Consider the following 144,179-nt stretch of genomic DNA (forward strand, 5'->3'; position numbering starts at 1 on the left):
TCATCAGCTAATTCCAATTTCGCAATCTTTCCTTCTTTTAAAGTTATATTTCCTACCACCACTTCATGGGGTAAAAACCATTTTCAACAAATTCAGAACCAAGTCACAATTTTTGTCACCTTCAAAGTACTGAGATTCCTCTAAACACATATCCCATTGAAAAGGAACTCTGAATCTGTAGTATCGTTGCCCGTGTCATTGATATCAGGGATCTATAATAGGCACACAAAAGAATATACAAGGAATAAATGAATTTAAGAATAACTATTTACATGTTATGAATGAAGAAATTTGATGGCAATCCAAGAATAACGAATGAGGGAACATTTGCTCGAATTAATCATGAAAGATATGTTTTATTGAAACAATGATGTCCGACCATGAGCCTATTTCACAAAAGAAATCTCATTACTCCTAGGCTTTAGAGCAATGAGAGTGTTCTGAATATTACTCTGTAAAATTCCTAAAGATACAGGAAGTTCTTCTGCAGTCCAATTGTTTAAAGTACTTTCCGGTTCGTAAGGGCGAATGCCCTCAAGGTTTCTTTGTTCAGTCCCTTCCTCATGTATGACATTGATGTGATGATTTTTATTTCCAAACACCCCCTTCTCCAGGTAAGCTATTCCTCCTGAGACAAAAGTCGGGGATATGTAAGGGAACGTCATTAATTCCCATTCAACTTCTTTTTCACTCAGCCGTGACCCTCTTCTCTCTCTCTCTTTTTCTTTCTCTTTTTAATAACTTTAACTAATTAGGGTTTTTTTATGGATTTAAATGCATGTGATGTGATACAATGCAAATGCATGAATGCAAAAGAAAAGGAGATGTTGATCTTGAATTCAATTCCATTAGAATAACTTTTCTAGAAAACAGATTTCTTTACAAGAAAATAGATTACATATGTGGTCTTGCCCTTCATAGTCCAAGTAAACATTGATCTTTTCTTCATGGTCGAATCCTGTAAATTCTCTAAAAGATGCCTTTACTAGCTCTTTGCTGCTTAATTTGAGCCTCGATCTCTTGCTCGCTTATCTCCATGATACTCATCAAAAAGTACCGGCTCTTGGATAATCTTCGTTGGCAATCAAGTCATGTATTCCTTCGTGGACTTCCGGCTTTCTCTCATCGTGCTCTTAGATAACCTTTGTTGGCTTGAATCTCTGGCAATCACATCATGTATTCCTCCATGGACTATCAGCTTTCTCTCATTGTTTATTTGGACTATATTCAGACGACCGCACTATAATCTACTTTATCAAGAAATTCGTTTCCTTATGACAAACTATTCTATTTAGGAATCAAATTTCAAATCAACACATTCTTTTCTTTGATGTAATGTAATGCAAATGCATGAATGCAAAAAGGTATCGATCTCGATTCAATCTCATTAATAAAACTTTATTTAGAAAAAGAATATCTTTACATATAAGTGGATTACAAATACGCTTTTGCCCTAATGCCCAAAGTTTTAAAACAAACTCTTAGCCACGATCTGATTGTATCTCATATTGGTGCTCAATATGTCAGCCTGTACCGCCAATGTCTGTAAATAATCAGCTACCTCCTAAGTTTGAGCTACGACCTCACTTGTGGGGTAATCCGTGCAGCTAGGGACACCTCCTCTGATACTTGTGAAATTATTCTGATTATCTTGAGAGAGAAAATGGTGAACAAGCAGGCATCACTGTTCCGCAGTATGCTGCCCTAAAATGATATCCTATATCCTCAATGCTTCTTGAGAGTTTTCAGATTTCTGCTCTCGCAGAGCATTGCTTGTATGGGTATCCTTGTAGCATAGCTAATCTCTACTTTAAAGGTCTTTAAATGATATGGTCTTCTTTAATCTCATTGTTTTGTGCCCATTTTGACAGACCATCAGGGCTTGCATTTCCATTGTCTCTGATAAGTGCAACATAGTAAACTCATTCTTGTTGTTTGGTAGCGGTCCTATAGTAAACGAGCTTTTTACCATTATAGGCAAAATTCTTTCCATCCAACTCATTTTTGTAGGCCTCATGCACTCTATCAATCACTTTCCTTCCAATACCCTTACCATCCACATGGCAACCATCTTCATATGAAAGAGAAATGCTATAATGGTAGAAGTGTCCATTAATACTCCCAAACTCACTTTGAATTGCTCATCTATCCTCCTATCAAGCAAATACTGCAAGTCCCCTTAGTTATTGTAGAACAACTATTTGGCTTTATTACTCCATTGATCCCATATTTCCTTTAACTCCTGGAGATTATTTTGCGCCATGCTGATGCGAGTGTAACCCCATAATTCTAATGTGTATCCTTCAGCGTTTCCTTTGACCATTTATGGACGTTAGCGTTGCCCTCCATTCTATCAAGAATCCGTTCTCCATAATAAAACTTTCTAACTTAGAAACTGACCGTGAATCGATACCTTTTAAATGCAAAATGACATGCACAAAAGAAAGAAAACAGTCAGTATCATATGATATTAATAAACATAAAAATAACCTAAGTATAATTCTATCTATATTGAGCTCTTACGGTTTTTCTATATGTGGTTTGTTTCTAAAGTTTGAGGTACCCGAACCAGCAGATTCCTCGATCCTCACCCATTATAGGCTCATTTGAATTGAGTTCAGTTCAAGGGAATACATTTCCCTATGGCTACACGGAGATGAAAATCTCACGAAACCATAGGTACGGATGTATCCCGAAAGTTATCCACTATCCTGCACGGAGGCGAAAACCTCACCAAGGCGTAGCTTCTCACTCCCACTTAAGGGTGTGACCACAACGGTCATGCAAATGCAATGCGTATCAGAATATAGCAACACATGCAATAATACAAACACATGTAATGCAAAGTGGATTAAATTTTAAAATTTTTAATTTCTGACATTAAGACAAGAGATAATCAATTACACGGCTTGACTCTCTTATTAGTCCCCAGCGGAGTCGCCAAGTTGTCGAAACCATTTTCAAATCAAGTTTTGGAAAATGGGAATCAACCTTTAAAAAATGAAAACGGGAGTCGCCACCAATCTTTTTAGGTGTGATTGGATCACCTTTAAAACATTTTGTTTTAAAATCATTAGTTTTGGTCCACGAAATAAAAGAACGGGTTCGGAGTCGATTACGCATTTGAGGAAGGATTAGCACCTCATAACGCCCAAAAATTGGTACCTAATTGATTATCAAATGTCTTTAATGTCGGAAATTTAAAAATTTTAAGATGTAACCCTCTTTAAAATACTTTGATTTTGAAAATTTGGGTTCACTCAGATCAAAACATTGACACTAAGTTAACCTTTTGGAAATCCCTATCTCAAACGACAAATCGCCACATCCAATAAGTTAGGACACAACGTTTTGAAATTCCAAGACAGTTGCTCGTATTTTGAAAATCTTAAAAACTTAGAAGGGTACTTGACTATTCGAACTCAACGAGAAAAGTTGCAACCCAATAAGTTAGGGCGATATTTTCTCAAGCTTTCAAATACTAAGCATTGCCTTTTTATTTTTATAAAACTTTTAAATATTGTTTTAAATGACCTTTTAGAGTGACAATTCTATATTACGAAACATAGATATTCAAATAGTGTATATTACAAAGTATTATAACACTTTATATAAATGCAATCACTATATAGAGGGTAAAATAGAATAATAAAAATAATCATGCTAAGCAAATAGGAATATACCCAAAAGAAAGTATAATAAATGTATTAATTATATACAATATATTATAAATAAAACATTAAATAATATAAAAACATGGTAAATATTAATGTGTAAAATATGTACGAGTAAAAATAGATGACATGCATAGCAAATGGATAAATAGAATCTACATAAAATATAAAATATACAATCCAATAATTTAATGTACACATGAATGGATTAATAAATGAAATGATGCATATAATACAATATATCAATGTACATATATAAAAATATGCATTTGAAAGTAAATTATAAAAGTCTAAGATATTACATAACATATGAAATACATAACATAACAATAATACATTAATTCTAAAGTAAAAACAAAGATTGTATAATAATAAAAAACATAAGTTTTTAAAATATATGTATAATATAAACAATTGATAAATAGAATGAGCATATAAAAAATATGATATTTAATAATAAATTTAAAATATAATATATAATAAAAATATATTTATAAGAATAATAATTATATAAAAAATATAAAATATATTGGTTTAGAAAAATAATGTATAAAATATCAAATATGTAAAAGAATTTATATTTAATGAAATGATTATATAATATATATACATGCATAGAAAATATATATTTGAAAATAAACTATATGTTAAATATTATGATATATAAAATACATAATCAAATGTATAAAAGATAGGAAAAATATACATATTTGAAAAATGAAGAAATTAAAATAAAAATAGGGTTGAAAAACTAAGATAGACGAAGAATAAAATAAGAACAAACCACAGAGAGTAAGAACGCAAGAGGGAGAGAAATTTGAGTGAATGCTTTCAAGAATTCTTATTGCTTCCCCAAAACTCAAGTCCTTTACAATGAAGGGAGAGGCCTCTATTTATAGTTGAGTCTCCCCAAATCCAACGGTACAGATCAATTACATCAACGGTTAAGATTAAAGGATATCTACAAATTAAATCTCCAAGATTACAAAATCATATCTAAGATTGCAGTCATATTTAAGATTGTATCATATCTAAGATTGCAATCATATCTAAGATTGTATCATATCTAAGATTGCATATCACATCTAAGATTGCATATCATTGAAGATTATATTTCCATATGAGTCAAGCTTGTAGATGGACCTTAAATCTTTTCAAGTAATGGGCCATTCCGATCGGGCCAAATTATATTTGTAATTCTGGACTGAACTTGGACTTCGTTTTTTTTTTTAGGTTTATTATTTTAAATACTGAAATGGGCCGGGAAAAAGTGAGTGTCTACATTAATATTACACATATTTATCTAATAATAAAATAAAAACCTATATAATTAATGAATAATAAAGTAGTATATTTTTATAATGAAGTAAAAGTAATGCAAGGTATAATATATGGTAAAATATATAGCATATAATATAATTTGTAAACAAAATATATAATAATATAAACCATATGATAAGTAATATAAAAATATAATAAAATGTATATAATGTAATGTATAATAAAAGGAAAAATACTATAAGGAATAATATATAATAAAATATGATATGGAATAAAATATAAATAAAATATGATGAAATAAAAATACTATCATATAAATAAGGATAATATATACTATTATTTAATAATAATCTTTTAAAAGTAAAATTTACACAATTAATGAATAATAATACATAATTTATAAAAAATAAAATAATATATGTAATAAAATATAGAATAAAATATAGAATAATAAAAATAATATGATGGATAATAAAAATAATATATAACTAATATATTATTTTAAAAATAAAGATATATAAGGTATTTAAAATAAATTAAATATATAAAAAGGATTAAAATTGAATTTAATTGAAGAATCTGGGGTTAATTGCAAAATAATAAAAAATTTGGACCTGATTAAAACACGCACTGAAAGTCGAGGGACTCATTGGGTAATTCAACCCTAATCCCAAAATGACACCGTTTTCAGAATAAGCCTTATAATGACCAGAGGGACTAAATTGAAACAAACATAAAAGGATAAGGTTAATTTAAAATAAAAATAAAATGCAATTATAAAATTAAAAAATACGAAAGGATCGATTGAGCAAATTGCCCATTTACCAAAAACACGTGGATCCTCCTCGGGTCATCGGGTCAACACGCGGATCCTCTGTTGAAACAATGTCGTTTTAGTGCTTATTGAACTAAGCCAAAACGACACCGTTTTTGTAATGCTATATATGTTAAAACTTAAGTCCAAAATTCATTTTGTTATTAGTTTTTAAAAAAAAACTCTAAAAACTCTCTAAAAGGGAGTAGAGGGCAGTCCTCTAGGCTCCGGTCTCCGTCGATCCGAGCCCCGGTCATCGGACTCACGTGCCTACGCACCATCGCTGACCCCGCCCCGTACGGCGGTCAGAAGCCAAAAAGTCTCAATTTTTAGACGCGATTTCAACGGTAAATTCGTTTTTTGATTTATTTTCATGGTATTTGCATGTATTTAGAGAAAAAATGAAAAGGTAAAGGTATATCACCTCTGTTTCTTCAATCGACTGGGATTTTCTTTTATTGTATCTCTGTATATAAAACGTACTTTACATCGTTTAATATCCGGCCTTTATAGGCATTATTACAATACAAATCTTTGGTATGTCTTTATTTGCTTGATTTCTTGCCATATACTATTCGTACTGTCTCTGTTTATTTCCTTTTGCAGGTAATGCCGGGGAATCTGGCGGTGAATACACTGGCGTTAACTCGTGCACTGATTATGGCGCAATATGGGGCCGAAGTCACGTCGTCGATGGAGGATGATGAAAAGTCACTGGAACGGCGCCCAAATGAAAGGTTGTGACCTTTGGTGTTCTTGCGGCACCTAAGTTTTCAGAAACCTTAGGCCTTTCCGTGTTCTGCTAACCATTTGGGCCATCCGGGCCTTGTATATTTTGGGCTAAGGGTGTATCGGGTTACAAAGGGATATAGGGTTTGGGAATTTGGGCTTATCAGGCCTGGAGGCCTGATTTATTGTAAATGGACTGTTTAAAATAAATAAACATTCATTTATTTTTTTGTTTTTTGGTTTTATTTATTCAATTATGGGCCCGGGCAGATTTGGGCTACTACAATCTTAAGAACTGAAATTGAATATTTAAATTTAAAAAGTAATAAAATTAATTCCTAAAATTAAAAATAAGGTGTAACGCCCCAATTTTCGGGAATCCTGTGAATGTTGGCATAGGTTTAATTATGTTAGTGGGCCTCTAGAAAGCCCAAGCTTAAGATAGAACCCGGCAATTTTAGTTAATTTTTGTTCCATAAGAAAAAGGGGGTGAAATGATGAAATAGGACCTATGTGAAAATGTTTGAAAATGCTATAGGCTAAATTGAAGTGGCCAAATAAATAGGAGTGCAAAATAGGAGGATTTGCATGACAAACCTCCCATTTTACATGAAGTGGCCAACCATCATGTTGTTGTAGACAAAATGTATACTTGATATCCATAATTTATGGTACAAATTGATACAAATTGATAATAGGTTAGGTAAATGTTCCATGATAATGGGTTAGGTAAATGTTTCATGATAATAGGTTAGGTAAATGTTCCATGATAATGGGTTAGGTAAATGTTTCATGATAATGGGTTAGGTAAATGTTTCATGATAATGGGTTAGGTAAATGTTTCATGATAATAGGTTAGGTAAATGTTCCATGATAATGGGTTAGGTAAATGTTTCATGATAATGGGTTAGGTAAATGTTTCATGATAATGGGTTAGGTAAATGTTTCATGATAATAGGTTAGGTAAATGTTCCATGATAATGGGTTAGGTAAATGTTTCATGATAATGGGTTAGATAAATGTTTCATGATAAGAATATCATGTCTTTTGTATTAAAGAATTAAATGGATGAAATATGAAGTTTTATTAAAAGAAAAGGGTGAAAAGAACAAATTTTTGTCCATCTTTGTTCATCATAGCTGAAAGTTAGAGAAGAGAAAGGAGAGGAGAAAGCTCTTGAGTATTCGGTCATTAGGAGGAGGAAAATTGAAGGTAAGTTCTTGGTACCTTGCTTCTATTTTGAGGTTCATGAGTTCTTCTTGATTCTACCTTAACTCTTGAAGTATATTTTGATTTTTAGTTGTGTTGTGAGCATTTGGTCATGAATTAAAATGAAGGAAATGGTTGTTGTTTCATGTTCTTTTGATGAAAAATGGAAGATATGTGAAGTTGAGCCAAACAAATGAGCATGCATGTGCCTTAGATGCTAAAGGAAAAATCGGCTAACATGTTGTGCTTTAAAATGATGAAATGGAGATTATACTTAAGTAAAATCATAGATATGTGATGATTGATTGGTGATATACATGTTTAAATAACAAGCATGCAAGGTATGTGTGAAAGAGTGATTTGGTAATAAATCTGCTTGGGACAGCAGCAGTAACGTGACTTTGGAAAATCACCATAAATTGTGGGAGAAGAATTAGAAGCTGAATAAATTATGTAATTAAAGCTTATTGAGTCTAGTTTCTAATGAAATAAACAAGAACATATTTTGAATTCTGTACAATGAGAAATTTGATTCGTAATGAAGAGTGGTCAGATTAGTCAAACAGTGAAACATGGGAAACTTTGAGAAAAATCTGGTATTGATTGGCTAAATCAAAAATTCTGAAAATTTTATGGATAGAAGATATATGAGTCTATTTTCAGGGAAAATTAATGGAACTTGATTTGGAGTTTCGTAGCTCCAGTTATAAATAATTTAGTGACTGTTGTTCAGGAAGACAGCTTGCAGTGAAATTATGATTATGTGGTAAACATTGACAAAAATTTGTTAATGAGTTGCTTATTGATTTCTTATAAGCTTACTATGATATGTAGGTGTGGTTGGCCGAATATTGTAAGGGGTTAATACGTAGTTTGTATTTGAATAGTTAGATTAACGTGTTAATAATCCAATTGTAGGTGGTTCGTGTGTGGATCTCGTCAACATATCGTCGCAAATAGGTGTGTAACTAACATCCTCTTTCTTAGTCTGGATCGGCAAAAGTCGAAAAGCTAAAATGCCGAAAACCGGTATTTTGTAGATTTGCGAGTGTGCGAATGCTCGTGAGGTAAATCGATTAATGTTTTTGGTAAACTGCAAAATTTGGATTGCAAAGTGCATGATTTCTGTGCCCTCGATATTTTTGGGCTTAATGGGCCAAAATTGGAATGATGGGCCAACGGGCCCAATTCGGTAAGAACCCTCGGTAGTGATTCTATTAGTACGTGAAAAGTAGGAATATGCATGAAAAACCCTAAAATAGATAAATTACTGAAATACCTTTAAAAGTAGAAAATTTACAGTTTTACCCCTAGAAGATAAATTACCGAAATACCCCTAGGGTTAAATTGACTTAAATGCATGTTTGACTGTTGTTATTTACTGTATGCCATGTTGTTATTATCTGATACATGGGACTGGGATATTGACGGAGGAAGTACTGAAAGTGGCTTGTCCACGTACTGGAGGCTTTGCCTCAATTTACTGTTAACTGAGCAGCAATGCTGCAACTGTGGAGTGTTGGGCTGGGTGGGTTGAGCTATTCCCACATGGAGTGTATGGCTGGTACGGGTGGAGTGTAGTGGTTGGTGGGTTGAGTAGTCTCCCCAAATGGGCTTGCATATGTTATTGATGTTGCATGTATTTTGAAATGGGCCTATGGGCCATACTGTTATCTGAATAAGGGGCTAAGGCCCAGTTTATTGTAATCTGAAAAGGGCTTTGGCCCAGTACCACTGTTACCCAAATGGGCTTGCATATGTTATTGATGTTGCATGTATTTTGAAATGGGCCTATGGGCCATACTGTTATTTGAATAAGGGGCTAAGGCCCAGTTTATTGTAATCTGAAAAGGGCTTTGGCCTAGTACCACTGTTACCTGAATGGGCTTAGGCCCAATAGGCTTGAGCTGACTTGGGCTTTTAATGGGTTTTCCTTACACACTGAGTTTCCCCAAACTCACCCCTTTTATTTTCATCCATACAGTAATCCCCAACCATAGTGGGCTTGGAGTCGTGAGGGAATTGAGTGGCCACCGCTTCGAAAGTTTGATTTTCTTCAGTAAACCGGACATCCTTTTATTTACGTTTGAAGTTTTGGGTTTTTAAATGTAATAAGGCCGCTTAATTATTTTTGATGGTTTTAGTATGTATTACTAAGATAGGTATTACTTATTTTAAATGTTGAAATTGGATAGCTTTAGGGCGCGTTTTCAAAAACAACAATTGATTTCAAAATAACACGACAACAAGCAAAGCTTCCGCAATGAAAGTATTTTCCAAAAATAATTGCTTTTCGTAAAAATGACTTAATCAAATCGGTTTCCTAGAAATATCCATGACGTTAAGGTGTGGCAATGGCGGTATGCATGTCTAGGATTGGATCCGAAGGGAGCTTGGTACTTAAGCAGTCCGATGGACTCACCACCTCTTTTCCGGTTTCCTACCTGGTGCACAACTTCCATTCACTTTAACCCTTAATGAATTAATCTTTTGAACATCAAGTACGATTTTCTGGACTTAGAATGGAAATTTTTTTTTACGTTTTTGATGTGGCATGCCGGATCTGGCCATAACTTCTGGGCCGGGTTTGGGGTGCTACATAAGGAACTAAGAAAATATATAAAGATTTAGAATATATTTTTTATTTAATAATTTTACACAAACAAATTATATATTAACCAGCTGGAGGAAACATTTTTTATTTCTTTAAAAAGAGTGTTGAATTTATTTCAAGCCTTAGAAAAAACAAGCAAAAACAAAATAAATTGGAAAGAAGGGACCAACTTGTCACTAGATAACAATTCTACGTTGGATTTGACCCATGAGGTTCCGATCCACAATGGGCAAAACGGTGAGAGTTGTCCAATTGTGTCGTCCTTGCTAACCAATCGCCTGCCTAACATAATTACAAATAGGAATACAATGCAACAGGTTTGTGGTGTCTGTGATTTGTAAAAAAACATAGGGATGTGCAATGCATATGAAGCAGAATTCTAGAACATTCTGACTGGTATTGATCAGCCTTAGAAGTTTGGATGTCGAGATATTTTGTTAGAAATAGATTGTTTGGAAGTGCTACACCATATCCAGAATCACATGTTGTTAATGCGGTTTGAGATTTGTTAAGCCGTGATTGGGATACCAACTTAAAACATGTGCATCGAGATTGCAATAGGCTGGCTGATTGTTTAGCAAAGGCTGCAGAAAGAATGGGCATTGGCATTCATTGTTGGTCTCAACCTCTTGATTTTGCTCTAAATGCAATGCATGAAGATCTTAACGATTTATCTACTACTAGACTAATTGTTATGTTATTTCACCAAAGAATGATTCGAATAACGTCTTGACTTAGTAAAATTGAACATGAGTAAAATCTAATAGCAACTTAAAAGTCGAAGCAACTCTAGAGTTTTGATCCCCTTTTGGTTCTTTAACCAACCATTCTCACACCTAATTATAATTTCAATACAGTAAAAGTATGTGATTGAGTTGAAGGGATGGTGGTTAATTGACATAACCTGTAGAAAGTGCAAATTGGTTAAAAGTAAATCAAGTATTAAAATTAAAAATTTATGGAAGAAATTCTAGTATTATATATTGATTTTTCATGAAGCTTAAAGCTATTTGAAGCAAAGATAAAATTAATGTGCATAGGCTTAACAAAATATCTATCATCTTGCATTGTTATTTCATCCTAACCTCTTCCCTTATAACTTCATCTTTTTTTTTTTTCTGTTCGACTTTATCCAAAGTCTCAAGAAATTCCTCCTCATCCTTTTTAACTTCAACGAAACTTTCTAGGGAAGGAAGCTCTATCGTGAATGACTTTGGTTCTAGTCAAACTAAAACATAGTTTATTATTATTATTATTATTTAGGTTTTTCAACTATTTATGCGTCAAACTTTTAGGCCATTTTGGACATCTTCCTAATGTTTTTGGGCTTCAATTTGTGAAATAAATTTAGATAGATCTTTTAAGTCACATCAACATTTCATTAATAATTTAACAAATGAGTAATAAAATTATATAGGGTTAATGTGCAAATTTGTCATTATACTTCACTTTAATTGATATTTGATATTTGATATTGAATTTTATTGTTTCACTTTAATTTAATTGAATTTTTCCACTAAAGTTAGATTTTTTTATTTTTCTATTCAATTTAAATTTAAAATAATTTGAAGGGTAAATTCAATAAAAATAGTTTTATATTTTACTTTAATATTTAATAATAAGTTAATTAATATAATATTAAATTTAAATAAAATGGTTTTTTATAGAATAAATTTATTTTTCTCTTTTATGATATATGGACTCATTAAAAATAGAATTTCTAATTTAATTTATTAATTTTAATATTTATAAGTTAAATTATTGTTAACTATTAAAATAAAATATTTGAAAGAATTTTTCTTAATATATAATGTTTTAAAGTCATCAAATTAATATTGAGTGGTAAAATTAATTAAAAATTTTAATTTGGTGAAAATTTTAGTAAAATTGAAATTTTATAGTAAAATTCATTTACATAATAGTTGATTGATAAATTTACACAAAATTTGAAAATATAACTCTGAATATAAATGAAAACAGAGTATAGTGGCAAAGGTCAATATTCATTTGTAGTAAGATGGCAAATTTACGCTTTAACCCAAAAATTTAATGTTGATAACATTGTTGACGAAATTGAAAATTGTTAAAGTCGGATTACAAAATCAAAAACACACTAATACTTAGATGACCAAGTATAAAGTTTACCCTAAAGAAAAAAGAGTTAATCCATTTTTTGGGGGGCCCAACTTAGCAATGGTTCACATATGGACTGAATTTTTTTTTCAAGTTAATTTATGAATTTAACAATTGTTGTTACATTAGGGCTTGAATATTTTTTAAATACAAGTTAATCCCTAAACTTGACAATTATTTTTATATTGGAGCTTAAACTGTTTTCGAGCTGTAACTTGTTTTTTCAAGGAAATATTAGGAAGTAACTTGAATAAAAAAAAATTCAAGCTCCTAATATGAGAACAATGATCAAATCTAAGAGCTAACATATACTAAATAAAATTTTCTTTCATCATTCCTTTTAGTACCACTCCTGCTTGCTTTTGTATGGTCTAAGATTTTGTACTTTGAAATTCCCTCCTACCTTTAAATATGTTTATTTTCTCAAATTAGTGTGTTTTTATCATTTATAAAATCAACCTTTACATTTAATGTGTATTTTATATGGAGTGGATACCTTCTTTCTATGGCTTTAGTACTTGGAAATTTCCTTGGACTTGGAAATTTGTTTCCTCAAACTAGAGTTTTCAATTCATGTATAAATTGTGGTTAGCTACCTGTGTTTTTGCAAAATGTAGGTTCTAATTCCTTTTCTATGTTGTCTTCTGGTTCTTTCTTCTTTGTGTTGTGTTGCAAATTTCATCAGCTTTCAGTAATCTGAAACTTTACTGCATAATTTATTACCCAAAAACAAAAAAGGTACGGATGAGAGGATGATAGAGGCTGCACAAAGATGAGATATTAATGTCTTGTATGAGTTAATTAAGAATGATCCATATGTTTTACAGCTTATTGATTGTGTGCCTTTTCTTCATACTCCAGTGCATGTCGCAGCCTCTGCAGGGCAAATTGAGTTTCTGATGGAGATGATCAGCTGAAAGCCGTGGTTTGCAAGAAAGCTAAACCAAGATGGCTTTAGCCCCATGCACTTAGCTTAGCAAAATGATAGAACTCAAGCAGTGGTTCGAATCCTCAGGTTTGACAAAATCCTTGTTTGTGTCAGAGGGAGGGCGGGCCTCACTCCTGTGCACCATGTGGTTCAAATTGGAAACTTCATTCTTTTTTTAGTTTTCAGTCCCCCCGCAATGGACATTTTGGAACAAGATGATTGGACATTTGAACCCTCCTCGTTTTGGTTTGACAACACTTTGACCTTTTGGGCAGCACGTGTTAATCATAGTCCACTAAATCATTCTGTCATCACTCCCTTTACCACTCATTTAGCTTGTCTTTTGTTTGGTCTATGATTTCCTACTTCGAAATTTCCCTAGACCTTTCGAGACGTTTTATTTTCTCAAATTAGTGTGTTTTACTCACCTATAAAATCAAAATATTTAATCCACTTGAGTTGCATTTGATTTGGACTGGATGTGTATTTTCTATGGCTTTGGAGTACTTAGAAGTTTCCTTCGACTTTGGATGAAATTTGTTTTTTTAGACAAGAGTGTTCGAATCAAGTATAAATTTTGGTCAGATTCCTGTGTTTTTGCAAAATATAAGTTTTATTTCCTTTCCTACATTCTCTTCTGGTTCTTTTTTCTGTGTTTTGCTGCAAATTTCCTTAGTTTTCAATTTTCAATTATCTGAAAATTTACTGCCTAATTTATTACCCTCCAAAAAAAGCTATGGATGAGACGATGATACAGGCCGCCCAAACAGGAGATATTAACCTCTTGTATGAGTTGATTCTGCGTGATCCATACGTTTTAGAGCGTATTGATGCTGTGCCTTTTTCTCATACTCCATTGCATGTAGCAGCTTCTGCTGGGCATATTGAGTTTATGATGGAGATGATCAAATTAAAGCCAACGTTTGCAAGAAAGCTAAACCAAGGTGGGTTTAGCCTCATGCACTTGGCTCTGCAAAATGACAGAACTCAAGCAGTGCTTCTACTTCTCAGGTTTGATGAAGGCCTTGTTCGTGTCAAAGGGAGGGGGGACCTCACTCCTCTGCATCATGTGGTTCAAACTGGAAATGTTGATCTTTTGATCAAGTTACTTAAGGTTTGTCCGGAGGCTATTGCAGATGTGACTGTTCGAGATGAGACGGTATTCCATCTTGCTGTGAAAAAAAACATGTTTGAAGCTTTCCAAGTCTTGGTGGGGTGGCTTATAAGAAGCCGCCATGAGTCTGCCTAACGTTGGGAGACAGAACTACTGAGTTGGCCAGACATTGATGGCAACACTGTTTGTAGCTATCAGAAACAGACCACGGGTATATGCTAATTTTTGTCATTAAGTCAGTTATTGATAAGTATGTATGTATGATAAAAGGGTTACTTATATGAATATTTTATTAACAGGTGGTAAAAGTATTGCTGGAATGTTAAACTATAGCATAGAAGAACTAAAGGAAACAAAGATGATCAAGAAGAATACATCATTTTTTCATATCTGACTTCTGAATACAACTGCTATTTAATAGAGAATAGGAGCCAACTGCACTAACAGCTAACTGCTAACAGACTTAACAGTCAATAACAGTCTACCTAACTTTTGCTTGTAAAACACAATCATCACTGGACAAAACTCGAAGAGCGTGGCGAAAGGTTGCAAACTATTTGGGCGTGATGGGCTTGGTGAGGACATCCGCAATTTGTTTGTCAGATGGAACAAAATTGACCTGCAGTGTTTCATCAATGACTTTCTCTCGAACAAAATGATGATCAATCTCCACGTGCTTAACTCTGGCATGATGTGTGGGATTTGCAGCCATTGAAACAGCAGAGGTGTTATCGCACTAGATCATTAAGAGGTTGAGAAAGAGGCATGCCGAGCTCATCTAACAGCTGCTTGACCCACAGTAGCTCAGACACAGAATTGGCTAAGCTTCGATATTCAGCTTTTGACGAAGACCTGGATACAACTGGTTGCTTCTTAGAGCACCAAGCAATAGGATTTGCCCCTAAGAACACAACATTGCTAGTGGTGGAACGCCGATCTTCGACTGAGGAAGCCCAGTCAGCATCAGAATAGTAGACTAAGGCAAACGGACCCTTAGAGAGATATAGTCAATGATCTATTGTTCGAAGGAGATACCTCAACACACGTTTGACAGCCTTCCAATGTAACTCACTTGGAGAATTCATATATTGGCTAAGTTTATTAACACAAAAAGACAAGTCAGGGCGTGTGATGCAAACATATTGAAGCATACCAACAGCACTGTGATAACGATGCCCATCAGCAAACGAGGGACTGTCATCAGAAGCAACTAGCTTAGAAGTATAGTTTTGCAAGGATGACCTAACCTAGCATGCCAAACATTTAAAGGAACATTTGAGCTTGTAGTAAAACATTGAGCTGAGGCAGAGGGCAATCCAATGTGAGATGAGCCACGTAAATCTAGCTTGTATAGACCATGATGAACAGATCCTTGAAGAAGCACCTCCTTGGTGTTTAGATCATGCACCTGACACTGTGTAGGAAGAAATTCAAAGATCACCTGATTCTCTTTTGTGAACTTGGATACAGACAACAGATTCTTTGTTATACCAGGTACAAAGAGTAAAGATCTTATGTATAACGGTCTTGTACGAGTGAGCAAAGAAGACTGACCAGTAGATAAAACAGGAAGTGTAGCACCATTTCCAACATACACCTTACCTGGGCCGTTGTAGGAAGTGCTCTTACCCATTGAAGAAGGCGAATAAGTAAGGTGATGTGTAGCCCTAGAATCCGGATACCAAGCATTTTCACTAACAACTTCTGAAGTTGCAATGAGAGCTTGAGAAGGAGACATCGAAGTAGCCACACTAGCAGACTGTGAAGCATTGACTAGAAACGAATTGGGCCAAGTAGGCACTGGAACAGGTAGAAAATACCAGCCTGGTTGAGAGACAGGAGCAGAAGTTGAGGTTGGCACAGAGGATGAATTAGGCCAAGGCACCATGTGAGTCCCCGAACCATACATACAAACATTGGCATGTGGTTGTGGAGGAGGTTTGTAGCCTGCACTTTTGTACGAAGCATTAAATCGATAGTAGCAGCGATCCACTAGATGACCCTGCTTACCACATAACTGACATTGAAATCGCAAACCGGACGAGCGACCACGTCCACGACCTCAAGTGTTGGAGGGAGACCGATAAGCTGGTGAAGAAGTAGTTAAATCAGCAGACTGATGAGTCACTATGTTGGCGGAGCTAGGAACCTCAGTCATGAGAACCTGGTGACGAACTTCAGCATCAAGCAGCATAGTAGTTACACCCTGAGCATTGTACAGAACTGGATTGGCGGTGATGATCGTGATGATCAACTCATATTTGGACGGCAAGCCATTGAGAATGGCAGTGACATGCTCATGATCACTAATGGCCTCTCCACAACTGGCAAGGTTATCACAATACCCTTTTATCTTCATCAAGAAATATTTCATAGACAAATCACCCTTACGCTGAGAATGTAGGGCACGCCTATAAAACATTAACCTAGATGTAGTTTTGCTGCCGTAAAAACTAATAATAGCGTTCCAGATTTGAGCAGAAGTATCCATACCAATAAGATGAGGAAGGACAGCTTGACTGACGGAAGACAGGAGCCATAAAGCAAGCGCACTGTCTTGCTGTTCAAACTTAGCAAACTCAAGATTCTCCTGGAGAACACCATCAGCATCCGGAACAAGCAAAGGAGGAGGAACAGTACGTGTATCCAAGAACTATTGAAGTTTGTATGTCTTGATTGCCAAGAGAACCTACTGACGCCATAACAAGAAATTAGTGTCATCAAGAAGAACACCTATTTTCTTGGTAGTAAAGAACCGGCTATCAACAACTCCATCAACAAGAGTAGAGGACATCGGAACGCGCAGCTGACAGACTGGAAGGAATAGACACAAAGAGAAAAAGAAGAAAAACAAAACTCCAGGAATCAATGGCTAGCCGATACCATGTTAAACTATAGCATAGAAGAACTAAAGGAAACAAAGATGATCAAGAAGAATACACCATTTTTTCATATCTGACTTCTGAATACAATTGCTATTTAATAGAGAACAGGAGCCAACTGCACTAACAGCTAACTGCTAACAGACTTAACAGCCTATAACAGTCTAACTAACTTATTAGTTATACTAACGTGGAACACATGCGGCAAAACCAAATCAATGCCAAAAATTTGGAGGGATTGACAGCACTAGATATCCAATCACAATACCCATGGAATGAAAGGCAAGCAGATAGGATTATAGATATGCTAAGCAAAGCTCGAGGTTTGAGTGGTTCCTCTTCCTCGCTTCCCAATACCTCCATCTCTTCATTCCACATCGAATCTTTAAAAGACAAGATTCCACGGTCTCAAAAATGGGCAACAAGAGCAGGTCGAGGAAAGAAGGGTATGGCACATGAGATGCGCAACACATTTCTAGTAGTGACGGTACTAATTATAACAAGCACTTACGAAGCCTCTTTAAGCCCTCCAAAGAACCTGATGACAGTCCATCCACTAAATACCAAGTCTCTTCAAGTCAAGATGAGCCTCTAAATTCCCACAATTTTTTGCATAAAACCGAAATCAATTCTGCACCCATACGCCGTCCCTCCGTAATGGACGTTTCCAAAGAAGATGATTGGACATTTGAAACCCCTCGTTTTGGTTTTACAACACTTTGACATTCTGGGCAGCAGTGTTTTTAACAGCACTTCTCCTACCACCTCATTCATTCTCTTCCTTGATTCTTCTAACACTTGCCTTATTTGGGAGATCTTACATGAATTTATTTGATGTTTCCTCATGGTCATGGGAACATTCATTCGAGTTTTCCAATAAAAACACACACTTATTATATGATGTAGCCTCCGTTTGTAATATTAGTTTCTCAATATTGTTGGTTTTCCTGGTAGAATACCAGACCATGTTTTATGTTTGCAGGAGAGTAAACATTCCCAAACCAAAATTCTTCTTCCTCGTATTGATCGTCGACATTGGCTACATGGTTTTTATGTATGGCCCAGTTTAGTGGGTCCGTCTAATCTAGACCCCGAAACCGTAACGAAGTTTTCGGGTTTGTATTGGTGATGGTCATCGACAAATAAAATCAAGTTCATTCCATTGGTAAGGAAGTTCATCTTAAGTTTAGATTAAGTAGTTTATGTTATTTTTTTTTAAAGATGGTGTGTTAATATTATTTTATAATTCTAATTAGTATAACATATATTATTAATGGTTAAATTTTTTAATACGTATTGTGTTATTTAAGTTTTGAGAAAAATTAATAAAGTAATTAAGGGAGGATTGAGCTGGGAATGAATTCTTTTAAATTTATACAGACTAAATTTGGATGGGATAAAATGGAAAGTACATATTTTGGGTCAAGTTGGGCCTAGGCAAAGAGGGTATCCACAAATACTTTGTTAAATGGGTGTCACAAAAATTTTAATCATCATTTTAAAGAGGAGGATGTCAATTGAACTCATGTTCTCTTATATTTGCAACAATATTGAATATTCAATTGACCAAAATATTATTTTTTAATTTTAGAGTTGGTATTTATGTAGAGAGAGTATTAATCAGTTGAATATGATAAATTTAACTTTCTTTAAATTAAACTTTATTATTAATTTTTAAAAGAATTAAATTAATCACCTATTACAAGGTTAAAAGAATTGCTCCTTCCATGGATTTTAGTTTTTAATCATTTAGTACTAATTGGATTATGGCATTGATAGTCAAAAGTTTAAAGAAAATGGCGCCCCGTGGTATGAACGAGGAAGCCACCTTGATATCATGAAAAGAAATCATTATTATTTCATTGAAAAGGCTAATAGATAAAGAATGATTACTGAAGTTCATTGACCCAACTAGACAATTAGATAAAGCTCTTAGGCATGTCATATGTGAAGAAAATTTGAAGAATAAATTAAAGAAAAGAAGAAGAAGAAAGAACCTTCATCATTATAAAGGTAAAGTGAAAAAGCAAAGGGAATTATTATATTTCATGAAATTATATTTAATAATATTTTTATAATGAAGGTTTAAAAATTAGAAGGGTGTGATTGATTCAAAAATTAAAGACTGGTATGGTCCGTCAATGGTGGTCGACAAGGAAGCAATATAAAGTTAGAAAAGGCAGGTAATTTAATTATATATTTTTGCTTCTTCCATGAATTTTAGTTTTAATCATTTAGGACTAATTCGATTATGCCTTTGATACTCAAAAGTTTAAAAAAAAAAATGGTGCCCCGTGGTGCGACCGAGGAAGCCACCTTGATATCATGAAAAGAAAAGAAATCATTATTTATTTTATTGAAAAGGCTAATAGTTAAACAAAAATCAAAATTATGATGAAATTTTATAAATGTACTCTATTTAATTTTAATTAAAAATATATTTTTTAATAATTTTAATAAAGATTAAATCTTAAAATTACACAAAATTCAATTCAATGTGCAATGTTTAATGACTAGAAATATGATATAAATATTAATAAATTAGTATCTGTTATGTCATATCTAATGATGTTATATTTCAGAAATATGAGTTCAAACTTTTGTATTTAATTGTTGTCCTCAAAATTAAAATGAATACAAATTTATTTAATTGAGTAAATTTAAATTTAAAATTTGAAAAATTGTCAATTTTGGCATTTTTATTTACTTTGTAAAAGAACTTTTTTACACTCGAGTTTGAAAAGATACAATCAACGAATTTGGAAAAGAAAATATTTGCATATATGGGATATTTTTATGGTGTATGTCATGACAGTTATTATATAACAAGAAATTGGGAATGTAAAAAGTGTGAAGAGACATGGAATCACACCATAAAAGGAGTTGCAAAAGGGAACTATACCCAACAGCCAAGAATTGTGATGTTCATAGACATTAAGTTTGAAGAAATTTCGTATATACATTTGAATCACAATTAAAATTTTATATATATAATGATACCAAATCAAAATTTGTGTAGTAATTTGTATATCCAATCAATGTTCATGTACAATTTTAATATTTGTCCCTTTAAATAATTTTGAAATGCATATTTAATAATTTAATTTTTTTAATTCTAAAATATACTTTAAGAGAATATTAGTTAAATATACTTGTCAAAAGACTTCTATTTAAAAGTAAAACTTTCTGCAAATTAGTTTGGGTTTTGATTTTGTGTATCAGTTTTTCGTGGCTTGCTTTGTGTATTTTGCAGAAACTTTTCGAGGTTTTCTTGTGTTAAATAAAGGGTTGGAAAGGAATAAATGAGAATTCCTATTATTATTTTCGTGATCCTCGCCCTTTATGATTTTCCGATTAAAATAAATAGACGGGGTTGGGAAAGGAATAAATATTTTTTAATACAATATATAAAAATAATATATAATATAATATATAAATAATATAAAACATTACAAACTTAAAAAATTGAGTTGGGTTTGGTTGGGCTTAAGCCTTGAATGTTCATGCTCATTTTTCAGACCTAATATTTTTATCCAAACCCTCTCAAATTTTGGGTGAGCCTTTAGGTTTGGATGAATAGCTGAACCCATAAATAAGTTTAGTTAGAATCTTAATCCCATCAAAGTAGCAATAAAATCAACATTGAGAGTATCTTAACAAAGTCCAAGATTTTCAAGATAAGTTTTTAGACATTCGATTCCATCTCCTTAAAATAGGGGATTCGATCCAATAATCAAGATAATTTCTTCTTATGGATTGATTTTCAATATGGAACAACACACCTCTAGACCTGTCCATAGGTTGAGTCACCCAGCCGAAAAGTGAGAGCGTTTGGGTAAAAATATAAGCCTGAAAAATGAGTTTGGGCAAAAAAAATAAGACCTGCTTAGAAAATGAGCCGAACCTCGGGTAGGGCTTTTTTTACCAAGCCTGACTTAGCTCGAATATGAAAAAAAAATATTTTTTTTATTTTTATTTTTTTCTTGCTATTTTCTTATTGATTTTTTTCACTGTTTTGCTACCATTTCATAATTATATTACTACATTTTGTTGTTATTATTTGGATATTGTATAACTCATATTTTATTGTTAATTTTGTTACTATTTTTCACATTTGCTTTTTAAGTTACATTTATCTTAGTGTTATTTAAGTATACATATTTTTTCAATTTGTTGGTAAACATTTATTTTAATGTTTTAATATTTTTGATGTATTATGTTTTTAAAAATAGTATAAAAATACGAGTGGGCGAATTGGGTCAAAATTTTAGTATTTTTATCCGGATTAGGCTTGGGCAAAATTTTAGGCCCATTTTTCAAATCGGGTTGGGCCCGAGCCTAATAAGTGAGCATAAATTTTTGTTGGACACAACCCGACCCATAAACACTGTAACACCCCTAACCCTTATCCATCGCCGAAACAGGGTTACAAAGTGTTACCAGTAAATGCAGAACATTTACAGATTAATCGAATCATTTATTATTCACTTTCTGAGATCATATATATATATAACGACCTTTATTTGGGCCCTCGAAGCCCAACATAAACATTAAAATCAAGTCGGAACTCAACTGATTTTTCATAAAATTTTTCGCTTAATTTTTAAAAATTTTACTTGAAAGCAGTACCCACACGCCTGTGTAGTTGGGCCGTGTGGATTCCACACGCTCGTGTGGCTTGGGACACGCCCATGTCCCTTGTCCGTTGAGCTCTCTGTTTATGACGTCATCATCAATTTAGGGGCACACGGCCAAATCGCACGCCCGTGTTCTAAAGTCGTGTTCCATACACGGTCGTGTCTCTGCCTGTGTGGTCAATACCTAGGCTATTTTGCAAGCTTTGGTCAACCTTAATCTCTTACACACTTATACAAAATCAAAAGCATATAACATGGTATTCATTTAATGATTAAACATTCTCAATTAAACTACAAACATAGCATTTGTATGTCATCATACGTATGTCTCTCATACTCATTTTACCTTATCTATTATAGAACCACTTATACATTTATACCATGATTATCATCTTACCAAATATCCTCAGCTTAATCATTAAGCATTCATATTTAAAGCTAGATCATATCTTTATAAAATACCACGATTTAGATGCGCAAAATAACATGTTTGCCTGAAACATTTCAATTCAACTTCATACCCAACAAGCATCACATTGAAACTAGTCATATATATATATATATATATATATATATATATATACATGTCATGATACATATCATTCTCTTTCTGTTTTCTTATAAACACATATCATTTATTTCGTTATATCAATATTTCATATACCATAGTTTTCATGTATTCCACATATATTTATTTTCCTCCTCCTCTCCATTCCACATCCTTAATGTATATAACATTCTTGTAAGTACTATTTCACAATTTACTTATAAATGCTCACATCAAGCTGTCCACACGAGTCATAGTCACTCACTTATTTATAATTCGAGCTACAGAGCTCCAAATTAAGATCCGTAAATTTTTCCTGAAACTAGACTCACATATCTTTCCACCATAAAATTTTCAGTTTTTTGGTTTAGCCAATTAGTACAGTTTATTCATTAAAATTTCCCTTGTTTCACTGCATTTCTGACCTCTCTTCACTAAAAATTAATTATCTCACAGTACAGAACTTGAATAATGTTTTCATTGATTTATCTTAAAAATAGACTCATTAAGGATTCTAAAATATAAGTTTGAGCCTCTAATTATTTTTCTCCAAATTTTTGTGATTTTCCAAAGTCAAAATTGGGGAACCCAAATTCATTCTGACCTTGTCTCACAAAATTCATTATATCTCATAATTTACAATTCAATTGCTTATATAGTTTCTTCTATAAGAAACTAGACTCAATAAGCTTTAATTCAATATTTTTTTCATCCTCTAATTCAATTTCTACAATTTATGGTGATTTTTCAAAGTTAACCTACTGCTGCTGTCCAAAACTGTTTTAGTTCAAGATGTTTATTACCATTTTTCTTGTAAATTTCACTGGTCATACAATTCAGTCCTTGCTCAATTAGCCCATCAATTAAGCTAATTTTTCTAAATTAACGTTTTATTCCATCATTCTAAACTATTACACAACCTTTGAAAATCAGAATTTCAACACTAAACCTTAATTCACAACTTTTTCACACTTAGGCTCTAAAATCAATTTCTATTGAAATTACTTGATAAAATCATCAAACAACAAAATCAAAGCTTCAAATCCATTTTAGTTCATCATAAACAGCCAACACTTATTAATGGTAGCTTTCAATTTTGTCCATAAAATCAAAAACTAATGAATTAAACACTTGGACCTAATTGTAAAAGTCACAAAACATAAAAATCTCAAAGAAAATGGCAAGAATTGAACTCACATATGTCAAAGTATGAAAAAACAGAAACTTCCAGACCTCCCATGGCATTTTTGCTGAAGAAGAATGATGATATCTCTAGCTTTTTCAATTTTATCTTATTTTATATGCTTAATTTGCAAAATTTCCAATTTTGCCCTTTGTTCACACTTGATTTTTATTTTTCCTGCATTTTCCTGCATACACATGCCGTCCAGCCCAATTAATTGCCTATTTAATCCTCCTTTAATTATTACTAGAGTTATTTAATCACATTTCATAATTTTGCACTTAATTCAATTTAGTTCTTTTTACCCAATTGACTACCAAAACCTTAAAATTTCTTGACGAAACTTTAATACTGACTTACTAACACTCCATAAATATTTCTAAAAATATTTATGGCTTGGTTTATGAATTTTAGGTCTCGCTATTTCGCTTTTAACCCAATTTACCTGATTAAATCTTTTAAAATCACAAAATTCACTAATTCAAAAATTATTTTAAATTCGCACTTGGCCCATAATTATTATTTATTAAAATTTCTAAACTTACTCGTTGGATTTTGTGATCTCGAATCACTGTTTCCGACACCACTGAAAAATTTGGTTGTTACAAACACCTCTACATACCTCCAAAACAACAACAAAGATCATGAGCTAAATGTTTAATTTTAAAATTTACCAATCGAAGTTATGTAACCTAAACGTTATTGGATACATTTGTAACTTCCATTCTCATTATTGCTTCAACAATTTTCTCTTGAGTTTAACATTTTTGTACATAACACTAACAAAGGGGAATCCCAAATTATGCAGTTTCATCAATGATTATTTCTCCTTGTTTTGATTTAAAACTAGGTCATTTCTAATGTTTTCCATATATGTCTTATCAATAACTATTAAATATAACTCCTATTTTCGGTCAAATTTGAAAAACAATCTTTCAATTAAACCCTGTTTACTTGTTTCAATCAAACACTGATTAGTTTAGATTATTTTATTATTATTTGACCTATGAATTTAGCCTATAAATAGACTCTTTTACAACCTTAGAAAAATATGCCCATTAGAGATTAGAACTCATAACACATTTAGAGAATTTTGTGTTTACGTTTTGTGGGTTCCTTATTTTTGGGTTTTCGGGGTTTAGTTTTTATCTCCATCTTTTGTACTCTTCATTCTTTTGCCATTATAGTAAAATTATCTTTACTTGTGGTTTTTTATCCTCTTTGGAGGGGTTTTTTCACGTTAAATTTGTGTGTTCAATTTCTCAATTTATTCCGCTATTTTCTTGTTCGTTGCTTAATCGGGTTGAAATCCTAACAAGTAGTATTAGAGCTAGTTCAATTTTCATAGATCAGCCCATTCAGAGATGGCAGCAACAAAATTTGAAATTGAGAAGTTCGATGGTGAGACAAATTTTAATCTATGGTAAGTTCGGATTATGGTAATTCTAGTTCAATCAGGTTTGGAAAAGGTTGTTACTGGGAAAAAGCCTGAGAATCTAAATAAAACAGAATGGGAAGAGCTTGATGAAAAGGCTTTGTCTGCAATCCAGTTGTGCCTTGCGAATATGATATTGCAAGAGGTATTGATGGAGAAAACCTTATCTGCCTTGTGGAAAAGGTTAGAAACTCCTTATGCGACTAAGTCTCTAGCTAACCGTTTAGTGTTGAAACAACGTCTATTTACGTTTCACATGAACGAATATGAGCTTCTTAGAGATCACATCAGTCAATTCATTACTCTTTTAAGTGATTTAAAGAATGTTGAGGTTTATATTGATGATGAAGATCAAGCTATGCTATTATTGTGCTGTTTACCTCCTTCATACAAGTCTTTCAGGGAGACCCTGATTTATGGCAGAGACAAACTCTCATTTGAATATGTGAAGGGTTATTTGTCGAGTAGAGACAAACTCGACAATGAGCTTTATTTGGATAGCAAGACAGATAGGCAAGCTTCCGTTTTGGTAGCATCAAAGAAACGAGACAAAAGGTGTCGCTATTGTAAAAAGTTAGGTTACGTCAAAGCAGATTGTTATAAACTACGAAATAAAAGAGCTACTGAGAGTAACAAGGAAGATGTAACTGGTGCTAATTTGGCCGATAAAAATGGTGATGATTTCTTGTTAGTGTCAACAAGCAATAACACCAAGCTCACGTCCGAGTGGATCCTAGATTCAGGATGTTCTTTCCACATGTGTCCCAATAGAGAATGGTTATCCACATACAGTTCAGTTAAAGGTGGAGTTGTGCGCATGGGAAACGATTCATCTAGTAAGGTAATTGGTATTGGTACTGTTAAAATTAGGATACACGATAGGATAATTATGACACTCTCAAATGTCAGGTATGTACCTGATTTACGAAAAAATCTCATCTCATTGAGTATTTTAGACTTGAAAGGATGCAGAATCAATATCAAATCGAGCGACATTAAAGTATATCGTGGAGCTCTCATTTTGTTAAAAGGTAAAAGAACCGGCAGTCTTTATATTCTAGAAGGTTCTATAGTGACCGGTGAAATCGGACGTCCCTCGTCCGTTACGGAGTTGAAGTCAACTCATTTGGAGCGGAGGCAACTTGGTCATAGAAGGGAAAAAGGTATGACCGTTTCATTAAAGAGAGGTTCTTTTTTAGATGCAAGTTTTGAAAAGTTAAGGCACTGTGTTCGTAAAAATCAGACCCGGGTTAGTTTTGATTTGATAGTGTACAAGTCGAAGCCTAGAAGTCTTCCAGTTTCTAAGCACAAATTCGACTCAGTTAATTCCCTGCATAGTTCAGGATAGGCTCGTGGCAGGCTTTGGCAAAGATGGCGTTGTGGGAATATGAGTCAAGGTGGAGATTTGTTAAATATGGCTCCTATTTTTGGTCAAATTTGAAAAATAATCTTTCAATTAAACCCTGTTTACTTGTTTCAATCAAACACTAATTAGTTTAGATTATTTTATTATTATTTAACCATGAATTTAGCCTATAAATAGACTCTTTTACAACCTTAGAAAAATATGCCCATTAGAGATTAGAACTCATAACACTTTAGAGAATTTTGTGTTTACGTTTTGTGGGTTTTTTATTTTCAGGTTTTCGGGGTTTAGTTTTTATCTCCATCTTTTGTACTCTTCATTCTTTTGCCATTATAGGAAAATTATCTTTACTCGTGGTTTTTTATCCTCTTTGGAGGGGTTTTTCCACGTTAAATTTGTGTGTTCAATTTCTCAATTTATTCCGCTATTTTCTTGTCCGTTTCTTAATCGGGTTGAAATCCTAACAATATCATCTTTCTTTTCTATTGTTCTTTACATGAATGAGGTTCTAACATAAAAAATACACATTCCAATAAAGTGTTTCGAGTCAGATCTCGGGTTGCATCAAAACGACGCCATTTGAGCGTCTGAGGCCAATCCCCAAACGACGCCATTTTGGAAGCCTATATAAGTAAAAAAAAATTCAAAAAAAATTCATTTCAGATCCCAGTTAAAAAAAACTTGAAATCCCTTTTATTTTCTCTAAAATAGTCTTCAAGCTAGCCTTCAAGTTCGGCGAACCCCCCCCACGATGACCACCAATCGCTAGTGATAGGCTTCGTCGTTCCTGGTGGTTGGAAAACATAAACAACTCTTTTTTGAGTGTTTCGCCACCTAGAATCCAGATCTGGGGTCTGTGCTCACCGGAAAGCCACCGAAGGTTGTAAAATTTGTGGAGGACCCTTTGATTTTTGGGTTTTCAAAACCCTTTCATCAGAAAGTGTATCGCCCTTCATCGGAGGTGATGACCTCGGCCACTCATGGTGGTGGAACGCAAGCCGTCAGGTATGTTTTCAACCTTTTCTTTTTATTTTATGTTTTTTATATATATAAAAATTATAGATTCAAAAAAAAAATTAAAGAAAAATCACCGTCAAAATTTTGTATTCTGTTTGTTTTTTTTTTCGATTCCTTCATGTCTATCCAAAAATACATTGTGGTAATGGCTTTTATAGCCGAATTACACTGTTGTTTTTCACTATTTTTCTATTGTTTGTTTCCTATTTCTGCCATTTCCATTATTTTTGCCTTCTGTCTTCCTTGGTTTTCTCTTTGCAAGTACCATGGTGGTCACGATGACAATGGGAAACTCACCCTTGCCATTTTGGTGCAATGGCGGTGGGGGCACCTCAAACCTCAGGCGATGAGCACGCCGACACGACACGAGAAGTGGCGCCAAGGGGCCTAGGGTTTGTTTTGTTTTACTAAAAAAACATTTAGGATATTGGGCCACTGGACCATTACGATTTTTTTTATTTGGCCTTTGTTTTTTAGGGGGGGGGCTAGTTTGTAAATGGACTGTTGTTATTATTTTTTGGTTTTGTCTTATTATTAGTCCTGGACAAAATTGAGCTATTACACATAGTATTTAGGGACACTATTATGGCCATGTGTCTGTGTCCTCTTTTCATGAGTGCTGTCAAAGCCAAGCCCTTGAGCTCCTAGAAGCAGCCACACTTCCATTCACATAGGTAGATCCCATCAAGAGTGTTTACATAATTATAACACTGTGGCATATTTATGTTATGGGTCCATTAAGAGTACATTACTCATCATTCCCTTATCATTATGGGTACGTAGCACTTTAATCTTAGGATGGAGTTATTTATAGTGCTAACAGTCACATACTAATGATGTACTTTATCTCATTGAACTCAAGACTTGACGTTATACCAAGTGTTGAGTCGAGTTTCTATCATGGGTGACTCTAATTAATGGGTTTGACTCTAATTAATAGTGATCACTCCATCAGAGATTAATTGTTGGACATAACTATGTCTTAATCCAATGTGTCTAGACTTTCCATTGTATACTTGACTATATGCCTTTGCTAGAGTAGCCTCACTATCACAATGGATAGAAAATAGGTGAAATTGGCTTATACAATAAAGGTACATCATAAAGAAAATTAAGGCTAATTAATATAAATATAAATTTGAAATTATAAGGATGAGCAAATATTTTGTACAAAAATAATACCTCTTTAAAATAAGTAATAAATTTTCTTTCTTTTACTACAAATAAGTCACGTGAATCACTAAAATTGCTAATTGTAATTATTTTATTGCAAACTCATAAACTAAAACATGTGGAATAATACTCCTATAAAATGTATTATTAATGTCATTAATTTAAGGGTTTTTTTTTTCCATTAAGTTTTTGGCTATGCTAGTAAGGTTCAAACATGGGAATTTGAATGTTCAAGATCGAAATTCACTCTTTGTAAACCATGTATGAGCTTTATTAGAGGAACAATTGGTCGGGCTATGTTATGAGTTGAATTTAAGCATTATGTTAACACATTTTATGTTTGTCCAAGTTCAGGCTAACCCTAAATATAAGCTTAAAACTTTTTCCAAGTTTATACATATTTGTAAATAGCTAACCGAAGCCCATTTTAGGCCATCCATATTATTATTTTTAAATCTGTTTGAAGTATTTATATTATTTTTAGTTTAATATTTAATAATTTTATATAGTTTTTCATTTATTAAAATTTTATATGCATCCAACTAACAATTTTAATGTTTACATTTAATATGATATATTACTATAGATTGATTTTTAATGTGTTATAAATTATATATTATATGAAAATAACATAATATAATATATTAAAATTATAAGAAATGAATTGCACTAGTCGGGGTTAGAAGGTCGCCTTAAATATTTAAGCTCAACCCTTACACATTTTAAATATGTTTATTTTTTGATTTTTTTGTTCAAGCTTATTTTGATACTTTTTTACCATTCAAAATTTTGAGTGAGTCTTTTAACTTGAACATGTAATTCAATCTTTGAACAAGTCTATATTTTATATAAACTTATTTTTACTTAAATATGGTTACGTATGAATTACGTCTAGAATTATTCAAACCTGGATTATATTTCATCTGTAGTTTATGATTTGAATATATTGTCTATTCTTTTTAATTATCGGTGAGTACGATAGTATTTGCACCATTTTTAATTTTTTAATTTTATAATAATGTATCTATACAAGAATTTATAAAAGCTAAACTATTATTTTTAAGGGTAAACTATAAAAATTGTCACTTTTGTTTGCCTGATGTTACATTTTAGTCACTTATGTTTGAAATGTTACGTTTTAGTCACTTATGTTATTATTTTGTTACGAAGTGATCATTCTTCCGTTAAGTTCTGTTATCTCCCTAATGATAATCCTACGTGGCAGTCCAACTAGATATTACTGAATCTACTAATACATACTTCATCCGGATGAAGTACGTATTAGCAGATTCACTAATATGATTATATATATATATATATATATTTACGCATGTATCACATTACAAAAATAAAATTTTAAATACTTATACCTAATAAAACATGTATCTCATTACAATAATAGTTATTTTCAAATAACATATTGTTTTATAATTTTATTTCTTATTTAATATTATAATTTAATTTTAATAATGCATACTTTATCCGGATGAAGTATGTATTAGCAGATTCAGTAATATCTAATTGGACTACCACGTAGGATTACCGTTATGGAGATAACAGAACTTAACGGAAGAGTGATCACTTCGTAACAAAATAATAACATAAGTGACTAAAACATAACATTTTAAACATAAGTGACTAAAATGTAACATGAGGCAAACAAAAGTAACTTTTTTTATAATTTACCTATTTTTAATAAATATAAAATTGAAGGTAATTTTCTTTCACTTAAAATAATAAGCAATTATATATATTTTAAAATATTTATCCTTAACACATTGTAAATATATAAATTTATAAATTAATAATTAACCACACAATCACATCTCATAAAAAGAAACCCTTAAAATTAATATAAACAATAAAACTTTTAACTTATAACATCACTTAATTAATTTCGTACGAAGTGTTCATAAGCCTGTCAGAAAGGGAAATTTGAAACACTTGCCACCATTCCCCTATCAGCAAATATTTCCCACAACCAACAACTAGAAATCAGAGCTCACCAAAATGTCTATTCTTTTCAATCTGAACTGACTCTACAATCACTTATTGCTCATGGTCATCAGCCTATAAACCCAGGAGCATTATTAACTTCTAAATCCAAAACACTAATATCAGCATCCAACCCTACAATGATAGTCGTATTGACTCATTTAAACAAGTTCCCTTTGTCAATCTATATTCCGTATTTGGTAATCTCCAATATGAATTCAGAATTTAGGATAGCTGGAACAAGAATAACAGCAAAGATGCAAAAGGAAACGACTTGTAGGAGGAGGAAGAGCCTTCTTTTCGGTACAAACCTGTATACCATATAATAGGTTGTCCTGTAAAGTGTCACGAGAGCTACTACCGTTGCCAAGCAGTAATTAGTGATGCTGAGACTAGAATAGGAAACGGATCCAAGAGTCGAAAGATAGAAAATATACTGAAGTGCGAGTGTCCGTATGGAAACAGCAACTAAAAGCATGTAACAGGTCCCAAACAAGGAAAGTGTTATGAGAATAAACAAGCAGATTGAACGGCTGGGTAGGAGATAGGCTGTTAAAACAGTTGCTGCCCAAAAGGTTAAAGTGTTGTATAACCAAAACATTGTGGACACGTCTAGTAAATTTTTTAAATTTTCTTCTTCAGCGGGTGGAGGACTTTGTACGGGTCCAGTGCTGGTTGAACCTAAAGATGCGTCATACTTGAGTTGGAAATTCAGGGAATTTGAAATGGTATCAGGCTGCTTTGGAGGGTTCAAAGTGGCTGTGTATGTGGCTGTTATAATTAGCACTGTGACTACTAAAAATGTGTTGCGCATCTCATATGGGATTCCCTTCTTTCCACGACTTGCTATTGTTGCAAGTTTTTCAAGAACTGGCACCTTTCCTTTTAAAGATTCGATTGGGAATGAAGAGATGGAGGTTTTCGGAAGCGAGGAAGAGGAACCACTCAAACCTCCTGCTTTGCTTATCATGTCTTTAATGAACTCCTTATAGTCCACTTTCCCTTCATCCAATGGGTATTGTGATGGGATATCAAGTGCAGTCAATCCCTCCGCATTTTTGGCATTGATATGGTCACGACACAAGCGTTCCAGCAGTACTTTTACCACCTGTTAATTAGAATATTCATACATGTAACCTTTGAGTATATATATACATAAATAAATTCACTAGCAAAATTATCATACCTGAGGTCTGTTTCTGATAGCAGCAACATGTAAAACAGTGTTGCCATCAATGTCTGCCCAACTCAGTATTTCTTTCTCCCAACGTTTGGCAGCTTTATGGCGGCTCCTTATAAGCCACCCCACCAAGACTTGGAAAGCTTCAAACATGTCATTTTTTATGGCAAGATGGAAAACCGTCTCATCTCGAACAGTCACATCTTCTATAGCCTCGGGGCAAACCTCAAGGAACTTGATCAAAAAATCAACATTTCCATTTTGAACCACATGATGCAAAGGAGTGAAGCCCTCCCTCCCTTTGACACGAACAAGGCCTTCATCAAACCTGAGGAGTCGAAGCACGGCTTGAGTTTTTTGATTTTGCAGAGCCAAGTGCATGGGGCTAAACCCAGCTTGGTTTAGCTTTCTTGCAAACGATGGCTTTAAGTTGATCATCTCCATCATAAAATCAATATGCCCTGCAGAGGCTGCTACATGCAAAGGAGTATGGAAAAAAGGTACATCATCGATACGCTGTAAAACATATGGATCATTCAGAATTAACTCATACAAGATGTTTATGTCTCCTGTTTGTGCAGCACCTATCATCCTCTCATCCATGGCAAGGTGCGGAAATTTGCACAATATAGAAATGGAGTGAAGAAAAAAGGCTTTAGCAGACGATATGATTATGTTAAGGATATAATGAAGTGTTTGACATTTTATAGCACTTAATTATTTTGGATTTATATTTGATGTCAGCGTATACATGTGAATGTCACCTATTAGAAAGAAATAGTAATTATATTTAGTAATTAAATTCATATTTAATATAAATTTTAATCTAATTTTTTAATTCAATTTAATTTTAGTTAAAACGTTTAAAAATATTTATTTAATCTAATTTCTTTAATATATTAACTAAATTGGATTAGAGAATATATTGAATATAGATAAATACTGAATCATATTAATTTTATTTCTCTAAAAATTAATAAGGTGTTATTATTTTATTGATCTTAAAAATTTTAAATTTTAGAATCATCTTAATATAAGTTATTCATTTAATAATAATATTTGGTACTTCCACGAGCAAATTCAATGATTGACAAATATCTTATAAAAGTTCAGTAAAATATTAAAAAATATGTTATTTAGTGACTTAATTAGTTTTTAAGAACATTTGATAATTCATAAAGATAACATTTGATAATTCATAAAGATAACAAATAATATATTTTTTTCAATAAAAAGGTGTGAAAATGACAAGTAGATAAGAACTCCTTATCACTTATACCATATTTGGATTAAAAAGAAGAAAAACGAGGAAAAATTAAGTAAAATGAGGGAAAGAAAAGTCGGTTTCTTTGTTTAAGTTAAGTTTGTTAATTTTTTATCATATCATTAGATTTTATATTTAGATTATTATCTCTTATTCTTTTTTTAACTTGTAACAATCTTATTTTTATTTTCTGTTTTTAGGTTACTAGAAATATGTAATTTAAATTTGTTTGATATATATATATATATATATATATTACTTTCATCAAATAAGCTTATTAAAAAAAGAATATACCAATATATTATTGGTTAACATTTTAATTATTAAAAATTGGCCACAATAATGAAGGAAAGAGAAGAACACTAAGGAATATCCAATGATGGGCAGGCAATGTCGATGAGCATACCCCACACATACTATTTACTTTCAATGGTGATGGCTTATGAAACTTTCCAAGTCTTGGTGGGGTGGCTTATGAGAAGCTGCCATGAGCCTGCCCAATGGAAGAAAGAACTGCTGAGTTGGCCAGACATCGATGGCAACCCTGTTTTACAAATTGGAGGGACCGGGTATGGGTTCAGTATTGATGGCGGCTCAGTATTGATGGCGGCTATATGCAAAAATATGCGGAAAGTGAGAGCTGGCTGATCTCGACTTAAAGACACTTGCAAATATATAAAATTAAAAATGACTTTTTAATTTGTAAGTCATTGCATATTTCTTTAAATAATGATTGCAAAAATATATATAATCAGGGGCGAAGCCAGAAAATTTTTTTAGGGGGCCGGATGAAATTTTAATTTTCTATAGTTTATATCTTTATAATTTGTAAAGGATTAAATTAAATTTTTATAATTTTAGGGGGGCCAAAGTGTAATTTTACCTTTACTAATTTAAAATTTTTAAAAAATTTAAAGGGCTAAAAATACAATTTTACATTTTAGGGAGGGCCAGGGCCGGGGCCCATGCCAGCCCCGCCCTAGCTACGCCCCTGTATATAATTAAAAATGACTTAAAGAGGTTGATCAATTGTCGTGATTGTAATTGTCTTGATATAGAATTAAAACTATTTTCATCAAAAATAGCATATTTGGATTTAATAATAGTATTAATTGAAATTGATTCATTTGGTTCAATTACCATAAACCTATATGTCTTGCTATTATGTGTGTATCCTATAAATATGCATTCAATTCCTCTTTCACCTAACTTTTTACGTTTAGGTGTTGAAATTTTGACAATAGCTCTGCAACCCTAAACCTTCAAATAATTAAGAATTGGTTTCCTTTTCTTCCATTGTTCATAGGGGGTTATTGTAGTTTCTTTATTAGGAACTCTATTCAATATATGACAAGCTGTTAGAACAGCTTCTCCCCAAAAACCTTGTTCAAGACCTGAATATGATAACATTGAATTTACCATTTCAGTCAAGACTCTATTTTTCCTTTCAGCTACACCATTTTGTTGTGGTGTGTAAGGGGCTGAAACTTGATGGGCAATTCCAGTGGATTCACATTGAAGTTCAACTTCAGATTTATAAATTTTAAATTTATCAAGCGCTTAATCTTTTAAATGCAATAAATATATATAATAATATCCAGAACAATTATCAATAAAAGTTAGAAAATATTTCTTTCTCCCTAATGTAGGAGTATTATGCATATCACATAAATCACCATGTATCAAATCAAGCAATTTTGTTTTCCTTTTATCCTTAGGGAAATGGTTTCTTATAATTTTAGTCAACATACATGTATTGCATATTTCAATATTATTATTAAAAATAGGAATTAAATCTAACTTATACATGTCATTCAATTTTCTATAATTCAAATGACCTAATTTATAATGCCATAAATAAAAATATTTAACCATATAAGTAGAAATAGTATTTTATTTTTATTAATAATATTGAGTTTGAACATACTCTCATACATATACCCTTTCCCTACAAAATTCCTCCCTTAGACAAAATAAATTTATTTTCCTCAAAAACAAGTTTGAAACCAAACTTATTCAATAGACTTCCAGACACTAAATTCTTCCTAATTTCTGGTACATAATATACATCATTTAAGGTTAAAACCTTTCCAGAAATGAATTGTAGTTTAACAAACCCTTTGCCTTTGATTGCTACGGTGGAAGAATTTTCATGTACAAGACATTGTCATTTTCATATTGTGTGAACTTTGTGAACATGCTTTTGTCTTTGCACACTTGTTTTTAAGGTTACATTTGCCCCCACCTATCTTTAGTGTGCAAATGAGTTCCAAGCAAATTAACTTCGATGATACAATAAAGCCAATGACTATTTGCGTTTTGCACTAACGAGAATAGTCCACTACGCACTGAGCAATGTATAACAAGAAACTCAATTTCTACAAAGGATTCTGCAGTGATACTTTATAGAATAATCTAATAATTTTAGAAAATGAAGGAAGGAAAGAAAAAATATTAGAATTTGTTGGTGTGTTTTCCAAATAAAATTTCATTCCTATATATAGGAATTTTCATGTCTCTTCACAGAGACATCTTTCAATAGGTGCCTTTTTGAATAATAATGTCTTTAAAATAAATACATAATTATTCATTTAATATTATAACTATTTTAATATTATTATTTAAATAGCAATAATTCTTTTCAAAAATCAAATAATATAAATTTTGATTAATTACACCCATTCATTTATAGTTATTGGAACACTATAAATATTTGAAAATGTTCCAACAATCACCCCCATTTTCAAAATATTTTAAATTTTGATATTCTTGGAAATCAATTTTCATAAATGAATGTATCTTACGATTAAACATTTACCTAGTGAAAACATGTTAATACCCAAGCAATGCAAGCGGTAATATTGTAAGGATTTTCAACATTATCATAAATTTTAGGGAGGAATGAAGTGAATTCAGAGACGAAATTAGATGTCCATTGAGTTTTGTTCAAATCTAGAGATTTCATCGCCATATAGGGTCGTTTTGATAGCTAAGATAGAAAGCTTCAGATCATTGGTCTTCAAAAGGTTCGGTGGCCATGGGTATATGTTGATTTTGAGTTTATTGGTATCACACTAAAAAAAAATGGGTATTACCAATGCTAAAAGTTGTTACTAAAAATTGTATTATTGTTGCTAAAATTTTATTGTAATGATAAAAGTTGGGCTGTTATGTATATTTTCGTTGTCTAAAATATACGTAACGGTTTTACAAATTTAAAAAGTTATTTTTAAAATTCGTGGCCATCATCTATCTTTTAATGGGCTTAAAGAATGCGGAGGATTAATTACTGGACTCACTTTAATAGATACTTTAGGAAGTAAAAAAAAATGATATTACTCTGGAATGACATATTTTTATGTATTAATTACATATTTATTTTGAGTATGATCCTACTAATTTGAGCTATTTATGGTTTTTTTATCTTGCAGGGACCAAATTGAAGGCAAAAGAAAATTTAGGGGCAAAAAACGTGAATTTGAAGATAATACTGGCCAACATGCAAAATAAGAAAGAAGTGGTGCCGAAAATGTAAAGTGCGGAAGACTTGGGGGCAACAGTTCAAAGAAGAGATTTATAAACACAAGACTCTATTTAAATTTTAATTATATTAGGATTATTGTTAAGATTATTATTTAGATTTAATTTTAGCTTTTCTCTTTATTTATCTTTTAGAATTTAAATAGGAATAAACTAGGTTTTCTGAGTACTATAAATAGGGGATCGAGTGACACAAATTGCACTCATCTTTTCTGTAAAAGCTCCCTCTCCCAGAAAGCTTTGGCTTTTGTTCCTTTCATTTATTCAATAAAGTTTCATTTTTGTTAAGTTTATTTCTTTTTCCTCAAAAAGCATGAGCCACTAAATTCATCTAGCCAAAGGTTGTCGATACTCCCCAAAAAAGGTTCATGAGGCTTAGAATTTGCACTTAGCCTTCTCAACAAGTATTCATCGTTTCTTCGCATTACGAGACTGACGCTTCTGTCCATGTCCTTCCAAAAGTGATCTTTTCGTCTTGTGCAAATGCGACCGCTTTGTATGTTTTGGGAAGGTTGCACAGTCAGTTCATTAGCCTACTACATCAATGGTTGTCGAGCTAAAGAGACAAAATGTGTAACAACCCGTTTTTAGTCAAATCAGAATAGTGGTTTCGGGACCACAAATCTGAGGTCAGAAAATTTATATTATTATTATTTTAATTTATATAGTGATTATATGATTATGTGAAAATTTTGTAAAGAAATTTTATTGTTTGAGTGCTCAATTTGATAAAAAAGACTAAATCGCATAAAGTGTAAAACTTGTGTTCTATTAGCTAAAGGTGTCTAATAGCTATAGAACCTTAAAGTAAAGGTCCTTTTGTGGTAAGCATACCATTAGAATAGTAAGTGGACAATGATGGATATGGGTAGGTAATTTTCATGATTTATAACAAAGGTTAAAAAGGTAAAATTGTAATTAAGTTAAAATAACATAAGCAAAATATATCCATCTTCCTCATTTCTTCATCTTCAACTGAAATCACTGAGGAAGCCATAGCTAGGGTTCGACCAAGCTACTTTCTATGCATGTAAGTGATTTTTTGTCCCGTTTTTAATGATTTCTATGTTTTTGAGATCGTTGCTGCTAGGTCTAGCTAGCCCAGGGACTATTTTGCAAAATTTTTAAAGGTTTAAGGTTTTTCCATTGATGAATACATGTGTATTTTGATGTTTGATAATAGATTATGAATGTTTGATGATAGTTATACAAGTTTTGTTAAGTGATTTTTAGTAAAAATGCAAACTAGAGATTAAATTGTGAAATATGGAAACTTTGTGGTTAAATATGAAATAAATAAAAAATATGGGTTGCTAGGGACTCAATTGAAATTCTACTAGCATGGGTATAGTTTGAATTTCATGAATTTGTGATTTTATGAGAAGAAGGGCTAAATTGTAAAGATGTGAAACATTAGGGGCAAAAATATAATTTTTCCATAATATCATTTTTGGACTAAAGTGAATAGAGTGATGATTAAATAATTTAATTTTGATTACATATAGATCAAGAAAAGTGAAATACAGATTTAGATCGGGGAAAGAACAAAGTTTCAGATTAATCGATCGAATTCATCGTTTTTGCATCCGAGGCAAGTTCGTATGTACTAATTATTATTATATTTGTGTTTTAAATGCTTTGATATTGCATAAATTGTGAAAATGACCTTACGAACATATTCGATGACAATTCGACAAATGTGAAATCCCGGTTGAACCTTAGGAATAGATTAGGATACGAATGACATGTCATTAGAGGTTACCGAGATATGAAGTGAATGTCTCCTAGTCCTGTACGTCCTACCGGTGGCTGAGTATACCGGCATGTGTTGCGGTTATTTGACAGCTTGTGTGAGCAGCACTGTGTAGCTACGTCTTGATTGACAACTTGTGTGAGCAGACCCAGTGATGGCTCAAGAGTGAGCATATATGTGATATGAGATGGAGATAGCTTCGGCTATGTATGTGGCACTTAGGTGCGAGGTTTTCGAGTATCTGATAGTATTTCGAATGGTTCAATGGGTATATTAGAAAAACGGATGAATACGAGATTGATATGAGATGGTACAAGTATGTTCATGGACTATACGAGCATGAAACTGAAGAGACTTGTGAGTTTCTTATTTTAATCTTGTGTATGATCAAGTGAAAGGTTGTGAATCAATATGAATTATATGATGAATTGATTAATGTTTGAATTTTGTATTTATGATTAATTGAATATTACATACAATCTTACTAAGCTTTAAAGCTTACTCTGTTTATTTTTTTCTGTGTTTTATAGAGAGAAATTAAAGCTAACTCAGATTCAGGATCGTCGGAGACTTCACCACACTATCAAGCTATCACTTCAGTACTTTTGAGTTTATGTATATGGTTATATGGCATGTATAGGAATTTAGTCATTTGGGTACATGTTGGTTGTCGAGACCTTTTTCAAATCGAATTTTGGAAAATGGGAATCGATTTTAAAAAAACAAAAAAATGGGAGTCGCCACCAATCTTTTTAGGTGTGATTGGATCACCTTTAAAACATTTTGTTTTAAAATCATTAGTTTTGGTCCACGAAATAAAAGAACGGGTTCGGGAGTCGGTTACGTACAAGGAAGGATTAGCACCCTCGTAACGCCCAAAAATTGGTACCTAATTGATTATCAAATGTCTTTAATGTCGAAAATTTAAAAAATTTTAAGATGTAATCCTCTTTAAAATACTTTGATTTTGAAAATTTGGGTTCACTCGTATCAAAACATTGATACTAAGTTAACCTTTTGGAAATCCCTATCTCGAAACGACAAATCGCCACATCCAATAAGTTAGGACCCAACGCTTTGAAATTCCAAGACAGTTGCTCGTATTTTGAAAACCTTTAAAAACTGAGAAGGGTACTTGACTATTCGAACTTAACGAGAAAAGTCGCAACCCAATAAGTTAGGGCACTACTTTTTCGAAATTTCCAAACACCAAGCATTGCCTTTATATTTTTTTTGAAAATTTTGGAGCCTTGTCTTTTTAAAGATGATGTGTGGGGAATTGTATTGCATTATAAATCATACATAGTAACATATCATTGTAGTAGGTAAATAATACATGCATTTTAACGAAATAATAGCAATAATATGAAGATCGCATTAGATGCATAAAAATCATATATACATGGCAAATATTAACAATATGCATACAAAGATATATATATATATATATATATATATATATATTAGCATGTATTAAAATGAATAAACGAAACATACCATCATACAAAGTAATAATTAAATAATGCGGATATACGAAAGAGTAATAATTAAATAACGATGATGTACAACTAAGAGTAATACAATATCAATGTACATGTTCATGCAATGTAATATCAAATAATAAATATAAAATAACATATAACACATGATATATACAATATATATAAATAATCATGAAATGAGTTATAGTTAACAAAACATATAACACAAATAAAGACATAATATCTAATAATAATGTTAAAATAATATTTGCTATACAATATATAAAATATAATAACAAAATATTTATAATATATATAAAATATATTGGGTTTTAAAAATATATAAAATAAAAGAATATAAAGAATATAAAATATCATTTTAAAATACATAATAATTTAATACATGTATAATATGAGTAAAAAAATAATTTAATTTACAAATTTTAAAACTTTAAATGATACAATAAATAATATAAACATAAATAATGTAATAGATAACCTATAATATACATATCATAAAAAAAGGAATATAGAAAAATGAAAACATATAAATGTTATATAATAAAATATATTTTAAATTTATAGGAAATAAGAAGTATAATAAATACAACATAAAATAATGAAAGTAATATGTAAAACAATATATATAAATAACTAGTAAATATAAAATATATGTGAAAATATAGTAATAATATAAAAATGATGTAAAATAATAATAATTTGACAAAAATATATATATAATAAACAATAATAATATATATAATAAAAATAATACTTTTAATAAAATAATTTTATAATATATAATATAAAATAAGGTTAAAACAAAACAAATAACAATATATATATATATAATAAATAAGAATAAGTATAAGACTAATTTTAAAGTCTAGCAATATTATGGGGCAAATTTAAAAGGAATAAAACTGAATTAAGGCCCTATTTAAAACGCACACAAAATTAGAGGGACTCACTAGGCCAATTGCCCTATTCCCAAAACGGTGATGTTTTCCAAAATATAATTTAACAGCCATCGGGACTAAATTAAAACTAAAATAAAATAATGGGCCAAATTATAAATAAAATAAAGTTAAATTGTAAATACAAGAAGGAATAGAAGGACTGATTGGGCAATTAACCCAATTCTAAAAAATGCGCGGATCCTCCCCGGGTAATCGGGTCAACACGCGGATCCTGGAGTCTAAAACGCTGTCGTATTATCAAGGCTATATAAGCCAACTTCTCAGCTTTAAAATCATTTGAAACTGGATTTTTTTAAAAAAAAAACTTAAGGTTTCTCTCTGAAAGAGAGAGAGAGGAAGGGAACTCCGGCTCTGGGCTCCGTCGACCACACTTCGGTCACGGGCCCACGCGCCACCTTAAGGACCACCATACATGGTGGCTAGGGTTTGAAAAACCCTTCCTTTCGCTCGTCGTTCGTCAGGTAACCTCCTTCCTTTTATTTTTTTAAGTTATTTTGTATACATATATATATAAACATTCATATGCTTTGATATTGAAAATAGAGAAATGAAAGACAAAAATATAAAAACAAGAGTCATCTTTGTTCTGTGGTTAAAAATATTCTTTTATTGGATATATGTGTGTATATTCTTGCTTCCAAAAAAAAAACCCCTTTACAATGAAGGTATTCGGGCTTTTTATAGCAACTGTTCATAGCGTTTTTACATTTTCATTTCATTTCCTTGCCATATCTGTTCTGTTTCTGTTGTTTTCTTTCTATCTTTACAGGTATTTGCGAGAAATTCGGCGGTGATGAAGGCTTCGATGATGGCGGTGACGATCTCGGCCTTGACTACATTAATGGCCTCGATTCGGAGAGCTGGACAGACGCTCCCCGAAGCTTCTAGAATCCCTTACGGCGCGAGGGAAAGAAAGTTAGAAGAAAAACCCTAGGATTTTGATGTGTGTTTGGGGCTCGTTGGGCCTGTTAAGCATTTGGGCCATGACTGTATTGGTGTATTGGGTCAAGGGTAGGCTTAGAAATGGGTTTGTAATGTAATGAGTTGAGTCTTCCGGGTAGTATTGGGCCTCGGGTGTAATGGGTCTTGATAAGTTTAGGCTATTTAGACTTGGACTTTGTAAAAGGACTTTTTAATTAAATAAACATTTGTTATTTTTAATCTTGGTTTTCAAGCCGGTCAAATTTGGGCTCTTACATTGGTAATGAATTTAGCCATTTGGGTTGGTTTGTAAATGTTAAATGTTTTTATGTTGCTTATAGTGATGATAGTTGGCTTATTTTGGTATATTTAATAATATGTATATATGTGCATATGGCTTAGTTATGTGTTTTATGATGGTCATGTAATTCTTGTTGGGAATTGGCTATTATGGATACCATGTGATTGAAAGATTGAAGTTGATATGTTTGTGAGATTAGGCTAAATGATTCCATATTGGAAGTGTTCTTATTAATGAATTGATAAAGTAGTTTTGGTATGTAATTGAATGGTTTATTGAAATCCTAGTGTGACTTGTGATTGATGGTATAGAAATAGTATGAATTAAACTTGGTTGATGTTGGTTTAGATGACTATTTATGCCATATTATGTGCTATTTAGTATGCTTGAATTGATGTAGGTTTGGGGTAAGCAAAATAGCTTGAAAACTAGCCTATTTTCGTCCACATGGGCAGAGACACAGGCGTGTGACACGGCTATGTGTGACACACAGCCAGGTGACATTGTCGTATGTCCCATGTAGTATTTAATAGAATCAAGTTAGTGAGTTACACGGCTTAGACACACGGGCCTGTGGTTGGCTGTGTACCCAAGTTAGGGAGTTACATGGGGTCAGACACAAGCTAGGACACGGCCATGTGCTCCTAATTCGAATATCCACACGGCCTGTGACACAGGCGTGTCTTTAGCCTTGTGAGACACACGACCTAGTCACACGGGCGTGTGTTCCCTATTTTGAGAAAATTTTCAAAGTTTCCCAAAAGTTTCCTGAGATATCAGTTTAGTCCCGAACCACTTCTAGTGCATGATTTAAGTCTCGCAAGCTTGTATTAGGGACATTATGATTGTTTATGAATGAATTTGATATGAGATTGAAAAATGTATGTAATTTGTAAGATTAATTGAGTAATAAGTCCGGTAATGCTCCGCAACCTTATTCCGACGACGGATACGGGTGAGGGGTGTTAATTTGTTGGTATCAGAGCTACGGTTTAGTCGATTCTCGGACTGGTGTGAGTCTAGCTATTCATGCCATATATAAGACATGATAGTGTAATATCTCCTGACAGTTTTAAATTGTGCTTTTATATAGTAATAAATCCCAATCGAGCTGTAGCAGATGATGTTAAAAGTAATGCGCCAACCTCCATTCATAGAGTAGCACAATCTGATTTAAGACCCGTGCTTGAAGGTCGTGGAGGAGAGGCCAAAGAAGCCTTCTTCCAAATGATGAATGAGTGGTTTACAGAATTTGTTCAGACAATTCCGGTTGCTCAACAACCTCTATCCCCACCTGATCCCCAACTAGTTCCCGTAGCTCCTCAAGGTGTGGAACTTTTAATATTGAATAAGCCGCCAGCTGATAAGATCCAAAATACGGGGTTGAAGAGTTCAGAGCCACTGTTGACGACAATCTTCAGAGAGCCAAGTTCTGGCTTGAAAACACTATTAAAGTATTTGATCAACTATCCTACACACCAGATGAATGTTTAAAATGTGTCGTATCACTTCTGAGAGACGCAATGTATCAATGGTGGAATACTTTGGTATTTGTAGTACCAAGAGAAAGAATTACCTAGGAATTCTTTTAAGCAAAGTTCAGAAAGAAATACATCAGTCAACGGTTTAATGATCAAAAGCGAAAAGAGTTTCTGGAGCTGAAACAGGGTCGTATGTCTGTGGCTGAGTACGAGCGAGAGTTTGTGAGACATAGTCAGTATGCTCGGGAATCCACTAAGGCAATCATGTGTAAAAGATTCGAAGATAGGTTAAACGAAGACATCAGACTGTTAGTCGGGATTTAAGAGTTGAAAGAATTTGTGGTACTAGTTGACAGAGCTTGCAAAGCCGAAGAACTTAGTAAAGAAAAGAGAAAAGCTGATTTCAAGGCTAGAGATTCAAGAAAAAGATCGATAAATAAACCACTTTACTCCTCTTCAAAGAAATTACGGGATTCATATAACCGTCCAAATGCTTCAGTGGGATATTCCAATAGAGATCGTGGGAAGCAACACTTGAGTTATAAAGCTCAAGCTACATTAATAGAGGGCATTGGTAGTGCCAGGTCCAAAAGCCCTGAATGTTAACGATGCGGAAGACGACATCCTGGTGAATGTAGAATGAATGACCGGGCTTGTTTTAAATGTGGTTCGTTAGATCACTTTATTAGAGATTGTCCGAGTTAGTTGAGAAAGATAAATTTCAGAATGCAATACTGAGTAACACATATGCTAGAGGAATACCACCTAGAAATGCGAGAAATGTGAGTGGTAGTAGAGGAATGAAAAAGGACTCCGTTGTGAGATCCGAAGCTAGAGCACCAGTGTAACGGCCCGATTTAGACCCTAGTCAGATTTGTGGTTTTGAGACCACAAATCTGAGGTTGGAAAATTATTTTAATATTATTTTTGGTGTTTTCAGTATGTTAATTGCTATGTGTGAAAGTTTTGTGAAATAATTTTAGCGATTGAATGTGTAATTACGAAAAAAGACTAAATCGCGTAAGGTGCAAGACTCGAGGTCTATAAGCTTAAAGCACTAAATGACTATAGAATGGAAAAGTGTGAGCACTTGCATGGTAATTAAACCATTCATATTAGTAGTAGACATTTATGTGCATGGGTAGGTGATTATAAAAGTTAATGTTAAAAGGGAAAAATAGTAAATGAATAAATAATTGTATTAGAATAAAGAAAACAAAGTGGTCATCTTCCTTAGTGCATTCATGCACTAAAAATTCAAGAACAAGAAATCATTAAAATGGCTTGAAGAATTCGGCACCTTCCCTAGTTTGCATGTAAGCATTTTCACCTCGTTTTTTAATGATTTTTACGTTTTTGAGATTGTTGTAGTGTAAGCTATCTATTGAGGGGAGTAAATTGAGAAATTGTTGGAAGTTTAGGGAGTTGCCATTGATGATATTGTATGAGTTTTTGAAGTTCATGATGGATTATGAATGCTTGTTGTTAGTTAAACAACTTTTGTTAATGAATTTTTAGTGAAAATGTGAAATAGGGGTTTAATTGTGAAATGTGAAATTTGTGTAGTAAATTTGAGAAATAATGAGAAATATGGACTGATATAAATGCTATGGAAATTCGGCTAACATGAGTTGTGATTAAATTTCATGAAAATTGTGTTTTTACGAGTTAAGGGCTAAATTGTAAAAATGTAAAACATTAGGGGCAACTGTGTAAATTTGCCAAATTATGAATCATTAACTAAATTGAATGGATTTATTGCTAAATGGGTTAAATTTGATAACATTTAGATCAAGAAAACCCAAGATCAGCCTTAGATCGTGGGAAGAATAAAGTCTCGAAATAATCGACTCGAATTGTTATTTTTGCATCCGAGGTAAGTTCGTATGCAATGAACTTATTTAATATTGTATTTAAATGTATTGATATTGCATAAATTGTATGTTTGAGAATATTGAATTGTTCAATAGAGGTTCAAAAATGATTCGTTAAGGAATCGTTAAAGACTCAATGATGAGCGATAATGATTGCGACTATGGTTTGGTATTGGAAAGTCCTAGTTGAACCTTAGGAATAGTATAGAATGCTAGTGACATGTCATTAGGGTATTGATATCAGCACTTCGGGTGCGAGTTGCCTTGAGTTGGTTTCGGGCCATGGTATAGGCATTTCGGAGTTACCTTGATTTGGCTTCGGGCCATGGTATAGGTACTCCGAGAGAAGTTACCTTGAGTTGGCTTCAGGCTATGGTATAGGTACCTATAGTACGAGATTCTTGAGTATCCGACTTCTATTCTACATGGTCCAATGAGGAAATGAAAGATGTGGTTGATTTTGAGATCGACACAGGATGGTACAGGTATGTACGTAAATTATATAAGCCTTGAATTGACAAAGGTAGAGAATGATTTGTTTACTCTTGTGAATGAGTAAATGAAAGGTTTGTCTAATGAGGTGAATTAATGGTTGATGTTATTGCAAATTGTTGAATAATGCATACTTATTGAATTGCTATATTTCATGCGAACTTAACTTACTAAGCTTTATAGCTTATGTTGTTAATTTCCCGTTTTTTATAGTAACTTCAAAGCTAGCTCAGATCCGGGGATCGTTGGAAGCATTGTCACACTATCCACCGTTCTTTTGGTATTTTGAAAACTATATTTTGGGTCATATGGCATGTATAGGAACTTGAGTCTTTTCGTATATATTGTTGACAAATGTGGCCATGTGATTTGGCTTGTATAGTTAATGTGAATATTGTATATTGCCATGTGAGTTAGCTTATTTTGGCAACTATGATGATAGGTAAATATAGGTAAGTAATACTTTTTGTTGATGTGATTCATGGTTGAATTGTTATTTGGTAGGTTTGTGAACTTAGGCATAGAATAGGCATGAATGAAGTTGTTGAATTGTCTATTTATGCTATGAATTGTGCCATGTTAATGGCTAAGGAAAGTGTACATGTTGGTATGAATTTGAGGGTGACAAATGGCTTGGAATATAGCCTTAAGGTTGTCCACATGGGCTAAGACATGGCAATGTGTCTTGGCCGTGTGGGGAATAAGGCATAAGGACATGGGCGTGTACCCTGGTTGTGTGAAAACTGCACCTTAATTTTGGAATTTAATTTGCCACACGGGCTAAGGACACGGGCGTGTGCCTTTACCGTGTGACCTTAGTTTGGTTGCTGACGTCAGAAACAGAATACAATCTTGTTTTGGCATGGCCGAGCATACGGTCTGAACACGGGCGTATGCAAGGCACACGAGCTGGACACACAGGCGTGTGGTGCAAGTCAGTAGGTATGCCCTGTGTCTACACGGCTTGAGACACGGGCGTGTCTCTTGGCCGTGTGAGGGACATGGCCTAGGAACATAGGTGTGTGACCCTTGCAGTAGCTAAAATTTTCTAAGTTTTCGAGATATCTTCTGAGTTATCGGTTTAGTCCCGAACCTCTTCTAAGCATGTTTTAAGGGCTCGTAGAGCCTTATAAGGGACAAAATGATTGAATGTTTAAAAGTTTAAAATTGTATGCAAGTTTGATAAATGGAAATGTGTTTGAATGTTATAGTATAAGTCCGGTAATGCCTCATGCCCTATTTCGGTGTTGAATATGGGTAAGGGGTGTTACAACCAGCTAGAGCTTTCGCTATTTGTACTCGCGAAGATTCGTCAGCACCAGTTGTTATCACCAGTACATTTTCTCTTTACGACACTAATGTAATTGTCTTGATTGATCCTGGATCGACTCATTCATATATTTGTATGAATTTAGTGTCTAGTAAGAGTTTGCCTGTTGAGTCTACTGAATTTGTGATAAAAGTATTGAATCCCTTAGGTAAGTATGTTCTAGTTGATAAAATTTGCAAGAACTGTCATTTAATGACTCGGGTTTACTGTTTTTTGGTTGATTTGATGTTTTTACCGTTTGATGAGTTTGATGTAATTCTGGGTATGGATTGGTTGACGTTGCATGATGCTGTTGTGAATTATAGACTAAAAACTACTGAATTGAAATGTCAGAATAGTGAAATCCTTCGAATTGAATCAAATGAGTCAAGTGGATTGCCTATTATGGTCTCGTCTATGTCAGCTCAGAGATGTGTGAGAAAAGGTTGTGAAGCATATCTTACTTATGTACTAGATACAAAAGTGTCTGAATCAAAGATTGAATCAGTACCCGTAGTTTATGAGTATCCGGATGTGTTTCCAAAAAAGTTACCGGGGTTGCCACCGATCAGAGAGGTTGAGTTTAATATTAGATTAGTACTGAGAACTTTATCGATATCGATAGCACTGTACAGAATGGCTCCGACAGAATTGAAAGAATTAAAAGCTCAGTTGTAAGAGTTAACGGATAAAGGTTCTGCACGACCAAGTTTTTCACCTTGGGGTGTGCCAGTTCTATTCGTAATGAAGAAAGATGGGTCGATGAGAATGTGTATCGATTATCGACAATTTAATAAAGTGACAATCAAGAACAAGTATCCTTTGCCAAGAATCAATGATTTGTTCGATCAGTTAAAATGGGCAACAGTATTCTCGAAGATTGATTTGAGATTTGACTATTATTAGTTGTGAGTAAAATATTTGGATGCACTGAAAATTGCGTTTAGAACAAGGTACAAACATTATGAATTTCTTGTTATGCCTTTTGGATTATCTGCTGCTCCTGTAGTTTTTATGGATTTGATGAATCGAATCTTTAGATTGTATTTAGACAGATTTATTGTTGTATTCATTGATGACATTCTGATCTATTCACGAGATGAGTTTGAGCATGTTAAGCATTTGAGGATTGTGTTACAAACTTTGAGAGATAAGCAATTGCTTGCTAAATTCAGTAAATGCGAGTTTTGGCTCCGAGAAGTGGGATTTTTGGGACATATTGTTTCAGGGGATAGTATCCAAGTTGGTCCGAGCAAAATTTCAGCAGTTTTTGACTGAAAACCACCAAAAAATGTATCTGAAGTCAGAAGTTTTCTAGGATTAGCTGGCTACTATCGGCGTTTTGTCAAAAGATTCTCAATGATTGCTATACCGATGAATAGATTACTACAGAAAGATGTAAAGTTCGAGTGGTCCAAAAAATGTCAGTAGAGTTTTGAACAGTTGAAAGCAGTGTTAACTAAGACACCAGTTAAAGCTGCATGAAAAGAATTATCCGACACACAACTTAGAGTTAGCTGCTATTGTTTTTGCACTGAAAATTTGGCGACACCATTTATACGGTGAAAAGTGTCACATCTTTACCAATCACAAAAGCTTGAAGTATATAATGACTCAGAAATATTTGAATTTAAGACAACGAAGATGGATAGAGTTGTTGAATGACTATGAGTTGGTGATTGATTATCATCCGGGAAAAGCGAATGTAGTTGCAGATACTCTAAGTAGAAAATCTTTATTTTCTTTGTAAGTAATGAACACACAGTTAACCTTGCTTGATGATAGTTCGATTTTAGCCAAATTAAAAGCTAAACTAGTTTTTCTTCAACAAATTTGTGAAGCTCAGAAATGTGACAGTGAATTGCAAGCTAAAAGAGTTTATTGTGAGTCGACTACTGATACAGAGTTTTAGATTGAATTAGATGATTGTTTGATGTTCCGAGATAGAATGTGTGTACCAAAGAATCCCGAGATTATTCAGGAAATCCTACACAAAGCACATAATGGCTGTTTATCTGGTCATCCGGGGAGTACTAAAATGTAAAATGATTTGAAACAGTTGTACTGGTGGTCAGGTATGAAATGAGACATTTCAGAGTTTGTATTGAGATGCTTGGTTTGTCAACAAATCAAAGCCAAACATCAAGTGCCTTCAAGATTGTTACAGCCTATGATGATACCTAAGTGGAAATGGGACATAAATACGATGGTTTTTTGTATCGGGATTACCCCTATCACTGAAAAAAAAAGATGTTATTTGGGTTATTGTTGACAGGTTGACGAAATCGACACATTTCATTTTGGTATGTACAGACTATTTGCTTGATATATTGGCTAAATTGTACATCTCTGATATCGTTAGATTACACGGAGTACCAGTTCTATTATTTTGGATAGAGATCCAAGGTTTATATCATGATTTTAGATGAAATTACAAGAAGCTTTAGGTATGCGATTGAACTTTAGTACCGCATTTCATCTTCAAATGAATGGTCAATCTAAAAGAGTGATACAGATGCTTAAAGACATGTTGCGTTGTAGTGTTTTAGAATTTGTAGGTAGTTGGGAGAAATATTTACCGTTGATATAACAACAGTTTTCAATCAAGTATAAATATGGCACCATATGAAGTTTTATGTGGTCACAAATGTTGAACTCCGTTATACTTGACTAAACTTAGTGAGAATAAGATTCATGGGGCCCCCGCCAGCCCCCTAGATTCACCTTTGTGTCATATGAGATACGTAACAGATTTCTAATAGTAACAGTGCTAATTATAACAACCACTTACGAGGCCTATTTAAACCCTTCAAAGATGCCTGATGCCAGTCCATGTCTATCCCTGAAATACCAAGCCTCTTTAAGTCAAGATTAGCCTCTCAATTTCCACACTTTTTTGCATAAAACCGGCATGAATACTACACCCATGCCCAGCCCTTCCACAATGGAAGTTTTCGTAAATGATTATTTGATATTTCAATCCACCTCGTTTTGGTTGTACAACACGTACACCTTTTGGGTAGCAGTGTTTTTAACAGCATTTCTCCTACCACCTCATCCATTCTCTTGGTTGATTCTCCTAACACTTTACCTCTTTAGGAGATCTTACTTGAGTATATTTTATGTTTCCTCTTGGTCATTCAAAAAATTATACGAGATTACCTATGGAAGCGCACTCCTAGGATATAGGATAGCCACCTATGGTAGTATTTTCTTCGCATTTGTGATAAATTTTATTCTACCATGCCAGGTAATCCTTTATTTAGGTAGGTCAAGGTTTGCAGATACTTTGTGTAAGCCTAATCGTCTCCTGAAAGTAGTGATTAGAGTGGAGAAAGATCTATTTTGTGATATATATGTTATAATGATAAAAGAAGTGTAAATTTGTTTGTGAAGTAGTGGTTCAATGAGGAACATAACCGGCTCTGCTTTTATTGTAATTTTCATTTTCAATGATAAATATATGGGAATGTGTTACTTATGTAGCAATGAGAAAATATGCACCCGAGAAACCTTGAGTTCGAATAAAACGAGGGGTAAATAAACGTCGAAAACGAACAATATTGGTATTAGGCTCACGATGCTGATGCTAATGTGATACGAAGTAATAGTACCTTATTAGCTGTTAAATATATAATTTAGCAGTGAACTTTGTTAAGATGGGGCTAATATATAGGTTATGTTTTTTTCTTCATATATTAACAAGGTTATTGAAAGATCATATCTCTATAGACCTGTCAAGTTAACTAGATACAAGTGTTAAAATTAGAAGTTGGAATAATATAAGGGTATAGAAATGAAGATAAAAGAGCAGTGATATCGAGAAGCACAGCTAAGCACATTGAGACATTGTAATTTGCAAGTAAAACACCAAGACTTGCTTTTAAATTAATATAACTATTGTCTTTTTTAGTCTAAATCATGATAAAAGCAGTGTTGCGAGATGACCAAACCATGCAATGGCGAACACATATGGCAAACAGCACATGGCAGACAGTCCAAACGGTGAGCACACCTGGCGAACTATCCAAAAGTGAATCACTTGGTGGATAGTCCTTTGGCAAACTGTCTTGCGAAAACATGAGTTGAGGATTGAAAATATGCGAATTGCATCTGCTAAATATACTTGAGGATCATAAAGTTATGAAGCAATTGGTGGCAAACTGACTCATACGAGTGGTTCACTGTACATATGATTAACTATTCTTTTGTGTCGATGTTTAAATGCTAATCTTGTCATATTAACCTTGCATACAAATTATGTTTTTCTAGTTTTTAAGAGATTAAACGTTTTTAGTAGAGTACGAGGAAAAAACACTGTTATAAATAGTAATCTTTTTTGTTTAATATGTTGAAACATATTAGTAAATCAATTCATATTACTATCATAGTCGTTTCTTCTCCATTTTTTTTTTCTTTCTTAGTTCATATATCCAACAGTTGGTATCAAAAGCCAATTATTTCTTAAAAGGCTATTTTTTTTAGTTCCTTGTTGAGATAACTTGTTGTTTTTCATCACATTCACCTCCTGTCTTCACTAGTGAAAACTACCACATTTGGGTAGTCAAGATGAAAACCTACAACAAGCTTTTGACTTGTGGGAGATTGTAAATGCTAATACTGAGCCACCACCATTGAGGGCAAATGATTTACCACAATTTTATGTGGCAAATATTCTACTTTTCTGACGCACTTAATGAGCTTTTTCTCGAGCAAAATAGCGTATATAGTGTAGTTTTTCACTATTTTTGATTAAATAAGCGAAAATATGTCATTTTTGTGACTCAATTTGGCATAGATAGTGCCATTAGGAGACCTCAAGTGTGTTTAAGTGATGTAAGGATGTGTTGGAGGTCGAAAATGTGATAGAATGACACCAAAGGCAAGGGTATCATGATATCCAACCCTCAGAATCGCGATACCTCCAATAGTGTAGAAGACCAAAGATCCCATACTGTGGTATCGTGATATTCTCTTTGGGTATCATGATCTCCACCCTCCAAGAAAGACCTCATGTTTCAAAATTGTCTGAGATATCATGATATCCTCTTCAGGGTATTGTGATATCACCTTTGTTAGGGGGACAAACTTAAACAAAAAGGGTAGTCTTTGTCTACTCAGCTTACCAATCACAAAAGGCCCATGTAGGGGCATTTTTTTGTAACGAAAAGTCATCATAATGGATTTTTTGCCCAAATAATATAAAAAAATTAATTATGAAAATAGTATAGCAAACATAAATTACGAAAATAGACATTTGTTACAGTGTTCTGATGGTGCCACTTGACATATTGATAGCACTAGACTAAAAAGTGATGATTTAAAAACTCCAAGGACCTTATATGTAAATTTTCTATTTTAATTAGGCGTTGAAAAAAAAAGCTTGAAAGGTGCCGCCTGATAGTATGGCGGCACCAAATTTTAAAAGGGTACATTGCACCCTAAACCTCCCTTATTTATTATTAATTTTTATCTTCCTTTAACACCAAAAATAGATTAAGCTGTTATCAATTAATCTAAAATGTTTTTCTACCAAAAAGTAATTTTGTAAGTAACCCGATTCCAACTCAAAAAAATACTTATTTGAAACAAAAGATGCCACGGTATCAAAAATGGGCAACAAAAGCAGATCGAGGAAAGAAGGGTATCCCAAATGAGATGCGTAACACATTTCTAGTAGTGACCGTGCTAATTATAACAACCATTTACGAAGCCTCTTTAAACCCTCCAAAGATGCCCGATGACAGTCCATGTCCATCCCTGAAATACCAAGTCTCTTTAAGTCAAGATCAGCCTCTCAATTTCCACACAGTTTTTGTATAAAACCGACATCAATACTGCACCCATACCCAGTCCCTCCGCAGCGTTCGTTTCCAAAAAATATGATTGGACATTTAAATACTCCTCGTTTTGGTTTTGGAACACGTTCACCTTTGGGGTAGCAGTTTTTTTAACAGCACTTCTCCTACCATCTCATTCATTCTCTTCGTTGATTCTCCTAATACTTACCTTCTTTGGGTGTTCTTACAGGGATTTATTTGATCTTTCCTCGTATGAGTTTTCCAGAAAAAAGGCACACTTATTATATGATGTAGCTTCCTTTTTTAAGGATTTATTCTCACTGTTGCTAGCTTTCCTTGGAGCACATCTGACAACGTTTTATTTTTCCAGGTGGCAAAACATTACCAAGCCAAAATTCATCTTTCTCCTAGTAATCTTTGATATTGGCTTCCTCCTTTTTACATTGTGTCCAGTTTAGTGGGTCCGTCTAATCTAAATGCCGAAATCGTAATGAAGTTGTGGGGTTTGTATCCGTCTAAGCCAAAACTATACTTCAATTTGATTGATATTTGATTGATGTTTGACATTGAATTTTCTTGTTTTAATTTAATTTGATTGAATTTTTCCAATAAAGTTAGATTTTTTATTGATTCTTTATTCAATTTAAATTTCAAATAACTTGAAGGCTAAATTCAATAAAAAATAGTTCTATATTTCACTTTAACATTTAACGATAATAAGTTAATTAATATAAATTTAAATTTAAATAAAATGGTTATTTTATAAAATAAATTTATTTTTTCTCTTTATGAGATATGGATTCATTAAAAATAGAAATTCTAATTTAATTTATTAATTTTTAATATTTATATCATTAAAATAAAATATTTAAAAGAATTTTTCTTATTATATTATGTTTTTAAATCATCAAATTAATAATGAGTGGTAAAATTAATTAAAAAATCAAATTTGGTGAAAATTTTAATAAAATTGAAAATTTATAGTAATATTCAATCACATAATAGTTGATTGACAAATTTACACAATTTGTCAAAATATAACTGTGAGTATCAATGAAAACAGAGTATAGTGGTAAAATTCAATATTCATTTGTAGTAAGATGACAATTTTGCACTTTAACCCGAAAATTTAATTTTGAAAACATTGTTGATGAAATTGAAAATTTTTAAAGTCGGATTACAAAATCAAAAACACACTAATATTAATACTTATATGACCACGTATAAAGTTTACCCTAAAGAAAAAAGAGTTAATCATTTTTTGGGGCCCTAACCCGGCAATGGTTCACATATGGTCTACATATGGTCTGAATTTTTTTTTCCAAGTTAATCTATGAATTTGGTAATTGTTGTCATATTAGGGCTTGAACTTTTTGTTAGTACAAATTAGTCTCTAAACTTGATAACTGTTTCCACATTTGGGCCTAAACTGTTTTTGAGGTGTAACTTATTTTTCAAGGAAATATTTGGAGCTAACTTGAATAAAATTATCAAATCTAAGAGCTAACAAACACTAAATAAAATTTTCTTTCTCATAACTCCTTTTAGTACCACTCCGGCATGCTTTTTGTATGGTCGAAGATTTTGTACTTTGAAATTCCCTCCGACCTTTAAAGATGTTTATTTTCTCAAATTAGTGCGTTTATATCATTTTTAAAATTAACCTATACATTTAATGTGTATTTTATATGGAGTGGATACCTTCTTTCTATGGCTTTGGTACTTGGAAATTTCCTTGGACATTGGAAGAAATTTGTTTTCTTAAACTAGAGTTTTCAATTCATGTATAAATTGTGGTTAGCTACCTGTGTTTTTGCAAAATGTAGGTTCTAATTGCTTTTCTATGTTGTCTTCTGGTTCTTTCTTCTTTGTGTTGTGTTGCAAATTTCATCAGCTTTCAGTAATCTGAAACTTTACTGCATGATTTATTACCCCCCACAAAAAAGGTATGGATGAGAGGATGATAGAGGCTGCACAAACAGGAGATATTAATGTCTTGTATGAGTTAATTAAGAATGATCCATATGTTTTACAGCGTATTGATTGTGTGCCTTTTCTTCATACTCCAGTGCATGTTACAGCCTCTGCAGGGCAAATTGAGTTTCTGATGGAGATGATCAACTGAAAGCCGTGGTTTGCAAGAAAGCTAAACCAAGATGGGTTTAGCCCCATGCACTTGGCTTTGCAAAATGATAGAACTCAAGCAGTGGTTCGACTCCTCAGGTTTGACAAAGGCCTTGTTTGTGTCAGAGGGAGGGAGGGCCTCACTCCTGTGCACCATGTGGTTCAAACTGGAAACCTCATTCTTTTTTTGGTAGTTTCCAGTCCCCCCGCAATGGACGTTTTGGAGCAAGATGATTGGACATTTGAACCCTCCTCGTTTTGGTTTACAACACTTTGACCTTTTGGGCAGCACGTGTTAATCATAGTCCACTAAATTATTCTGTCATCGCTCCCTTCACCACTCATTTAGCTTGTTTTTTGTTTGGTCTAAGATTTCCTACTTCGAAATTTCCCTAGACCTTTCAGGACGTTTTATTTTCTCAAATTAGTGTGTTTTACTCACCTATAAAATCAAAATATTTAATCCACTTGAGTTGCATTTGATTTTGAAATATTAAAATAAAAAAAGATTAAATTATTAAAAATAAAATATATGAACAAAAAATTAAATTTTTAAAGAGTAAAGGAATTTATGATATGTTTTAACCTATCGTTAATCATATGGTCTGCTAAATCATTCTTTCATCACTCCTTCCACCACTCATTTAGCTTGTTTTCTGTTTGATCTAAGATTTCCTACTTGGAAATTTCCTTTGACCTTTCAAGATTTTTATTTTCTGCGTTTTACTCGCCTATCAAATCAAAACTTTTATTCAACTTGAGTTGCATTTGATTTGGACTGGGTGTCTATTTTCTATTGCTTTGGGGTACTTGGCAGTTTCCTTCGACCTTGGAAGATAATTGTTTTTTGAGACAAGAGTGTTCGAGTCATGTATAAATTTTGGTCAGATTCCTGTGTTTTTGCAAAATATAAGTTATATTTCCTTTCCTACATTCTCTTCTGGTTCTTTTTTCTGTGTTTTGTTGCAAATTTCCTTTGTTTTCAATTTTCAATTATCTGAAAATTTACTGCTCAAATTATTACCCCCAAAAGAAAAGCTATGAATGAGAGGATGATAGAGGCTGCCCAAACAGGAGATGTTAACCTCTTGTATGAGTTGATTCTGAATGATCCATATGTTTTAGAGCGTATTGATGATGTGCCATTTTTTCATACTCCATTGCATGTAGCTGCCTCTGCTAGGCATATTGAGTTTATGATGGAGATGATCAAATTAAAGCCAACGTTTGCAAGAAAGCTAAACCAAGCTGGGTTTAGCCCCATGCACTTGGCTCTGCAAAATCACAGAACTCATGCAGTGCTTCGGCTCCTCAGGTTTGATGAAAGTCTTGTCCGTGTCAAAGGTAGGGAGGACCTCACTCCTCTGCATCATGTGGTTCAAACTGAAAACTTGAATCTTTTGAAAAAATTTCTTGAGGTTTGTCCTGAGGCTATTGAAGATATGACTGTTCGAGATGAGACAATTTTCCATCTTGCTGTAAAAAACGATACGTTTGAAGCTTTCCAAGTCTTGGTGGGGTGGCTTATAAGCAGCTGCCATGAGTCTGCCCAATGGGAGAAAGAACTACTTGGGCAGACATTGATGGCAACCGTGCTTTACACATTGCAACTATTAGAAACAGACCTCGAGTATATGTTATTTTTTGTCATTAAGTCAGTTATTGATGTGCATATATGCATGATAAAAGGATTACTTATAGGAATATTCTAATTAACAGGTGGTAAAAGTAGTGCTAGAACACATGCCGCGAGACGAAATCAATGACAAAAATTTGGAGGGATTGACAGCACTAGATATCCAATCACAATACCCATAGAATGAAAGGAAAACGGATATGATTATAGATATGCTAAGCAAAGCAAGAGGTTTGAGTGGTTCCTCTTCTTCGCTTCCCAATACCTCCATCTCTTCATTCCCCACCGAACCTTTAAAGGAAAAGATGTCACGGTCTCAAAAATGGGCAACAAGAGCAGGTCCAGAAAAGAAGGGTATGGCACATGAGATGCGTAACACAGTTCTAGTAGTGACAATGCTAATTGTAACAACCACTTACGATGCCTCATTAAACCCTCCAAAGAAGCCTGATGACAGTCCATCTATGAAATCCCAAGTCTCTTTAAGTCAAGACCAGCGTCTCAATTCCCACACATTTTCGCATAAAACCGACATCAATTCTGCATCCATACCCAATCCCTCGGCAATGGACGTTTCGAAAGAAGATGCTTGTACATTTGAATCCTCCTCGTTTTGGTTTTACAACACTTTGACATTTTGGGCAGCAGTGTTTTTAATAGCACTTCTCCTACCACCTCATTCATTCTCTTGATTCTCCTAACACTTGCCTTCTTTGGGAGATATTACTGTTGCTAGTTTTCCTTGTAGAATATCAGACAATTTTTTATGTTTGCAGGAGGGTAAACATTACCAAACCAAAATTCTTCTTCCTCGTATTGATTGTTGATGTAACACCTCAAACCCGGCCTAGATATTATAACTCAGTCTAAAAAGGTTATGAAGGAAAGTTATAAATATGACATTTTTTATTTTGAAATCGTCGTACATCTTTGTTGCTAAAAGAATCCACTTATTTAAAAACATGTTGTTATACTTATAAGTTAAAACTGTCAATTGTTTACATTTCCAAATAAAATAAATAATTTGTAGTGAAAGTTTTTAAGTCGTTATATTTTGAAAACCTAAGTTGTTTTCTCTAAAATGATTGATTGCATAAAATAATTGTTTTCATAAATTGTTTTATCAAATGTCATGCAAGATACCCCAAATTAAAATTTAAAACCAAAATAAAACTCAAATGTCCAGAGAGTCCCAAAATTATAAAACTCTCAAGACAAAAAATTTTAAATAAGCAGATTTATGTAATTAATGTTTTACGAAATCATGGGCACATCTGAGCTTTCGTCACATCGACTCGCCTAAGTCTGAGGGTTACTTGAAAATAACAGACAAACAGAGAGTGAGTTTTGATAACTCAGTGTGTAGCTCATAATAAAATCATGTTCTGATTTAATCACATGGCAAAACAAATACAGATATACATCTTATTCAGATTTAGAACCATATCAGAATAGTACAGAGTGTAGACATGTATAATCCTACCCCCATCCCAACACACCAAGTGGGGTATAAAACACTCACCCAACCCTACACACCACATAGTGTCCGTACGATACTTTCAGAGTAATAGCAGGTGTACTGTCAGTATAGTAGCGATAAATTGCCTCACACAGAACACTTCCTCCACATTATACATATCTCACCCCAAAGCCACATGCAAACAGAATACCAGATATAACATAATTAACAGTTACTAGAATTAATATACTATACATGCTCGCATAACAGATATTAAACATGCTTATACATAGCAGATCAGCAGATTTAGGTGTTATTTATATCAATTTCCATACAAATAGATTAACAGATTTCATGCTTTAAGGCTTATATAACACATACTGCCCCCACGGAAGATCCACAGTTAATTGGGACGACATTGACAACACTAGAAGAAAATTCTGAAATTTGGGTTCACACGCCTGTGTAGCTCACACTGGCCCAAAATGGCCGAGGCCGTGTGCCTGTCACACGGCCATGTAGCGTCAACAGACTCTAATTTCGACTTTCGCCATTTGGTATTTTTCAGATTTCTCGTTACACCTAATTCAATTTCATCACAACTACACCCACGGAGAAAACAATACCTAAAAATCGACGATAAAACGCCCAATCAATCTCAATTCCTCAATTTATTGAGTAACCACGCAACCATAAACAAATCCAAGTACAAGATTGCACTCATAATCGATCGAAAACTTATCCACGTCTACGGTAGCCCCTAAACTCTAATTCATAACAGGAGGATCTTGGATTTCTTGAAAACCACCTAGCAACAATGATGCACGGAGTCAACTTACACTTTGAATAGAGTATTAAAATATTAACAAAGATTACTACCAAATCCACATAAAATCTTTACTTACAAAATTTACTAACAACTACCCCAAAAATCGAATTGCAAAAGAGACGAAGATCCCCCAACACCACGCAAGAGCACAATAGGAAATGGACTGAGACAAGAATAACCACCAATTGATGGAGATAGCAAGAAAAAAGAACAACCAAGAGAAAAACAAAACGAAAAGACGATGAAGAAGAAAGAACTGACGTGAGGAAAAAACACAAATGGGAAAGTGGAAAAGAGGGATTTTGGGAAAAATAATAATAATAAAATAAAAAGAAAAAAAAAAGATAAAACGAGCCCCCAAATAACAGATTTGCTTACACAATTTTCCTCTCTAATCGGACTACCTCTTGACAGGCCACAAACAATATCCTTAACAAAAAAATAATACCCTCTCACACGCATCAAGTCTCAAACTCAAGACCTCAAATGCACTCCCATATCACTTAGCCAATGTAGCAACAGTTAATCATGAAAGAAATTAATGAACTAAACTTAAGACTTTTGGGATGTTACAGTTGACATTGTCCACATGGTTTGTATGTATGGTCCATTTTAGTGGGTCCTTCTGATCTAAACTCCGAAACTGTAACAAAATTTTCGAGTTTGTATTGGTGATGCTCGTTGAGTAATTTTTATTGTGTCCTCCAGATAGTGTAATTTTCCTATTTATATGATATAGGATTGTTCATTGATAAGACAGTCTAAGTAGGTTCCATGCATGCAGACATATACTCTACTTTAGACTGGTCACATGTTTATATGGCTTTGAGCCCATGCAACTTCGCAGCACGGGAGTTTGGTTTGTCACAATGGTGAACTCTCCCTGCGAGCTATGATCTTGGATCGGACCTTCGAACCTGTGAACTCCTTAAGATCTAACCTAAGCCCAAATTTAAGACGGTTTGGGCCAATGATAATAATATGCTAACAACGCTACATATAATTAAAATTGAACAATGATAACTATTTTGGATAATATATTACAAATAGTAGAAGTAAAAGATAATTTACATGTTATTTAATATACTAAGTTGAAATTACATAAAATTGACCAAAAGAGGAACTGAATTGTAAAAATACTACAAAGGACTTAGAATACAATTTACTAAAAATCGTGAAGAATCAGAATGGTAGGAACAAAAAAAAAAAAAAGTCCCCCACTTTATGCAGATTTATTTATTTGCTTTTCTCTTTCACCTAAAGACCTTTGATCCTATTAATTTCTTTCATTTTCGCTTGTTCAGTTGTCTCCTTTATCTTCTCTTTCAACTTTTCTGTTTCCTTTCATTTTCTATTACTTCCTTTTATCCGCAAATTTTACTTTTTTTCTTTTTTCTTTTTTTTTTATCTTTCTTAAATCTCTAGAAACAATCGAAAAGTATTTGCTTCCTTACTATGCAGGGGTGTAGTCAAGGGAATTAGTAGAGATCCGGTCACTTAATATAGAAAATTTTTCATTTAGATTTTTTTAAAATAAAAATTTTTCATTTAGATTTTTTTAAAATTTATAAAATTTTAAATCGATAAAAATAAAATTATATTTTGATCTCAAAATGATAAAATTTAATTTAATTTTTAAAATTACAAATATATAAACTATTAAAATAATAAAATTATATTTTAATTATCCTAAAATATATTACTCTAAAAAAATTTAGCTTCACGAGGTTAATCCAAAAACCTTCTCTCTTTTCATGCAATGATGTTTTTCTTTATTTTTATTATCGATGGAGATTCATTTTTCTTTTCAACTTAAGAAATTTTAAATCCAAAGAAATACCATATCATTAAAGGCTCATCTTCGAGTTTTGAGGTTTCAACTTTCAATAATCTCTCTATTTTATAAATGTTTATTCAAGTACTAATGGCATACATGCGAATACAATAAAGAAATTCAAGGAAAAGGAAAATGAAAAGGAAAAGGAAGAACTCGAACCTTAAAAGAAGATATTTATTGTCACATAGTACAGTTAAAAATTGTAGAAAAGAATTAGAATTTTTCATGTGAGATTAGACACCGACCTCTAGGCATGTGAGATTTTTCAGTATTTATAATTTATTAAAATTTTTTAATATTAATTTTATTATAAATTTTTATAATATTTGTTCTTTTTATACAATACCTAAAATTATACATAATTTCTCTCAATTTTTAAGTATGAAGATAATATATTTTAACACATTCGAACTTACGTTATTTTGCATTGGCAACAATTTCAATGTCAATCAAACTTAGACTCAATTGGCATAATTTGCTAGAATCTTAAATGAGATGGTAGAATATAAAAATAGTAAAGAGAATTTATCAATAATCACGAAATAACAAAAAACAAATGTTACATAATCTTTTATTTAATTTTTATTCAATATATAAATGAATATATATGATACTACATGTGAAATAATTAGTTGAAATTATTTATGATTTATTTTAATTAGATTAATTTATTTTTATATTAATATTTATTTAATTAAATAAATTATACTTTTACAATCTAAAATTAAAGACAAAAAGATTCCACTAACTCATTTTAAAATTTTCAATCCAACGGTAAAGTTTGCCAAGTTTGGGATTCTAAGAAACTTACAAAGAGGAACAATAAACAACTAATACTTACACTCCATTAATAGTATTTTTTTAAAAAATAATTTTTACCATTCCTTCAACTTGCTTTTTGTTTGGTCCAAGGTTTTATAGCTGGAAATTCCCTTGGACCTTTAAAGATGTTTATTTTCTCAAATTAGTGTGTTTATGTCATGTATAAATAAACCTTTTTATTTAATGTGGATTTCATGTGGACAGCATACCTATTTTCTGTGGCTTTAGTACTTGGAAATTTCCTTCCACCTTCGGATAAATTAGTTTCCTCAAACTAGAGTGTTCAAATCATGTATAAATGGTGGTCACGTGTCTGTGTTTTCGCAGAATATAGGTTCTATTTCCTTTTCTATATTGTCCTCTTGTTCTTTCTTCCTTATGTTTTGTTGCAAATTGCTTCAGCTTTAAGTACTCTGAAAATTTACTGCCTAATTTATTACCCCCCAAAAAAGGCTATGGATGAGAGGATGATAGAGGCTGCCCAAACAGGAGATATTAACCTCTTGTATGTGTTGATTCTGAATGATCCATACGTTTTAGAGCGTATTGATGCTGTGCCTTTTTCTCATACTCCATTGCATGTAGCAGCCTCTGCTGGGCATACTGAGTTTATGATGGAGATGGTCAAATTAAAGCCAACGTTTGCAAGAAAGCTAAACCAAGGTGGGTTTAGCCCCATGCACTTGGCTCTGCAAAATCACAGAACTCAAGCAGTGCTTCGACTCCTCAGGTTTGATGAAGGCCTTGTTCGTGTCAAAGGGAGGGAGGACTTCACTCCTCTGCACCATGTGCTTCAAACTGGAAATGTCGATCTTTTGATCAAGTTACTTGCGGTTTGTCCTGAGGCTATTGAAGATGTGACTGTTCGAGATGAGACGGTATTCCATCTTGCTGTGAAAAACGACATGTTTGAAGCTTTCCAAGTCTTGGTAGGTTGGCTTATAAGAAGCCGCCATGAGTCTGCCCAACGTTGGGAGAATGAACTACTGGGTTGGGCAGACATTGACGGCAACACTGTGCTACACATTGCAGCTATCAGAAACAAACCTCGGGTAGATGCTAATTTTCCTAATCAAGTTTGTTATTGACATGTATGTAAGTATGATTAAAGGGTTATTTATTTATGAATATTCTAATAAGCAGGTGGTAGAATTATTGCTGGAACACATGCGACGAAACCAAATCAATGCAAAAAATTTGGAGGGATTGACAGCTCTAGATATCCAATCACAATACCCATGGAACGAAAGGCAAGCGCATAGGATTGTTGATATGCTAAGAAAAGCGCAGGAGCTTTGAGTTTTTGCTCTTGGTCTTTTCGGAATTCCTCCATCTCTTCAGTCCCCATCGAGTCTTTAAAAGAAAAGGTGCCATGGTATAAAAAATGGGCAACAATAGCAGCTCGAGGAAAGAAGGATATTCCACATGAGATGCGCAACGCATTTCTAGTAGTGATAGTGCTAATTATAACCACAACTTACGAAGCCTCTTTAAACCCTCCAAAGAAGCCTGATCTATCCGTGAAATGCCAAGTCTCTTTAAGTCAAGATCAGCCTCCCAATTCCCACGCATTTTTGCATAAAACCGATATCAATACTGCACCCATACCCAGTCCCAACGCATTGGTCGTTTTCAATTACGATCATTGGACAAATGAATCCTCCTCGTTTTGGTTTTACAACACTTTGACCTTTTGGGCAGCAATGTTTTTAACAATATCTCTCCTACCACGTCATTCATTCTCTAGGTTGATTCTCCTAACACTTACCTTGTTTGGGAGATCTTACATGAATTTATCTAAAGTTTCACAAATGGAATCATATGAGTCTTCCAATACAAGAGCACTCTTATTATATGATGTAGCCTCCGGTTGTAATTTTTTCTTCGAAAAGTTGCTGGTTTTCCTTGTATTATACGAGGCAATCTGTTATGTTTCCAGGTTTGTAAACCTTACCGAACCAAACTTCTTCCTACTAATCGTTTCCTCTGGCTTCTTGTTTTCTATATGGGTCTTCCTCCCCGCCTAATGTAAATGCCGACAGCGTAATGAAGTTTTGGGGTTTGTATTAGAGATGGTGATGGAGTAGTTATTGGGTTAATTAGTTCCCTTCAGCTCTTGTACCGGACTCTTATTCGTTTTTCGTTATCAAGGGTGAAGGTCTGCACATACGTTTTTTTTTTTTAAGCCTAATCGTCTCTTGAGGAAGAGCTATTTTTTAATGATAAAAGAAGTGTGAATTTGTTTGTGAAGTAGTGGTTGAATATGGATCTTAACCAGAATCTTAAATAAAGGGGAATGCATTTCTTATGTGCCAAAATAATCATAATACATATCATAGACTCCAACACCCTTAAATGTGATGGATTAAAACAGCATTCTAAAATATTTACTTTTAACAGTAAGTATTTACTACACAAGCATTGTAAAATTTTAACTTTACAAATGATTTTTTACATAATTTATTTATTTAAAATCAATTCTACTTGTAGGATTAAAATTTTCATCGGTAGTATTCCAAATAATTATCCTTAATTTAAAACCAATAAGTATTGGATGAAATGATAAAACACAATTCATTTATGAGGAAAGACACAAGCTCAAACATTGAAAATAACATTGTTAATTAGAGCGGCAGCCACGAAGTCCGAACATGAATCATAAAACGGACATAATAAATATGAAAAAGTATTTAGAAAAATAACAAAATATAAAATACTACATTATAGTACTATTATATATTATTATGGGTTTAATTTTTATGTGTTATAAATAATATAATATATGAAAATAACAAAATATATAATATTATAAATTTAAAAAAAGAGTTAGATCAGACTGAGCTTGGAGCTTAAATATTTAAACCCATTTTCTAGATTTAATTTCTTTACCCAAATCCTTCAAATTAAAAACAATTTAACCATTTCCTATTTCCCGGAAGGGAAGGGACCCTTTCCCAATACACATTCAGAATTGCTCACACTTTTTAGTGGATAATTTTTAATGAAGTTTACTTATATTACAACATCTAGACTTAATTATAAACAACTTATTTATATTTATATAATTAAATAAATTGTCCTTTACAATTTAAAAATTAAAGACAAAGATTCCAAATAACCTTTCCTGTCGGAGCAGCTGTGAGGAAGGCACCAATTGGCAATAGAAGAAGAAAAACTGGAAGGGTTTAACCACCGAAAGCGATTCATTCAAAAATCAAAGACTGGTATGGTCCGTCAACAAGGAAACAATATAAAGACAAAAGAATTGCTTTTTCCATTGACTTTAGTTCTTGTTTTATACTAATAGAATCATGCCTTTTGTCGAAACCTTTTTAAAAATCAACTTTTTATTTTAAAATAAAGATAGAATCGCCACCAATCTTTTTATTAGGGGTGATTAGATTACCTCAGAATTTAATCATTTTAATAAAGTATTAATTTTACTAAAACAATAATTTTCGGTCTATAAAATCAAAGAAGTGGGTTCGGGAGTCGGTTATGTATGAGGAAGGATTAGCACCCTCATAATGCCCAAAATTGATAGCTAGTTGATTACTTGGTGCCTTAGCATCAAAAATTGAGAATTTGAAGATGATTTAAAATGTGATCCCTTTCACACGATGTTATTTGACGGTGTTGAAAACGTCACTATCTAAATTGAATTTTTAATAAGGAGGTTTTCTCATTTTGGATCGATCAAGATGAAAAGTCATGTCCCGTAAGTTGGGCACAAAATCTCAAATTCTCAAAAATAAGAACGCGCACTATTTAATTATTGCCTAAATCTTATACGTTTTTAATTTTAAAAGGATGTTCGACTATTTTGGTTCAAGGAAAAAATCATACATCATAAATTAGGGCACAATTTCTCGAATCCCCTAATTAAATAATATCATCTTGGTTCTAATTATTTCTTACGCGTCGTATAAAAAACGAATATAATATTTAATGCGAAGTGCAATTAATTTATGATAGTATAATCTGAAAATGAATAAATATGTTTAAGCATGATATATAATATGGTGATGACAAAATAAAATAAAATAGCTATGTGGATAAAAAACAAAATAATGGTGTTAGAATAATAAATAAAAAATACAAAAATAAAATAATCACGCTAATAAATAATAATGCCAACTATAATAGTAATAAAAAATAATTCATAATAATAATAGCAATAGTCATGACATGATTACAACCATAATACCAATATAAATAATAAGGATAAAAATAAAATGCATAGTTAAAAAGAGGGGAAAGGTAAAAACATAAATTTCAAATGCTGAAAATAAAAAAACTAAAGGGGTGGAATTAAATAAATAACGGAATAAATTGAAATTTAGACAAAATTAAAAAAAAAAGCAAAATAAAGGATTAAATTAGAAAAATGTGAAAATGAATAGGGACTAAAATAGAAATTATCCCGACCATATTACACGTGTCATTCCCTCAGTGGGTCAACAATAAGTCAAGAGACTAAATTGTATAAGAACAAAATAAAAGGGGTAAAAATAAAAATAAAATAAAAAAGAGATAGGACAAAATTAAAAAGGGACAAAGAAGCGGAAGGACCAAAATGGAAATTAGTCCCTCCATGTGAAAATACGAGGATCCTAGGGGGTTGGGCCGGATTATTTAGGTCGACTTTGAAACGATGCCGTTTTGGGCATTTGAAGCCAAGCCCAAAACAACGTAGTTTTTAAGGGTTTATATAACTAAGAAAATCTTTTTAAAAAAAAATCATTTGTAACTCCTTAAAACAAAAAACAAAAAAACTCTCTCCTCTCTCAACCTCTTTCCTCAATAAGGCCATGGGGACGACGGGTCTTCGCCATGGCCACCGGTCATCAGTAATGAAAACCGCTGCCTCCTGTGGTTAGAGCTAAAAAAAAAAAAACCTTTTTAAAATCCTTTAAAAGTACTGTAAAATATAGATCTAGGGTTAGAAAACCCAAAAAAAAGTAAAAAAAAATTGAGAAAAAAGGAAGAAACCTTTCGGTTTCTCCCCTCTTTGACGAGGCCCTCGACGGAATCCTAGGGAATTCCAAGGCTTCTCGAGTTGGAGAGGGTTTTTACGACGGCGCGAACGATGAAACAGGTAAAAAAGTATTTGTTTGTCTCCCTTTTTTTATTATGTTTGCTTCAAAAATAAAAAGAATTGCCTTTTTTTAACTTTTTTTTTTGTTTTTGTATTCAATTTCTTCTATTTTTCAAAAATTACAAGAGTTTGACTTTTATAGTCGTTTTAACTACAATATTACATTTTTTTTTGTTTCTTCTTTATTTTCAATCCTTATTCTGTTTCTCTGTCTCTATCTCTGTTCTTGTTTTTTTTTTCTTTTTTGTAGGTACCCGTGGCAATGGTGGCAAAGGGGCATGCCTACTGACGCGGCAAGAGTGGCGGTGGCACTAAAGACTTAGGGTTTTCTTTTTTTGCTTTGGTTTTAGGATAGTGGACTATTGGGTTTTGGGTTTTGGGTTTTAGGTTATTGGGTATTAGGGTTTAGTTTAGCAGATTGGGTTTGGGTAGTTTAGGTAATTTGGGCTTTTGTATTTGGGCCAATCTGTTTTTGTAAGTGGACTTTGATACTAATGGAATTTTTATTTATTTATTTTTGTTTGGGCCAAATGAATTTGGGCCACTACAGCTGCCCCTCTTTGCTCATTGCCGTGTAACAAGAATAGAGCAAATATATTAAAAAAAGACTAATTCTATTTGGTCTTGCTAAATCTCGATTTCTGTAGTGCTTCTCTTTTTTAATTTACTCACTCTTTCAATTCCTTGGTTACTTGACTTTACTGCATCAGTTTTGCTACAACATTAGGAAGGCATGATTTAGTATCACAGCTTCATATTGCTCCATTGTAACTTCAAGGAGATAAGATTTGTTGTTGTAGTCTCATTCCTACCCATTGCAACTTCAGGGGGATTGGAATAATTGATTTATCCCTTTCATTGCAACTTTAAGGACATAAAATTCGTTATGGTAAATTCAACCCGACTCATTGCAACTTTAGGGGTATAGGATTTGTAGCTTTGTCTTACTCCACTACAAATTCAGGAAGATAAGACTCACTATGATAGATTCAATCTGACCCACTGCAACTTTAGGGGTACAGGATTTGTATATTCATCTTGCTCCACTACAACTTTAGGGAGATAAGACTCGCTATGGTAGATTCAATTCGACCCATTGCAATTTCAAGGATATAGGATTTGTAGCTTCATCTTGCTCCAGTGCAACTTTAGGGAGATAAGAATAGCTATGGTAGATTCAATCCAGCCTACTGCAACTTCAGGGGTATAGGATTTGTAAGTTCATCTTACTCTATTGCAACTTCAGGAAGATAAGACTCATTATGGTAGATTCAATTTGACCCACTATAACTTCAGAGGTATAAGATTTATGGTTTCATTGATCTGTTACACCGCTCGTTGGGAACAGAACCTGTAGAATCCATTTTATGGGTCTATATTTTATGCTAAGCAATTAGGATGTTATGATCAGAATTAATCAAATGCTCCTAACTAGATGTATATGAATGATATTTGTATGAATATAAAATGCCATTTTCAAGAATGGTCCCTTTTTTAATGCTTAGGCTGACATTGTTCATCGTTCGTTAGGGTTCTATCACTAATGTGTTACCATGCCCTCTTGTTTAGGCCTGGTATCTTTGATAGGAAACTTGAAAAGGTAATCACAATCTAGACTATTCATTCTAAGATCTTTACAACATTCAAATTTGGTTAGTTCTAACTAGTGGTCCTATTTCAAGTCCTTGTACTATTTAGAAATCTTTCAGAGCAATTTGTTAGTCCATTAATTGTTATTTCAATGCAAAAAATGCTTGAAAAAAGGTCATAAAACTGGACAAGACTAAAATTTATCGGGGTAAAACTCTTAATGAAAAGATTAATCAAAGTAGCTAACGTTGCCAAAACACAAAGTGAGTAAGATGAAATTAGGTGCCCCAGATATCGTAGTATAAGCTTCTCCGAGCAAACTTGTTGAAGACCATTCTGAACTAGATATGTGTTTAGGAGATCTAGAGTACTTTATTGATGCCCCAAGATGTAAAGTTTTTCCTTTTTGTTACCTTTGAGGGGAAATGACTATTACACCTTATTATTCAATCAAAATTTGAGTCGCCCTTTTCGGGTTTTTAACTCAAAAATATTGTGGTCTCAAGACACCTTTTACGGGTTTTCATCTTAGCCTCTCCTTTTTTTTTTTTTAAGTGAAGCATTTTTTGACTGATTCTGAATTCATGGGATTGAGTAGGTTTTTGCCATCCATCTCGGTTAGAATCAATACTACTTCAAAAAAGGCTTTCTTTACCACATAATGTCCTTCCTAATTTGGCATCCATTTTTCTCTAAAGTCCTTTTGTATGGGAAAGATCTTTTTCAGCATCAGGTCTCTATCATGGAATCCTCTGCGGTAAATATTTTTGTCATGAGCTTGCATCATTCATTTTTGGTACACCTGACCATGACGGATAGCTTTTAGCCTCTTCTCTTCGATTAAGTTCAACTAATCATATTGAGATTGGATTCATTCTGCTTCATCCAATTTCAACTTGGATAAAATTCGGAGAGAAGGAATCTCGACTTCAATGGGCAAGACTGCCTCTATTCCATAAACCAATGAGAAATGTGTTTCCCTAGTAGAGGTTCTAATAGACGTTAGATAAGCATAGAGGGCAAATTGAAACTTCTCGTGCCAATCTTTATAAGTCTATGTCATTTTCCCTATGATCTTCTTAATTTTCTTATTGGTTGCTTCCACTGCACCACTTATTTTTGAGTGATATGGTGACGAGCTGTGATGTTTGATCTTGAATTGACTATACACCTCCACTATCGTGCTGTCATTCAAATTTAATGCATTGTCAGATATGATCATTTCTGGTATTCTATATTGACATACGATCTCTTTCTTCAAGAATTTTCTAACTGTCGACTTTGTGACATTGGCATAAGAAGTGGCTTCTACCCATTTGGTGAAGTAATCGATGACCACAAAGATGAACCAATGCTTATTGAAAGCCTTTGGCGAGATCGGCCTGATGACATCCATGCCCTACATAGAGAAAGGCCATGGAGAAGTCATCACTTAGAGAGGTGAATGAGGCACATGAATTTTGTCCCAATAAATTTGGCATTTGTGACACCTCTTGGCATAATTGATACAATCCCCTTCCATGGTGGACCAATAATATTCTAATCTCATGATTTTCCTAGCTATTATGAAACCATTAGCATGTGTTCTGCAAACACCCTCATGTACTTCTTCTAGGATTTTCTTAGCCTCAACAAAATTTACACATCTCAGTAACACCTGATCCTTTCCTCTTTTGTATAGAACCTCTCCATCTAGGACATTTTCATTGGTCAAACTTCTTAAAGTCCTTTTATCATTCTCGATTGCCTGCTTGGGGTATTCATAGTTCCTTACATATTGTAATATGTCATAGCACCAAGGGTGATCATCCCTTTCTTCTTTCTTAAAGTAGTAACAATGGGTCGAAGCCTCATAAATACTTATCTGGATAGGTTTCACATCCTCTTGTTTGTTCACTTTGATAATGAAAGCTAAGGTAGCCAAGGCATCAGTCATCTGCTTTTCATGTTACAAGAGGTAGCTGAAGGTGATGTCATCAAACTACTTAATTAACTCAAGAATTAGCTACCGATAATCAATCAACTTGGGATCTTTTCTCCTATTCACATTTGAGTTGATAGATTACTAGTGTAGAATCCTTATATACTTCCAATACCTTGTTCTTGCATTTTATAGCTGTACGGGTACCTATGATGTACGCCTCATATTCCACCATGTTATATGTGTAATCAAAATCAAGTTTACTAGTGAAAGGATAATGATATCTATCTGGGGATACCAGGACTACCCTAATTCCATTACCTATGGCATTTGAGGCACTGTCAAAATATAGTTTCTAGGGATATTCTCTTGAAGAACCTTTTTCAATGGTTGCAACATACATCAAATCTTCATTTGGGAAATCAAAATTTAAAGGTTCGTAATATTCTGGAGCTCTGCTAGCTAGGAAATCTACTATTGCACTCTATTTTATTGCCTTTTGGTTTACATAGATTGTATCAAATTCAGAGAGTAAGATTTTCCATCGATCCATTCTTCCATTCAACGTGGTCGATTCCATTATGTACTTTAGAAGGTCAATTTTCGAGATGAGCCAAGTTATATGGTACAACATATATTATCTCAGCCTCTAGGTAGTCCAGATTAAGATGTATTATAGCTTCTCGATTGGTAATATCTTATCTTGCATTTAGTAATCTTATTGCTAAGGTAATAGATTTCTCTTTCTTTCCTCCTCGACTCATCATGCTGGCCCAGTACGCATCTCATAAAATTTCCAAATACTGACAAGTATAGTATCAACGGTTTATTTGGGCTAGGTGGCATCAGCATTGGGGCATTGGACAAGTAATGTTTAACCTTGTCAAAGGTCTTTTGGCATTCTTCATCCCATACACCTAGGTCATATTTCTTAAGGAGACGGAATATGGGGTCAAATTTCTCGGTTAGTTGTGAAATGAACTAGGCAATGTAATCTAATTTCCTTAAGAAACCCTGGACCTCCTTTTGGATATACGGCAGTGGTAACTTCTATATAGCCTTGACTTTTTCTAGATCAATCTCAATCCATTTCTCGCTAACTACAAATCCCAACAATTTACCAGACGTGGCCTCGAAAGTACATTTTGCTAGAAAGTACATTTTGCTAGATTCAACTTTAGCTAGAATTTTTTCAACCTCAAAAATAGTTTCTTCAAGACTTTCACATGCTCCTTCTTTGTTTGAGATATTATGATCATATCATTAACATAAACCTCAATTTCTTTATGCATCATATCATGAAAAAAAGTTACCATCACTCTTTGATATATTGGTCCCGCATTTTTAAATTTGAATGTCATCACTGTATAACAAAATGTTCCCTATATTGTTACAAATGTGGTCTTCTCTATTTCTTTAGGATGCAGCTTTATCTTGTTGTATATGGAGAAACCATACATGAAGGAAAATAGTGAATGACATACCGTGTTGTCCACTAGGGTACCGATGTGAGGCAACAGGAAATTGTCCTTCGGGTTGGCCTTGTTTAAATCCCTATAGTTCATACACATTTGCACTTTCTTATCTTTTTTAGGGACGAGGACTATATTGGCTACCCACTCTGAATATTTGACCACTTGTAAGAAACTAGCATCAAATTATATCTTGACCACTTCCTTTATTTTCAACAGTACGTCGGGCCTTATCCTTCGAAGTTTCTGCTGAGCCAGCTTACATTCTTCCTTTATGGGAAGCCAGTGTACCATGATATCAATACTTAGACCAGGCATGTCTTGATATGACCACGCGAAAACATCTTTAAATTCTTAGAGCAAATCAACGAGGTCTCGCTTTGTCTCTACAATGATGTAAGTTCTTATTTTCACCTTTTTTTATTTCTTGTTTGTCCCTTAAGCTCACAATTTTCACTGACTCTTTGTGATGTAGGATCTATTTCTCATCTTCCTCTACTATCTTAACAAATCAGGAGAAAAGTTACAATCTCAATCGTCTTCAAAGTTCTGAGGTTCCTTTAGACACATATCCTGCTCAAAAGGAGATTTTAAGTTAGCATCAAAGTTGTTTGTATCATTGATATCTGGAGACCTATTATAGGAATAAAAGAAAACCAAAGAAAAAATAAATTTAAGAATAATTATCTATGTGGTATGAGTATGAATGAAATGAAAAAAAAGAATATTTGTTAGGTGGGACACAAAGAAGCATTGTTTTCATTGAAATAAAAAATAGTTGACATATGCTTTTTTCACAAAAGGAATCTTATTGCTCCCAAGCTTAGAACAATAGGTGTGTTTTGAATATTACTCTAAAATGGCCCTAAAAACTATATGGATCTCTTTCGCAGTCCAATTGTTCAGAACACTTTCGGGGATGTAAGGACAAATTCTTGATAGGTTCTCTTCTTTAATTTCCTTTTCAAAGGCACAAATATCTTCTTCTTTCGAACCCTTGATATCTTTAAAGAATTCTAATTCTTTCTTATCCATCAGACTTTACACTAAAGCCCTGAACCTGGTGCATACTTGGATCTTATGACCTTTCGTAGCGTGAAACTCATAGTAGCTCCTCACGCTTTTGGGTACTGCCTCTGAATCTTGAATGATCAAGCCACCATCTATCATTTTTTTGCCAAACCCATTTTAGAGGGGATTTCACTTTCATGACATCGATTTTGGTCCTCTTGACCCCACTCTCAGTTATCGCATTTACCCCTTGGTCAGGATCACTGGGTAGCGGATTTCCAGCCACATTAGGCCCCGAAGGATCATCGAACCTTACAATTCTATCTTGATAAACCTTTTGACCAACTTCTTAAAGGGAATACAATTCTCGATTGAGTGTCCCGTTATCCCTGCGTGGTATTCGTATTGACCATTCACATCATACCACTTTGGGAATGGAGTTTGCATTGGCTTTAAGTAAAACGGCGATACTACATGCGCGTTGAACAAATTCTGATATAATTCTCCATATGTCATCGAAATAGGCGTGAATTGGAGGCTTTCTATGGTTGGCCTTAAATTGGATTCTTGCCTCGAAGAGCCCTGATGGTTGGCCATCATGATCCTAAGTTGCGCAATAATGACTGGTTTTAAATAGCTCTTATTATATACGCCCGCAGTGTTTACTTTGTTTTCTTTCTTTCTTGTGGCAAACCTTTTAGCACTTTCCCCGGCGTATATTTTTCCACTCTTTATTGCATTCTCAATCATTTCTCCATACATAACTATATCTAAGAAGCTTTTGGTAGTACTACCCAACCTATGGTTGATGAATGGGGCATTCAAGGTGTTGATAAAAAGCGTTGTCATTTCTTTTTCCAAAAGAGGTGGATGAACTTGTGTTGCCACCTCCCTCTATTTTTGAGCATATTGCCTAAAGCTTTCATTTTGCTTCTTCTCCATGTTTTGCAGCGTAATTCTATCGGGTGTCATATCGGTCCCATAGCTATATTGTTTCATGAAAGCCTATGCCAAGTCTTTCCATGAATTGATCTTTGCACGGCTTAGCTGATTGTACCGTTTGGCAGCCAACCAAATCAAACTATCCTGGAAACAATGGATTAACAATTGGTTGTTATTGGTTGTCTATCAAGTTCAATTGAAAAGATGTTTTGTCTTGAGCATTATAGCAGATGACTCCTAAAAGATAGAGAAATAAATGTGACTAACAGTACATCAGATATGACCCAAGTAAAATAGATATCTTGAATCCATTTATGAATTTATTCACTTATGACGTTCATAATGTAATATATCTTAATCCTAAATTAGTGGGACATGAATGGAAACGTTGCTTTACACAATATAGCTTTTAGAAACAAACAATTTTCTCTTAAATTTAAGATTTTTTGTACAAAACACCAACAAATGAGAATCAAACATTGTGAGGTTTTGTCAACGAGGATTTCTCCTTTGTGTTGATTTAAAACTAAGCCATTTCTAGGTTTTTCATATTCAACTTTTCAATGTAGGTTGTACCTTAAACAATGCACATTCCAATAAATAATAAAGAAATTGTGTAATTTTAATAATTAAAATAAAATATTCTTTTTACAAAGAAGTTGATAAATTATTGTGTAATGTAATAAACTTTGAAAATTTGGTCAAGCTAGCATGATTTAATACTTATATTTAATCATATCCTATTTTCTGAAAGGGAAGAGACCCCTTTTCCAATACACATTCAGAATGGTTCACATTTGTGGATATTCTTTAATGAAGTTTAGTTATATTACAATATCTAAACCATAGACATAGTTATAATCAACTTATTTATATTTATTTAATCAAATCAATTATCCTTTTACAATTTAAAAACTAAAGACAAAAACATTCCACTAACTCATTCTAAAATTTTCAATCCAAAGGTAAAGCTTGCCAAGTTTGGGATTCTCGGAAACTTCAGAAAGAGGAAGAATAAACAACTAATACTTAGCCACAGGCATAAGCAACACATTCCCACACTTATTTTATCATGACAATCAACAATGCAATGCCACTTATGCTCCTAACTGAACCACACTGCTTTCCCACAATACAAACAAACCAATCGTCTTCCCTCACTTATTTTATCATTACAATCAACAATGCAACGCCACTTATGCTTATAACTGAACCACACTGCTTTCCCACAATACAAACAAACCAGTCGTCACCAAACAAGAGATGAACGAAAACAAACAAAATCGATTAATCAACTGAATTTCGTAAATTTAGTCTACTTCTTTTTGAACTAAATTTAATTATTAATCTTTTATAAGAAGTCAAATTAATCACTAAATGTAGAGAGGGTAAAAAACACTCTACCTCGTCAATGCGGCCTCAAAATATTTCCATCTCTTATGATTAATCTATACAATTTCACTAGCTTTTCCTGTAGGAGCAGCTGTGAGGAAGGGACCAACAGACAATAGCATGAGAAAAATTTGAAGGGTTTAACCACCGAAAGCGATTCATTCAAAATTTAAAGACTGGCATACGTCAATTGAGGTCAACAAGGAAACAATATAAAATCAAAAAGGTTAAAGAATTGCTTCTTCCATAGTCAAAAGTTTGAAGAAAATGGCTCCCCGTGATATCAAGAAAATAAAAGAAAAGAAACCATTATTTATTTTATTGAAAAGGCTAATAGTTAAACTAAAAAACAAAATTATGATGGAAAATTATAAATTTATAAATTTTATCAATGAATAGGATACTTACAATACTTCTTCAAAATTTATATTTATAGGTATAAAAAATATAAATGAAATAAAATTCTAGTTCTAATGAATATTTAAGTCTTAAAGTACATTAAATTTATCTTAATTTTAATAGAGATCCACTTAATAATAAAACATTCATAATAATTATATAATAATATCATTATTGTTTTTAATTCATGTATCTTTAGTAGCATTTCAACTTTATTGATTTAAGAAGTTCATTCACTCAACTAGTGTTGAAATATTTTTAAATATTTACAGCGTTTCAATAATTATAAATGAAAGAGTGTTATTGATCATGTTGAAAAGTCAACAAAGGTAGGAAGCAACTTGTTAAAAAGGTGAAGCAAGTTGCACCGAATGTTGAAAAGTTGAATGGGATAATTGCAATTTTGGTCCCTAATTTTTTAGGCCATTTGCAAGTTAGTCCCTGAACTTCAACTATAAATAGGCCTTTTCATTTTCATTTCAACCATCCCAACCAATCTTTCTCTCTTAGTTTTCTCTCTTCTCCCATTTGAGAATTCTTAAGGAATTCTATTTGTTTGTAATATTTTGGAGATAGTAAAGTTATCATCGGTATTAGTGCCCGGGGCGTAGGTATAATTTACGAACCTCGTTAAAACTCTTGTGTTCTTTCTTGTCCTATTTTTCTTTCAATATTTGAGGGTATAATAGTAGTATTTAATTGTGCTATTAAATTACTATAAAAGGGATATTCGACTAAGGAAAGACTTGGTATTTAAGAGATCCTTGTGATCCACCTCTCTTCCCAGGAATTGAACTTTGTGTGATTTTTAGTACAATAATTTACACGCTTCCGACCCTATTGAAACAACAAGTGGTATCAAGAGCCAAGGTTAATCGTAGTATGCTCTGTGGTTGCGCTTTAAACGATCTTCCACATCGAAAAAGATTTCCTTAGGTATATTGAAAGATTATGGAGAAAACGGTCGGTGTAGGAGCTTCAACATCGTCCATGTGGACAAGACCGACAATTGCAAATGCAAGATTGGCCGTGGAGATCTTTGATGGCACGGGCCATTTTGGTATGTGGCAAAGTGAGGTTCTAGATGCCCTTTTCAGCAGGTCTAGACATTGCCATTGATGAAGAGAAACCAGATGATGTACGGAGAAAGATTGGAAGGCGATCAATCGGTTGGCATGTGGCACAATTCGATCATGCCTTTCTCGAGAGCGGAGGTATGCTTTTTCAAAGGAGACTTCTGCAAATAAGTTGTGGGTGGCACTTGAAGAAAAATTTTTGAAGAAAAACAGTCAAAATAAGCTCCACTTGAAGAAAAGACTGTTTCGCTTCACTTACGTCCCAAGTACCACAATGAATGATCACATCACCAAATTTAATCAGTTAGTCACTGATTTGTTGAATATGGATGAGACATTCAAAGATGAAGATTTGGCTTTGATCTTTGTTGGGGTCACTTCGAGGAGTTTGAGTTCTAGAAACTACTCTACTTCATGGCGAGAGTGATATATCTCGGCGAAGTGCATGCGGCCTTATCGATTATGAGCAGAGAAAGAAGGACAAACAGAAAAACTCAATCGAGATCTGAAGCTTTAGTAGTCCGAGGTCGTTCATACACTCGGAAGAAAACTCAAAAGGGAGATCAAAGTCAAAGTCCGGACTCGGAAAGATGAATGTGCCTTTTGTCATGAGAAAGGCCATGGAAGAAAAATTGTCCAAAGTGAAAAATAAGGGAAAAGTCTGCTGTAGATGCTTGTGTTGCAAAGCATGATACCGTGACTCGAATTATCACTGGTTGCATCATCATCGTCGTTCCATTCAGATGAGTGGATATTGGATTCGGGTTGTACCTATCATATGTCCCCTAACCGGGAGTGGTTCTCTGATTTAGTAGAACTAAATGGAGGAGTTGTTTATATGGGCAATGACAATGCACAGTAAAGCTGTTGGGATAGGTTCAATCCAATTAAAGAATCAAGATGGATCAACCGAGTTCTAGCGATGTTGATGCGTGCCCGGTTTGAAGAAAATCTCATCTCATTGGGAGCCTTGGAATCCAATGGTTCAGTTATTACTATGAGAGATGGGGTTTTGAAAGTGACATCTGGCGCACTTGTGATATTGAAGGGCATCGGGAAAAATAACTTGTATTACTACCAAGGTAGTACAGTTATTGGAGCGATCATTGCGACTTCCATAACAAAGAATTGGACTCAATGCGGTTGTGGCATATGAAGTTGGGACATGCCGTGAAAAATCCTTGCAAATTCGCAAAGCAAGGATTGTTGAAAGGTGCAAAGGCTTGCAAATTAAAATTTTGCGAGCATTGTGTTCGGAAAGCAAAAGAGAGTGAAATTGAAGCCTGCTATCCATAATACAAAAGGTATTTTGGAATATGTTCACTTTCAGATGTGTGGGGCCTTCCAAAACACTTTCGTTGGGAGGAAAACACTACTTTGTTACTTTTGTTGATGACTTTTCCAGAAGAGTTTGGGTGTATACCATGAAAACTAAAGATGAAGTGCTTGGAGTTTTTCTTAAATGGAAAACTATGATCGAAAACCAGACTGGCAAGAAAATCAAGCGGCTTAGGACGGACAATGGAGGGGAATATAGAAGTGATCCGTTCTTCGATGTGTGCCAAGAGTATGGTATTGTTCGACACTTCACAATCAAGGATACACCACAATGAGAATGGAGTGGCGAGGCGTATGAATCGAACATTGCTTGGAGAAAGTTCGATGTATGTTGTCCAATCTTTGGGTTGGGCAAGCAATTTTGGTGAGGTCGTGACATATGCTGGCCATCTTGTTAATCGTTTGCCATCATCGCATTAGAAAGAAAAACTCCTATGGAGGTATGGTCCGGAAAACCGCTCTGATTATGATTCCTTACATGTGTTTGGATCCACCGCATATTACCATGTGAAGGAGTCAAAGTTAGATCCGAGGGCAAAGAAAGCTCTCTTTATGGGAATCACTTCGGAGTGAAGGGATTTCGTCTTTGGTGCTTAAGCACAAAGAAAATGATCTGTAGTAGAGATGTTACCTTTGATGAATCGCCACATTGAAAAAGGTAGCGAGATGAAGATATTCAGACAAGCGATACTCCACGGCGGTGGAGTGTACTCCAAAACAGTGGAGTTTGAGCGGATGGGGATTTGCCCAGTTAATAAGTCTAATTCTCCAGCCACAATGGAGGAATTAGAGGTTGAAGAGGTTCGACCCAAGAACCATTAAGTACACGAGAACCGATTCAGCGATTGCAAGGCCAAGGAGAGAAATTCGTAAACACCGCTCGATTCTTGATATGGTGGCCTCGCCCTTCCGTTGTTGATGATGATATTCCTATCACTTATCAAGAAGCAATGCAAAGCTTAGAAAGTGATAAATGGAAAAGCGCCATGGATGAAGAAATGCAATCTCTCCTGAAGAACAATACTTGGGAGTTGGCGCAATTACCGAAAGGTAAAAGGGCAATCGGATGTAAGTGGGTATTCGCAAAGAAAGATGGATCTCCTAGTAAGAAAGATGTTCGCTACAAGGCAAGGTTGGTAGCTAAAGGCTACGCTCAGAAGGAGGGAATTGACTACAATGATGTATTTTCCCCTGTTGTGAAGCATTCCTCCATTAGAATTTTGTTGGCCTTGGTAGCACAGTTGAATTTGGAGCTAGCTCAACTTGATGTTAAGACGGCTTTCTTGCATGGTGAGTTAGAAGAGGAGATCTATATGACTCAGCCCGAAGGATACAAAGATGCTGGTGGTAGAAATTGGGTTTGTAAGCTGAACAAATCGCTATATGGATTGAAGCAATCCCCGAGGCAGTGGTACAAGCGATTTGATAGCTTTATGAAAAGGCAGAAGTACACAAGAAGCAAATATGACAATTGTGTGTATTTGCAAAAGCTACATAACGGATCTTTCATTTATCTACTCTTGTATGTTGATGATATGTTAATCGCTCAAGAGCCAAAAGAGATAGATAAGTGAAGGCTCGGTTGAATCAAGAGTTCGAGATGAAAGATCTAGGTGAGGCCAAGAAGATTCTCGGCATGGAGATAAGTAGAGATAGACAGAGAGGTAAGCTTTGTTTGAATCAGAAGCAATATCTGAAAAAGGTATTACAATGTTTTGGTGTAAATGAAAACACTAAACATGTAAGTACCCCACTTGCTTCTCATTTGAAACTTAGTGCTCAATTATCTCCGAAAATTGAAGAAGAAAGAGAATATATGGCAAAAGTCCCATATGCTAATGCGTTGGGAGTTTGATGTATGCGATGGTGTGTCTGCGACCGACATTTCACAAGTTGTTGGAGTTGTGAGCGGTATATGCATGATCCTCGAAAGGGACATTGGCAAGTCAGAAATGGATTCTGCGGTATCTTGAAAAACCGTAGATGTTGGTTTAGTTTTTGAGCAGGATGAAACACTTGGTCGGTTTGTAGTCGGATATGTTGATTCCGACTTTCTGGTGATTTAGATAAACGTCGTTCAACTACGGGTATCTGTTTACTCTTGCGAAAGCCCCAGTGAGTTGAAGTCTACCTTACGATCTCTGATGGTCGTGTCTACTACTGAAGCGGAATATATGGCGATTCTGAAGTCATTAAGGAGGCTATTTGGCTTAATGGATTGTTGAAAGACTTGGGAGTTGTTCAAAGTCACATTAGTCTATATTGTGACAATCGAGCGCTATTCATTTAGCGAAAAATCAAGTCTATCATTCAAGAACCAAGCATATCGACGTAAGATATCACTTTGTGCGGAAGTCTTTGAAAAGGAAAAATTCTACTTGAAGATTCCGGCGCAGATAATCCTGCAGATATGATGACCAAAGTGGTAACAACAATCAAGTTTAATCATTGTTTGAACTTGATTAACATCCTGAGAATTTGAGCACCTTCAGGTGTATGGCGCTCGAGAGCGCATTTGGAGGCACTACAAAAGATAACTTTATCGAATTTGGGGAGTTGAAGGAAGTGTGTGAAGATGCGATTATCCTAATCAAATCTTCAAGGTGGAGATTGTTGAAAAGTCAACAAAGGTAGGAAGCAACTTGTTAAAAAGGTGAAGCAAGTTGCACCGAATGTTGAAAAGTTGAATGGGATAATTGCAATTTTGGTCCCTAATTTTTTAGGCCATTTGCAAGTTAGTCCCTGAACTTCAACTATAAATAGGCCTTTTCATTTTTCATTTCAACCATCCCAACCAATCTTTCTCTCTTAGTTTTCTCTCTTCTCCCATTTGAGAATTCTTAAGGAATTCTATTTGTTTGTAATATTTTGGAGATAGTAAAGTTATCATCGGTATTAGTGCCCGGGGCGTAGGTATAATTTACGAACCTCGTTAAAACTCTTGTGTTCTTTCTTGTCCTATTTTTCTTTCAATATTTGAGGGTATAATAGTAGTATTTAATTGTGCTATTAAATTACTATAAAAGGGATATTCGACTAAGGAAAGACTTGGTATTTAAGAGATCCTTGTGATCCACCTCTCTTCCATAGGAATTGAACTTTGTGTGATTTTTTAGTACAATAATTTACACGCTTCCGACCCTATTGAAACAACAGATCAAAAGTTATATCATTTGATTTTTTACAAAATATTATAATTATTCAAGCCGCATTAATTGAATAGTTACGTTTATTTAAAAGATATTAGTTAAATAATTATATTTATTTTAAAGATGTAAGAAAAACAACTATTGAAAGTTATGTCTCTTCACAAAGCCATAAGAAATTTCTATAAATAGGAGTAGAATTTTATTTGGAAAATTTTCTAAAAATTCTCAAAAGTTGTCTCAATCCTTCCTCCATCTTCTACTATTAATTCTTTATATAAATTAAAATTTTTTGTTATATTTTATTCAAGACTTAGTGGATTATTTTTGTCAGTGTAAAACGTAAATAGTAACTGTATTTTTTTATATTCTTAGGGCTAGTTTGGCAATACTTTTGAAAAGTGCTTTTGAAAAGTGCTGTGAAAAAGTACTTTTGAAAAGTTTGGTTTAAAATTTGAGTGTTTAGCATTGCTGTTAAAAAGTGCTTTTGAGAAATAAAATGTCCATTTTAGACATGTTATTATAAAGTAACAAATATGTATTTAAATAATATTTAAATTAGTTAATATTATTATATTTTAGTAAGAATATAAAAAATTATTATAACTTCTTGTTAATATTTTAATATATAAAATATAAATTTTAAATATTTTAAGCAATAAATATTAATTATTTATAAAATTTAATTAGAATATATAAACTATATTTTAAATATTTAAATATAACTATTAAATATTTGTAATTAGTATTTTAAAATTATTTTTTATTTTTAATTAATGATTTTAACCCATTTGTAATTAAGTACCAAGAAAAAAAGAAAAAGTACTATGATATTGGAGGGTGAAAAGTAATTAAGCATTAAAAGTGCTTTTGGGAGAGGAAAAGCTAAAATTTTAGCTTCTCCTTTTGAAGTGCTTTTGAAAAGACTTCTAAAAAGCTAAAATTTCAAATTAAAGAATTGTTCTGCATGCTTTTCTTCCAGAAGTATTTTTGGAGCCAAAAGTGCTTTTGAAAAGCAATGCAGAACTAGCCCTTAATGTATAAAGTAGAGGACTAAATTCCAAACGTTTAAAGTGTTTAGAGATTTAGAGCATATTTTAACTTTTTAATCTTTATTATATAATTTTTTGCAAACAAATAATATACCTTAGATGGAAACACTATCATTTTTAAAGACTTTTGAATTGATATAAATTTAAGCCTTGAAAAAAAGGGAAAAAACAAAAAAAAAAATTTTGAAAGAACAGATCAAGTTGTGAGTAGATAACAATTCTACGTTGGATTGGACCGATGGGTTCCGGTCCACAACGGGCAAGACGGTGAGAGTGGTTCAATTGTGTTTTTAACAGCAAATCTCCTACCACGTCATTTATTCTCTTCGTTGATTCTTATAGCACTTTACGTCTTTGGGGTTTGTATTAGGGATGGTGATGGAGTAGTTATTGGGTTAATTAGTTCCCTTCATCTCTTGTACCGCTCTCTTATTCCTTTTTTAGTATTTAGGGACTTTTGTTTATTATATAATTATTGTTTTCTTTTTAAAAAAAATACAAAAACTGGATAAAACTCGACACAACAAATATAATTAATACGTCTCAAATTCAGGTCAACTCTAAAATAATAAACACTTTAATTATCAAGTCATCATATGAATTCATGTATCTTTAATAGAATTTCTACTTTATTAATTAGAAGTTCATTAACCCAACTAGAAAATTAGATAAAGTTCTTAGGCATGCCATATGTCAAGAAAATTTGAAAAAGAAATTATAAAAAAAAAAAAAAAGAAGAAGAGAACCTTCGTCATTATAAAGGTGAAGTGAAAAAGCAAAGGAATGATTACTTGGATTATTATTTATATATAGCCACTATTTAAATTAAGGATTTAATCAAATTGAGTCGAAAAATATTCGAGTTAATTGAATTATTGAGTATTATTTTATCTTCTTAATTTAAGTTGAATTTATTTTATTTTATTTTTAAATCAAATTGAGTAAAATAAATTCAATTTTAATTGAATGAATTTATTCAAGTTAAATTTTAAAAAATTAAACATGTTAAATTAAAATTTTATTACAATATAATTAATTTCACGTTAAAACATGTAAATTTGAAATCATATATATTTGAAAACTTTTTCAGCAAAATAAAAAAAACATAATTTAGTGTGATAAACTTGAATCATTAATTAACTTATTTAAGTCCCAAAATTATTATTTTAGAAAATTTTAAAATTTTTAACTTTTTATATATTTTTTTCAATTTTATAAATATTTTAATTTTTTTGTAAGTTTTGTTGGGAGAGAGACAACCGTATTCATTTTCAAAATCTACAAATGCCAAAATGATATCTTACATTAATATGATATTTGAGTCATTTGAGTTTTTGAAAAGTAAAATTTAACTCGATTCTAACTTGAAATTCAAATTACTTATTTGAGTTGAGTTAAAAAATCACATAACTCAATTTAAATAATTAGAAATTTGATTTTTTTTTCATTTTTTCAAATTGAATTCAATTTTACTGCACCTCACTCTTACTTCATAAATAGGATTTTTTAAATAATTTTTACTGTTCCTTCAACTTGCTTTTTGTTTAGTCCAAGGTTTTCTAGTTGGAAATACCCTTGGACCTTTAAAGGTGTTTATTTTCTCAAATTAGTGCGTTTATGTCATGTATAAAATAAACCTATTTTCTGTGGCTTTAGTTCTTGGAAATTTTTTTGGACCTTGGAAGAAATTTGTTTCCTCAAACTAGAGTGTTCAAATCATGTATAAATTGTGGTTAGATGCCTGTGTTCTTGCAGAATATAAGTTCTATTTCCTTTTCTATATTGTCGTATAGTTCTTTCTTCTTAATGTTCTGTTGCAAATTTCTTCAGCTTTCAGTAATCTGAAAATTTACTGCCTAATTTATTACCCCCCCAAAAAAGGCTATGGATGAGAGGATGGTAGAGGCTGCCCAAACAGGAGATATTAACCTCTTGTATGAGTTGATTCTGAATGATCCATATGTTTTAGATCGTATTGATCCTGTGCCTTTTTCTCATACTCCATTGCATGTAGCAGCTTCTGCTGGGCATATTGAGTTTATGATGGAGATGATTAAATTAAAGCCAACGTTTGCAAGAAAGCTAAACCAAGCTGGGTTTAGCGCCATGCACTTGGCTCTGCAGAATGACAGAACTCAAGCAGTGCTTCGACTCCTCAGGTTTGATGAAGGCCTTGTTCGTGTCTGTTAGAATTAAGTGACCCAAATTCTTATTTAAATAAAATACGATGGAAAATAAAATAAAAGTAAAATCCATATAGAACTAGACTTCTTTTATTTTATTTTAGAATAAGGTTTTAAACCTTATTAAACTCCATCTATTTTATATTGATTAGGATAAGGTGTTTCAATCCTACTAGAATATGGCTTTGCAAGCCTATAAATAGACATAGTCTATTCCTCTTGTATTTGAGTAAAATTTTTCGACATAGTGAATTTTCTTCTCCTCTCGCCTGTGGTTTTTTTCCGAAAGGGTTTCCACGTAAAATTTATGTGTTCTTTATTTTTATTTATTTTATTCTATTTTATTTTTCACAAATTGGTATCGAGCTTAGGGTTATTCATCTCGATTACGGTAATGGCGTCTTTGAAGTATGAAATTCATTGTTGGATCGCAACACCGATTTGCGTTGTGGCAAATTAAGATGCAAGCGCTTCTTGCAGATGGATCTAGAGGATGCCCGCTAGGATAGATAAGATGCCTTCGACATTAACAGATGAAGAGAAGAAGCGTAAGGATCGAAAGGCATTAACACAATTACATCTGCATTTGTCCAACGAAATTTTGCGGGATGTGATGAAAGAGAAAACTGCCATTGCATTATGGAAGAGGCTAGAACAAATATGTATGTCGAAAACTCTAACAAGCAAGTTGCATATGAAGCGGCGTCTTTATGCTCATCGTTTGGAGGAAGGTGCGTCAGTACGAACACTTAACAGTGTTTAAAGAAATTCTCTCAAACTTGGAGGCCATGGAGGTTCGAGATGATAAGGAAGATCTAGGGTTGATTCTACTTTGTTCGTTGCCCGTCTTATTCAACCTTTAGAGACACGATTTTATATAGCCATGAGTCTCTCACAGTTGATGAGGTTTATGATTCTTTAACCTCGTATGATAAGATGAAGCATCTTGTGGTTAAACCCAACTCTCGGGGAGAGGGTCTTATTGTTCGTGGGAGACAAGACCGAATGTTGATGATGATCGTGGTAGAACACGAGAACGGAATCCTCGTGGTAAATCTAAGGGTAGATCGAAATCTTCAAGCAGAGGTAAAACTTGCAACTTCGCAAGAAGAAAGGGCACATTAAATCTGAAAGTGCTATAAGCTACAAAATAAGATTAAAAGGAGGCTGCGAATCAAAAGGAAAACAGACGAAAATTCGGTGAAGGCGATGTTGTAGAAGACTACAGCGATGGTGAACTTCTAGTTGCTTCATCAATGATTCTAAAGTAAGCGAGGAGTGGATACTTGATTCAGCTGTACCTTCCACATGAGTCCCAATCGGGATTGGTTTACAACTTATGAAACAAGATCTCAAGGTGTTGTTTTGATGGGAAATAATGCTTCATGTAAAATCGCAGTGTTGGAACAATTAAAGTTAAGATGTTTGATGGAGTTGTCGAACACTTAGTGACGTGCGGCATGTTCCGAATTGAAAAGAAATTTAATTTCGTTGAGTACTCTTGATTCAAAAGGGTGCAGATACACGGTGAAAGTGGGGTTTTAAAGATTTCAAAGGGTCCTTGTTGTGATGAAAGGGCAAAGAAAGATTGCCAAGTTATATGTTTCTGAGGTTCTCTTTATTCGGGGATGCATTGTCGCTTCCTCTTCCTTGTCAGATGATGATATTACTAAACTTTGGCATATGCGCCTAGGGCATATGAGTGAGAATGGCATGGCGAATTAAGCAAAGAGGACTTCTTAATGGGCAAGGAATTTGCAAACCGAATTTCTGTGAGCACCTTGTGTTTTGGGAAGCAAAAGAGAGTTCGATTCACTAGAGGAATCCATAACACGAAGGAAACGTTGGAGTATATCCATTCGATCGTGGGGGCCGTCCAGTGCCTTCGAGAGGTGGAGCTAATTATATACTAACCTTTATTGATGATTTTTCCAGAAAAGTTTGGGCGTTCTTCCTGAAGCGGAAAAGCGATGTGTTTTCCACATTTAAGTCTTGGAAAATTATGATTGAAAAACAGACGGGAAAACAGATAAAATACCTCCGTACAGACAATGGCTTAGAGTTCTGTTCTGATGAGTTTAATAGATTGTGCAAGTCAGAAGGGATCATGAGACACTTGACAGTTCGTCATACTCCACAGCAAAACGGCGTTGCAGAACGAATGAACAGAACGATCATGGAGAAGGTTCGATGTATGTTGTCAAATGCCAACTTACCGAAGTCATTTTGGCGAAGCGACCTCTCTCGCATGTTTTTGATCAACCGATCTCCATCCGTTGCCATTGAGAAAAGACTCCACAAGAGGTATGGTCGGTAATCCCGCTAATTATTACGATTTAAAGATTTTTGGGTGTCCTGCGTATGCTCATGTTGATAATGGAAAATTGGAACCGAGATCCATTAAATGCGTTTTCTTGGTTATAAAGTCTGGTGTAAAGGCTATAAGTTATGGTGTCCGAAAATAGAAAAGTTGTGATTAGCGAGAGATGTTGTTTTTGATGAAACGCTATGCTACCTAACTTATCTCTTAAAGACTCTTCCAATAAAGAAAACCAAAAGCGGTGGAGCATCGATTAATACGAAATCAACTCCTCAAGCCAAGACAAAATTGAGAATAGAGTTGCTTCTTCACCGCAATACTCTATCGCCAAAAACAGGACAAGAAGAGAAATTAAACCTCCAAAGAAGTATGCCGAGGTTGATCTAGTTGCTTATGCTTTAAATGTGGCTGAAGATATAGATGCGAATCAAGAGCCATTTAATTATTCGAGGCGATTAGCTGTGAAGACTCGAGAAAAGTGGATGTTTGCTATGCAAGAGGAGATGGAATCACTCCACAAAAAGCAGAACATGGGATCTTGTAAAACTTCCTAAAGGTAAAAAGGTCATTCGTTGTAAATGGGTGTTTAAAAAGAAAGAAGGGACTCAGGAGTTGAAGAACCCGGATATAAAGCAAGGCTTGTTGCAAAGGGTTACATCAAATTCGAGTGGACTTCACATGTGTTCTCTCCAGTTGTTAAGCATAGTTCGATTCGAGCTTTGCTTGGTATTGTTGCCATGCATGATTTGGAGCTTGAGCGGTTAGATGTAAAACGCATTTTTGCATGGAGAACTTGAAGAAGATATTTACATGCAACAACCGGAGGGTTTTATAGTCTCGAAAAAAGAGGACTATGTTTGCTTGTTGAAAAAGTCCCTTTACGGTTTGAAACAGTCACCAAGACAAGGGTACAAGAGGTTTGATTCCTTTATGACTTCTCATGATTTCAAAAGAAGTAGTTTTGACAGTTGTGTCTACTTTAAGAAAAAGCAGTGATGGTTCTTTTGTGTATCTACTTCTTTATGTTGATGACATGTTGATAGCAACAAAAGATAAAGAGAGATAAGAAAGGTTAAAGCCCAACTAAGTGAAGAATTTGAGATGAAAGATTTAGGACCAACAAAGAAGATACTTGGTATGGAGATTCTCGAGATAGAAAAGCAAGTAAATTGTACCTAAGTCGGAAGGGTACATTGAGAAAGTTCTTTGCGGGTTCAATATGCGAGTGCTAAGCTTGTTAGTACTCCTTTAGCAGCCCATTTCAGACTTTCATCGGCCTTATCTCCTCAATCAGATAATGAGATTGAGTACATGTCACATGTTCCATACTCTAGTGCAGTAGGATCTCTCATGTATGCTATGGTTTGTTCACGTCCAGATTTATCATATGCGATCGGTCGATTAGCGATACATGGCGAATCCTGGTAAAGAACACTGGAAAGCAGTTCAGTGGATTTTAAGATACTTACGAGGCACTACTAATGTTTGCTTACAGTTTGGAAGAACTAAAGATGGAGTTATAGGGTATGTTGATGCTGATTTTGCTGGAGACCTTGATAGAAGAAGATCTCTCACAGGTTACGTCTTTACAATCGGAGGTTGTGCAATTAGTTGGAAAGCCACTTTGCAAACTACAGTCGCTTTGTCTACCACTGAAGCTGAGTACATAGCGATTATTGAGGCTTGTAAAGAAGCTATTTGGTTGAAGGGACTATTTAGTGAACTCAATGAAGACCTTCAAATCAGCACAGTATTTTGTGACAATCAGAGTGCCATCTTTCTTACAAAAGATCAAATGTTTCATGAGAGAACAAAACACATTGATATTCGGTATCATTTTGTTCGTGATATTATTGCTCGTGGTGATATTGTTGTGAGCAAAATTAGCACTCATGAAAATCCTGCAGATATGATGACTAAGTCACTTCCTATAACCAAGTTTAAGCATTGCTTAGACTTGGTTGGTGTTCATTGTTGAAGTTAAACCCTTAAGGGGTTTTTGGAAGAGGTGAAGAACTTGTTTATTGAAAGTTCGCGATGAAGAACTTGTTCATTGAGAATTTGTGTCAAGGTGGAGATTGTTAGAATTAAGTGACCCAAATTCTTATTTAAATAAAATACGATGGAAAATAAAATAAAAGTAAAATCCATATAGAACTAGACTTCTTTTATTTTATTTTAGAATAAGGTTTTAAACCTTATTAAACTCCATCTATTTTATATTGATTAGGATAAGGTGTTTCAATCCTACTAGAATATGGCTTTGCAAGCCTATAAATAGACATAGTCTATTCCTCTTGTATTTGAGTAAAAATTTTTCGACATAGTGAATTTTCTTCTCCTCTGCCCGTGGTTTTTTTCCCGAAAGGGTTTCCACGTAAAATTTATGTGTTCTTTATTTTTATTTATTTTATTCTATTTTATTTTTCACAGTGTCAAAGGGAGGGAGGACCTCACTCCTCTGCACCATGTGGTTCAAACAGGAAATGTTGATCTTTTGGTCAAGTTACTTAAGGTTTGTCCTGAGGCTATTGCAGATGTGACTGTTCGAGATGAGACGGTATTCCATCTTGCTGTGAAAAACGACATGTTTGAAGCTTTCCAAGTCTTGGTGGGTGGCTTATAAGAAGCCGCCATGAGTCTGCCCAACGTTGGGAGGAAGAACTACTGAGTTGGGCAGACATTGATGGCAACACTGTGCTACACATTGCAGCTATCAGAAACAGACCTCCGGTATATGCTAATTTTCCTAATCAAGTCAATTACAGATATGTATGTATATGATAAAAGGGTAATTTACATGAATTAGTTTCTAATTAACAGGTGGTGGAAGTATTGCTGGGACACTTGCCTCGAGCCTAAATCAATGCCAAAAATTCGGAGGGATTGACAGCACTAGATATCCAATCACAATACCCATGGAATGAAAGGCAAGCGGATAGGATTGTAGATATGCTCAGCAAAGCAGGAGGTTTGGGTGCTTCCTCTTCCTCGCTTCCCAATACCTCCATCTCTTTATCCCACATCGAATTATTGAAACAAAAGATGCCATGATATAAAAAATGGGCAACAAAAGCATATCGAGGAAAGCAGGGTATTCCATGTGAGATGCGTAACACATTTCTAGTAGTGACAGTGCTAATCATAACCACCACTTACGAAGCCTCTTTAAACCCACCAAAGATTCCCGATGACAGTCCATGTCCATCCCTGAAATACCAAGTCTCTTTAAGTCAAGCTCAGCCTCTCAATTTCCACACAGTTTTGCATAAAACCGACATCAATACTGCACCCATACCCAGTCCCTCCGCAACGTACGTTTCCAAAGAATATGATTGGACATTAGAATACTCCTCGTTTTGGTTTTGGAACACGTTCACCTTTGGGGTAGCAGTTTTTTTAACAGCACTTCTCCTACCAACTCATTCATTCTCTTTGTTGATTCTCCTAAATCTTACCTTCTTTGGGTGTTCTTACAGGGATTTATTTGATCTTTCCTCATATGAGTTAATTTCCATAAAAAAGGAACACTTCTTATATGATTTAGCCTCCATTTTTAAGGATTTATTCTCACCGTTGCTAGGTTTGCTTGGAGTTGGATCACATCTGACAACGTTTTATCTTTCCAGGTGGCAATACATTAACAACCCAAAATTCTTCTTTACCGTAGTAATCTTTTACTTTGGCTTCAGCCTTTTTACATTGTGTCCAGTTTAGTGAATCCGTGTAATCATTTCTTCAGAAAGAGCTATTTTGTAATGATAAAAAGAATTGTGAATTTGTTTTTGAAATAGTGGTTGAATAAGGTTCATAACCAGCTGTGCTTTTTGTCTATTTTGTTCATTTCTAATCTTAATTAAACGGCAATGTATTTCTTCTCTGCCAAAATAATCATAATTTTTTTGTTTATTTGTTGAAAATAAGTTTTTAAATTTTAAAATTTCACACCAAAAACTTTAATAGAAAAATGTTAATGATCTTAAGCATTGAAATTGAATTTTAAATTTGAAAAGTAATAAAATTAATTACTAAAATTAAAAATAAGGAACTAAATTCTAAATATAGAAAATATATAAAGATTTAGAACATAATTTTTATTTTATAATTTTACACAAACAAATTATTAACCTGTGTGGAGGAAACATTTTATTTCTTTTAAAAGAGTTTGAATTTATTTCAAGCCTTAAAAAAAACAAGCAAAAACAAAATAAATTGGAAAGAAGAGACCAACTTGTCACTAGATAACAATTCTACGTTGGATTGGACCCATGAGGTTCCAGTCCACAATCGGCAAAACGGTGAGAGTTGTCCAATTGTGTCGTCCTTTCTAATCTAGCGCCTGCCTAACATAATTACAAAATAGGAATTCAATGCAACTGGGTTGTGGTGTCTGAAATTTGCAAAAATATAGGGAATTGCAATGCGTATGAGGCAGAATTCTAGAGCATTCTAGATAGTCTTGACCAAACTTAGAAGTTTGGATGTCGAGATATTTTATTAGAAATAGATTGTTTGGAAGTGCTACACCGTATTAAGGGGAACCTGACGAGGTATCAGTTAGAATCACATGTTGTTAATGTGATTCGAGATTTGCTCTACAGGAAAACAGACTTTTAGCGGCGTTTTTTTTACCTTTAGCGGCGTTTTTAAGCGCCGCTAATACTTTTAGCGTCGCTTTCCCAAGCGCCGCAAAAAACGTCGCTATATGCAACGCCGCAAAAACTAGTGGCGTTTTTGAAAAAAACGCCGCTAAAGACCAGGACTTTTAGCGGCGTTTTTTCGCAAACGCCGCTAAAGACCATGACCTTTAGCGGCGCTTTTTTCACAAACGCCGCTAAAGACCATGACCTTTAGCGTCGCTTTTTTCGCAAACGCCGCTAAAAACCATGACCTTTAGCGGCGCTTTTTTAGCAAACGCCGCTAAATATCATGACCTTTAGCGGCGCTTTTCTCAAAACGCCGCTAAAAATAATGATATTAAAAAATTATTTTATTTTAATTAAATAATATTTATTTCTATGTTAAATATTATATTATGTTTAATTTTGAAATTTGAACTTTAAACTATATACATTTAAGGATAAATAAAAATATTAATTAAATTAAATTTTCCATTAAAATTTAAACTTCAAAATTAAATATAAAATTAATGAACTTAAATTTAATACATAAACATTGATTCAATATGTAATTTAATACATAATTCATCCCGGTGAGAAAATAATGCCAAATCATCACCACATCTCATTAATCAAAGGAAAAGATCGAAAAAGAAGAAGAAACAATATACAACAGAGGGTGGTTCAAGCTTTAGATGACGCCAAAGTATTGCAATGCTCGATATATAACTTAGTGAAACTAACAACAAAAAACACAAAATAGACAAACAATCACGCAGCAAAACTAGAGCAAATACAAGAATTTAAAAAAAAAAAAAAATGATAAATGGCAGCAAAGCTAAAAACAAGTAGCAAAGTCAAACTACGCAGGCGATAAGAAGAAAATAACTAAAATTTTAAAATTTAAAATAGTACAGGGCCTAAAATTAACTAATTCAAAAGTATTGGTCAAATTAAAATATAAGAACTAAATGCATAACTTTCATAAAGTATAGGAACTAATAATAGAATTAACCCGATATCTTTCATTGATTTGAAGTTTCTATCGACCTTTACCAATTCTCTGAAGCACATACAAGATGGAGATGTCTAGATTTAATTTGAGTCTTTTACTCGCTTGGCTTTAAGATGGGAAAGCAAAGGAGTTGGAACATGGGCATCCATTTATTTTAATGGGATTTGAACCAATGGATGTAATTCATGCATACTTTGTAGTCTCAATTCTAATCCAAATTACTTGATTTGGAAAGACTCTACCATGGGGATATAAACTATCGTTGATAGCATACTCAATTAAGGCCCCTATGGTTTGCCGATGCAACTAGGGACAACAAGCAAAGTTTGCATTTCAATCACTCTTCAATGCTTAAATTAATAGTTTTTGTTTAAGAAAATGAATAAAGATAGAAGAAATTTATATTACAGAGACCCAAAGTAGCAAAAGATTACGAAAATAAAAAAGGGTAAAAGAGAAGCTTAACATACCGAAATAGAAGAAGAAAAGCTGTGAAAAATCGGTTTTAGTGCTTATTGACTACTGTTGAGTTTGAGACAGGAAAGATTTTAGAAGACCAAACTTTATACAAAAAGAAACTATAAAATTATATAAAAAGCTAATAAAATTTTAGCTAAAATAAAAACTTCAAGATTTTAATATTTTAGATTTAAGTATATAGTTTCTTTTTCTAAATTTATTCAGGTTGTGTTTTTTAATTTTTAAATTTAAAGGTAACATAAAAATATGAAAATAAAAATATCAATTACAAATTATATTTAATTTACATCACCGGGAAGATCATATGAAGTTATAAATTGAAAAGATTTAACCAAAAATATATACATGTCACATATAAAGACTGTAGTTCTACGAGTTGCACAACGGCATTATCTAGTTATGCCAAGAAAGAGCTTTCCTTGTTTCACCTTTTGTATATTTCTTCTAGTTACAGGAAACCAAATACCCCAGTAAGAGAGGTGGAAGCGTGAAAGGACAGCATTTTCTAAACCGATTTGAGGACAACTAAAATAACTAAACCAAATGTTTAGTCTCATTAATTATATTATAGTAGCAAAATAATCAATGTGTGACCGAAATATGATAGATGATATGATATTTTTTTATTTTATAGTTTTATTTATTTATTTATTTATTTTATTATTTGAAAATAATGAATTTCTTTTAATTTGGAGTTTAAAAAATATTTTTTCTTATTTAATATTAATCCATTAAGCATAGCTCAATAGTATTTTTTTAACATGAATTCCTCTAATATTAGCAATATTTTTGTAGCATAACAAAAAAAATAGCCTTTGACAAAATGACCCAGTATAATGGCTAGCGACTAGAAGGGACAACTATCCTAGATAAGAAATCGTGATGATTGGGAAGAGTACCTTAAAGATTTGCATCAAGAAGGTCTTAATGGACTTGCTCTTGTCGATCACAGTCTCACTACCAACTTCAAGACGGCCGATTTGTTTGGGGTCAATCTTATATTTTGCTAGGAGTGAAGTAACAATTTGTTAAACTGCAGATCAAACATAACCACATTAGTAAAATCGAAGAAAGTGTTCATTTCAACCATCCATACAATGCAAATCTTAGTCATTATTATACATCTTGTAAAACAAGATTACGTGATGCTAATAACATATAAGAAGAGTAGATATAAAATGTAGAATTTGTAACCTCATAGAGATAACATCTTCCACTTCGCACAAAAAGGCCATGCAATCTTGTTGTCCAAGTCCAATGGTGTATTTCCCTTACTAGCACCATCATGAGCCTCCAATGCTTCTGTTTTGTAGGAAAAAGAAATGAATATCATAAAATTAATCTCATATTACATTAATCTATGAATAAATAACATATCAAATAAAAAGCCATCATTCTACTATAAACTAAAACAAGTATTCATAACCATATGATCATGCAAAACTAGAATTTTTTTTCTAGGAAAATTGTAATTAACACCCATTGATCCAATGAAGGAATCAAACATAACACTTTAACAATGAGTTAGACTTCACCAAATTATAAAGTTCAAATGAGATGAACTTTTCAGATATACAATTAAAAATTCAAACAAGAAAAAACCCCAAGAAAATTAAATTTGGAGGCAATCAGTTTATTCACCATAAATAACCAAAAAATTCCACCTTTGACCCATTTTCTCCCTTGAATCAGCTACCCAACCAAAACCCGAACTCAAAAACTCAAGAAATTAACAGGAAAAAAAAAAGGAAGAGATGAAATCACCTGTTGAACACAGGTAGGAGGGAAGTAGATTTCCATAGCAAGAATTCTCACATTCTTATCCATTGTGAAATGGATATTAACAAAAATATCCTCAACTGTTGCAAAGCCCTAATTTCTATTAGCAAACTATGTTTATATGCAAATGCAAATGTCATAATTTAAAACCAAATTCCATTCACGTAAGTAATAATTTAAAACCCCGATTTTGCTTCACTTTAAGATTACAAATTGCAAGTGAATTTGAAGTATGAAATCAAATGATTCAACAAAATAGCCTTAAAGGATAATGCCAAGTCACAGTGAAGTTTTTGAGCTATGAAAAGCAAGGGAGTGAAAAGGGTACTTCGGTTTCAACTTTGACAATGACAAGACGGAGCATTTGAGAATTGCGAGTAGCGGAAGTTGGAGTGTCATCGTCTTCAAAGTCTTTGACTGACTTAACAATCGGTAGCTTTCTGTGTATGTCCAATGGGCGTGGCCTAAACGATAGCCTACTCCTTTTTTGTTCTTCCTTTTTCTTTCACCTCACAGCGCACTCTCAATCGATTCAGTTATTCCACATCGAAACCAACAAACTAATTAAAAAGATAACAAAGCGAAAATCCACTTAACAATTCAAATTCAAAAGAAGAAAAGGAGGAAATTTAGCACTTGCATTTTCATGCACTGGTTCATACTGAAAGCAAACGGAACTGTAGGCAGAGCAATCATTGGTAACAACGGAATTGAGCAACAGGAGATTGAAAAATGGAGAGGCTTACATTGACAAGGGAGAGGTGAAACGGGAGATTCCTAGGGTTTCATTGCTGCTGCTGCTGGGGCAGGGATTCTGACATCTCTTAGATTGCTGCCCCCAGAATGTCTTCTTTTCGCCCATTTAGTCTTCCCCCGGTTCTAGGAGCAGCGATTGACTATCTTGATGCGGAGGGATCGCTTCTTCATGAACCAAAAGTTATATCCTAAACCAACAAATCCTCTTTCTCACAGCATTTTTGGAGCAGGCTCAATGCTTTCTTGAAAGCCTAGAATTAAAAGATAACCTAACAGATCGAGAGTAGGGACTAACGAGCGGGTAATAAAAATTTGGGGATTTTAATTCTTCAGGGAATGAATCTAATTCTTCAGGGAATGTTAAGAGACAACGAACCAACATCAGTACTGTTCTTCAACACAGGTCTCTTTAACTTATTACAAAAGGGCCTTGGTCGACTACTTCATTTTTGTGTGTGTGTGTGTTTTAGTTTATGTGTTTCTACAAGTAGAACAAAATAGATGATGATGAAGATGATAATCCATGGTCTGTCGTTTGTGTGCTTAAAAGAATGGGTTCAATTAAAGAAGAAATAAATCCAGAAACTAGTTGGCTCTTGGTTTGGTGTGGTGATGCTAAGTGATGAGAAAGGGAAGGGGAGAGAGCTGACGTTTGAAATAAACCCTAATGTGACTGCCATTTTGCGGTCATCCTTTAACAATAGATAGTATAAGGTCAAATTCTGGGTTTTGTCCTTCTGCTATGTTGAAATTGAATTTAGTTCTTGCTCTTTAAATTTAGCATAATTTACTCCTCTAATTTTACAACTTTATGATCGTTAATCTAATATTTACCTATTTTTCAAAATAAAATAAATTTTCCAACAAAAGAAATAGTCTATGTTAACATAATAAGGGTTATTATTATTATTATTATTATTATTATTATCGAAATGTTAGTATAATGAGTTGGAATTGTTGGTTTTAAGGAAAAGAAATATATATTAACATTTTTTTTGTTACTTGCGGATGAAAAATATGATTACTTGAAATTTAATCTAAATTCTTATGTCCACGATATATAATTCTTGTCACTTAACTAAAAAGTTGTTGGTAATTTATACTACTATTTTACCTATAACTATTTAGATTAACCAATAATATGATAAAAGTGGAGAATAAAATTATGTAAAATTAAAATATAGAGATTAAAATTAAATTTTAAATATAATAGTGGAAATAAAATTACAATTTGACCATAGTATTAATTTTTTCTTTACAAATAAACAAAAAGTTTAATAACTGTTAGAGATTGTGTCTGAATTTCACTAAAACGCCATTATAAGATTAATTTTAAATTTTTTTATTTTTAACATATTTTTTATTTTTTTCTTTTGGAATTTTTTTAATTTTGAATATTGAACTTTTAATTGAAATATGGACTAAAATATTAAATATTAAATTTTTAAGTTTTTATTTTTTATTTTTATTTTTAAATTTTAAATTTTAAATTTTGAGTTTATTTTTATTTCGGTTTAATGTGTAATTGTAGACGTGAAATTCTAATTGTGGTTTAAATGTATAGTTGAAACTTTAATTTTGATTTAATCATACACATTTAAAAAAATACATCAATATATTTTTATATTGAATAAATATAAATATTTATGTATCCATGCAATATATAAATATAAAATGATGTTATATCAATAATTGTGTAAAAGAAAATGAAAAACGTGGAGACAATATATATTTTAAAAAGAAAATGAGTTACAATTAAAAACGTGGAGACACAAATGAGTGCAGAGAATTTTCGTTCAGATAAATAAATATATATTTTGATTAATCAAGATAGATAAATATTAAAATAGTATAAACAAAAATTATTAATAAAATTTAAAGGTAAACTTATCATTTAAAACATTTTCCACAAATTATCCCTTCAATCCATTAAACAATATAACACCTTATTAATATATAAAAATATTTTTTATCAAAATCAAGATATCTATTATCGATAACAATAGTTAATTATAGGGTTTAAGATTTAATTATTGAATATGATTCACTTGAGATTAACATACTATATACCCATGGCCATTAAACCTTAAACCATAAAACCCTAAACCATAGACCTTAAACCTTAAATATTAAACCGTAAACCAAAAATAAATTTAATCAATATTAAGTATTGCTTCCATAATTTATTATGAACATAAGCTTTACATTAATATATATATGTATATACACATCAACATCCATGTGACATTTTTTGGGGTTTAGGGTTTTAGAAGTTATGGTTTAGTGTTTAAGGGTTTAGTATTTTAGGAGTTATAGATTAGTGTTCATGATTTTTTTGGGGTTTAGGGTTTTAGGGGTTATATGACTTTTAGCGGCGTTTTATCAAAAGCGCCGCTAATGCCCCGACTTTTAGTGGCGTTTTACCAAAAGCGCCGCTATTGCCCCTACTTTTAGCGGCGTTTTACCAAAAGCGCCGCTAATGCCCCGACTTTTAGCGGCGTTTTACCAAAAGCGCCGCTAATGCCCCGACTTTTAGCGGCGTTTTACCAAAAGCGCCGCTATTGCTCTATGTTTTACAATTTTTGCGGCGTTTTATCATAAAACGCCGCTAAAAACGCCGTTAAAACCCTATTTTCCTGTAGTGTTGCTGAGCTATGATCGGGATACCAACTTAAAACATATGCATCGAGATTGCAATAGGCTGGCTAATTGTTTAGCAGAGGCTGCTGAAAGAATGGATATTGGCATTCATTGTTGGTCTCAACTCCTTGATTTTGTTCTAAATGCACTGCATGAAGATCTTAACGATTTATCTACTATTAGACTAATTGCTATGTTATTTCACCACAGAATGATTCGAATAATGTCTTAACTTAGTAAAATCGAATAACAACTTAAAAGTCGAGGCAACTCTAGAGTTTTGATCCCCTTTTAGTTCTTTAACCAATCATTCTTACACTTAATTATAATTCAAATACAGTAAAAGTACATGATTGAGATGAAGGGATGGTGGTTGTTTGACATAACCTGTAGAAAATGCAAAATGGTTGAAAATAACTCAAGTACTAAAACTAAAACTCAATTTTTTGTGAGGCTTAAAGCTATTTGGAGCAAAGATAAAATCAATGTGTATAGGCTTAACAATATAGCTATCATCTTACATTGTTATTTCATCCTAACCACTTCCCTCATAAGTACTCCATCTTTTATTTTCTATTCGACTTCATCAAAACTCTCAATAATTCTCCATCCTTTTCAACTTCAACGAAACCTTCTAGGGAAGGAAGCTCTATCATAAATGACTTCGGTTCTAGTCAAAGTAAAACATAGTTTTTTTTTAGGTTTTTTTTTACTATTTATGCATCAAAATTTTAGGTTATTTTGGACATCTTCCTAATGTTTTTGGGCTTCAATGATCTGCGAAATAAATTTAGATAGATCTTTTTAAGTCACGTCAACATTTCATTAATGATTTAATAAATGAGTAATAAAAAGATTTAGGGTTAATGTGCAAATTTGTCACTATACTTCACTTTGATATTGAATTTTATTGTTTTAATTTAATTTGATTGAATTTTTCCACTAAAGTTAGATTTTTTTATTGAATTTTCTATTCAATTTGAATTTAAAATAACTTGAAGGCTAAATTCAATAAAAAAATAGTTCTATATTTCACTTTAACATTTAACGATAATAAGTTAATTAATATAAAGTTAAATTTAAATAAAATGGTTATTTTATAAAATAAATTTATTTTTTTCTCTTTTATGAGATATGAACTCATTAAAATAGAAATTCTAATTTAAATTATTAATTTTAATATTTATAATAGTAAAATAAAATATTTAAAAGATTTTTCTTATTATATTATGTTTTAAAACCATCAAATTAATAATGAGTGGTAAAATTAATTAAAAAATCAATTTTGGTGAAAAATTTTAATAAAATTGAAAATTTAGAATAATATTCAATCACATAATAGTTGATTGATAAATTTCTTTGGACCTTGGAAGAAATTTGTTTCCTCAAACTAGAGTGTTCAAATCATGTATAAATTGTGGTCAGATGCCTGTGTTCTTGCAGAATATAAGTTCTATTTCCTTTTCTATATTGTCGTCTAGTTCTTTCTTCTTAATGTTCTGTTGCAAATTTCTTCAGCTTTCACTAATCTAAAAATTTACTGCCTAATTTATTACCCCCCAAAAAAAGCTATGGATGAGAGGATGGTAGAGGCTGCCCAAACAGGAGATATTAACCTCTTGTATGAGTTGATTCTGAATGATCCATATGTTTTAGATCGTATTGATCCTGTGCCTTTTTCTCATACTCCATTGCATGTAGCAGCTTCTGCTGGGCATATTGAGTTTATGATGGAGATGATTAAATTAAAGCCAACGTTTGCAAGAAAGCTAAACCATGGTGGGTTTAGCCCCATGCACTTGGCTCTGCAAAGTGACAGAACTCAAGCAGTGCTTCGACTCCTCAGGTTTGATGAAGGCCTTTTTCGTGTCAAAGGGAGGGAGGACCTCACTCCTCTGCACCATGTGGTTCAAATTGGAAATGTTGATCTTTTGCTAAGTTACTTAAGGTTTGTCCTAAGGCTATTGCAAATGTGACTGTTCGAGATGAGATGGTATTCCATCTTGATATGAAAAACGACATGTTTGAAGCTTTCCAAGTCTTGGTGGGGTGGCTTATAAGAAGCCGCCATGAGTCTGCCCAACGTTGGGAGGAAGAACTATCGAGTTGGGCAGATTTTGATGGCAACACTGTGCTACACATTGCAGCTATCAGAAACAGACCTCGGGTATATGCTAATTTTCCTAATCAAGTCAATTATTGATATGTATGTTTATGATAAAAGGGTAATTTACATAAATTAGTTTCTAGTTAACAGATGGTGGAAGTATTGCTGGGACACTTGCGTCGAGACCAAATCAATGCCAAAAATTTGGAGGGATTGACAGCACTAGATTTCCAATCACAATACCCATGGAATGAAAGGCAAGCGGATAGGATTATAGATATACTAAGCAAAGCAGGAGGTTTGAATGGTTTGTCTTCCTCGCTTCCCAAGACCTACATCTCTTCATCCCACATTGAATTATTAAAGGAAAAGATGTTATGGTATGAAAAATGGGCAGCAAAAGTAACTTCCAATTCTTCAAACTTTTTTTACCAAATTTTTTTTTTATTAGAGGGGAAATTAGAGTCACTTGATGAGGTTGTGGATTTTTTGTGTTTTCAAGGTTTCTTAGGATTTTTACATTCCATGTTCTATCTTTTCATTTATATTCTTTATTTTCTTCTTTATTGTTCTAATCGCAGATTTATTATTCTATTTTAATTATCTTAGTTATTTATTTTAATTGTTTTATCTAACCTAAATTTGATTGTGTTTCATGTTATGTGAAAAATTCAAATTTCTTTCTGAACGTTTAGAGCCTTAAGTCAAATCTACGACTTTGACAAATTTTACGATCCGCTTCCACATTCATCCATCTCATTCTTTATCAAAATTGGATCAACTTTAAGGAACGAATGTAACTATCCCATATATTGGAGAGATAATGAATACCGTGTTGTAAGGTTTTAGTACAGGTTCATATTTGACGAATTTTGGTAGGAATGATAACCGACCTAAAACTAAATGAGGTTTAGTTGAACATGAATTTAATCATACTTGATTGAGTTTAAAAGTGAATTTAAATGTAATGATGATAGGTGAAAAGGAGAAAGATATTAAAGAACAATTTAACCAAAAATAAGAAAAATAAATGAAATGACAGAACGTGTGAAAGAAATGAAAATAAAAATTGCTTTTTAATTCAATTCAAGTCTCTTTTCCAAGCCATTATTACAAGGTATTTGTAACGCCCCAAATTTGATAAATTTGTTTCTATGAGTTTTTAACACACAACTGTGTATTTGATAAATTTTTTTTATGAGTTAACTGTAGGGTCGGTAAGGGTTACTCGATCCCTAATTTTGTCTGATTATGTGATATATGTGCTCTAGCATGTTACTCTTAGTGTGTAGACCAATTTGTATGTATGATCTGTTAATTGCATACTTGCATGCTATGTATTGTATGTTGCATTGCATCGCATCGGGCAGCACAGCTGCAATTATTTGATTATGTATTGCATTTTGGTATAGCGTGGTGTGTAGGGATGGGTGAGTCGATTTTATCCCCACATGGTGTGTAGGGTTGTATGGAGTTGGTGTGTAGAGGCTGGTAGGTAGAACTCTTTTATTCTATTCTGATTTGCATGATATATCTGAGATGGGCTAAGGCCCACTCTGGTTATGTAAAGGGTTCAGGCTCGAATTATCTGATATTTGGATATATGACTGATTTCTGCTGTTGTGTATATTTTCTGTGGGGATTACATACTGAGTTTGTGAAAACTCACCCTTTTTCTGTTTAATCTGTATAGGTAATCCCCAGACTTGAAGGGTCGGTGCAGCGAATGGCTCAGTTGTGGCTACACGGTTTTCCACTTAGACTATTTTCTATTTACTTATGAATTAATTTATATTTGGGGAAAATTTGATGTAATTAAGGCCTTTATGGATTTTGCTTAATTTGGGATTTTGAAATGTTTTACGTTTTTTTTACTACTAGTAGTAGGAAAACTCAGGTTTTTAAAAGTACTGAATGTTTTACAAAACTACCACGCATACAAAAATGGCTTTTAAAAGCTTCTGCGAAAAAGAAATGTTTTAAATTAGATCAATTAGAACGCATTATCTCAGACTAAGTACAAGTTAATAATTGGAACGATTTTAAGGTCAATGCGATTCTAAAAACACTCTCATATGACGTCACCAGATTAGACCAAAATGTTCATGCCGGGTTTGGGGTGTTATATTTAGTGGTATCAGAGCCAGGGTACAAAACTCGGCTGTGGATTTGGGTTTTAAGTTTGGTTTTAAAGAAATAATTTTAAATGGTTTGAAATATTTCTGACTGAGTATGTGGCACACTGAGTCTTTGGCGTCGATCCTGTAAGTTTTTGAAACTCTGTTCAGAATTGTCTAAAAGTACGATTAGACTGAAACTACTTTAGGTAGTGTAAACTAAAAACTGTAGTGAGACTATTACTCGCGATAACTGACTATGAACATTCTAATACTGTACTACATAAAACTTCTGTTAATAAAATATCAAAACTGTTAACTAATGCATAAAACTATTAAAATAGATTAATTTCACAATCTACGATAAACGTATGTGGTACTCGTGGATGGGGTACTAGGGGCCGTGGCAGAGGGCGTAAAGGGGCTCAAGCGGGGTCCTCATCATCTGGAAATCTGCCTAACTTGGATACTAGTGAGACACCGGAATCACCTGTGGCAGAGACTAAGTCTCGAGATCGTGCAGTTGTAGACAACGCATTGTCCCAGGCCATGCTATAGATTTTAGAGAGGGTCACTGGGCCCAACACTAGATCTGGGGGCCGAGGGTCAGTTACAGAACGACCCTGGTTCAATAGGGCTGAGTTGCTCAAGGGCATTACTAGAGTCGCCCCTAACGTGGCCAAGTATTGAATGGAGGCAACGGAAAGAATTATGGACAATCTGGATTTTACTGCTGAGCAGAAGCTTAAGGGGGATGTATCTCTACTTCGTGATGAAGTGTACCAGTAGTGGTTGACGGTTAAAGAGGGCATTCAGCCCGACCGATTGACATTGGATCTTTTTAAGACGATTTTCCAGAGTAAGTATATAGGGGCCAATTTCGTTGACGAGAGGAGATGGGAGTTCTTTAATCTCACCTAAAGATTCCGTACAGTGGCTGAGTATAAGGCCTAATTCCTGAGGCTAAGCCGTTATGCGCGAGGCGTGGTGGCGTCTAAATATAAGATATGTGTCCGTTTTAAGGACGACCTTAGGGATAACTTGAGGGTGCTAATAGCTCCGCAGAAAGAGCGTGAGTTTGTTGTTTTGGTCGAGAAGGCCAAGATTCCAGAGGATGTTAAGTACGCAGAGTGCCAAAACAAAGATCTTGAGAGGGGTAAGAACAAGAGGGATTCGGAGCCCTCGAGTTCTGGGATGAGGCCTAAGAAAAAGGCCAAACTTGATGGGCCGGTGAGAGTTGGGCCTCTTGTTGCACCTACTGGGGTGGTGCTGTGTGGGCATTGTGGTAGACGCCATGTGACAGCCCAAAATTGACCCTAGTCGGAAGGTGGTCTCGGGACCACAAAATCGAGGCATAAAAATAATTAAAAATTTATTTTGATGCCTATAATATGTGTGTGCTCATGTATGACATTTTATGATGATTGATTTAGTGTTATAAGGGTGAATTCCACAAGAAAGGACTTAGTAATGAACTTTGAAAGTATGATAGGAAATGTGTGATGACTAATTAAAGCATGCATGCAAAATAATGGACTTGCATGTCAAATTCCCCTTTATAGGTGGTGGCGGCCATGACAAGGAGGATGGGCTAAACATGTCATGAAACATGTTTTGTTGGTGCATTAGGGTGAAATAATAAACAAAGGTGTATGGGTGATAAAAAATGAAAAAAAATGTGTGTGAGTGTGGTAATCCCCCCATTGCCGTGAGTTGTAGAGAAGGAAAGAAAAAATTTTGTTCATCCTTTCTTTGAGCCAAAACTAAGGAAGAAGGAGGATTTTTGCTTCATGCTTGGTTTGGAAGAGATCTAGAAGGAGATTTGGCTAAGTTTGCATCAAGATTAAGGTATGTATGAGGTTGTGTTAGGAGTTTCATGCATGTTTTGGTTGCTAACTTGATGTGCATGTTAGCCATGGCTCAAATCTTTGTTAAGCCATGGAAATGGTATTTGGCCAAAGTTGTTATGGTGATAAAGCCATTGCATGCTAAGTGTGAAGCTTGATGATGATGCATGCAATGATGGATTGTCTACTCTTGAGTAAGATTTTGAGCTTTCTTTTGTTTTATCATGATTGAAGTTGAAAAGGAGCATGATTGTCATATTCGCCATGATGCATTCATGAGCATGGTTCATGCTTCTTGCATGTTAGTTAAAATTTGTATTTTGGATGGCTATGGACACCTTGAAATTCGCCATGCTCATATATGTATATATATGTTTGCACATGATGTTTTGGTTATGAAGGAAGTGATGAATAAGTTTGTTTAAAGAAGAAGATGTTGAAGAATAATTGTGAAATTGTAAGCACATTCGCCTAGCACACATATGAGTGCTTGATGCTATATTGTAAGTTTTGAGCTACAATATGCAAAGCATTAACTAGTAAAATGCATGCTGTTTTTGTGTGGTATTAAGTGCATAATTGGCCTCAACATGGACAAGTATATTCGGCCTTGGGTAGCCTATTGAAGGCCTTAGCTTTTCCTTGATGCTCGAATAAATTGTATTGAATTGCTTGATGTAGTATAAAATGTGCATGACCATTGTGTATTCAAGCTAAAGGGTGGCCATATGACCATTTAAATTCCTTGTCATATTCGGCCATAAGCTAGCACAATGAGGTTTTGATAAATTGAATTTGTTTGAATTAGCTCAAGAGCTAAGAGGGCCACAATTGGACAAGGGAAAGGAAAAAGTAATCGAATAGCCGTAAAAGCCGTTCGACAACATCCGAGGTAAGTCCTCAAGAAGTGACCCTACTTGAATTATGTGAAATAAAGTATGGATGTGTATTGATTATTGATTATGTATGTATGAGCATTTGAATTCTACCCGGGCTAAGTCCCGAAGGCGAATATGCTTGTGATTATATTTACGTTTGAGCCTTAGTAACGAAAATGAAATATGTATGTCCAATGATTATTGATGTATGTGTACATGAGAAATTGAATGATATCCGGGCTAAGCCCCGAAGACAATTATGCTGGAAATTATATCCGGTTAAGACCGAAGGCCATTGTGCTAGTGGCTACATCCGGGCTAAGACCAAGGCATTCGTGCGAGTCATTCTATCCGGCTAAGACCAAGGCATTTGTGCAAATCGTGATATCTGGGTTAAGTCCGTAGGCCTTGGTGCGGGTTACCATAACCGGGCTATGTCCCAAGGCGATTGATCGAGTAGCGACATCCGGTTAAACTCGAAGGTATGTGATTTGAAAATTATAAGCTTGCTGGAAAATTTCAGCTAATGCACTTGTGAAATTTCCCAATGACAAGGTAAGTGCGGTGTGTGCTTTGCGCTAGGAGTAAGAGCGTGTGAATATCCGCTCCTATGATGGAACGAGTTATCGGCCTTAATGAAGCCGTTATTTGTGTATGAACATAAGAGTTGGGATGGTGAAGTAAGTATGATTATGTGAATGTGCATTAATGAAATGATGCATTTAACTATGTGAATGTATTGCTGTAATTAGAGTTGATTATATTCCTTGGGACTTACTAAGCATAAAATGCTTACCCGTTGCTTTGGCTCTCGGTTTTCTAGATTTCGCCGATAGCAATCGGATTCGGGATCGTTGAAGTCGAAGTCATCCACACTATCAAGCCCCCATTTTGGTATAAATTCTTGGTTGAACTTGAAATGGCATGTATAGGACTACCCTTGTTGGTTTAAATATGTTATGATGTATATGTGTACGGCCATGCGAAAATGGCTCGTAATAGTGAAGTATCAACTTAAACTATTTGCGGTTTGTATATATATATATGGTGTCATGATGTGACTATGAATTGGAAATGGGAATGTTGGTCACATGATCAGCCATTGGCATGGTTAAAATGATCATATGTGGACCTATGTAAGGCAAGACTAGTTGGTTCATGGAGACTACAAAATAGGTAAGACCTACCTTAAAACAGATGCTGCCAGCTGCAGTAACGTGAATGTGAAAAATCACCAAAATTTTTAGGAATGGTATTAAATAGTGAATCAGCTATGTAAATGAACATTGATGAGTCTATTTTCATATGGAAGAAAGGAAATGGTCATAGGAGTTACATGTTAAGAGATATTAAAGCTATTGTGAGACAGGGCCAGAACAGTTTCTGGGTTCCTGTCGCAACTTTAAAATTTACTATAAATTATCCAGAAAGAATTAGGAGACATACCTTATATGTACAGATTCCATTTTGAGTCTAGTTTCATTAGAAACAAACGGAACCAGCATTAAAGCCCTGTACAGAGAGATATTCAAGTTATACCGCGCGAAGGTCAGAGCAGTCGATCCCTGTAACATGGGTAACTTTAACTAATAAACTGTACCAATTGGCCCGACCAAAAATCCTAGAAATAAATCCATGGATGGATATATGAGTCTAAATTCAGGGAAAATTTACGAAACCAGTTTCCGAGTTTTGAAACTCGAGATATGATTTTTAAGGCGACAGTGACGCAGTTTTCCAGCCTGACTGGAAATGTCAAATTGGTGGGCAAAACATGTGAACTTGGCTTGTTAACCCCTCGGGTCCGACCCCGGCGATGGTCTTGGGTTTGGGGTGTTACACGCCATCTGTGCGAATGTTGGAGGACTACTAAGGGGTGCTTGGGATGTGGGTCAACTGAGTACCATGTTCGAGATTGTCCATTGAGAACTGATCAGGTGCAAGCTTCAGGTTCTGGTACTATACAGCCGCCGAGAGTAGTTCAGTAGTTATCTAAGGGCTGAGGTCAGGCCAGAGGTAGATAGAGGTGTTGGATCGTCTGAGGTGGGGTAGCCTACTTTGGTTTATGTTGCTCCTCGCCGTGAGGACTGAGATACTCCGGACGTCATTAGGAGTACGTTTTTAATATTTGATGTACCTTATTGTGCACTGATAGACATAGGCTCTACACACTCATACGTAGCTAGTACTGTGTCTGAAACCTTAAGTATTCCAGTTGAGAGTACTTCTAGCGAGGTAACTGTTGTAAGTCCATTGGGACAGTTCATCCAAGTAAGTAAATTATTTAGAGATGTTCTGTTAGAGGTCCAAGGGACAGTCTGGCTGATCTAATAGTGCTTCCATTTGGGGAGTTCGATTTGATTTTAGGAATGGACTGGCTGGTTAAATACTAGGTGAGTCTAGATTGTGCGATGAAAAGGGTTGTCTTGAGGATTGAGAAGGACAGTGAGGTAGTGGTGATTGGGGAACGACGTGACTATCTGAAAAATGTGATTTCTGCCTTGGCAGTAGAAAAGTTAGTGAGAAAAGGGTGTGAGGCATTCTTGGCCTAAGTCAGTATTTCTGATTCTGTGGACTCTTCAGTTAGGGATATCAGAACTGTAAAGGATTTTTCAAACGTGCTTCCTAAGGAACTACTAGGGTTGCCTCTGAGCTATGACGTAGAGTTTGAGATTGAGTTGATTTTTGGCACAACTCCGGTGTCTATTACCCTTTACAGAATGACGCCAAAAAAGCTGATGAAACTTAAGGCTCAGATTCAGAAGCTGTTAGACCATGGGTTCATTCGTCCTAGTGTGTCTCCATAGGGAGCACCTGTTTTATTTGTAAAGAAGAAAGATGGGACAATACAGATGTGTATCGACTATCGACAATTGAACAAGCTAACAATTAAGAATAAGTACCCATTTTCGAGGATTGATTATTTATTTAACTAGTTTAGAGGGGCTTCTGTATTTTTTAAGATCGATCTACGATCGGGTTACTATCAGTTGAGAGTCAAGAAGGCCAATGTACATAAAACATCATTTAGGACTCGATATGGACATTACAAGTTCCTAATTATGCCCTTTAGTTTGACTAATACACCAGCGGCATTTATGGACTTGATGAACCATGTGTTTCAGCCTGACATTTTGGTGTATTCTAAGTCTAAATACGAGTACGATAAGAATCTCAGAGTGGTTCTATAGATTTTTCGTGAGAAATAGTTGTATGCAAAGTTCAGCAAGTGTGAGTTTTGGCTTTGAGAAGTGACATTTTTGGGACATGTGGTTTCAATCGAGGGGATTCATGTTGATCCTCGTAAGATTGAAGCTGTGTTGAGTTGGAAACAGCAGAAGAATGTGTCTTAAATCCGCAGCTTTCTAGGGTTGGCAGGATATTATTGACGATTCGTAGAGGGGTTCTCATTGATTGCAGCTCCGTTGACTAAGCTTCTGCGTAAGGGAGTTCCTTTCGTTTGGACTAATGCACAGTAAGAGAGTTTTGATAAACTTAAGACTGTTCTGACTCAAGCTTCTATTTTGATACAGCTTGAGCCTGGTAGGGACTTCGTAGTTTACAATGATGCGTCGTATGTGGGTCTACGTTGTGTTTTGATACAGGACGAAAAAGTGGTTGCTTATACATCTTGGTAGCTCAAGACTCATGAGGCCAATTATTTGACGCACGATATGGAGTTGGCAGCTGTTGTCTTTGTTTTGAAAATTTGGAGGCATTACCTGTACGGTGAGAAGTGTACTATCTACGCTGATCATAAAAGTCTCAAATATCTCCTCACTCAGAAAGAGTTAAATCTTAGGTAGCATAGATGGGTTGAACTGCTTAAGGATTACGACTACACTATCGAGTACCATCTTGGTAAAGCCAGTGTAGTGGCTGATGTGTTAAGCCATAAGGCTATAACTGATCTAAGAGTTATGTTCGCTCGACTTAGTCTTTTTGCTGATGGAGTCTGCTAACTAAACTTCAAATAAACCCGTCATGGATTGATCAAATCAGAGATAAATAGTTGGGGAACAAGTCTTTGAAGTTGCGTTTCTGTCAGGTTGAGAGTGGTGTTACTACGGATTTTGGGATTAATAAGGATGGGGTATTCTGTTACCGTGATTGGATTTGTTTACTGAATGATGAGAGCTTGAGGCAGTCGATTCTGAAGGAGGCGCATAGTAGCCTCTATGCTATGCATCTCGGTGAAAATAAAACGTATCGAGATCTGTGAGATGTATACTGGTGGCCAGCGTTGAAGCGTGAGGTTACTGACTTCGTTGCCCACTGTTTGACTTGCCAGCAGGTTAAGGCTGAGCATCAGTTACCTTCGAGTTTGCTACAGCCGGTTAAGATATCGTTATGGAAATGGGAGTGATTAAAGATGGATTTCGTTAGTGGGTGCCTCTTGCACCCACTAAGAAGGATTCTGTCTGGGTCATCGTGGATCGATTGACCAAATCTGTACACTTTATTCCGGTCAGGACAGACTTTTCTCTGCAAAATTTGGCCAAGACTATATTTCTAAAATAGTAAGATTGCAAGAGGTACTTGTCTCGATCATCTCTGATAGTGATTCTCGTTCACATCCCAGTTCTAGAAGTAACTTCATAAGGCTCTGGGTTCAAGATTAGACTTTAGTACTACTTTCCATCCTCAGACAGATGGTCAGTCGGAGAGGGTGATTTAGATACAGGAGGACATGTTGATGGGCTATATTATTGACTTCTGAGGCAGTTAGGAGGAGTACTTTCCATTAGCAGAGTTCGCTTACAATAACAGCTACTAGTCTAGTATACAGATGGCACCTTAACAAGCACTGTATGGTCGTAAGTGTCGCACTCCCTTATGCTAGACTAAATTGGGTAAGCGACGTGTTCTAGGTCTCGAATTGTTTCTAAAATAGAATATAAGGTTAGATTAATCAAGGATCACCTGAAGGCAGCTTCTAACAGGCAGGAGTCCTTTGTGGATTTAAAGAGAAAGGATATAGAGTTTTCTGTGGGGGACTTAGTTTTTCTCAAGGTCTCACCATGGAAAAAGGTTTTAAGGTTCGGTTACAAGGGCAAGCTGAACCCTCGGTTTATTGGACCTTACCGCATTCTAAAATGTGTTAGACCAGTGGCTTATCAGTTGGAACTACCTCCAGAGTTAGACTGCATTCACGATGTGTTCTACGTCTCGATGTTGAGACGTTACCACTCTGATCCCACCACATAGTTCTTGTTGAGGAAATTGAGGTTAGGCCAGACCTAACATTTGAGGAGAAGTAGGTTGAGATTCTAGACTGTGACATTAAAGTACTACGAAGGAAATCTATCTTCTTTGTAAAGGTGCTGTGGCAGAATCATAGCACTGAAGGGGCAATATGTGAGCTTGAAAATGTGATACGTCAGTAGTATCCTCACCTATTCTAATCAGGTAAATTTCGAGGCCGAAATTTTCTTTTAGGGGGGGTAGAGTTGTAATGCCTCAAATTTGATAAATTTATTTCTATGAGTTTCTGACATACAACTGTGTATCTGATTCAGTGGTTAAGTGTTCTGGGTGTGTGTGAGAGGTCCAAAGGTCAAGCCTTATATTTGGCAAATTTTGGCTTTTTCCTGAATTAAGCCTTAACTCCTAGTTAGTAGGCTTATATTAAATTATTTGTAATTTCATAACAAAATGGGTCTGCTGGTCTGGTGGTTAATGTGAGTGATGGAGTGTGGGAGGATTGGAGTTTGAATCCCTGCAGGAGCAAGGGAGTTAATATTTTGCTTGGTTCTACAAAGAAATTTTAGTGGTTTTCAAATACTGAAGAAGTTGAGACTAGGTAGTAGTGGGTAGTTGGGGGGAAATCTGATAGAGTTCTACTTTTGTTTTTCTTTCTTCTCCCAAAATTCCTCTTTTTTTTGGCTTTCTCTGCTGTTTTCTCTTCCCCAATTTGCTACCAATTTTTTCTTTGAAATTTCTCTTCCTTTTTACTTTTATTCCGTATCTTTTTTGTATATCGCGGGTGTGGTAAGTAATATTTTTGGTTGGCATCGTTTTTAGATAAATATTGTCACTTTCGTGAGTCTAATTTCTGGGTTTTGGCAGCATCGTATCGTGGAGAGTAAGGCTTTCGCTGTATTGTTGCGTAACAAACTGATTCGAAGTGTTGGGGTAAGTTTTAATCACTCTTTGGATGAGAAATTTGGTTTTGAGTTCGATTTGGTTCGATTGTTAAATGATTTATTAAGTGGAAATTGGTCGAATATAGGTTTTAGAAGGCTCGAGGATCATTTAAGTTGTAATCAAAACTAGGTATGTACCCGAATCACTGAAAACGAGTTCCAATAAAAAGCTAAAAATGCCAAATGTCGGTGCCATACGGGCATGTGGTAGCCCGTGTGGCAGGCTGTGTGACTGAACATGGGCGTATGAATAACGAGCCAGGTCGTGCGCACAAGACACGAGCATATTACACGACCATGTGATGGCCGGTAAGGACATGTATGAGACACGGGCTCAACCAATTGGGCCATGTGGGCCATACGGGCGTGTGGGTCCACACAGGTACACCATACGGGCTGTTATAGCCCAATTTTACCCCATTTACATTAAACCCAATAAAACCCAAAACAAAACAACCTATCAGCCAAATACATAACACTAACCCAATACCCAATTAAACCCAACATACCCTAAACCCAATATTAACCTAAGCCCAAACTAACCCCAAACAGCCCAAATAAAAAACAAATCAAAAAAAAAAAAAAAACCCTAGCCTCCCCACTTGCCTTCTGCCCTCAACCACCCCTTGACCTTCGGCCACCTACCCTTCTGCCAAAAGCCTACTCCGCCGCTCCACCGGTCAAGTTTCCACCGCCTCTCCAACATCTTGCACCTGCAAGGAATTAAAAGGAAAGGACAGCAAACATAAAATAATAAAAAGAAAAAGCATTTGTAAAAGGCTATAAAAGCCATCAAAGGACAGTGTATTAAGGATGGATTTTGGTATGAATAAAAATAGTAGATTCGACCAATTTAATACCAAGCTATAGACTTCAGATCAACCAAAATAGAAGAAAATCAAAAACAAGAATAAACATATAGAAACAACCAAAACAACAAAAGGTGATTGGCATCATTTTCTTCTTTTTTTTTCTTCTTTTGAAATTTCTTTTTTTTTTTTTACTTTCTTTTTCATTTTTTTATTTTTTTCTCTTTTTTTGTACATACATATATATATTACTAAAAAATAAAACAAAAGAAAAAAAAGGAAAAAAAATTTAACGGTGGCCGGCACAGGTGCCGGCGACTATCCGACGACCAGACGGTGGCCGAACTTCCCACCAGAAATCCCCCTCCCTTTCCCTTCTCTCTTCCTTCTCTCCTTTTTTTTTCCTTCTCTCCTTTTTTTTTTCTTTCCTCACCAAATTGATTTTTTTTTGCAAATTTTGGACTTTTATAGCCCCCCAAAACGACGTCGTTTTGGGGTTGGCCTTTAAACCCCAAAACGACGTCGTTTTGATACGACCCAGTCCGACCCGACCTGACCCGCCTCAGGATCCGCTTGTTTTTGGAAAATGAGAAATTTGCGCGTGTGATCCTTCCGTTTTTTCAAGCTTTTGCAATCAAGTTTTTTATTTTAAAATTTGCCCCGTGAAGTTGTCGCGCTTTTCAATTTAGTCCCCACTGATGTGCTGTGTTCTGATGGGAAGGAATATTTGCTATTTTGGTCCTCCTAGGTTATGCGCGTGTGGCATTTTGATCCTTTTTCTTTATTTCTTTTTAAAATTTCCCCAAAACTTTGTTTTTGTTTAAAATTTAGTCCTTTTTTAGATTTTAGTTTATTTTCGTATTATCTTTGCTATTTTATTTTATTTTAAATATTATTTAATTATCATTATTATTAATATTAGTGCATATTTTTATTTACATACGATATGTATTTATATCTATACATAGTATTATTTTTTATTACTTTATTTTAATATTATTATATTATATTTACTTTTTGAATTTCTATATTATTATTATTATTATTATATAATAGTGTACATTTTATGTATATATATTTATGTACAGTATTATTTTATTACTTTATTTTGATATCTTTATTATGTTTGCTTTTGTTATATTTCAATATTATTGTTATTATTATTATTAGTTATTTATTTATTTATTAGTATTAGTTTTAGTTTCAATTAATATTTTAACATGCATTTATTATGAGTATATTCTTTTTAATAGATATTATGTATATATTTGTATATACCATTTTTTATTTTGTATTATGTATATATTTTAATGTTATTAGTTATACATATTTCTTATACTATTCCATGTATGTATTTCTTTTTTATATCATCTTGTGTACGTATTCTTAAATACTATATTATATATATATATAATATAAATTTTAATACCGTGCTACATATATATTATAATTATATCTATTTTTATCCCTATTATATTTATTGTCAATGCTAGTACATACATTTTATTATATGAGTATATATATATACTTTTATGCATAGTACTATTTTCATATATTATTATATTTATTATTAGATTATTTATTTTCACTAGTATTATTTTTTTATCGTTATTATACATATATGTGTATAGATATTTTTAAGTACTTATTATAAACAGATTAATTTCTTGCTATATTATTATGTATATTATTTTTACTCATTTCTTCAATTTTTATTTATTATTTTAAATACTTTTATATTATGTATATTATTTTTTTAATATTATATTTTTTATATATTATGTACATATTTATATCCTATTATTCATATATCTTATTATATTATGTGTATATATATATATATATTTACATTATGTACATATTTTTAACACTATTCTATGTATACACTTTTAATATTATTATGTATTTATTTTAATACATATGTACATATTTATGTAGTGTTATTAATATATTTTTTTATGTTATTAGTATTTCTAATATATATGGTATATGTTCATTTTATATATTATGTATATGTATCTTTTAATATTATATCTTTATACATGTCATGTATATATTTCTAATGCTATATTATAATTTTTACATATTATCTTATGAATATATAATATTTTTAACTACATTATACACGTATTTTAACGCTATATTATATATATATATATATATTTTAATATAGGTATATATTTTTATTCTTATTATTACTTATATATCTTAATACATACATATATTTATATATCATTATCATTGGTTTATTATTATTATTATTATCATTATTATTATTATTATTCTTGCTTTCAATACATATTGTATATACTTTTGATCTAGTATTATATGTTTTATATATATGTCCGTTACTATTTCATGTTTACATTATTACTATTATTATCATGTTTAGTATCATATCCATTATTTTTGTTTTATACTATTATTATCGCATATACATTGTTAATGTTTTATATATTATTTGCTTCATATATTCTTAAATTTTTATTATTATTTGTCTGTTCGAATTTAGCCTATTTGTTCATATCTTATTTCAACATCAATATAGTTTCCTTTTATTTTCTTTATCTAGAAATACTTTCATTCTTGTTTTTAACTAATTTCAATAAATAAGGCAACGCGCCGATTTAACATTAAGCCGTTGATTTCATCGCTATGTTGGGTGAATATCATCGGCTCATGTTAAAAACGGAACGTCCTTCTCAAAAGAAAACGAAACTTGAAATTTCTCATGTTTTGATCGGATCACGATTAAATGTTACTTTGAACTTGCAATTTTGAAAGTTAAGACAACACTTGTTTAATGAGATACCAATTTTGGGCGTCACGAGGGTGCTAATACCTTCCTCGTGCGTAACCGACTCCCGAACCCTATTTTTCTCTGGATTTTCGTGTAGACCCAAATTTGGCCTTCATTTTTGTTCAAGAATAAGTTTTCTTTTCTAAAAAGATGATTTATTAGGTGTCCGATCACACCTAGAAAAAAGGATCGATGGCGAATCCCTTTTCTTTTTAAAACCATAAGTCGATTTTCAAATTTCCAATAAGTCACCTCAATTAGCGACCGAAACCAAAATTTTTATGTCGCTACACGGGCATGTGAAATTTTGGGCCAGGTAGTGTGATCCACACGACCAAGGCCAATTTGGGCCCATAGGCAAGTCACATGGGTATGTGAGCCCATTTTTTTGAAATACTCTGAAAGGTTGCTCGGGTCACCCAAGTCAACTAAAGCCTACTGTAGGGTCGGTAAGGGTTACTCAACCCCTAATTTTGTGATCTGACTATGTGATATATGTGCTCTAGCATGTTACTCTTAGCGTGTAGACCAATTTGTAGGTATGCTATGTTAATTGCATACTTGCATGTCATGTATTTTATGCTGCATTGCATCGGGGTTGGGTTAATGTATATGGAGGAAGTATTCTGAAAGGCTCCTAAACCTGATATCTGGTAGCACAGCTGCAATTATCTGATTATGTGTTGCATTTTGGTACAGCATGGTATGTAGGGATTGGTGGGTCGATTTTATCCCCACGTGGTGTGTAGGGTTGGACGGAGTTGGTATGTAGAGGTTGGTGGGTAGGACTTTTTTATTCTGCTCTGATTTGCATGATATATCTGAGATGGGCTAAGGCCCAGTTCGTATCTGATTCTGTATCTGAGAGGACTAATGTTCACTCTGGTTCTGTAAAGGGTTCAGGCCCGAATTATTTGATATTTGGATATATGACTGATTTCTGCTATTGTGTATATTTTTTGTGCGGATTATATATAGAGTTTGCGAAAACTTGCCCTTTTTCTGTTTAATCTGTGTAGGTAATCCCTAGACTTGATGGGTCAGTGCAGCGGAGGGCTCAGCGGTGGCCACACGGTTTTCCACTTGGACTATTTTCTGTTTACTTATGAGTTAATTTATATTTGGGGAAAATTTGATGTAATTAAGGCCTTTACGGACTTTGCTTAATTTGGAATTTTGAAATATTTTACGTTTTTTTACTGCTAGTAGTAGGAAAACTCGGGTTTTCAAAAGTACCGAATGTTTTACAAAACTACCACGCATAGGAAAATGGCTTTTAAAAGCTTTTGCGAAAAAGCAATGTTTTAAATCAGATCAATTAGAACGCGTTATCTCAGACTAAGTACAAGTTAATAATTAGAATGATTTTAAGATCAATGTGGTTTCAAAAACACTCTCATGTGATATCGTCAGATTTGGCCATAACGTCCAGGCTGGGTTTGGGGTGTTATAGTATTTATACACATTCTAATAAATAATAAGAAAATTGTGCAATTTTAACAATTAAAATAAAATAATAATTATTTTTACAAAGAAGTGATAAATTCTTGTGTAATAAACCTTTAAAAGAATATATAAATAGCAATTCCGAATTTGCTCTTAGCTGATTTGGTGAAGCCAGTATGATGTAATACTTATATTTAATCATTTCCTATTCCCTGGAAGGGAAGGGACCCCTTTTTCCATACACATTCACAATTGCTCATACTTCTTAGTGGATATTCTTTAATGAAGTTTACTTATATCTAAATCCTACACATCATTTTATTTAAGTAAATAAATTATCCTTTTACAATTTAAAAATTAAAGACAAAAAGTCCCACTAACTCATTTTAAAATTTGAAGTATGCCATGTTTCGGATTCTAGGAAACTTCACAAAGAGGAACAATAAACAACTAATACTTTGCCACTTATGCTCCTCATTGAACCACAATACAAACAAACAAACAAATCGTCACCATACAAGAGATGATAAAAAAGAAACAAGACCAATTAATCAGCTGAATTATTATTTGGATTTTCAAATTTTTCTTTGTAAACTGTAATTAGGCTTGGGTTGGGCCATTCGGCCCTGCCCGAAGGTCTACTTAAAATGTAAGAGAGTTTGAATAAAAATATAGTCTCGAAAAATGAGTTTAGACAAAAAAATAAGGCTCGTTTTCCTCGGATAAGGCATTTTTAGTCGGGCCCGGTCTAACCTGGCCCAAATTCACTAAAGGACAAAAAAATCTACTTTTTTTAATGTTATTTTCTTGTTATTTTCTCTCTATTTTGTTATAAATTTACTATTATGTTGATACTATTTTGTTGTTATTGTTTGAATATTGTATAAAACTTATTTTATTATTAATTTTTTTCATTTTAAAAATGTTTGTTAATTTTTATTATTTTAGAGGCATTTGCTTGTTAAGTTGGATTTATCTTAGTGTTATTTAAGTTTATATATTTTTAAAATTTATTTTTAATTTGTTGGGAAATATTTATTTTAATATTTTTGTATTTTTATGTATTATATATATTTAAAAATTATATAAAAATAATATAAAAATTAATCTGAGTGGACCAGATTGGACTCAAGTTTTAGCATTTTTATACGAGTCGAGCTTGAGTAAAATTTTAAGCCCATTTTTTAAGCCGGCAAAGGCCAGACTTAGTAAATAAGCCTAAGATTTTAGTCATCCGCCCGACGAACACCTCTAACTGTAATCTATAATCATGTGTGGGCAATTGAATGAATCCGAAAGTTGGATTCGAATATGGCATAACCCATGGGTGTAATCAATTAAGACAAACTGTGTGTATGGTTCCACTGTTTAACAGAATAAATTTTTCCCTTTTATAAATAAGAAACCAATATTTGCAGAATCATAGTGGTTGCCATGCCATGTCGTTAATTTAATTGTAATTATTTTTTATTATTAATTTAGTCCATATTTTAGTCAAGGACGGCAACTTGATATACCTTTCTTAACTCATCATCCATTTTATTTCATCCTAGAAGTTGATGTTTTAGGGAGATGATGTTGATTTATCGGTTAATTTATTTGATACTTTATAATTTCCTATAATTTATTTGATAAGTACTATTAAATAATAATCATTAAATTTTAAAAATTATTATGAATTTTTTAAATTATTTCAATTTATTTTTTGTAATTTTGTTGAAAGAGATCAATTTGCTCATTTTTTAAAATTGATAAAGACTAAAAGGGCATTTACACCAATCTGATATTTGAATAATTCGAGTTATTCGAATTGTAAAATTCAACTCGACTTTAACTCGAAACTCGAATTATTTATTTAAATTAACTTAAAAAAAATAAATAACTCAATTCGATTAAATAAAAATTCAAAATTTTTTTATTTTTTTCAAATTCAACAACACCAATTAATCAGACTGGATACCTATTTATTTTCTCAAATTAGTGCGTTTATGTCACGTATAAAGTGAACCTTTTTATTTAATGTGTATTTGATGTGGACTGGATACCTATTTTCTGTTGTTTTAGTACTTGGAAATTTCCTTGAACCTTGGAAGAAATTTGGTTCCTCAAACTAGAGTGTTCAAATCATGTATAAATGGTGGTCAGATGCCTGTGTTTTTTCAGAATTTAGGTTCTATTTCGTTTTATATATTGTCTTCTGGTTCTTTCTTCTTTATGTTTTGTTGCAAATTTCATCAGCTTTCAGTAATCTGAAAATTTACTGCCTAATTTATTACCCCCCAAAAAAAGCTATGGATGAGACGATGATACAGGCTGCGCAAACAGGAGATATTAACCTTTTGTATGAGTTGATTCTGAATGATCCATACGTTTTAGAGCGTATTGATGCTGTGCCTTTTTCTCATACTCCATTGCATGTAGCAGCTTCTGCTGGGCATATTGAGTTTATGATGGAGATGATCAAATTAAAGCCAACGTTTGCAAGAAAGCTAAACCAAGGTGGGTTTAGCCCCATGCACTTGGCTCTGCAAAATGACAGAACTCAAGCTGTGCTTCGACTCCTCAGGTTTGATGAAGGCCTTGTTCGTGTCAAAGGGAGGGAGGACCTCACTCCTCTGCATCATGTGGTTCAAACTGGAAATGTTGATCTTTTGATCAAGTTACTTAAGGTTTGTCCTGAGGCTATTGCAGATGTGACTGTTCGAGATGAGACGGTATTCCATCTTGCTGTGAAAAACGACATGTTTGAAGCTTTCCAAGTCTTGGTGGGGTGGCTTATAAGAAGCCCACATAAGTCTGCCCAACGTTGGCAGAAAGAACTACTGAGTTGGGCAGACATTGATGGCAACACTGTGCTACACATTGCTGCTATCAAAAACAGACCTCGGGTATATGCTAATTTTTCTAATCAAGTCAATTATTGATATGTATGTATATGATATAAGGGTAATTTACATGAATTAATTTCTAATTAACAGGTGGTGGAAGTATTGCTGGGACACTTGCGTCGAGACCAAATCAATGCTAAAAATTTGGAGGGATTGACAGCACTAGATATCCAATCACAATACCCATGGCATGAAAGGCAAGCGGATAGGATTATAGATATGCTAAGCAAAGCAGGAGGTTTGAGCGCGTCCTCTTCCTCGCTTCCCAATGCCTCTATCTCTTCATCCCACATCGAATTATTAAAGGAAAAGATGTTATGGTATGAAAAATGTGCAACAAGAGCAGGTCGAGAAAAGAACGGTATGCCATATGAGATACGTAACACATTTCTTGTAGTGACAGTGCTAATTATAACAACCACTTACGAAGCCTCTTTAAACCCTCCAAAGATGTCAGATGACAGTCATGTCCATCCCTGAAATACCGTCATGATCTGCCTCTCAATTCCCACACAATCTTGCATAAAACCGACATCAATACTGCACCCACACCCAGCCCCTCCGCAATGGACGTTTCCGAAAAAGATCATTGGAGATTTGTATACTCCATGTTTGAGAGATCCAATATGTTAACAGGATATCTCCTACCACAGCATCCATTCTCTTCGTTGATTACCGTAACACTTATGTCCTTTCTCTGTTCTTGGTTTTATCTATGTCTTCTTTCCTCACCGTCATTGAAATATCCGTATCTCTCCAATAAAAAAGCACAGTTATTATATGAGGTAGCCTCCTCTTGTTACGCTCTCATGTTATGGTTCGCAGTTTGTGTAAAAAATTTTTCGAGACTTAAAAAATTAAATTGTATATAATGATAACAAAATGTAATTTTACTATTATTAATTTAAAATTATATAAATTATAAAGAGAATTTCATTTTAGAGGGCCAAGGCTTGAATTACACCTGAAAACGTTTTATGATTCAACCAAACCAAAATTATATTATTTCATCTTTTCTTCTGGCATCGTCCTCGGTATGTTGGTTACAATTTATATTATTGGATCCGTCTAACGTAAATGCCGAAAGCGTAATGAAGTTTTGGGGTTTGTATTAGGGATGGTGATGGAGTAGTTATTGGCTTAATTAGTTCCCTTCATCTCTTGTGAAGGTCTGCACAAACTTTTGTTTAAGCCTAATCAAAGTAGTGATTAGAGTGGAGGAAGAGCTTTTTTGTAACGATTTTGTCACAAATCTTATTTATTTTTTTAAAAAATTTTTAAATACAATTTAAAGACACATGATGAAATCTCCATTCCACTTGTAGAGTTGAAAGTTTTCTTAGTGTTTTAAATAATTATACTTAGTTTAAAATTAGTAAGTGTTGAGTGCAATGATAAAACACATTATATTTTCTAGAAAAGACACAAGTTCAAACCTTAAAGACAACATTACTAGAGGAACAATCACAAACTCCAAACATGAACTGTAAAACAGACTTAAAATACAAAAAAATTAATTTAAAATATTTTAATATTTTAATATAATTCAAAGCGAAGGCCAAATTATTCTTTCAAAATATTTTAACTTTAAAATATATTTAGTTATTTGAATTCATTGCACTAATCATCCTCAAACTATGAACCTTATTCAAAATTAAAATTAAAATCAAATCATTCTAATTACATCCTTAAGCTACTGATATTATATCTATTTGGCCCTTTTATTACTATAATCGTTAGTTTAATTACTAAATGATACCTTAGATTTTATACAACATAATCTAAAATGAAAATTTTAAGAAAAAATAATATTGATAAAATCAACATCCTAGATAAATTACAATCTCGACTTGCTAACATACTAGATAAATTATAATTAAAGGTGTACAAGGGTTAGAGGGGCAAAGTTTAGGTCGGGCCTAAGTATGATATTAGCACACTTTAAGTTTGCCCAAGCCTAACTCGGCCTGAAATATGGGTCTAAGAGTTTGGCAAAACTCGTCCATATTTATAAATAGTTAACTGAAGTTTATTTTTAGGACTACCCATACTAATTTTTAAAATTTTGAAAAATTGTATGTTTATATTATTTTTTATATATTTTTATTTATTAATATTTTCTATATAGTCATCTTAAAATTTTTAATGTTTACATTATAGTACTATTATATATTACTATAGATTTAATTTTTATTTGTTCTAAATAACATAATATATAAAAATAGCAAAATATAAAACATTACAAACTTTGAAAAAGTGATCGGGCTGGTCTAGGCTCGAGCCTTGAATGCTCATGCCCATTTTTCAGGCCAATATTTTTACCTTAACCCTCCTAAATTTCAGGTGAGGACTTGAGCGGTAACCTGACCCATAAACAAGTCAAATTACAAACTTAATCCCTATGAAAGTAGTAATAAAATTAGCATTGAGAGTTTCTTAACAAAGTCTAAAATCTCTGAGATTAGTTTTTAAAACATTTAATCAAATCTCCTTAAGATAGGAGACTCGATTACTTAATTTGATTCGATCAAATATTCAAGATTTATTTCTTCTTATGGATAGATTTTCAACATGGGACATGTCCAAAACAACAGCAAAGGTAATGAGCTAAAGTGTGCAAAGCTTGGGATTCTAGGAAACTTCACAAAGAGGAACAATAAACAACACACACTTTGGCACAGGCATAAGCAACATATTCTATAACATCCCATACTTGGCACAGGCATAAGCAACATATTCTGTAACACCCCATACCTGATACATTGTCAGGTCCAAATTATAATGTGTCACGTTAGTTGCCAAGGCGACTACAAATAATTCGCAATTAAATTATACAATTATTGTTATTATGACTAAAATCAAACGATTATTACATTTCTTAAACATACTTAAATATGAGTTTCGTTTATATTTACCACTAATAACATACAACTGATCAACCATATAATATATTAGAACTAGATTATAAAGATCAAAGTCTTTTGTAATATTATTTAATATCGTTGAACCTAACCTACTAGGTAGGTGCCAATTATAACTAAAGGTAGAACAACCAAACATTGCTAAGAAAAATACTCTGTGGTATTTCCTTAACTTAAGCATGTAATATTAATATTTGTTTAATACCCTTATCAAACACATATGGATTTGTTCTAGGTTTGGCAACAATTCAATACAATTTCCACGTGAAGCCACTTAAATCACTTATTTAATACAACATTAAGCTCGCCATTAATAGCGCTCAATTTATATTTCTAAAATAACATTTTATTCGACAATTAAAGACTCAATTCACGCATTAACGTCAATCTCTTCTATATCACGACACCACAACACAATAAATTATGCGGCTTGAAAATATTAAATTTTCATTATTAAAGCAGTTCAATTTAGGAAATTTAACCCACTTCAGTTTATGTTTTAAGACAAAATTTTTTTATTACATTCCATTCTAAATAATAGCAGCAGAACAACATAATTATAGTCATTAACTTCTTTTAATTTCAGTTTAGGACATCATAATTTTCAACATTTAAATTTAGCATAAGATATATTGTTATTCGGACAACATTAGCTAACTCCCAACTTCAGTATATTAATACCATTTTAATTAAAGATTAATTTATTATTTTTAATTTAATCTTTGGACAACCACATCTCAACTCATAACGATATACCAGATTCGGACAGCATAAAAATTAACATTTAAAACCATTAAGACAACTGCCATTCTACAACATTTGAACAACATAAAATATACATTCAAAACCATTAAGGCACCTTCGGACGGCAGCCAAGCATGTAATCTGATTAACAATTAAACGCATTAATTTGGTTGTTTGGTTGTTTCCTAGCTTACGACTAGAGGTGTGCATGGGCCGGGCTACCCGGCTAGGCCCAAAGGTCCGCCTAAAAAATAGGAGGGTTCGGGTAAAAATATAAGCTTGAAATATGGGTTTGGGTAAAAAAATGATGCCCGTTTAGAAAATGGGTCAAGCCTCGAGTAAAACTTTTTTGGCCCGGCCCGAATTATATACTAAATATATATATTTATTTATTTTTAATCATATTTACATTTTATTTTTAATTTTAATATAACTACTTTTTTTATATTTTTAATTTGTTTATTGTCTTAAGAATTGTTTTAGTTTCATTTTTTTATCCGTTTCTTGTTTTAATATTTGTTTTTATATTTTTAAATGTATTTGATTTATTATATTTTAAAATTTTTATTTAATAAAATAAACTAAAATAATTTAATATGGGCGGGCTCGGACTTAATAATTTTATTTTGATCTGGACTTAGATAAATTTTTAGGCCCATATTTTAAGCTCCTACTATGAGAACAATTATCAAATCTACGAGCTAACATATACTAAATAAAATTTTCTTCATCATTCCTTTTAGTACCACTCCGGCTTGCTTTTTGTATGGTCCAAGATTTTGTGCTTTGAAACTCCCTCCGACCTTTAAAGATGTTTATTTTCTCAAATTAGTGCGTTTATATCATTTAAAAAATCAACCTTTACATTTAATGTGTATTTTATATGGAGTGGATACCTTCTTTCTATGCCTTTGGTACTTGGAAATTTCCTTGGACATTGGAAGAAATTTGTTTCCTCAAACTAGAGTTTTTAATTCATGTATAAATTGTGGTTAGCTACCTGTGTTTTTGCAAAATGTAGGTTCTAATTCCTTTTCTATGTTGTCTTCTGGTTCTTTCTTCTTTGTGTTGTGTTGCAAATTTCATCAGCTTTCAGTAATCTGAAACTTTACTGCATAATTTATTACCTCCCACAAAAAAGGTACGGATGAGAGGATGATAGAGGCTGCACAAACAGGAGATATTAATGTCTTGTATGAGTTAATTAAGAATGATCCATATGTTTTACAGCGTATTGATTGTGTGCCTTTTCTTCATACTCCAGTGCATGTTACAGCCTCTGCAGGGCAAATTGAGTTTCTGATGGAGATGATCAACTGAAAGCCGTGGTTTGCAAGAAAGCTAAACCAAGATGGGTTTAGCCCCATGCACTTGGCTTTGCAAAATGATAGAACTCAAGCAGTGGTTCGACTCCTCAGGTTTGACAAAGGCCTTGTTTGTGTCAGAGGGAGGGAGGGCCTCACTCCTGTGCGCCATGTGGTTCAAACTGGAAACCTTATTCTTTTTTGGTAGTTTCCAGTCCCTCCGCAATGGACGTTTTGGAGCAAGATGATTGGACATTTGAACCCTCCTCGTTTTGGTTTACAACACTTGACCTTTTGGGCAGCACGTGTTAATCATAGTCCACTAAATTATTCTGTCATCACTCCCTTCACCACTCATTTAGCTTGTTCTTTGTTTGGTCTAAGATTTCCTACTTCGAAATTTCCCTAGACCTTTCAGGACATTTTATTTTCTCAAATTAGTGTGTTTTACTCACCTATAAAATCAAATTATTTAATCCACTTGAGCTGCATTTGATTTGGACTGGATGTGTATTTTCTATGGCTTTAGAGTACTTAGAAGCTTCCTTCGACTTTGGATGAAATTTGTTTTTTGAGAGAAGAGTGTTCGAATCATGTATAAATTTTGGTCAGATTCCTGTGTTTTTGCAAAATATAAGTTATATTTCCTTTCCTACATTCTCTTCTGGTTCTTTTTTCTGTGTTTTGTGGCAAATTTCCTTAGTTTTCAATTTTCAATAATCTGAAAATTTACTGCTCAATTTATTACCCCCAAAAGAAAAGCTATGGATGAGAGGATGATAGAGGCTGCCCAAACAGGAGATATTAACCTCTTGTATGAGTTGATTCTGAATGATCCCTATGTTTTAGAGCGTATTGATGATGTGCCTTTTTTTCATACTCCATTGCATGTAGCTGCCTCTGCTGGGCATATTGAGTTTATGCTGGAGATGATCAAATTAAAGCCAACGTTTGCAAGAAAGCTAAACCAAGCTGGGTTTAGCCCCATGCACTTGGCTCTGCAAAATCACAGAACTCATGCAGTGCTTCGACTCCTCAGGTTTGATGAAGGCCTTGTCCGTGTCAAAGGTAGGGAGGACCTCACTCCTCTGCATCATGTGGTTCAAAATGAAAACTTGAATCTTTTGAAGAAGTTTCTTGAGGTTTGTCCTCAGGCTATTCAAGATATGACAGTTCGAGATGAGACGGTTTTCCATCTTGCTGTGAAAAACGACATGTTCGAAGCTTTCCAAGTCTTGGTGGGGTGGCTTATGAGAAGTTGGTATGAGTCTCCCCGATGGGAGAAAGAACTACTGAGTTGGCCAGACATTGACGGCAACACTGTTTTACACATTGCAGCTATCAGAAACAGACCACGGGTATATGCTAATTTTTGTCATTAAGTCAGTTATTGATGAGTATATATGTATGATAAAAGGGTTCCTTATATGAATATTTTATTAACAGGTGGTAAAAGTATTGCTGGAACACATGCGGCAAGACCAAATCAATGCCAAAAATTTGGAGGGATTAACAGCACTAGATATCCAATCACAATACCCATGGAATGAAAGGCAAGCGGATAGGATTATAGTTATGCTAAGCAAAGCTGGAGGTTTGAGTGGTTCCTCTTCCTCGCTTCCCAATACCTCCATCTCTTCATTACACATCGAATCTTTAAAAGACAAGATGTCACGGTCTCAAAAATGGGCAACAAGAGCAGGTCGAGGAAAGAAGGGTATGGCACATGAGATGCGGAACACATTTCTAGTAGTGACAGTGCTAATTATAACAACCACTTACGAAGCCTCTTTAAATCCTCCAATGAAGCCTGATGACAGTCCATCCATAAAATACCAAGTCTCTTCAAGTCAAGATGAGCCTCTCAATTCCCACACATTTTTGCATAAAACCGACATCAATTCTGCACCCATACCCAGTCCCTCCTCAATGGACGTTTCCAAAGAAGATGATTGGACATTTGAAACCTCCTCATTTTGGTTTTACAACACTTTGACATTTTGGGCAGCAGTGTTTTTAACAGCACTTCTCCTACCACCTCATCCAATATTCTCTTCCTTGATTCTTCTAACACTTGCCTTCTTTGGGAAATCTTACATGCATTTATTTGATGTTTCCTCATGGTCATGGGAACATTCATTCGAGTTTTCCAATAAAGACACACACTTATTATATGATGTAGCCTCCGTTTGTAATGTTAGTTTCTCAATATTGCTGGTTTTCCTTGTAGAATACCAGACCATGTTTTATGTTTGCAGGAGCGTAAACATTTCCAAACCAAAATTCTTCTTCCTCGTACTGATCGTCGACATTGGCTACATGGTTTTTATGTATGGCCCAGTTTAGTGGGTCCGTTTAATCTAGACCTCGAAACCGTAACGAAGTTTTCGGGTTTGTATCAGTGATGGTCATCAACAAATAAATCAAGTTTATTCCATTGGTAAAGAAGTTCATCTTAAGTTTAGATTAAGTGGTTTATGTTATTTTTTTTAAAAAAAATGGTGTGCTAATATTATTTTATAATTCTAATTAGTATAACATATATTATTAATGGTTAAACTTTTTAATACATATTGTATTATTTAAGTTTCGAGAGAAAAAAATTAATAAAGTAAATACAGGAGGATTGAGTTGTATAAATTCTTTTAAATTTAAATAGACTAAATTTGGATGGGATAAGATGAAAAGTACATATTTTGGGTCGAATTGGGCGTAGGCAAATCCACAAATACTTTGTTAAATGGATGTGCCAAGAATTTTAACCATCCTTGCATACAATTTCACTACACTATTATTTTTTAAACATTAATTTTATCATATTTACTTTCTTTTTTTATGTATAATATCTAAAATTATCTATAAATTAACTCACCCTAATTTTTAAATAGGAGGATGTCAATCCAACTCACGTCCTCTTGTGTTGGCAACAATGGCGATACCAGTCGAACTAAGACTCAACCGACCAAAACACTATTTTTTAATTTTAGAGTTGGTATTTATATATATTATTTATATAGAGTGAGAGTATTAATGAACTGAATATGGTTAATTTAACTTTTTTAAATTAAATTTTATCATTAATCTTTCAAAAAGAATTAAATTTATCATTAATCTTTCAAAAAGAATTAAATTAATCACCAATTACAAGGTTCAAAAACTCTACCTCATCAAGACTAGAGGTGTGCATGGGCGGGCGGGCCTGACAAACAAAATTTTAGGCCCGTTTTCTAGGCCGGGCTTGGCCCGCCAAAATAAAATTGTTAAGTCCGAGCCCGGCCGATATTAAATTTTTAGCTTAATTCATTAAATAAAAAATTTAAAATATAATAAATCAAATACATTTAAAACAAATATTAAAACAAGAAATAAATAAAAATAATACTAAAACAATTCTTAAAACAATACACAAATTAAAAATATAATAAAAAGTGATTATATTAAAATTGAAAATAAAATGTAAATATGATTAAAAATTAAAAAAAATATATTTAATATATAATTTGGGTCGGGCTAGGGCGCTTTTACCCGAGCCCGACCCATTTTCTAAACGGGCCTAATTTTTTTGCCTAAACCCATATTTCGGGCCTATATTTTTACCCGAACCCTCCCATTTTTCAGGCGGGCTTTCGAGATGGGCTAGGTAGCCTGGCCCATGCACACCTCTAATCAAGACGGCCTCAAAATATTTCCATCACTTTAGATTAATCTATACAATTTCACTACCCTTTCCTGTACTAGCATTTGTGAGGAAGGGACCTATTGACAGTTGGATGAGACAAAATGGCAAGGAGAACTAATGTGTAAAGAAGGGAATGGTCCGTCAAAGCGGACAACAAGGAAACAATATAAAGTAAGAAAAGACTGGCAAATTAAGTATATATTATTGGTAGCGGTGGTGAAGGTTGAAAGAATTGCTTCTTCTATGAATGTTGGGATCGACTCGATTAAGCAACAAGTGAAAAAAATAGCAGAATTAATTGAGAAATTGAACACGCAAATTTAATGTGGAAAAACCCTCTAAAGAGGATAAAAAAAATCACGGGCAAATATAATTTTACTATAATGGCAAAAGAACGAAAAGTACAAAAGGTGGAGATAAGAACAAAACCCCGAAAACCCAAAAACAAAGAACCTTCAAAACGTAAACACAAAATTCTCTAAATGTGTTATGAGTTCTAATCTCTAACAGGTGTGGTTTCTAAGGTTGTCAAAGATCCTATTTATATGATAAATTCATAGGTCAAATAATAATAAAATAATCTAGACTAATCAAAGATTGATTGAAATAAATAAACAGAGTTTAACTGAAAGATTATTTCTCAAATTTGACCGAAATAGGAGTCATACTTAACAAACCTCCACCTTGACTCATATTTCCACAATGCCATCTTTGCCAAAGCCAGCCATGGGCTTATCTTGAACTATGAATTAATTGAGTCGAATTTGTACTTAGAAACTGGAAGACTTGTAGCCTTTGACTTGTACACTGCCAAATTAAAACTAACTTGAGTCTGATTTTCATGAATACAGTGCCCTAACTTTTCAAAACCTGTATAAAAAAGAGAACCTCTTTTCAACAAAACACTCATACATTTTTTCCTCTTATGACCAAGTTGCCTCCATGCCAAACGAGTTGGCTTCGACTCCGTAACGGACGAGGGATGCTCGATTTCACCGGTCACTGTAGAACCTTTCAAAATATAAAGACTGTTGGTTCTTTTACCTTTTAACAAAACGAGAATTCCACGAGATACTTTAATGTCGTTCGACTCGATGTTGATTCTGCATCCTTTCAAGTAAAAAATACTTAATAAGATGAGATTCTTTCGTAAATCAGGTACATACCTAACATCTGAGAGTGTCCTAATCGTCCCCTCGTGTATCTTAATTTTAATAGTACCAATACCAATTACCTTACTAGATGAATCGTTTCCCATACGCACAACTCCACCTTCAACCGAACTGTATGTGGAGAACCATTCTCTATTGGGACATATGTGGAAAGAACATCACGAATTTAGGATCCACTCGGATGTGAGCTTGGTGTTTTCGCTCGTTGACACTAACAAGAAATCATCACCACTTTCATCGGCCAAATTAGCACCAGCTACATCTTCCTCGTTACTCTTAGCAGCTCTTTTATTTCGCAGTTTATAACAAACTGCTTTGACGTGGCCTAACTTTTTATAATAGCGACAACTTTTGTCTCGTTTCTTTGATGCTATCAAAACGAAAGCTTGCCTATCTACCTTGCTATCCAAATGAAGCTCATTGTCGAGTTTGTCTCTACTCAACAAATGACCCTTCACACCTTCGAACGAGAGTTTGTATCTACCATAAATCAGAGTCTCCTTGAAAGACTTGTATAAAGGGGGTAAAGAGTACAATAATAGCATAGCCTAATCTTCATCGTCAATATGAACCTCAACATTCTTTAAACATTTAAAAGAGTAATGAATTGACTGATGTGATCTCTAAGAAGCTCACATTCGTTCATGCGAAACGTAAATAGACTTTGTTTCAACAATAAACGTTTAGCCAAAAACTTAGTCGCATAAAGAGTTTCTAACCTTTTCCACAAAGCGGATGAGGTCTTCTCCATCAATACCTCCTACAATACCGTATTAGTGAGGCACAATTCGATTACAGATAAGACTTTTCATCAAGTTCTTCCTATTTTATTTGATTTAGATTCCTAGGTTTTTTCCCAGTAACAACCTTTTTTAAGTTGGTTTGAACTAGAATTGTCATCATCCGAACATGCCACAGATTGAAATTTGTCTCACCATTGAACTTCTCAATTTCAAACCTTGTTGCTGTCATCTTTGAATGGGCTGATCTATAAAAATTGAACTAGCTTTGATACCACTTGTTGGGATAGACCCAATTAAGCAACAAGTTAAAAAAAATAGCAGAATAAATTGAGAAATTAAACACACAAATTTAATGTGGAAAAACCCCTCCAAAAAAAACCACGGGCAAAGATAATTTTACTATAATGGCAAAAGAACGAAGAGTGCAGAAGAAGAAAATAAAAACTAAACCTCGAAAACCCGAAAACAAAGAACTCTCAAAACGTAAACACAACATTCTCTATGAGTTCTAATATCTAATGAGTGTGTTTTCTAAGGTTGTAAAAGAGCCAATTTATATGCTAAATTCATAAGTCAAATAATAATAAAATAATCTAAACTAACAAAAGTTTGATTGAAATAAATAAACAGAATTTAACTAAAATATTATATCTTAAATTTGACTGAAATAAGAGTTATCCTTAACAATGGATTTAGTTTTTAATCATTTAGTATTAATTCGATTATGCCTTTGATATGTTGATAGTCAAAAGTTTAAAGAAAATGGCGCCGCGTGGTGTGAATGAGGAAGCCACCTTGATATCGTGAAAAGAAATCATTATTATTTTATTGAAAAGGCTAATAGTTAAAGTAAAAACAAAATTATGATGAAAAATTTATAAATGTACTTTATGTAATTTTAATTAAAAATATATTTTGTTAATATTGAAATATTTTTTAATAATTTTAATAATAATTAAATTTCAAAATTACATAAAATTTTAATTTAATTTACAATGTGTTATGACCAGAAATATGATATAAATGTTAATAAACTTGGATCTGTTATGTCATATTTAATAGTATTATATTTTAGAACTTTACTATTGTACTCCAATGGAGTCTAAAACTTCTTCGCTCCGTCACGAACAAGATCCTTATCAATTTCCAAGAAACGAAAGGTCATCTCTCTATTAACTGAAAGATGAATTGAGGTCAAACCCTTGTTGACTCAGTTTCTTAGCCGAATGATGGCTTTTAGTTCATAATTTCCATTGAGGAACCCAAAGCAGCAGCTAACTGTAATGAAGTGTCATCAATGCGGCCTAAAAACATTTCCATCTCATTAGATTAATCTATACAATTCACTCGCCTTTCCTGAACTAGCAGGTGTGAGGAAGGGGCCAATTGACAATAGGAGGAGAAAAATTGGAAGGGTTTAACCACTGAAAGCGATTCGTTCAAAAATTAGACTGGTATGGTCCGTCAATTGCGGTCGACAAGGAAACAATATAAAATCAGAAGAGGTAGGCAAATTAAGTATATATTTTTGGTAGTGGGGAAGGTTAAAACAATTGCTTCTTCCATAGATTTTAGTTTTTAATTATTTAGTACTAATTGGATTATGCCTTTGATATGTTGATAGTCAGAAGTTTAAAGAAAATGGCGCCCCGTGGTGTGGACGAGGAAGCCACCTCGATATCAAGAAAAGAAAAGAAATCATTATTTTTTTTATTGAAAAGGCTAATAGTTAAAGTAAAAAAAAAAACAAAACCATATTATGATGAAAACAATTATAAATGCACTTTATTTAATTTTAAGTAAAAATATGTTTTGTTAATATTAAAATATTTTGTTAATAATTTTAATAATGATATAATCTTAAAATTACACAAAATTTTAATTTAATATGCAATGTGTTATGTCCGAAGTATGATATAAATGTTAATAAATTATGATCTATTATGTTATATTTAATGGTATTATATTTTAGAAAAATGAGTTCAAACTTTCCATATTTAATTGTGGTCCCTTAAAATTAAAATGGATACAAATTTGTTTAATTGAGTCAATCTAAATTTAAAATTTAAAAATTGTCAAATTTGGCACTTTTATTTATTTTAAAAAACTTCTTCTTTTTTTTCATTCGAGTTTGAAAAGATACAATCAACGAATTTGAAAAGAAAACAATATTTGCATATATATAGGATATTTTTATGGTGTATGTCATGATAGTTATTATATAACAAGAAATTGGGAATGTAAAGAGTTTGAATAGACATGGAATCACACCATAAAAGGAGTTGCAAAAGGGAGCTATACCGAAGAGCCAAGAATTGTGATGTTGTGAGTGCTTACAGATATGGAAGCATAGAAATTAAATTTGAGAAATTGAACACTGCTGCACTGCCACACAGATCAAAGACTCTTGCCCTTTTTCATAATTAGGATAAATGAGGATGTTAAATCATCAAGAATTAAATTAAATGTGGAAGTGTACCTTAATTCATTGAAATTTTGTGGATTTAATTTTTCAAATTAACACACAAGTATTTTAGAGAACGTGATTATCTTTTTTTCTCGAAGACGGTATATCAAAAATTTTGATATATATAATTTGGTGACCATAACCCTAATATATAACTTTTGCATATTAAACTTAATTTCTAATAAGTTCATCATCTATTAGAAATTAGTTATTAGAGTGCTTATACATATTTGACTCATACTTTATTTAATAACTTAAGTTCAATAAGTTTTAACCAAATTAAATCACTCTTAACTTGGACTAACCTTTTATGATAATAAATAATAACATGTAGTTATTTTTATTATATATATGCTGTCCATATTTTTCTAACACAATTTTATACATAAATTTTGGTTTTATGAAGTTTTACGCATTTATTTGATTCAATTTCCACAAACACCGTTTTAAGTTTACATTTGAAGTGAGTAGTGCTTGCGTGTCCCTCGTGTGGTGGTGAGAAGCGGTAGAATCACCTCGCGAGGTTGCCCTTATCGGTGGGATGTGAGGAGTGCTCGTACGTGAGGTGGCGAGATATGATAGGGCAACCCACCTCGCTAGATCGCACATCTCACGAGGTGGCAATACACTATGGGATCATCTTAGATGGATGGACTCATGTAGTCCTATTTGGTGTGATTGGCTAGTTAGAGATTGTGTATAGCAGATAGGGGTAGGACATTATATGATATGATATGATATGATCCATTATGATATGATAAGATATGTTCTAGTATGAAATATTAAAGATATGCTTTGATTTGAATTCTGATATGTTTTTGACATGTTCTAATGTATGATGAGCTTTGTTATGTTTTATGATATGCTCTGATATGTAATATGATAGGAAATTACGATTGGTTTATTGTATATGCAAAACCCATAGGAAAATTCTTTTTGTGGGCCATGTCACACATTGGGCTTCTAGCTCACTTGTTTGATTAATACATTTCAGATGAAACTCTGACTTAAGACCGGATAGCGTGCGGGAGCTCAGATTGTTTTCTCTACTAATTAATTCTGGTGATTTACGTTAGTAATTTCTTTCTGACTTTTGGGACTGTAATATGTTTTTGGGTTGTGTTTTTAGGTTTCATTTTGTTCGTCCTTTTTTTTATATTCTCGAATGTAAAATTGCAAAATCACACGGATTAACAATTAGATATTGGTTTTCAAAACTAAAACTCTAAAAAGTTTTCGCTGCAAATTAAGTATACTCTTAAGTGTTTTTCTGTAAATAAATAGTTTTTTAAAGAAAAATGTTAGCACTAACCGGTAAATATTTCCTCAAAATTTGTATTTTCGAAGCAAAAGAATTTGAATTAAATTTCGGGATTGAAAATCAGTGCTTTTGGGCTTAAGCTTTCTTGAATGTTTGTGAGAGTTCTATCAAGTTTTATGTTTTTGAAAGGACAACTTAGTTTGATTAAAACAAAATTTTTTAAACAAACTAATGTAATTTCTCCAGAATCGGCCATATTGTTTAGGCCGAAATTGGGGTGTTAAATTTAGTGGTATTAGATTCAAGTTTCAAAAACTCAAGCTATGGTTTTTGGATTTAAATTTTTATGCATAATGTGTTTTGAAATTTTTGATTTTTAAGAAAATTTTTGAAAATCTGATGTGGGTGAATTTGTACCAAATTTTATTTAAGTTTTGAAAATGTGAATTCGAGACTGCGACGTCGATCTAAGTAAGTATGTATACTTTTGTAAACTATACTTTAGTTACTTATACTTTAGTACCTCAATAAGATTGTTAGATTTAGAGACTTTAAAATAAGACATTTCTACCTTAAGATAAGTATATCGGATAAACTTTAGCCTTAGGGTTTAAACATAAACCTAATCTAAACTTTGGGACTTTTGAACTATAGAAAAGTAGGATGAGTTTTTGTGGTATGCGGTTGTGGTGCGTAGGACATGACGAACGTTGTTAGATGACTCACGTTGAGTCCTTTCCTTCGGGCAACCTGCTTAATTTGGAAATAAGCAAGATTGTGGAAACACTCATTGTTGCGTCCCAAGATTTGCTAAGAGATTTACAAAGGGTTGTTGGGGCCTTATCTGTATCTATGAGTCTAGGGTTTGTTACTGAGCGACTTCGGTCGAATGAGACCAAGTTAATGGAAATGATTAATCGCTTAAAGAGCAAAGAAAAGGAAAGGAATAAAGTACAAAATAAAAGGAGTTCTGGTCCTGTTGATTTGAATCTGCAACCTGGAAAACAACCAGAATAGTTAGGCCACCATAGGTTGAGGCAGTTGTGAGCATGTGTTAGGTTTCAATTTGTGCCTTTTGTGTTAGGTGCCATCTGAGCAAGTGTTGGTGGAAAACTAGAGTGTGTTTAGATATAGATCGTTGAGCATCGTGTTAGGGACTGTTTATGACATTTCCTCAGTCGAAAGGAAGCCTAGGCTCAGAGAGAGAATTGGAGACTGGTTTATGCAACTAGGTGTTTAGAGGATCGAGACGCAATTGGTGGCAATGCAGGTATATTTGCGTTCTATGTCAATTTTTACCCTGCATTGATTAAGTGTTTGATTGTAATGGGAGTTCTGAGATTTGGGGATTGTGAAATCGTTAGTGATATTTCTATAAAAAGGATTTTGGACATAATATGAGATATTGAGTAGGTAATCCTTTGGATTTGCATTGAAATCAGAGTTGCACAACGATAGTGTAGTGATCAATTTACAATGTGAAATTTTAGATTTTGTGGTTAAGTGAATGGTGTGTTAGTCGGAATTTCGATGACGAATTCTTTTAAGAGGAGAGTTGTCACATCTTGAAAATCGGGTTAGAAGAAATTGGGTTTGTGAAACCTAGAGGGTTACGTTTTGATTTTTTTAGTTTAGATTGTGAAATTAAGAGAAGTGAATTAATTTGGTTTAGTGGTTAAGTGTTATGCTTGTGTGTGTGAGGTTCTAGGTTTGAATCCTGTTTAAGAAGACTTATCCTTTTTTTCTTAGTATGACCCTAGACAAAACTACGAATGATCCTCTCCATTTTAGTATAGACTCCTTCCAAGATTACCGTCGACTGCATAACATAAATAGGAATAGCTACTAATGCTTCTTTAACTAACATTATTTGACCTGGTAGCAAAAGTAGTTTAGCCTTCCATCCTATCAATTTTTCCCTCATGATACCCACTATATATTGGAAAGTGTCTTTTGCTACTCTTTGACGAAGCATTGGAACACCTAAATACTTTCCCAAATTATCCACACGGGAGAAACCAAGACGACCATTGATACTCAACTTCAAATCTTGTGTCATATTCCTGGAGAAAAAAATATTATTTTTCTGAGCATTTACCTATGGCTGGGTTTGTCACAAAAATACTCAAGTACCTTCCACATAACCAACATCTGATCCACGGACACTTCTCTAAAAAGGATTAAGTCATTTGCAAAGAAACGTGTGAGATACTCGGACAAAGCTTAGCAAGTTAATAGGCTTCCAACCTCCTCGTTGAACTTCAAAATTAATCTAATGAGCTAGTCGTTCCATGTAACAGTCCGGTTTTAGCTTAAATTGGAACAGTGGTTTTGGAACCACAAATCTGAGATCAGAAAAATATTTTAATATTATTTTTAGTGTCTATAGCATGTGTTTAGATATGTGTGAAAGTTTTGTGTTTTAATTTTATCGATTGGATGGTTAATTTGACAAAAGGACTAAATCGCGTAAAATGTAAAAGTGTTGTTCTATTAGCTAAAGGTGTCTAATAGCTATATAACCTTAAATTTTAGGTCCTTATGTGGCAAATAGACCAATAAATATTAGAAGATTCGGCCCTTGTTCATCTTGATTAAGGTATGTTTTGAACTCGACTTTTGATGATTTTTACGCTTTTTGAAATCGTTGCTTTGAGTACGAGCTAGCCCATGCCTCAATTTTTGAAAGTGTTGATAATTTTGAAAGTTTCCATTGATGAATTCATGTGTTCTTGAATGTTTGATGATGAAAAATGAGTATTTGTTGATAGATTATCATGTTATGTAAAGTGATTTTTAGTGAAATTTCATAAAAGGTACTAATTTGTGAAAATATGAAAATGTGTGGTTAAATGTGTGAAATTTTGATAAATATAGGCTGTTATGGAGCCTATAGAAATTTTACTAGCATGTATTTGAAAGAAATTGTGTAATTTTGTGTATTTGTGAAATAAGGACTAAATTGTAAGAAATGTGAAAGTTTAGGGCTAAAGTGAAAAAAATGCCTTAATATGTGTTTGTGGATTGAATTGAATGAATATGTGATTAAATAAGTTAAATTTGACTGTATATAGATTAAGAACGAAAGAAAACAGATTTAGATCGAGGAAAATCAAAAGTTAATGAATAGTCGATTTCGTTCGTCTATTCCGACTACGAGATAAGTTCATATACAAATGAATGCCTTTAATTTGAATTAGATGTGTATATTTATCATTGAAATGTTATAAATGTTGAATGAAAAATCATGAGCAAGAATTGACAGAGTTACGATATCTGAAAGTCCCATACGAACCTTAGGAATAGTATAGGATACGAATGTCATGACATTAGGTTATCGATATGTGATTACGTGTAAGACCATGTCTGGGACGTTGGCATCGTAAATTGATTTTGTGTAAGACCCTGTCTGGGACAGTGGCATCGATATGTGATAACATGTAAAACCATATCTGGGATATGGCATTGTACGAGCTTATGTGATTGCCGAGTATCCTTAATGATTCCGAACGGTTCAACGGGAAAATTCAAGCTGGGAAAGAATATGTGAATAAGCTAAGTGACTCAGGTATGTATGAGATTCATATGAGTTTTGAGAAGTGAAGTAAATGATGAATTTGATTAAAATATTGAATATGTGTTCAATGAGAAAGGTTTGTGGACTTGTGTATGTGATTAGTTATGTTTAGCATATATGAATTGATATGTAAAGATTCATATGATAGCTTTATTTTTATATGACTTACTAAGCTTTTAAAGCTTATTTTGTGTGTTCTTTTCATGTTTTATAGATAATCAAAGCTAGCTTGGACTTAGGGATCATCAGGAAACGTCATTACACTATCAATCATCTCGTTGGTACTTTTGAGAGCCTTGTATATATGGTATATGGCATGTATAGTCTAGTATCATTTTGATGTGTTTTGAACTATGATATTATCCATGAGATTTGGCTTGTGAATGTTGGTATGTATTACCATTAAAGTTAGCTTGAATTGTGTTTGGTAAGTGTTATATATGTGATGTATGTAATACCTTATATGTTGGCTTATTTGGTTAGTTGTTAATTGATGTGTTAATGCATTTGGAATTAGGTAAATTGTGATAGTTTTGGCATAATGATTTGGTATGTTTTAAATATGGAATTGAATGGTCGAAATGGTTGTGAATAGATGGCATGATATGAGTATGAATTGGCATGTTTTGGTTGCTTAAAGATATATTGAAATAGTGCTATTTTGGTTGCTATGTGTGCTTGTGGAAAGGGTGGCAAATTGGCTTTTCAAATGGCCTATTTTTGTCCATACGAGCAGAAACCCGAGCTTGTGTCTCAGCCGTGTGTGACACAAGGTCATAATACACGGCCGTGTGTCCCCTGGAGAATAATTAGAAATTCAAGTTAGTCTTGAGCACGGCCTAGAGACACAGGTGTGTCTAGTGGCCATGTGAGGCACACAGCCTTGGCACATGGGCATGTGTGGCTATTTCAAGGGTTACACGGACTAGACACAAGGGCATGTGGTCGGCCGTATGACCCAAGTCAGTAACCATTCCAGTTTTTCCACGGCCAAGGCACACGGGTATGTCTCCAGCCGTGTGGTGCAAGTCAGTATGTATGCTCTGTTTTCACATGACCTGTGACACGGACATGTCCAGTAGCTGTATGAGGCACACGGCCTTCTCACACGGGCATGTGACTTATGAATTCAAAATTTTTCTAGGTTTTCGAAAATTCCTATGTCTGATCGGTTTAGTCCTGAACCACTCTTAAGCATGTTTTAAGGTTTCATAAAACCTTATAAAGGACAATTTGAATGTTTACGAATGGTTTATGATAATAAATGCATAAATAAAAGTGAATGATGTGTATTATCCGGTAATTCCTTGTAACCCTATTCCGGCGACGAATATGGGTTAGGGGTGTTACATTCCATATAGAGAACAAGGAGATAAGGCGATAGAGGTCACCTTGTCTTATTCCTCGAGAGGGAATAAAGACATTAGATAAGTTCCCATTCCATATAACTTGCATGGTCGACGACCTAATGCAATGCATAATTAGACTTCAGAAATTATTTGGTATACCAATATCTTTCAATGTCTCCTTAATGAAATCCAAGTAAAGCCTATCATAGGCTTTTTCCAAGTCGATTTTAATAGTCATCAATCCTTTCTTTCCTACTTTCTTACGCATAGAATGAATGACCTCCTAAGCAACAATAATGTTGTCTGTTATATTCCTTCCAGAATCAAAACTTGATTGATTCGATAGAACCCATTTCTACATTAAGGGTTTTAACTTGTTAACTATGACTTTGGTCACAATGTTATACAACACCGTAGAAAGATTGATTGGCTGAAATTGGGCTAGATTTTCTAGATTCTCCACATTCGAAATCAAAACTAGGAGTGTTCAATTGATCCAACTCTCAAATTTACTATCATTCTAGATATTCCTCTCAAATTCACATACACTATGTCCCAACCTGGCCATTTTAAAGGGGCCATCTCAAACACAACCCTATGTATCTCCTCATTTGTTATTGTGGCCTTCAAAGATATATTCTCAGCAACAAACATATTATAAAATTGACCTTAAAGAGAAAAACTAATGCTAATTGTTAAATCATTAGTGAACATGTTCTAATAAAACTGAGTGGCCATATTTTGCAATATTTCCTTAGTATCACACCAATTGTCATCAAAAAACTTTAACATGCTAACCCTATTCGATCTTCTTTGATTAATAGTACTGAGCTTTAACATAGGATTAGTGCCAATATGGTTCCAAACCCTCTCTTTCTTTCCTTGTAAGAAATTACAACATTAAAATCACCTACAAGCAACCATGGCACTCTTTCTTGAGGGATTAAATTTGCAAGATGATACCACACTAACTTACGTTTTACTGTATTGGAACTTGCATAAACAACGGTAAAAAGAAAGAGTTGTTTCCTCCATTTTCCTATGCATTTACAATGAATAAACTGATTTGACACCTCAAATAATAAACTGATTTGACACCTCAAATATATCAATCTTCATATTATGTCTCCAAAGGAGTCAGATTCCACCTAAAAACCTCCTCGCTTCTATTTTGAATGAGTTTTCAAAAGTAGTTTTCTGGATGATCTCATTTGTATTTTTACCACTCACTCTCATTTCCATCAAACCAAAACATTCAATTTTTGAATTTGTAGCAAATTTTTTACAACAACACTAAACTTAGAGCTAGCAACTCCTTGGCAATTCCAACAAATTATTTTAAAATCCATAAAAATTGAGTTAAGAGGAGACACACTTCTTGTGCTGATGGCGATAACCCTCATTGTATCAAAGTTCCTGGTTCACCGCCCTCTCCCTAATGGAAACGATCCTCCACAATTGGACTATTTATTAAAGAGATTTTATCTTGTTTATTGAACTCTCCAATTGACACTTCCATAGGTACCTCATTTACATTGTCTATATTAGAAATTCCATTTGCATCACTAAGGTTATGAGAAAAGGCTTCAACCCATTATGCCAGTATGGTTTTTGCAGGTCTTTTTTGTTCAAATCTTTTCCTCACCTTCTGGAATCTTTTTTGTTATTTCTCTCATAGAAAAGACTTTGTTTTTCAAGCTCAACGATCATTTATTCTTGCATGATCCATGCATTCCACTTCTCATCCTTGTATTGACACCTTCATCTATTAATACAGCTCTATGGCACGTACTTTGAAGGGTCGTTTCTTTCTCAATTATCAAATGAGAAATATCACTCATCTTGTTTACATTCGGCCCACTTACACTACAATCTCTCATGTCTACCGAAGGTAACATGTCAATTGACCTACCATTAAGGCTTATTTCGTGACTACCCTGACCCACTTCAATATTTCTTCTCTTAAAAGAACTTTTTAGTTGTTCCTTTCTGTTTTGTCATTTTTTTCTCTGCAATATCCCCTCAATCTCCACCATTTTCCCTTTATTATTTTTCTTTCAATTTTCTTGCTCTTTATCCTCAGTAATTTCCCCGATATCAACTCTTAATTGATCCACAAAATTTGTTTCCTCTAGATTCGAAAGGATGTCAAATCGCATAGAATTCAGAATTTTCTTAATCCCAGCCTGATGTTTTTCATTCTAGTTTTCTACCGTTAGTTTTGTTTTGGATTTTTGATAAAGGAGAGGTTGAAACAGAAGCAAAAAAGATGAAAAATGGAGAAGTTAATTTTTGGTGAACTATTTCATTAAAAACTGATACATAGTTTACATGAAAAATCATGCTTAAATAAGCTAAAAATAGTAATAAAATATTACAACTTGGCTTAATTCAGTGACTAGATTCATATAACGTTCTTTTTCATTTGCTGATTTCTATCTTATCTCCTATCAAAATGATTAATCAAAACTTATCACCGTTTCAATGCAAGTTGGTGAGTTGGAAAGTTGGCAACTTGCAGAGTGAAGAGCTCGCAGGTGAGCTCTCATACTTGGTGAGCTCATAGTCTTAGTGAGCTCGCATCTTTTGGTGAGCTCGTACATCTAGTGAGCTCACAGTTCTCGGTGAGCTCGCACCGCAGTTAGCATGGACGGTCATTTCGCAACACTCCTCCTTGACCTCCATGCTTCGAACTCCAATATCATAACTTAGATTTTCAAACCTCATCTTTCCAAGAGGTTTTGTTAAAATATCAACTAACTGATCTTATGAACTGCAGTGAACTAATGTGACTTCGTTGGCTTGCTCCACTTCTCTCACAAAGTGATACTTGATTTTGAAGTATTTTGTTCTACCATGGAACACCAGAATTTTTTCAATTGCAACAGCTAATTGGTTATCACACTTGATCTCTGTTGCTTCTTCTTGCTTCAAATTTAAATCATTCAGTAGTTTTCTTAACCAAATGGCTTGATTTACAGCAGTTGCAGCTGCGACATACTCAACTTTAGCAGTTGACTATGCTACTATTTCTTGCTTCTTTGAGCTCCAACAGAACGCACTTAATCCTAAAGTGAAGAAATAGCCTGAAGTACTCTTCATTTCTTCAAAAGATCCAGTCCAATCACTGTCTGAATACCCAAGTAGCTTGATCTTTTCAGTTCTTATAAACTTCATTCCATGATATAGAGTTCCTCTTATGTGTCGTAGAACTCTTTTTGCTGCCTTATAGTGGTTCACGTTGCAACAATACATGAACCTTGACAATAGACTTACAACAAACATAATGTCAGGTTTGGATGTTGTCAAGTAAAGCAGACATCCTACCAAGCTTTTGTAGCTTGTTTCATCAACCTTTTTAACATCTTCATTGCTGGTGAGCTTCTCACCTTGAGCAATAGGGGTACTCACAGGTTTATAATTCTCTATGTTATATCTTCGCATGATTTTTATAGTGGACCCCTTCTGGTTTATGAAGATTGTATTGTGAGCTCTGTTCACCTTTAGACCGAAGAAGTATGTCATTTCACCTAAGTCTAACATTTCAAACTTATCTTACATCTGATCTTTGAACATAATTACCAGCTTGTTGTTGCTGCTGCCAATTACAAGTAAATCATTGACATATAATGAAATAATGAGGAGTATTTGATTACCAGTTTTCTTCACATATAAAGTGGGCTCGCTGATGCTTCTTTCAAAACCTATCTCTGTAAGGTGACTGTCAATTCTTTGACACCACGCTCTTGGTGCTTGCTTCAAACTATATAGCACTTTGTGCAGTTTATACACCTTAGCCTCACACCCAGGCACTATGAACCCTTGTGGTTGTTTGAAATAAATCTCTTCCTTCAAATAACCATTTAGGAAGGTTGAATTCACATCCATCAGATGTATTCTCCAACCCTTTTGGGTAGCAAGAGTCAGTAGAAGTCTTATTGTGTCTAAGCTTGCAACAGGGGAAAAGGTTTCACTGAAGTCTACTCCATATAGTTGGCTAAACCCCTTCACAACCAACCTCGCTTTATATCTGTTGACTGATCCATCAGGATTTATCTTGGTTCTAAACACCTATTTGACACCAATTACTTTCTTGTGAACTGGTCTATCCACAAGCTCCCATGTTTTGTTAATCATGGTGATCTCATCTTTCATAGTTGTTCGCCATTCAGCTTCTTGAGTAGCTTCTTCAAAAGTGATTGGTTATTACTTCGCTAGATTACATTGTTGATAGATTTTAGTGATGGACTTGGTTCCTTGCACTGGTTGTTCATCAACTGCATCATTTTCATTTTGGTTTACAGTGGTCTACAGATTTGGTCTTGGACTCCCTTGTTCACACTTCTCCTCCTCTGTTGTAGTCCAATTCTAGATTTTTGTTTCATCGAACTTCATATCTCTGCTTGTGGTCACCTTTTTGGTGAAAGGATTATAAATTTTGTATCCTTTCTTAACACTGAAATATCCAACAAATATCCCTGGTTATGATCTACTGTCCAGCTCACTTCTTTTCTCTTTTGGAACATGAACAAAATAAGTGCAACCAAATACTTTTAAATGTGAGACAGAAGATTTAAAACCATACCAGGCTTCAAATGGTGTCTTTCCTTCAATAGCTTTAGTAGGTAGTCTGTTTACTAAGTAAGCAGCAGTGTTTACTGCCTCTGCCCAAAAATCATTTGGTAGTTTACTTTCAAATAGTAAGCAGCGAGCCATATTCATCATAGTTTCTATTCTTTCTTTCATTTACTCCATTTTGATATGGAGTGTATACATTGCTCAATTGATGGTGAACACTAGACTCTTCACAGAACTTTTCAAACTTCTTTGATGTGTATTCTGCCCCATTATCTGATCTTACCATTTTAAGCTTGCAATCACTTTGGTTTTCAACCATAGCTTTAAACTTGAAGAATATTTTAGCCACCTCAGACTTGTTCTTTATGAAATACACCTAACAGAACCTTGTACTATCATCTATGAACAACACAAAGTACGTACTTCTATTTAGCGAACTTGTTTTCATGGGTCCGCAGATGTTAGTATGTACTAAGTGTAATTTTTCGGTGGCTCGCCATGTTGTGTTCACAGGAAATGGAGACCTCGCATGTTTCCCAAGCTGACATACTTTGCATACATCTTCATGATCAGCTATTTTTGACAGATTTTCAACCAGGTTATTCTTGGACATTAAACTTAAAGATTTGTAGCTAACATGTCCCATTCTTCTGTGCTACAGTTTTATTTCATCCAGAGAGCTAGTATATATTGCTGAAGTTACTAAGTTCTAGTTGACAGTAAAACTTCTATCTGTCATCTTTGTTGATATGAGCTCACATCCACTTGAATCAAGAATTAGACATTTGTTGTCTTTGAATACCACAGAGTAATTTTTTTAGAGCAGCTGTCCTACACTTAGCAAGTTTTAATCTATGTTAGGAACTAAAAGAACATCTGTGACAAGTTTAGTACCTAATGGAGTTTTGATTAAAAAATTTCCGTTTCCAACTGCTTCAATATATTGGCCATTTCTGACTTTCACCTTGAAATGAAACTTTTTATCAACATTCTTGAAGATGTTTGCATCTGCTATCATGTGACTTGTACACCCACTATTTACAAGCCAATTCTTTTTTGCTCTGTTGGTGAGTTTGCATGGTGTTGCGAGCTAGGCTTCGTAGGATGCTATGAACATGAGTTCTTCTGCTTCTGCTGTTTGTGCCTCTGCATTTTGTTGTTGAGTATACCCTTTGTTTTTGCATACTTTCTCTACATAACCAAGCTGCTTGCAGTTTTTGCATTGAGCATCAGGCCTGAGCCAATAGAATTTTTTAGGATGACCCATCTTCTTGCAGTGCCAACACGGAGGATACTTTTTCT

General features: G+C 33.6%; 9 protein-coding genes and 3 long non-coding RNA genes across 13 annotated transcripts; 9 read left to right on the forward strand and 3 right to left on the reverse strand.

Moving 5' to 3' along the window:
* Window positions 1–1,373: 1,373 nt before the first annotated feature.
* On the reverse strand, window positions 1,374–4,544 carry LOC128282277 (uncharacterized). The gene is made up of 3 exons (XR_008272498.1): window positions 4,459–4,544; window positions 2,524–2,711; window positions 1,374–2,413 (listed from the first exon to the last, which is right to left on the reverse strand). It is a non-coding gene; the product is annotated as an uncharacterized LOC128282277 (long non-coding RNA).
* Window positions 4,545–7,486: 2,942 nt separating this feature from the next.
* On the forward strand, window positions 7,487–9,694 carry LOC128282278 (uncharacterized). Its single transcript, XR_008272499.1, has 2 exons — window positions 7,487–7,710; window positions 8,626–9,694. It is a non-coding gene; the product is annotated as an uncharacterized LOC128282278 (long non-coding RNA).
* A 3,531-nt stretch (window positions 9,695–13,225) lies between these two features.
* LOC108488192 (ankyrin repeat-containing protein BDA1-like) lies at window positions 13,226–18,644 on the forward strand. 2 transcript variants are annotated; one of them, XR_008272500.1, is made up of 3 exons: window positions 13,226–14,707; window positions 14,796–16,828; window positions 16,968–17,486. XR_008272500.1 is itself a non-coding variant. In XM_053020434.1 (2 exons), the coding sequence occupies exon 1, from the start codon at window positions 14,119–14,121 to the stop codon at window positions 14,629–14,631; it is 513 nt and encodes a 170-aa protein (XP_052876394.1). In that variant the 5' UTR covers window positions 13,226–14,118; the 3' UTR covers window positions 14,632–14,707; window positions 18,361–18,644. The 2 variants fall into 2 exon arrangements, 1 of the variants encoding a protein (XP_052876394.1); XM_053020434.1 differs by lacking the exons at window positions 14,796–16,828; window positions 16,968–17,486 and adding an exon at window positions 18,361–18,644.
* An 11,960-nt stretch (window positions 18,645–30,604) lies between these two features.
* Window positions 30,605–32,606, reverse strand: LOC108452224 (ankyrin repeat-containing protein BDA1-like). Its single transcript, XM_017749990.2, has 2 exons — window positions 31,918–32,606; window positions 30,605–31,839 (listed from the first exon to the last, which is right to left on the reverse strand). Exons 1-2 carry the CDS (start codon window positions 32,512–32,514, stop codon window positions 30,916–30,918), a joined length of 1,521 nt encoding a protein of 506 aa, XP_017605479.1. The 5' UTR covers window positions 32,515–32,606; the 3' UTR covers window positions 30,605–30,915.
* LOC128282280 (uncharacterized) lies at window positions 32,266–32,713 on the forward strand. Its single transcript, XR_008272501.1, has 2 exons — window positions 32,266–32,411; window positions 32,493–32,713. It is a non-coding gene; the product is annotated as an uncharacterized LOC128282280 (long non-coding RNA).
* A 23,559-nt stretch (window positions 32,714–56,272) lies between these two features.
* LOC108451324 (ankyrin repeat-containing protein BDA1-like) lies at window positions 56,273–56,944 on the forward strand. Its single transcript, XM_017749028.1, has one exon. It carries the CDS (start codon window positions 56,273–56,275, stop codon window positions 56,942–56,944), a length of 672 nt encoding a protein of 223 aa, XP_017604517.1.
* Window positions 56,945–62,270: 5,326 nt separating this feature from the next.
* Window positions 62,271–62,903, forward strand: LOC108451323 (ankyrin repeat-containing protein BDA1-like). The gene has a single exon (XM_017749027.1). The coding sequence runs from the start codon at window positions 62,271–62,273 to the stop codon at window positions 62,901–62,903; it is 633 nt and encodes a 210-aa protein (XP_017604516.1).
* Window positions 62,904–69,858: 6,955 nt separating this feature from the next.
* On the reverse strand, window positions 69,859–70,439 carry LOC108451322 (uncharacterized). Its single transcript, XM_017749025.1, has 2 exons — window positions 70,013–70,439; window positions 69,859–69,902 (listed from the first exon to the last, which is right to left on the reverse strand). Exons 1-2 carry the CDS (start codon window positions 70,437–70,439, stop codon window positions 69,859–69,861), a joined length of 471 nt encoding a protein of 156 aa, XP_017604514.1.
* A 13,697-nt stretch (window positions 70,440–84,136) lies between these two features.
* LOC108451321 (ankyrin repeat-containing protein BDA1-like) lies at window positions 84,137–95,466 on the forward strand. The gene is made up of 3 exons (XM_017749024.2): window positions 84,137–84,411; window positions 89,189–89,366; window positions 95,332–95,466. Exons 1-3 carry the CDS (start codon window positions 84,137–84,139, stop codon window positions 95,464–95,466), a joined length of 588 nt encoding a protein of 195 aa, XP_017604513.2.
* Window positions 95,467–99,615: 4,149 nt separating this feature from the next.
* Window positions 99,616–102,826, forward strand: LOC108451301 (ankyrin repeat-containing protein BDA1-like). Its single transcript, XM_017749005.1, has 4 exons — window positions 99,616–99,951; window positions 99,993–100,211; window positions 100,302–100,531; window positions 102,667–102,826. Exons 1-4 carry the CDS (start codon window positions 99,616–99,618, stop codon window positions 102,824–102,826), a joined length of 945 nt encoding a protein of 314 aa, XP_017604494.1.
* Window positions 102,827–118,485: 15,659 nt separating this feature from the next.
* Window positions 118,486–119,562, forward strand: LOC108451302 (ankyrin repeat-containing protein BDA1-like). Its single transcript, XM_017749006.1, has 2 exons — window positions 118,486–119,082; window positions 119,173–119,562. The coding sequence occupies exons 1-2, from the start codon at window positions 118,486–118,488 to the stop codon at window positions 119,560–119,562; spliced, it is 987 nt and encodes a 328-aa protein (XP_017604495.1).
* Window positions 119,563–124,815: 5,253 nt separating this feature from the next.
* On the forward strand, window positions 124,816–126,397 carry LOC108451303 (ankyrin repeat-containing protein BDA1-like). Its single transcript, XM_017749007.1, has 2 exons — window positions 124,816–125,409; window positions 125,498–126,397. The coding sequence occupies exons 1-2, from the start codon at window positions 124,816–124,818 to the stop codon at window positions 126,395–126,397; spliced, it is 1,494 nt and encodes a 497-aa protein (XP_017604496.1).
* The last annotated feature ends 17,782 nt before the right edge of the window (window positions 126,398–144,179 follow it).

The sequence above is a fragment of the Gossypium arboreum genome, chromosome 10 (assembly GCF_025698485.1).
Source record: "Gossypium arboreum isolate Shixiya-1 chromosome 10, ASM2569848v2, whole genome shotgun sequence".
In the NCBI taxonomy this organism is placed as follows: domain Eukaryota; kingdom Viridiplantae; phylum Streptophyta; class Magnoliopsida; order Malvales; family Malvaceae; genus Gossypium; species Gossypium arboreum.

Bases quoted from the DNA above. Each gene is read 5' to 3' on its own strand.
- LOC108451303 (XM_017749007.1), top strand. From the start codon at position 124,816: ATGGATGAGAGGATGATAGAGGCTGCCCAAACAGGAGATATTAACCTC. The intron at 125,410-125,497 runs GTATATGCTAAT...TTTTATTAACAG, and splicing joins CTATCAGAAACAGACCACGG to GTGGTAAAAGTATTGCTGGA.
- LOC108451324 (XM_017749028.1), top strand. From the start codon at position 56,273: ATGAATGAGAGGATGATAGAGGCTGCCCAAACAGGAGATGTTAACCTC.
- LOC108451323 (XM_017749027.1), top strand. From the start codon at position 62,271: ATGGATGAGAGGATGATAGAGGCTGCCCAAACAGGAGATATTAACCTC.
- LOC108451322 (XM_017749025.1), bottom strand. From the start codon at position 70,439: ATGACTGATGCCTTGGCTACCTTAGCTTTCATTATCAAAGTGAACAAA. The intron at 69,903-70,012 runs GTATCAATTATG...TTCTCTATGTAG, and splicing joins GTCCACCATGGAAGGGGATT to GGCATGGATGTCATCAGGCC.
- LOC108451302 (XM_017749006.1), top strand. From the start codon at position 118,486: ATGGATGAGACGATGATACAGGCTGCGCAAACAGGAGATATTAACCTT. The intron at 119,083-119,172 runs GTATATGCTAAT...TCTAATTAACAG, and splicing joins CTATCAAAAACAGACCTCGG to GTGGTGGAAGTATTGCTGGG.
- LOC108452224 (XM_017749990.2), bottom strand. From the start codon at position 32,514: ATGGATGAGAGGATGATAGGTGCTGCACAAACAGGAGACATAAACATC. The intron at 31,840-31,917 runs GTATGATAATTT...TCTAATTAACAG, and splicing joins CTATCAGAAACAGACCTCAG to GTGGTAAAAGTACTGCTGGA.
- LOC108451321 (XM_017749024.2), top strand. From the start codon at position 84,137: ATGGATGAGAGGATGGTAGAGGCTGCCCAAACAGGAGATATTAACCTC. The intron at 84,412-89,188 runs GTTTGATGAAGG...TATTTTTCACAG, and splicing joins GCAGTGCTTCGACTCCTCAG to TGTCAAAGGGAGGGAGGACC. The intron at 89,367-95,331 runs GTGGGTGGCTTA...ACGGAACTGTAG, and splicing joins TTGAAGCTTTCCAAGTCTTG to GCAGAGCAATCATTGGTAAC.
- LOC108451301 (XM_017749005.1), top strand. From the start codon at position 99,616: ATGGATGAGAGGATGGTAGAGGCTGCCCAAACAGGAGATATTAACCTC. The intron at 100,212-100,301 runs GTATATGCTAAT...TCTAGTTAACAG, and splicing joins CTATCAGAAACAGACCTCGG to ATGGTGGAAGTATTGCTGGG. The intron at 100,532-102,666 runs GTATGAAAAATG...ATGGGGTACTAG, and splicing joins TTAAAGGAAAAGATGTTATG to GGGCCGTGGCAGAGGGCGTA.
- LOC108488192 (XM_053020434.1), top strand. From the start codon at position 14,119: ATGGATGAGACGATGATACAGGCCGCCCAAACAGGAGATATTAACCTC.